The sequence below is a fragment of the Bactrocera tryoni genome, chromosome 4 (genome assembly GCF_016617805.1).
Source record: "Bactrocera tryoni isolate S06 chromosome 4, CSIRO_BtryS06_freeze2, whole genome shotgun sequence".
Classification (NCBI taxonomy): domain Eukaryota; kingdom Metazoa; phylum Arthropoda; class Insecta; order Diptera; family Tephritidae; genus Bactrocera; species Bactrocera tryoni.
Genome location: NC_052502.1, coordinates 35,101,297 through 35,210,009, shown reverse-complemented (window position 1 = coordinate 35,210,009; position 108,713 = coordinate 35,101,297). Strand labels below are relative to the sequence as shown.

General features: G+C 33.4%; 2 protein-coding genes across 6 annotated transcripts in view; one reads left to right on the top strand and one right to left on the bottom strand.

Annotated features, from left to right (window-relative positions):
* Window positions 1-15,929, top strand: part of LOC120773403 (protein kinase 4) — a 20,785-nt gene extending 4,856 nt beyond the window's left edge. For both annotated transcript variants that reach the window (XM_040102264.1, XM_040102263.1), the window contains exons 2-3: window positions 14,818-15,188; window positions 15,351-15,929. In XM_040102264.1, coding sequence (XP_039958198.1) covers window positions 14,818-15,188; window positions 15,351-15,809 — 830 coding nt within the window. In that variant the 3' untranslated portion in view covers window positions 15,810-15,929. The remainder of the gene's footprint in view (window positions 1-14,817; window positions 15,189-15,350) is intronic.
* Window positions 15,930-30,369: 14,440 nt separating this feature from the next.
* Window positions 30,370-99,109, bottom strand: LOC120773402. 4 transcript variants are annotated; one of them, XM_040102261.1, is made up of 5 exons: window positions 99,046-99,109; window positions 86,475-86,526; window positions 34,044-34,087; window positions 32,038-32,488; window positions 30,370-31,948 (listed from the first exon to the last, which is right to left on the bottom strand). In XM_040102261.1, exons 3-5 carry the CDS (start codon window positions 34,045-34,047, stop codon window positions 30,796-30,798), a joined length of 1,608 nt encoding a protein of 535 aa, XP_039958195.1. In that variant the 5' UTR covers window positions 34,048-34,087; window positions 86,475-86,526; window positions 99,046-99,109; the 3' UTR covers window positions 30,370-30,795. The 4 variants fall into 4 exon arrangements, 3 of the variants coding, with proteins under 3 accessions (XP_039958195.1, XP_039958194.1, XP_039958196.1); XM_040102260.1 differs by having other exon boundaries at window positions 99,042-99,103; XM_040102262.1 differs by lacking the exons at window positions 86,475-86,526; window positions 99,046-99,109 and adding an exon at window positions 35,124-35,145.
* Window positions 99,110-108,713: the final 9,604 nt, after the last annotated feature.

Sequence of the window (108,713 nt, the reverse complement as noted above, 5' to 3'; positions counted from 1 at the left end):
TAAAGTATATTCTTAGCTTTATTAAAAATTTTTTACAAAAATATTGAAAAATAACGGAGTTATGTGCTGTCTGCGGAAGTGCCGAAAAAAAGTGCCTCAATTGCTGGCATGATTCCGGTCGAATGAGTAGCTAAAACAAAAAAATTCAAAATGTTTATTAAACTTAAATTTTTTTCTATTTTATTTTCTATACAATGAACTACGATCTTTGAAAAATATCAAAAATTAAGAAAATGCCGTAATTTTGAAAAAAAAAAATGGTTTTTTTACGAAAAAAATGGTTGTTTTTTTAATGCCAAATTGACAATTTTCAACCAATCAAAGATCGTAGTCCATTGTATACCAAATGTATTCAACTATACCCAGTTTTAATTTGAAGCCGATCGGTAGATTTCTCGTTGAGTTATGATGTCAGCAATTTTGAAAAATGTCGTTTAGAGAAAAACGCGTTTAAAGTTTCACTTATATATGTTTGCACTTCTGAGCGGACGCTGTTTAGAACGCTGCCATTCAAAAACTATTCAAAATACGACCTTGCCGATTTCACAAAGAAAAAACAATTTTTTTTGAAAGTGTCACACTGGTATAGCCCCTTAAATTAGTAGTAAAATATTCCGATGCGCAAACAAATGTAATCAAATTACTACCACGTCTACTTTTCCTATAACCCAATTTTAAATTCAATCTTTCACTTTCTAAAATGCAAATCAAGCGCCAATGAATGTCTTAGGATACTTTTTTTTCTCAAATAGTGCAATTAAAGTAGGCCACTCTATAACAAAAAAGTGTCCGAAACGGACCAAAACTATTCAAGTCCACAGTTACCGAATATGTGGTTAAAAGGTCAATTACGGACCTTCTATCGAAAATATCGGTCAATCTGTCCTATTATGGAAATTCGGAGAGAACTTTATCCTAATAATTGTATGCCTTCATGTCCAAAATGGGTTGAATTGAATCGATAATTTCTTTACCCCCATATTCCTAATAGAGAGATTTTTGAACTTCCGCTTAACTTTACATCGGATATGTGGTCAAATATGTGAGTTATTTTTATAAAAAATGAGGCAGCATGTTTTTCTAATAACGATACAGCTTTGTACCAAAATGGATAAAATCGAGCGAAAACTTACCCCTTATAACTTGCAAAGCTTATGCACCTGAAGTTATTTCTCTGGCTTTGACCCTGGTAAGTTACAAGAATGTGAAATGTTCGGTTACGCCACTCTTAGCCCTTCTTTTTCGTTTCTTTTTTGTTTTTTATATACCTATTATACCTTTGCAGAAAATGCTTAATACATTATTACTTTGAAATGGCAAATTGCTTACTTTACATGCGCAAATATTCTGAATCTGATCAGTTCATGGCCATGATCACACCTACATCGAATATGACGAAAGGAACCGATAATGTGACCTTAAAGCATCTTAAATTTCTCTCAACACTAACATTCCTACATTTTCAGGTAGAAAATTTCTAGCTCAAGTTCAAAATTTGGTTTGAGTTCGATGAAGTGGAGTCATTAACACAAAATATAATTTGTTGGAAGCACAACAATTTGTCACCTGCATCACCTTTGCGCATTCTGCTGTACGTACAGTCATATATGTGGTATATGCCTGTACATAATATAGTCAGAATATTGCTCACGCACACTATAAAGTGCATTTCCACTCCACTCGACTAGCAGCGGAAAGCAGTCATTTGAACCGTACAAAAAACTAAAAATTCCAACATTTTCACAAATGACATAATGTTAATTCGTGTTGACAGTGCCGGCTGCTGCTGACAGCCAGAAAGGCAACCGGCAACCAGCAACTAGCGCAGCCACAAGAGCAACCACAAGCGAAACAATACAAACACATAGGCAAATTGGGAGGAAATTCAACTAAAAGTCTGGGCAAAAAAGTTCACTTTGTGTGGAAACTGACGCCATATACCATGCATATACATACATATGTATGCACCTACACATTTGTATATACAAGATTGCTCTGTTTGTTTAAACTTTTTGGCTGTTAGTGAGACTTTTGCATTAGAATTTTTAACTTTTGCTAAAACCGAATTCGTCTGTAATAACTGTAAACTTTTCCCTTTTTGTATTTTAATTCTATAGCATATTTGTAGTTGTTGTTTGTTTTTGATACCCGTCATCGCGCTTGCATTCATGGTACTACGCGTGCAATCTCATTCTTGCTTCTTGCTCTTTAATGGCGCAACTTTATACCCAAGTGACTTGTTGCTACTGGTGACTGCAGCAAACAATGCATTGCAACAACAACTGCAACACACTTATTTTTGCTAGATATATGCACGTAGATGCGCTCTTTGCTGCTGTCACGGCATTTTCAACGTCCAAGTTAATTTAGTTTGAGTCGCATGCCGCATGTGCAACGATGCAACACAAGGTGTATCCTTTTCAAATGTTGCCACACTCATGTAGTCGCTTGTCGGTTTTATTCACTATGGTTTCTAGTATCTTCTGGTGTGCATTGCACTTTATTTGGTGCTTCTCCCCACTTGAAATTTCACTTTTTATACGCTTCTGTTTCATTGAGCATTTGCTTGGAGCGGTTTCTATGTTGTTGTTCGCTACTCGTTTTTCGATCTCTGTATTTATTTGTTCAGTTTCTTTTAAGGAAGCTCCACTTAAAGGGTAGCAATTTCTGTGGCGCAGTCGTTTTTTATGCGATCCCACATTATTTTGACAGACAACAATCCCTCAGAGGCTATAGTGCTCTGCTTGTGGTTTTTTATGGCACACACAGCCCATATAAAAACTAAACAACAACAACAAAAGCGCGCATCGTTATAGCTACTTATTTGTGGTGGTGATAGGGTGATGTTTGAAGTTTGGTGACAAATTGGCATCACTTGTGATGTGACAGATTTATTTTGTGCTGCGTCGCTTTGATGGAGTTTTTTATACCTCCCAGCCTCGTACACATGTGTATGTGTTTATTTATAATCATTTGCAAGAAGAATTGCATTTCGAATTTACATTTAATTTGTTTTTTACTTCTCCGCAATTTGTAATTAACTGAATTATTGTCTCTATAAAAAGTGTTAAATATATTTGTGTAGTTTGTGGGTGTCTTTTTTAAGTGCCATTGATGTACTCATTTGCCTACCGTGAATATTCGGATTTTTTTATGAGGATTTAAATTACTCAGTCAGTCAATACTCGTGGAAACTTCTTTTACTTCTTTTTCTAATTTTATATCCTAAGCATTATAGAATATTGCTGACATACAAAAAAAATGATCTAAATTAAGTTCTTATATAGAAAAATATTTTTTATTTGACAAATTATCTTCCATAAATAAGGAGTGAATTATTGTCAAAAACAACATTATAATCTTCCAGCATAATGTTCTGATTGAGTGTAGTGTTCTGATCTGACTACTATAACATATCGTTCCCATACAAAATTACCGATCAAAATCGTGCTTTGTATGGAACACTTTGTTTTAACGCGTGTTGTTTTGCTCCAAGCCCTGAATCGAAGCGGGATTATCCGCATAGACTTTAGACTTTACATATCCCCACAGGAAAATGTCTAACGATATGAAATCATACGATTTTGGTGGTGTTTACCAAGTGTGCTCTCAATAAATATCTCGATTGGTGCGATGTGTGGGAAGTGGCGCCGTCATGTTGAAAGCAAATGTCGCTGAGATCACAATCAGTTATTATGGTGCGATAACGGTCACCATTAACGGTTACGTTCCCACCAGCATCATTTTCGAAAAAATCTTCTTCTTCTTAATTGGCGTAGACACCGCTTACGCGATTATAGCCGAGTTAACAACAGCGCGCCAGTCGTTTCTTCTTTTCGCTACGTTGCGCCAATTGGATATTCCAAGCGTAGCCAGGTCCTTCTCCACCTGGTCCTTCCAACCGAGTGAAGGTCTTCCTCTTCCTCTGCTTCCCCCGGCGAGTATAGCGTCGAAAACTTTCAGAGCTGAAGTGTTTCCGTCCATTCGGACAACATGACCTAGCCAGCGTAGCCGCTGTCTTTTAATTCGCTGAACTATGTCAATGTCGTCATATATCTCGTACAGCTCATCGCTGCATCGAATGCGATATTCGCCGTGGCCAACGCGCAAAGGACCATAAATCTTTCGCAGAACTTTTCTCTCGAAAACTCGCAACGTTGACTCATCAGTTGTTGACATCGTCCAAGCCTCTGCACCATATAGCAGGACGGGAATTATGAGTGACTTATAGAGTTTGGTTTTTGTTTGTCGAGAGAGGACTTTGCTCTCAATTGCCAACTCAGTCCGAAGTAGCACCTGTTGGCAAGAGTTATCCTGCCTTGGATTTCTAGGCTGACGTTGTTGGTGGTGTTTACGCTGATTCCAAGATAGACGAAATTATCTACGACTTCAAAGTTATGACTGTCAACAGTGACGTGAGTTCCAAGTCGCGAGTGCGACGACTGTTTGCTTGATGACAGGAGATATTTCGTCTTGCCCTCGTTCACTGCCAGACCCATTTTATGTGCTTCCTTGTCCAGTCTGGAGAAAGCAGAACTAACGGCGCGGGTGTTGAGCCCGATGATATCAATATCATCGGCATACGCCAGCAGCTGTACACTCTTATAAAAGATGGTACCTTCTCTATTAAGTTCTGCAGCTCGAACTATTTTCTCCAGAAGCAGGTTGAAAAAGTCACACGATAGGGAATCGCCTTGTCTGAAACCTCGTTTGGTATCGAACGGCTCGGAGAGGTCCTTCCTGATTCTGACGGAGCTTTTGGTGTTGCTCAACGTTAGCTTACACAGCCGTATCAGTTTTGCGAGGATACCAAATTCAGACATCGTGGCATAAAGGCAGCTCCTTTTCGTGCTGTCGAAAGCAGCTTTGAAATCGACGAAGAGGTGGTGTGTGTCGATTCTCTTTTCAAGGGTATTTTCCAAAATTTGGCGCACGGTCTGGTCGGCTGTTGATTTTCCTGGTCTGAAGCCACACTGATAAGGTCCAATCAGTTTATTGACTTTCATACAATACGCTCGATATACTTAACTTTATATGCGTTGTTTAAGAGACTTATCCCACGGTAGTTGGCGCAGATTGTGGGGTCACCTTTTTTTACGGATTGGGCATAGCACACTTAAATTCCAATCGTTGGGCATGCTTTCGTCCGACCATATTTTACAAAGAAGCTGATGCATGCACCTTATCAGTTCTTCGCCGCCGTGTTTGAATAGCTCGGCCGGCAATCCGTCGGCCCCTACCGCTTTGTTGTTCTTCAGGCGGGCAATTGCTATTCGAACTTCTTCATTGTCGGGTAGTGGAACGTCTGCTCCATCGTCATCGATTGGGGAAATCGGGTTCTCCTTCTCCTGGTGTTGTGCATTCACTGCCATTCAGCAGGCTGGAGAAGTGTTCCCTCCATAATTTAAGTATGCTCTGGGCATCAGTGACTAGATCACCTTTGGGGGTTCTACAAGAGTATGCTCCGGTCTTAAAACCTTCTGTTAGCCGCCGCATTTTTTCGTAGAGTTTTCGAGCATTACCCCTGTCGGCCAGCTTATCAAGCTCTTCGTACTCACGCATTTCGGCCTCTTTCTTCTTCTGTCTACAAATGCGTCTCGCTTCCCTCTTCAACTCTCGGTATCTATCCCATCCCGCACGTGTAGTGGTCGATCGTAACGTTGCGAGGTAGGCAGCCTGTTTTCTCTCCGCTGCGACACGGCACTCCTCGTCGTACCAGCTGTTCTTTTTCACTTTCCGAAAACCAATGGTTTCGGTTGCAGCTGTACGTAAGGAGTTCTTTGGTCACATCGTCCTTCTCTTCCGTCGGGGCGTGGGCGCAGATCAGCGATATCTTGAAGAACCTCGCTTTGATGCGGATTGTGGCTAGACGTTCATTCACTGCAGTGAAAAAATAAGGACCGATGATTCCACCGGCCCACAAATCACCCCAAACCGCGGTTTTCTTTTCTGGATGAAATGACAGCTCTTGAATCTCTTGGTGTCGATCTTCGCCCAAATTAGACATTTTTGCTCGTTTGCACACTCATTGAAATGGGCCGAAAACGTCGGATATTCATGGAACTTTTCAAGAGCCCATAAAGCGAAGCGATGTCGCCTGGGAAGGTTGACCGACTTCAGATCATATACTGCTTGTATTTTATACGTCAATTTAAGATCTCGACCCAAAAGACGCCAAGTCGTTCCATAAGTCAGTCCGATTTGCTGCGAACGGTACCGAATCGACTCTTCACGGTGTTCATGCACACTCTCTTCTAAGACTGCTATATCTTCTTCACCGCGTGCTGGACCGAATAGACCGGTCGAACATTATCAAATAATGAATATCAAGATGGGTGATGGTGTTGCATATATTTCGCTTAGTTGGCCGATTATGTTGACCATAAATTGAGCGAAGCACCCGAAACACATTCTTTACAGAACGTAAATTTTCGTAAGAAAGTTGAACGATTTGTATACGTTGTTCAGGCGTAAGTCTTTTCATGATGAAATGCCAAACAATACTAAACAAAAATAACATTATAGCTTGACACGACTCACGCGTGATCTGTCAAATTAAGACTATTGATGCCCCTTATTATCTATATTGTACAGATCGGACATCTTTGGCATATTGCTATAAATGTTTTTTACACCCTTTTATAATAAAAGAAATGCTTCTGTGAATTGTATTACACCTTCGGTACAGCCAAAGTTCACGTTTTCTCTTCGATATTGCTTCCCTTTAGCTCACTTAACTTTACATACACATATACTCTCACACATTTTGGTTGTGAACAGCAGTCAGTTGTTTCCGTCGCAACTCATCAAAATTGAGACATATCATATCAAGCGTGTAAGTAATACGTCAACGTTTGTGAATTGCCGCGAATTGCCGCCCAGGTTATTATGCACAAAGGATTCGCCGCAAAAATATTTCTTTGATGGTTGTGATATTCCTCTTTCCATAGCGGATTTATCGCAGAAACTGTCAGAAAACACTTAATATTAAATATGAATATGAACTTCGCAATCACTATAAAGTCGGCAGGGAGTTCAAATATATTTAAGTTTACCTAAGATTGACTATTTCAGATTTTCTTATATAAATTCAGAAAATCTTCTCGCTCGCTGTCCTGTACTCCTTAGATTAGTATCTTAACTTAGCTTCTAGTAGATGTTTTAGGATATCGATCGATTGACGATATATGAAGAAGATCATATAAAAAATACTTTACATTGCGTATTATTTTCCAAGATAGAAATAATATTTTCAACCTGATAATTTCGAGAATCCGTAGGGCAACTGGCCTTTCGAAGTACCAATCAACTTCATAATTAGGCTTTTTTAAACTCTATGTGCGACCTCTTATTGCACTTTATATTACTTGGGTTATACCTTTTCTTAATTGTGGAGAAAAAATACGAGACTCGCCTTATTTTATAGACATACATACATATATTGAAGACCTATCCATGACTTTGGCCAAACTCCTCATAGATAAATTCACAATTTCTTTAAATTCATTTTTTACTCGCCTCATCTCCCCTCTCGAAATGTCAACTCTGTTGCTTTTATGTTGACAGCTCGGTTATGCGCCGCTGTCAAATCAGAATCACAAGCACCGCCTTTCAAAAATTGCCCACATATGGCGCGTGTGTGTGCAACGATTTATCATTATGCGCACAGATATTCTGTGTCGGCAAGCACAACAACAGCAGCAACAACAACAAAAAATCTACAATGCACAATTCAAGTGGCTGTCGGCGTGACTTCCCACAGCGAACGAGATGAATAATTAAATTTTAAAGAGCACTAAATTTTCACCTAATTATAAATCATCATCGTTTTGTATGTTTTTTTTCGTTCGTTCGGATTTTCAGCCCCTGCTTTCGAGCAATGTCGACTGCCGACCGCTGTTTGTTGGCTGCCTCCTTCACATTGTTTTGAGTTATGCGCGTTCCGGCGTAATTTGTGTCATCGCATGGATCAGTGACATTTCATTTGGCGGTTCCTTGACAAGCGCTGCTCGTATGACTTTTTGCTACTGGGCATAAACTCGTATTATAGTTTGGAATTTATGTGAATTTATTTATGTTTATCATATTTCGTAGTAGTTTCGCGGTTTCAGTAATCTGCTAATTATTTCAGTTCCTGATAATAGTAAAATAGTGGTTTAATGCATATAGTACATAAAAATAACAAGCAGTCCAATTTTGTGTATAATAAATAAAATCATTCAGAATTAAATAAAATACCTTTGTGATTCCCAAAAGTTAGTTTAAAGTCAAAATTTACTGCTAAATACTTCAGTTTAAACAATATTTATTTAATAAATAAGTAAGGAAAATTTACCTCGGTTGTAACCAAACTCTTTATACTCACGCAACTTGTAAGGATCAAAGCCCTGATATATTTTCCGAATTGGCAAAAATTGGTACTGAAAAACTGTCTTGAAATAGTTCCCTATACGATATTCTATGAATTTATGAAAAGAATTTCAATCATATTTGGTGACTTATGAACGTAATTTATAAGTTATAGACTCAATTAGTTCATTACTGTAATTTGCTTCTTGTGTGGTACTTGTATAATTATATTATAATCAACTTAGTTAACTCAAAACGAATTAAATATAATTTTAGGGACGGCTTTTAATATATTCGGTATATATTGGGTATACGAGGTATGTTCAAAAACTGACGGGTATTTTCGTTTTTTGAAAAAAAAAGAAAAAAAAAATTATGAATGGCTTTTACCTCTTTCAGCCCTTTAAGATTCTCTTTATTTTTGGAAATAGCAAAAGTCACACGGGACCATGTCTAAAGAATATGAAAGCTACGGAAACATTACAGCATTGTTTTTTGCACAAGAATTTAGGAACAATCAACTAAGTGTGAGCTTTTAACAAACGAATACCGCAAAAAAGTTGGATAATTGAACTCTCCCCAAACCAGTGATGTTTTAATTTTAAAATAACCATTATTTTTTAACACACCTTGTCTGAGATCAATGATAAGTCATTATATTATGGTATGAAGTTTAAACTATTTTTTTATATTCAGTGCTAATCCACATAATTTTAAGAAAATATTTCCATTTAACTTCGTTACTCATATCATTAATGATATGGTATGAAGTTTAAACTATTTTCTTTTTATATTCAGTGCTAATCCACATAATTTTAAGAAAACATTTCCATTTAACTTTGTTACTCATATCATTTATATGACACATATTGATCCATGTTTAAAGTACATATAAGTTCAAATGGAAGTTCGAAAGTTATAATATTAGGTATGTTTAGGGTTTCCCTACCCCTATTTTGCCCATTTTTTACACAAGGAAAAATTATTGCGGGAAAAAGATGTTATCAGAATTTCATCAATATATCTCTGGTATGAAGTCAGACATAGGCGCTAAGGTCAACATATGTACATATACGCTATCAGAGGGCATGAAAACTAATTGTCCGATTTTTACCATACTCGTATAGCACACTTCTGAAATCTTACCTATATATACCGTAAAGAGAAAGAATTACATAGATATGCACTACTTTAAAGCTCTGTTACATAGCCTATGAGATTTTCGATATCGCTAACGATATCAAAATAACGTTATGCACCACACTTAGTTAAAATTGGTTGAGCAGTTTCTTAGGTAATGCATTTCATATGAAAAGCGGGTATTATTTACACTGATTTCTATGAAACCTTTCTGCATCATATAAGTTGTAGAATTTAATGCTTCTGATGTACTTATCTAGTGAGTTATTGCACCTTTAGTAGTTTTCAACATAATCGATCTATGGGGGTGGGCTTGGTTATCATTTGATTTCATACATTTTTTCCATTGTGTGAAAGGGCTTAACAACCCTTGTTCTTCTTAGCAAGTGTGGTTGGAAAGGCGAAAAATATAGAAGTTTGTGAGGTACAGACATTATACCTATTAAGGGTGCCTCGCCCACAATTTGCGAGAAAGTAAATTCCATGAAATATATGAAAGAAATTATTAGTTCGGCGATTGTAGGGAATTGAATAAATTAAATTTTGGACCAATTCATGGATTGTTGCAACTTCATCCTTCAATGTTTTTATGTCTAAGTCGTAGGCAAGACTTTTTCAAATTCGTATGCGTTTGCTTCTAAAGGGTGATCCATTTCGAGGTCTCCTACTTATTTAAAGAAATAACACAAAAATTTAAAATTTAATGAGAAATATTTAGTAACATTCTTTGGCATTTATTTTTTGATGATTATCTCTTTCAAATGTTGGCCGCGGCTATGTCTCGGATAGCCCATCCGTTGAGTCCAATTTTCGATGACTCGTTCGAGCATTTCGATTGGTAACTTGCGAATGACACACGTGATATTTTGCTCCAAGCCCTGAATCGAAAAGGAATATTCCACATAGGCTTTAGATTCATCGCTCAATAAATGTATTGATCACGAGCTTCAATTTCAGACATCAAATAGTCGGTTATCATGGCGCGATAATGGTCGCCATTGGCGGTTATGTTCTCACCGGCATAATTTTTGAAGAAATACGGAGCGATGATTCCTGCAAATCACACAAAACCGTTGTTTTTTCTGGAGGAAATGACAGCTCTTGAAACTCTTCAGGTCACTCTTCACCCCAAATGCGGAAACTTTGAAGTTTTGTTTACATACCCCTTGAGCCAGAAGTATACCACACTTTTCAACAGCCTTTGGGAAGGTTGAGCGATGTCAGTTCTTGCACAAGCTGTATTTTGTATGCTTCTAATTTAAGATCTCGACGTAGTATGCGCCAAGTCGTTCCATACGTCAATCCGAGTTGCTGCAAACGGCGTCGAAACAACTCTCCACTGTATTCGTTTATACTCACAGCTACGGCTGCTATATTTTCTGCACCCCGTGCTGGACGTGGACGTGGTCTTTCGGTCGAATATTATTCAATAATAAATGCTGGGTCCAAGATGAGTGATGATGTTGCGCATAGTACGCTCAGTAGGCCGATTATGTCGACCATAAGTAGAGCGAAGCGCACCAAATAAATTTTTTACAGAACGTGAATTTGCGTAATAATTGTTGAACAATTTGTAGATGTTGTTCAGGCGTAAATTTTTCCATGATGAAATGCCAAACAATATTGAACAAAAATAACTTGATAGCTTGACACGACTCACGCGTGATCTGTCCAAAAAAGGCTATTGAAAAAATAACATTTTTTCGATTAAAAATTATTTCTCTCGCAGGGGTTTGTTTTCAAATCAAGTCCAACTAATTGTCATCTAATTTATTATAATTTAACAATAGTAAGATTATGCAAAATTTAAGAAGGCTCTAATCCAAAGAGCTAAGTCTACTGATTCTACACAAAACCGTCATAAAGCTTGGGAAAATTTACTTTGTAAAAACCGTATAAAAAATTTAGCGCTAATAGTGTATATAAAATTTGCCAAAATTTAAGCATTGAAACAAAGTGCAAAAATTACCGGGCTTCGCGGATACGAACACATATATAAACCTAACATACTTTTATGGAGCAATCGTAAAAGCAGCTGAGAATTAAAAGACAGCAGATGCCTAGAAATGCTTTTAGAAAATCAATTAGTTTAGTTAAAGAGCGCAAAATCGTACTGAAATATTAAATTGAAATACATAAGGTAATGCTAGACATTTTTATGCCCCAATGAGCTATTAAACATGTGCTACTACTACTAAATATTTGACAAACATACATATTTTCCAGCAAATGTGAACACTAAATCATTATTTTACGAGTTTTTAATTCGATTACCAAATGAAATTGCCTTGCGGTGCGCTAATGGTCTACCAAGTACCTTTAAGTGTGAAATTAAATGAAAGAAATTCTCGCTAAAATTTATATGAAAACCAGAAAGTGAAAGTATTAAAGAGATATATTCAAGAGAAATGCACGAAAAACTATTTAAGGATCTGTTGTTATGTATGTGTTTGCGTGTGTGCTTGTCGTCAGCTGGCGAAAGGTGTTAAGTGAGTAATAACAAAATCAAGTTATTTGCTATACCGTGCGGTGGCAAGCGTGACAATTGACCATTTGTTGTTATTGTAGTTGGTGCTGTCGTCTGAGAGGTTGTAAACATGCTGTGCAACTAGACGGCAAAATTTAATGATTCACTGCAACGGCACAATGAAATTGACGACGACCATTGACACATAAAATCACATTTGATGTGTCCTCTGGCGCTCGCTCGCCAAATGCTGACGCGTCGTAAAAATCTTAATGTGTTGTAAACGACACAATGGCTTGGTTGATAGTGTGGGTGTGCGTACGGAGCTATATTTTCTAAGTCACATAGATGTGGTGGTCATTTTCCCCTAATGCGTAATTTGAGCTTTGATTTGAAGATGCTCACACTACGTGGAATTGATTTAATGTTTACGATGCTACTACTTGTGAGTACATACATACGTATGTATACAAGTATATGGCTGGCATACACATCCACTTGAGAAGAGGAATTTATTGCTTTCTTAAATGTAAAATAATGCGTGGAAAATTTTCAATAGTACACTTAATTTCGTATATAAGGATGTTTTTCTGTGCGAGTTAGTGGAACAAAGAATAGAGATATCGAGATTTGAAGGTATAAAACCTTTGGAAACAAGTAAGGAAGGGCTTAGTTCGGGTGTAACTGAACATTTCATACTCTTGCAACCTGCCAGGATCAATGCCAGCAAATGATTCTATCCGAATATCTATAATATGTATATTCTATAATATATGTCACAGATGGATAGGTTTTGTCGATATCGGTTGAGTAGGTCCTGAGATATTACTTTCATCGAAATGTCAATTTTTGACCCCGGCTCCTATAAAGACTTCTTGACTCATTGCAAGTGTAAAATTCAATGCCTCTTGTAATTTTTTTTATTGATTTCTCGCAGGATTCTCCTTAAATTTGAATTATATATTTGACATATTGGCCGATATTTTCGGTCACAAATTAACTATAGGCCCTGGGAAACACATATTCAGTACCTAAGCGCTTAAACACTTTTGGTTCCATTTGGTAAATTTTTTGTCGAAAGGTGATTTCCTTCAAAGGTTTTCGTGCTAAGTTTTATCTCGTTATATAACGAAGGTTATTATCCACGAAATTGCTCCCAATTTTTGCAAAGAAATTCGTGTACCAAGTTTTATTACGATACATAAATTTTTATGTAAGTTACTGCTTGAATAGACACACAAACGGACTCACGGATGAACAGACGGACAGACAGGCATCTAGATTTCAGCTCGTCTTAGGTTTTAGTTTTAGGGGATACAAACATATCATATTTTGGCAACTAACGGATTTTCAATAAAGGCCCTACAAAAGTATTCCTGTAAAAGTACATTCGATGCCATTATATATGGAACTCGATTTCTTTTACATTGCTACCATGGGTACGTTTGCCGAAGTCCAGACGCTGAACCCAATTTTCGATGGTTTTCTAGAATAAATCGGCCGATACTGCTGCAATTTCCCGTTTGATATTCGTATTCATCAATCGTCGCTGGTTTGTTGGCAGAGACCATAGACTTGACGTAGCCCTAAAGGAAATAGTCCAATGACGTCAAATCGCAAGACTGAGACGACCAAATGACTCGGCCATTTCATGAGATAACATGTTCACCAAACTTGGTTTTCACTAAATCGATTGTCACATTCGCATGTGGTGCCGTCTTGTTCGAAACACATGTTGTCCAAGTCCATATCATCCAATTCGGGCCAAAAATATTTGGTTATCATTGAAGCCGGTCTTGATCATTACAGAAGAAGTACGTCCCAATGACGTAAGTTTTTCGAGATGCAATGGTAACTCGAGAATAGGTGTGGATTGCTGTCTGACTAATAACGCATATTTTGGTTATTGACGAAGCCATTCAGCCAGAAATGAGCCTCATTGCTGAACATGATTTTTCGATGAAAATTCGGTGGTCAAGCGCCTCGTCTAGCGTCGATTTCATCTTGTATGGACATAGGCTAAGATCTTTTGGTAAAATTCGACTGATTTGGGTCTTCCTCAATTGATGCGCTAGCGGCAGCAATATTCTCGACACCACGGGCACTTCTTTGTCTCACTGACACGGAAACATTTGGATTCAGATTTTTCTACTAGACACTCAATTGTAGATCTAACAGGACGATTATGACGACCATAAATTGGACGTAGCGCTCTTAAAGTTAAGGCTACTGACTCCAAATTTCGGTAGTAAATTTTAATAATTTCGACTCGTTGGAACGTATATATTTCCATGATGATATGGCAAACATTACTGAAGAGGTCTATTTTTGTAGAGTCCCTATTGAAAAACCCGTTATTTACCGAATGAACTTAAATTTTAAAAGTATTTTGAAATATGCGCACATTCGACGAAAACAAAATTCGATTTTTTTTTTAGTTCACGAGTGGATATAATCCTGTAAGTTAGTCGATGTCGTATTTAACAAGACCTTTTTTATAGCAGCCAGTTCTAAGTATTATTCATAGTTCAGCCTTTTCTCTTAAAAATATTACTCGCAGCTGTGTACAAAATAGAGTTCGAAAAAGTTTTTCATGAATGTGTATTCTTAAAATCGACATTTTATTAAATTCAGACTATCATGACGGCACGAATCTAACTACTGACACCTTCTGAGTTTTTTCTTTATTGGAAACACATGCCTTCTACTCTGTCGTAAACACACATATTTTTCAAAAGGATCGTATAAATTACGCCATGATCTCTCCGTCGGCATCCCGTTTAATCTTATTATTCTTTGGCTTTCGCAGCGTAAAAGCCGCCGCAGTAGTATTTTAAAAGGCTCAATATTTAAATTTACAGATGATAGTTTCCGTAGCAGCAATGACGACTACCCCGATGCATCCAATTTAATGGAGCTTACACACACAGTGGCGGTGCAGCGTCAAAATTCACAACATCACCTGCCGAATTCGCACACCTCGCACATGTTGCACCAACACAGTGAACAACAACAAATGCATACACAACATTCACAGCACGTTGCACCGCCGCCACCCATAACGTCGGCTCAACAGCAACAACATTCACGTAAGCCACGTCGCAATCGAACTACGTTCACCTCTGGCCAATTGACTGCATTGGAGAAGGTCTTCGAACGTACTCACTACCCGGACGCATTCGTGCGCGAAGAACTGGCCAACAAAGTAGGACTAAGTGAGGCACGTGTACAGGTGGGTGTCTGTACTAACAAAATCGCAAATGAAATTTTAATACCTGCACATGCGATGAATACATTTATGCACTTTTCTCAAAATTCACTCACTTCCACTTCCATATCCACAACTACTGCCATTTACTCTTTGCTTCTTATACGTCTGTCTGTTCTGTCATAGGTATGGTTTCAAAATAGACGCGCCAAATTTCGCCGCAATGAACGGAGCTCTACGTGTGGCCGCTCCATATTGGCGAGTACGCCACAACCAGTGCCACCCATCAGCGTCACGCACAAATTCGATAAAGCCATCGCCGGTAGTGGCAGCGCTGGTGGATTTTTTCATCAGCAAATGGATCATGCGGCCGCAGCGGCAGCCGCTTACACTTTGAGCTTTCCAACACTTGGCATGTATTCAACGGCAGCAGTAGCTGCCGCTGCTGCAAAAAATTATGCAAATTCCTATAATGCATTTGGCAGTGGACCAGCGGTTGGTGCTACTGTGGATGGACTCACCGGTGCCGGGGGTGGTGGAGGTGGCGGTTGTGGCTTCTTTGGTTCTTCGAATTATTGCGCGCCTGCTACTGGTTATCAACACAGCTATGCAACATTGCGGTATAAGGGAGCTCAAGGATTTTAGCGCTATGAAATGAAATGTTAAGAGAAGCTGCAGATAAGTGAATAAAAAGTACAACTTAGTTAAATTTTCATTAATATACTTAAGGAGATTCGTTCAATAAAATATTTATTTAATATTATCTATTATGCGCACTGTAAGTAAAACGAATGCAAATGATTTTTATTGGATTTTGTGAAGAAGGCATGCAAAAGGATTTGAAAATTATTAAGAAATCAGTGGGAGATGTTTTTTCTAGTAATCTATAACGCTCTGGAATATTGAATTCGGCGTAATCTTAAGGCTTTCACTGCTGAATTTATGCTAGTGAAAACAATAAGATGAAGTGAATAAAGAACTTTTCACCAGCGGAATATATTTTGTTACTGAAAAAGCCTTTGTTACTGTTAAAGCCTTATTAACTGAGAGTGTCCTCCATGTCCAAGCTGCCGTTTTGTTTGGAAATTTAGATGGAGATCATTTGCTTAATAAATTCTGCTCGCTATGAAAAAAAAATGTTTATATTTAACATTTATGCCTCTACATTTGTAATATTGTGGGCAAAAAATAGTAAGAGGTTTTCATTTAAATTTCGCGAGAAAACCCATTTGTCGAAATATTTTTTCTGAAGTACATAAAGTGAATGCGGCGAGTGAGTGAAATTATTCAACAAAGAAGTTTCATTAAAGTTTTTGTGCGGAATCAAATTTCTGGGGTTGAAACCATCAGAATATTATTCTTCGGTGATAATTTTTTGTCGCGAGCAAGTGTTTTGATCGGCACAAATTATTTAAAAAGGGTCGAGAACGCGTTGACGACGAACCAAGTCCAAAATGGGCATCAACATCAACTGATGAACCGCATGTCTATAAAATAAAAGAATTGGTGCTTGAGAATCGACAATTAACATTCAGAGATCTTACTGGCGTCGTTGGAATATCGGAAGGATCAATGAAAACCAGTTTGAACGATCATTTGGGTCTAAGGAAAGAGAAAGCACAATTGGTTTCAAAAAAACTCAATTTAATCGCAAAACAGCGCAGCGTTAACGTCTGTGAAACTATGCTTTCCGGCTACCTGTATGTCATGAAAAGTATTATTACAGGCGATGAGTCTTGAATTTATGCTATGATCTGGAAACAGACGATCAATCGGTCGAATATTGTGGCAAAGGTGAGCCGAGCCCAAAAAAAGATCACGTCAAAGCAGGTCACAAAACAAGGTTATGTTGACCGTTTTTTTCGATTATCGAGGTGTAGTGTACTACAACGACCGCTCCGGGGAAACCGTTTTGAGTCAATCGAAGCCACTATGTGCATTGAAAGCTATTCCGGAAATTGACTTTAACAACTGTTTCGAGAATTGGAAACAACGTTGACACAAGTGAATTGGGACAAAAGTGATTACTTGGAGGGGAATTTTTTTTAATATCTATAGCTGTTTAAAACTCATCGAATCCACTTCGGCACGAAATCAACTAATGAACACTTTTACTGTATTTCGTAAATTTTCAATATAATTTTCATTACGAAGGCAACTCCAATACATTGATATTGTTGACCCTAAACCATAATTTTGTCACTTAGCCATGTATTTGAGGTCCAATCCAAATCATAATACACAAATTGACATGTTCTGGTAAATTTTTAGAATGGTATCAAGTTTTTGGGTCAAAACGCTTATGGTTTCACATACATATACCTGTATTTAATATAGAAAAAAATCAGGTTCTAATTTAATTTATAATAAACCAGATAGTATTATTCTTACATTATCTCGAAAATTAACATGCTTTAGTAAAAATATTCTCATTCTTGTTTTAAAACGTCAAGGTGTACTTATTCAATCATTTATTATTATTCTATTCTGAATTTATTCAACACAGAATGGCCTTTTACGAAATTTGTGCAAATAATTTGAAATCTCTCAATGAAATTTATTTTGATAAATAATTAGTGATAAAAAGATTCCATTAACTGGCGGCAACTTTCATGCCTTACAAGAAAAATATTTTGTCTTTTTTATGCATCTCTGTTCTAATTATTTTTTTTTACACATAATTGTATATTTAACCAATGTACTTTCCGTGCGGAAACGTAGGCGAAGAATCGCAGCTTAAGAGGCTTATATGCACTTGATTACGTCTAACATTGTTTATGATGAGTCTGAGTGTGACCCTCCGAAAAATCACTGATTTTCCCGATTTTTTTTAACGTTGAAATTAACTAATCGGTCAGATTTTTTTTATAAATAAATTATTCACGACGAATACAAAATGATTTTTTATGTTTATTTATTGGTTGTATAATAGTTAAATAAATTGTTGAAATTGCACGTAAAAAAAGGTGTACGATATCCACGATTGCGGCTCCAATTCTGATCTAAAACAAAAATTTCAAAAAGATAATTAAATTGTTGGAAAGTCGCTATCGCGCTATGGACGCTTTTTTGAAATTTTACAAAATGGCGGCGGTTTAACAACAGAAGTATCGAATTTGACACTTTTTTTGACAGTTTTTTGTAGAAAAAAATAGGAAGATTTCAAGAAAATTAAATACAAGCTTCCATAACGCGATAGCGAATGACATTAAAAATGTTCTGTTCAAATTGGAACTAGATATCTTCAAAACTCTTCTTTTGAGAGTGGAAGCCATTTTGAAACACACCATTTTGGGAAAAACGAGTTTAAAGATTGGAGTCGCTATGTTCCCCCTCTATTCGTCTTCTACAAGAAACGCTGCAGCATTCATAATAATTTGAATTTCGATTTAAAAATTTGAGAGAATGTTTACTATAGTATATACTAACCGATAATGTAACAAAAAAGATCGGTTTCTGGAAAATTTTACACATAGACGATCCCTTAACATACTTTAGAAAGGTTTTTGCCTATGAGAATGATTTAAAAATGAAATATTTTTTTGTATTGACTTAATATTTGCAGCAAAATTCTTACACTGTACAAGACTGAGTTGAACATTCGACCAAACCAATTTATCGATTGATTGAGTCATTCGTCAAATTCAAAATATTTGCCTTGATATTTCGAAATTGAGCTCAAACATCTTAAGCAATAATGGTTTTGGTACCAATTAAGATTAAAAATAAGATTTTATATTTAAACGACTGGAACAATTTTTGAGAATTTAGTGTCATCATAAATATGACCTGGGATGTGTTATTTATCTTCACCTTCAGTGTAATGTTCATCATTAAGTTCAAGTTCCAGTAACATTTTCGGTTCATGAACGTTATTTTAACATACCGACTTTGAGCTCATATAGCATCTGTTATATATCCGAAAATTAATGTTAGCTAACAAAAAGACGGGTAAAAAAGAAGGCCTTTTTATAAAATTTCACTTATTGTCTGCAATTAGTTAGAGACTATGCAGAGAATACGCAAATCCGGAACAACTTTTACAAATCGTTCAAATTTATAATATTAAGAAAATTCACGTTCTTTAAAGAACTTCTTTACTCAATTTATGCCCAACATAATCTGCCTATTGAGCGTGCTATTCGCAACACCATCACCCATCTTGTGACTCAGCATTCATTACTGGATCATATTTGACCTCGTAGAGAGTAGATTCACAGTTAAGAGTGTACACGAAGACCGTAGAGAGTCAATTCGGCGGCGTTCGCAGCAACTCGGACTGACACTTGGCGTATTTTACTTCGAGATCTTAAGTTGAAATACAAGAATCATCGGTCCATGTTTCTTCTAAAATGAGAGAACGTAACCGTCAATGGCGACCGTTATTGCGCCATTATAACCGACTATTTTGATGCCTAAAATTGAAGCGTGATCTCGGCTATACTTCGTTTCTACAAGAGGCGCCATTTCCGGTCGATTGGCCACCAAGATAGATAATCTCTAAAAATAAATACCAAAGAATGTTCTTTCGAATGAAAAAAAATATTTCTTCATTAAGTTTCTGTGTTTTTTTTTTAAAGGTAGGGAAGCTCGAAATGGATCACTCTATATAGAGAAGACGTAAGCATGTGCTGTGCGTAAATAATCACTTAACAAACATAAGTATGTATATTTGTTTTTGGTTTACCCTGAACAGGGTATATTTAGTTTTCCACAAAGCTTGTAACACCCAGAAGGAGACATCGGAGCCTCTATAAATATAAAATACATATATATAAATTATTAGCATGACTTGTGGATGTTATAGATAGGCCTGTTCATCTGTATATATTTTAATTATTCCCTCAGATTTTGTGATATTGATCTGATATTTTGTATATAGCTGGAATATAAACTCACCGGTCAAACTTAAGTTCCTTTATGGAGAACTATTTTAGCAACTTTAAAATTTCCAAAGAAATTGTTCAGATCAAAAACTATAGCATGCAGTTGCCGTACAACTGGCCGAACAAACTGAACTGCTTGTAGGGAAAACTTTTTATTTCACAAGTTATCTTGAAGAAATTTGGTAGATGAATACCTTTCAACATTATAAAAAATGCACTTGTGAAAGATAGCATTTAACGTTTGTCTTCATTGTTTTTTTATTATTTTGAAATATTTTTTATGGTTATGTCAAATGATTTGATATGTCTACTTAATGTCCGAATTATTTCTTGATATTTCGTTTGGGAAAAATATGCTCATCATTTCCGATGTTGGTAAATCGATCAATTTTGTTGTGCTGGAATAATCAAATATTTTATTAGCACCAAATATGACATCAAACCCTCCACAGAGTTAAATTTATTCTAACATTTTGTACATCTTCGCCCTCTATTATCAAAATGTTATATAATAGAGCGATTTACTAGGTAAAATCAATAATTTCTATTTTAACTAGAACTTTCAACAACAGAAATAGCCAATATTTCAGACCGTAGGTGCACTATTGCAATCATTTTCAAACTGTGTACTAAAGTTATAACCTCTATTTATTCCCCAGCACGCAAATGTTCATTGTCGGTGCTATCGAAGTTGACTAACTTTACTGAATTCATTAGAACTGGAACTGACCTACCTACGCACTGGCATTAAAACTAGTGAACCATTACCTTTCGTTGGCCTTGTAAAAGTTTTTGTCACACAAAATTGTATTCTCCATTTATGTATTTGAAACTCATTAATTTTGTGGTTGTGTGATGACGCACATTTGAAACACAAACACAAAACCCACAAACTGTTGTGTGCTTTACGTGCTTTGTAAGACTTTAGTAATGCAGTTGACTGAAGTAAGTAAAGAGTTCTGCACTGTGTTGCAAACACTAACGCCACCCACAAGTAAATCTACACAGGAAGTGTGCAGTTGCTTTTGCAACATGTAGACAGGTGAGGCACCACCTCCACAGGAAATGAAAACTTTACAAACGTTTTTTTCTTATTACTCTCAGCGTGTGGGTTTCGGAAATAGCAAAATGAACACGTTGACCTTTTGTGTTAGTGGCAAAGAAAAAGTTATTTAACTTCGTCGAGTTGTTACCCTGGTATTCATCAAAACCGCAGAGAGCAAGCGATCTTTTACAAATGAACATTTATTTTTACCTGAAATAATTTGTGTAGTATTTTTAGATTGTAATTTTCCAAAGTAGTAAGAAATAGGGTGTCCCTAAATTAATGCAAGATTTAAATATCGATTGCATACAGTTTAGGCTTAGTAAAAATGGCGCGTTACATAATAGAACAACCTGTCTTTATTTTTTTAACAATATTTAAAAATAAATTATTAATTTATCCCCAAAATTGGTTCCTTTGGGTTCTGAGAACCCACCCTTTGAGGGTTTTACTATACTGACCTAGTACCATCACCCTGACTTGGAATTTCTCACCACCCAGATTAGCTGTTGTACTGTGTTATGAAAAGTGTAGGTGACCACAAAAATGTCAAGCAAAAACAGTCGGGAACGAATCGCGGTGAGCCGTTAGAAATGGTGGTCAAGTCAGAATTTACGCTCAATATGTTTTGTGTGATAGGCATGGATACATCTACGTTGGCGTGTGCTCCAATCGGCAAACTCTTAATTCGGACTCGTACTGTTCACAATTAGACCATACAAAGCAAGCTCCTTAAAGCGGGCATCTTTGTTCAAGAGAATATTCGTATTCCATAAAGCAAAGCCAGGCTATAGAGATCGGCAATAATTTGCCAGGAACTTCCTGAGCAAACTTCTTCAGTTTAAACCTGACACCAAGTGTATGATCACTTTTTCCTGTCTATTTTAAATGAATTTGCATGTGAAAATATCACTTCAAGGGAAGCTTTGTGAAAACTGACTATCCCAGCTAGTCATATTTTACAAGTGGCTCTCATTGGCATCAGTGGTGCACTATGTATAACATAAACGATGGCATTTAATGGAGCACCCGTGGACATAGCCGGGAAATGCATTATTGTGAAAGTTGTGTAACTCCCGATACATAAAGGATCCCAGAAAAGGACATTCGGTAATCCGGTCTCATCTTCTCCTCGCACAAGCTTTAGGGGAAGATTGGACGGGGAGTCCAATGTCGAGAGTGCATGTGCTCACTGGACTCACACGACTTCGTCGAAAACTGTAAAGCTTAGCAAGAAAGTCATGAGTTTGGGATCTAGCAGGTGCTCTCCTGTCATCGTGCATTCAGGCGAGGGATCTGTGGGACTATCGTGAGGTCGGTAAGTGTTGGACATCAACCAGCATTTGTGGGGTATGCAAAAGTCATCTGGCCAGAGTGGTATACATATAAAATCAATGGGCATTTAATTACTAGCTCTGAGCAAGGTTCAAATGGCCGCAATGATAGGTGCCCCCTTAAAATTCTCGCGGTGAAGCTAAAAATTTGAGAGGGCGCAATTTGCCAAAGTTGCAATGAGGAAGATGAAGTAGAAAAATCTAGATACCTTTCCACTACTGTCCAGCTTTAGCCAAATAAAGACTGTTTTCACGATTTTTTCAGCGATTTAGTTGAAATTGATATTAATCGGCACAATAAATTTAGGTCAGGCTCTATGCAGGTCTAGCTGCCAAAGTGGGATTATTCGTGGCTTCACGAAAAATCAGCCTACTAACCTAACCTTACCCTTATTATAATATGTAGGTAATATTCAATATTTTTTTCTATTTATGTACTTTCTCAAAATCATGAATAAGCTTACAAAATCTATATCTCTGCTTTTAATGCCGGTAGGTTTCATATTCTATTAAGCTAAGTTTATCCAAATATGGCACATACCTCCAGTATTTTAACTTCCAATTGAAACATACACAAAAACAAAGACATTTTTGTTACACATTCACAAAGTAGAGTACGAATATTTATTCACGTCATTTAATTGCTAATGGGATTTTGCTTACAATTCATATGTTTTTTTGGCAATCCAATTTGCTTATGGAATTTTTCAATTTAATTGTTAATTTTATTAATACAAATACAAGTAAATAGCTGTTGCTATTTATAGTTAATGTAAACAAATGAGATTTAATTTATTTTGATATTTCCGCTTATAAGAGTAAATTGAAATTAGAAGGATAAACCTAATAAATCACAATTTTCATAGCTTAACAATAACAAAAATGCATGTCTATTTAGTTATTATTGAAATGAAACATTTATTGTAGGAATTATCAAGACAAGCAGCGATGTATTGTATATGTATGTATGTATATCGTCACCTAAAATGCAAAGCAACGTATCATCAAAAAAAGACCGATATTCAGTTTTTATTGCTTATGATTCACTACATCATATTACATACTTATAGTATGTATATGTGGCATAAAATTTTCAGCTTCCGCTTTCAGATATAACCAATATATAACCAGTTTATAACCAAAACTCAAATTTTATTTCAATATTAGTGGTTTCTATTTTAACGTGGTTTCTTCGCCTGTAAACATATGAAAAGTGATGTTACGTTATATTGCATTTTAGCTGATGATATGAAAATTAGTTTCAGTTGAATGCGAAAAAAGAACAATAGTAGAATAATAATTGCATTTTTCTCAGATTTTCGATTCAACTCTTTGTTCCATTATACTTATTTTCCGTCAAGTTTTATTTATTTAATAAATTAATTTATTTTCTTTGTTATCAACTTTTTTAATGCAATTTTAATCTTTCTTCAATTAGAGCCCCACATTCATGTTTACACTGCATATATTTATATATATTTGATTTTAATTACTATAATTTACTTAAGAAAAAATAAACATTTATCGATTGTATATTCATACGTTTCTATTTACATATTCTCTTTTGTTATGAACTATTTATGCGTATTTTCCGTTTTCCCCAAAATCGAATTTCTTTTCGTCCTGCCTTTGAGAGTTTTGCTTACTATTCGTATGTTTTTATTTTCATATTAACAGTTACTCATGACTGTTATTTCATGGTCGCTGTTGTGCATTTCATAATATATGTTACTCATTATGTACATGCATACTATATAATTTCTGCTATACATACTTTTATCGTAGTTCTCTATGATTATCCATTTACATACATGTTTACAACAAAGTTAAATTGTCCTTTATTATCTCTACACACTGTTAATTATTTACATATAAATAATATGAACATGTACTTAATTATTTTCATGTCATTATATACTCGTATATGTAAATATATATGTATCTGTTACAACATTAAATAACGCCTAAAGTACTTATGCTATTCGCACATTTTTGTTCAAAAGTGCTTTAATCTCTTCAAGCAATTTTCGATTTATTTATTCTCTAAATGTAAGTATGTATATTGTTTACTATATAAGTATATATATTTTAAATATTGATTGTATATTTGCAAATTGCATATTTGAGTATTATAACACATATGTTTGTGCTTTAATTTTCAACATTTAAAATACATTTAGAATATCTACTAGGTAAATATTTGAATACCAATATTAATTTCACTTAGGCTTTAATATTAGCAATCTCGCTAGTTTTTGAAATAATTGTTAATCATGCCAAGTTCAGATTGAAGCAATCGGTGAGGTATTTTGAACCATTAAGGTTTAATCTTTGAAAATTTTAGATCAATCAATTAAAATTCTTAGGAGGTTATTTTTCCAGTTTAGTTTTAAATTAATTTGAACCAAAAAAATGCATGTTCTTTCTATGAAACTTCTAGAAAATCAGTATATACATAAATATTTTTAAAAATTTAACAATAAAGAAGAAGTATATTTGGCAATAATGCATACTTATATTTAGCCTTTTCACAGTGTGACATATCTGTCTCACTAAATTTACACCAAATTGCGCATCTAGAATTGCATAATTATAGCTGCCGTTTGACCAAAGAATCCCAAATTGTACATAACGAGTGAATATCTACTACTTGAGTCTTCTGTCGTATACTCTTAACCCTCAATTTCACGGAAATTACATTATTTTGCATATTTTGGAGTTTCAATTCATTGAGGGTCTCTCGCTGGAGAAAATATGAGTCAGCTTTTTCACGGTTGAGTTAACACTAGGGGAAAATTTTTTCTGATTAGTTTTCGTTGGTCTTGGCTTGAAGTTCGATCTGGGTGTTTTCAGGCAAAAATGGCAGCTATTAAGTAGACGAACTGCTACGAATTAAAACCTTTTTCAGAGAAGTGAGTGTTTACTCCAGCAGCAATTGGCTAATTATGCGCTTAAAAATAGTCAAGGAGTGTCAGTTACTTCTTCATCAGACTCGTTTGAGTGCCTGCTCAAAACGGAATCACTGATAATGTAATGGCAAAGCCTCCATTGGAATCTTGCGTTCTAACAAAAGACCAATGAACCTTGCGTGACTTTAGCTGGTCAACGAACCGCTCTTGTGCCACTGCAAGATCCTTTTGGCCTCGAGTAGAAAGAAGCAGATCTACTGAACTACTTCTCCTTAGAAATGTTCATGTCCAATATACATTGATGCGTCTTATGATTTAGTACATAGGAGCTTTAGGTAACACAACGGGTCGGCATTCTAAGCTGTCCTGGTGAGATCTCTGTTAGAATGGACTTCATAACATAACCTAATATATTCAATAAACAGGGTAAATTAAGTTTGCCACGAAATTTGTGCACCCAGTAAACGGTAAAGACCCTTAGTATATACTTGTATATAAACTTCGGGATGACGATCTGGGTTGATTTAGGGCTAAATCTCTTTATATACAAGTGAAATGGTCTGTCGGTTTTTAAAATATCGGTCAGAATTTGTTTAGATGTCCTTTTTTCCCCAAAAAGCTGCTTATTTGTCTATAGCATATATCACCATTATAAACTACCCGATCAAAATTAAGCCCGTGTATGAAAATCTTTTTTGAAAGGATAGTCGTATCTTCACGAGATCTGGCATTAACTACTGTCCAAGCCAACGCTACAATCACCAAATGGATTAATCAAGTCGGATCTATAATCCCCGAATAAATTGTTCTTAATGAAAAACTATCGAGTATAGTATTTTCAAATATATTCTAGGCTTTTATATTCTTTCAAGGCAAACATAATGGCAGCTATAAATCAAAATAATTCAAAAGTTTTTTGCAATAGGCGTGTTAATATATAGTAGATAATATGTGTATTCGTGTTAGCAAAATTGGTTTAATAATTTGTTATCAATATGTATCAAAAAAGAGGATTTTTCGTTACTTATTTTTTTAACCAAAATTTTTCAACAAAGTCGTAAGCAGTTGTTTTACTGTTATTCTCATGTGTCTGGTGAAATGAAACTAAAAAAAGTTTTCAAGTTATTTTGCACTGCTTACTATATATAGTTCAAGGTAAGGTTTGCAATGTATTTTATTTGAGTTTACGTTAATAATATTAATAGCATATTGAAAAATAATTCAGGATTTTAATTGAATAGAATATTGAAAATTAAATTCAGGCTTTTATTTGAATAGAATATTTATTTGAGTTCAGTTGTAGGCATATCCAAACTTGAATGTATATATATCTAGCAACGGTAAATATTAAACACAATATGCATTAGTATTGTCATTATTGATTTGTTTTTGAATTTTTCAGTAGTATATATGTATAGTAGGCAAGTCCAGCTTGTTTGCTTATTACATACACACATGCATGGCGTTATGTACAATTGCGCGCGCCAATGCAATTAATAGTTACATCAAAACACTGGTGGGCTTCAATTACTTACTTATGTATTCATACAATTTTAATTTATATTTTATTTTATGCTTATACACCAATGACTGTTTGCCATATGCAGGTGGTATATACAGATGTATATAGCTATGTAATACGTATATTGTTTGCATATGTATGAGTGTGGATTAGGTTTATCAAAATCAACATGCACTAACCTACATACGTCTCTATACATTAATTTAATTAGTTTATTTATTTATTTTTTCTTGATTTATGCTTTCATGACTAACTGTAGATAACTGTATTGTATTATTTTACATAGTTATTCTAACGTGTTATCTTATTTAGCATTCATTTATTTGCGCTTAATGGTTGAGTTAACTTTTTCATTTCATTTGATTGGATTTTAAGAGCATTTTTTATATAAATTCTATTATCCGATGCACTCACGTGTGCAGTTTGTTTATTTATTTATTTTTTGTAAGCAGAGTTTAAAATAAATTATATTGAATGCATTTAAAAAAAGCAATTTCAACGTTTGTATAATAAATATTTCACCTACCATTATTAGCAGTTCATATTATACGCTTCATATTATGACATTTTTCGATTAAATTGACCATTAAAAACGATTAAAAAACATTTCGAAAAAAATAGCATACATTTATTAAAGCACAAAAACTCGCATATATAGTTATTTTCGTACCATACGAGCACTCATATATTCTAGCATTATTTTTTTTGTTTTCGACACCATCACCATAATTACCATAACAGCCTGCCATTAATCCGCGGCATACCTATATACAGAAGTACATACATACATATATAGTATATTGAGAAAAAGTTGACATTGTTATTTCTTAGTAAAAAACATTAAACATCACATTTATGAAAGTACCGTTTTAATTATGTAACATTTAAGTAGCATATTCACAATTGAATTGAATGGAATGCAAATTTGTGTAGATGAAAAACATGGAATTTTTCAAACGGTTGCACATATACATATGTACATAATACAAATATATGTTTTCAGTGTTTAATTTGTAGCACTTTTTCTTTGCATTGCATATCAAGATTTGTTGCATAAACTTGTTTTTATTGCATTTAATTATTTTTTGTTATTTGGTTTATGGTTTTGCAGTCATTATATCTCTCCATGAGCACTGTTGGTCGCTATATATTTGTTTTATTAAAATTCCATTTACGCACTTTTATTAACGTATTCATTTTATTCGTTTTTGCTTTAATTTGGTTGTTATGTGAAAAACAAAGAAAACAAGAGTTCAATTTTAGCCACATTGAGATGTTTATTGCGGCGATTTCCTTCGAAAAATCGCAATAAACGGAAGCGAGTGTGAGAAGTGTAGAGAGCGCCAGCTTTTAAACAACATTTTTGCATTTTATTATTAGTACTAATTATTACTTTTTTTTAGATATTAGTACTTGTAGCATATAAATACAATGTTGCAATATTGTATTAGGTTTAGCTTGTTGGCGAAATTTGTCTCATTTAGTAGCAGGTGGTGCCTTATATTAATTTCTAATCATAATTACTAGTTTATTCTATCTATTATTGTTTATTTCATAAACTGTATTTAGTATATTTGCTTTTATTTGAAATTACATAATTGCTGTAGTTGTACATATGAAATTTAGACTAAATGTTGTACTAAAGAAATCCACATTTCTTGTTTGCTATTGGAGTATACACCGTCTACGCGGTTCTAGCCGGAAATCCACATTTACATTCATGAAATTTTTAATAAAGTTGTCTGCCTCCTAAAGATTCCCATTTTCAAAACATATAATTTGACGAATATTTAAGGCAATATTTTAAACTAATAGTAGTCGGCAGAACTTACTTATAGATATTGTGATATTCTTCCAAGGGTGAAAAAATTAAATTTGTGAGCAAATAAAACAAAATACGTGAAAGAAATTGTAGTTATTTGTGTATTTCACTTCCTTGGCCCTAACATCTATGCAAAAAAGTATACATTGTGACAAAAAAGCACCAGAAAATTTTAATTAAATTCCCCGCGTAAATAATATCTAAAAAAAATACATTCTGCTATGTTGGTAGGACTGTCCTTAATGCATAAATACGAGTGCGGTCTATAAAACAAGCGCCTTGTGATTTTTAAAATGGATAAAAATATCAAAGAAAGAATTTGTCTCAAATTTGATATTTCTAATCAAATTAAGTGTGCGGAATCGTTGCGAATGTTGGAAAAGGCTTACAGTGATTCAATTTTATCAAAAACTCAAGCCTAGGAGTGGTACAAAGCCTGCGGAGACGGTCGAGAGATCGTCTGGATAACCTTCGGCTTCTTTTAAATATAATATTTTCATGAAAATATTAATTAAAGTGAATGATATGTTGCTTGAAAATAAGGCAAATCGTCAAGCAAGTGTTAGAGAGATGGCAAGAGCGCCTAAAATCTCTCCCGCGTCTGTTTTAATGATTTTGGTAGATATTTTGGGTAATTTGGTCTTGCTGGAGTCGTCCCGATAAAACTGAACTTTTTCAAAAAGAGTACCGTACAGGTCTCTTTGGAAATGCTGATCGTGAGAATTCCAATCTCACATGCATAAGTGTATTACAAATAGTGGAGATTACTCTGAAGGCGACAAAATAGATATTGGCATTTAGAACTTTCAGCATTTTTTTGTCACAATAAAGTCACAGTAAGAAGCGAGCGGGGAAATATTATATCTTAATTTGGAATCGAAGGAGCGATAAAAGAGCAATTGATACCACATATTGACACATTGATGCTTGCCGCAGAAGAAATCTCAAATTCTGAAATTTTATTAACATCATTTTAGTATATTTTTGCTAAATAAGATAGTTTATACAATATTTTGGATTCTCGAAAATAAATTCATAAATATACATATATATTATTTTAATGCTCCTTAGTGTGTAGCAGGCAAAATTGAGATTTTTTATTGAAAAATTTGAAAAAATTAAATTTAATAAAAATTAAAAATAAATTTCTCAATTTTTTAATTGAAAATAATAAAATAAAAATTAAATTTTTATGCATCTTATTATTTTAGTTTTTAATTTTTATTAAATTTAATGTACAAATTTTCAATTAAAAAATTCTCAACCTCGCCTTTCCAATTGAATGCTTTATTTTTAAAGAATGATGTACACAAACGCGAAAAATTGTTTATTCTAAAACAATTTCTATTCTTAGTTCTGATATATGTTTAAGATCAAAAATTTGTTTGTTTTTTAATCCAGTATTTGGGATTAGAAATTAAAAAAAAATTTAGTCCGGTTTGTGGGGTCAATTTTTTTCATATACTTTAATTCAAATTTTAATTAAATCATTTCTTAATGCAGTATTTGCAACCCCGGCAGCAGGTGACAGTGGAATTATAACTGTTATTAAATCAAATAGGAAATCTCGTAGTCAAATGAAATATAATTTTTGATTTATCAGGGGGTATTTACGAATAAAGATAAGCAGGTCATTCTTATCAGGTCTGAACTTTTAGAATAATTTCAAGAAATCTATAAATTTTCGATTAAATAGTGTATTATTATAATGCACAATACTTATTCGGTTATACTCGTTTTTGTTGAAACTCAATTGATTCATCACTAACTCTATATCTTATAACGCCATTTAATTCTTAAATACATAATTATAGTACATTTTTTCAATTACATTTAATTAATTTTAATTACTTCAGCTATATTATTATATACACATGTACTTAGTTTTTTTCTGTATACACAGGAACCGGAAGGTACTTCAGACTCTAAATGTCTGTTTTTATTTTATACAAACTTAATCAACTTTTAATAGTTTGGTATGAAAAAAAACTAACAACGACTAGCTTTACACGCTTTCCACCTCCATCGCTCCAATTATCACACGTACATATTTTGAAACTCATACCCAAAATCAAACCTTGCCTATTTACTTGAACAGTCGCCGCACTGTTAATTATTTCACAAATAAATCCTTTAAAGTTGAACAGAGCGACGCCTCGCAGGTGTCCTTTGAGTCATCCTCGTCCGCCTTACCGAACCAATTTAGTGTCGAACGTACTGCATTCGTTGCCTGACTTTGTGCGCTTCGACCGCTACGTTTACCTGAGTCCTTACTCAATAGACCACTCGACTTGGTGTTACTAGTTTTTGGTGAACTACCCGAACTACCGGAAGGTCCCGATACCGATCCTTTTCGAAGGAAACCCTCGATTGCCGAACCAATCACAGTCGCGTCAACAATTGTACCTTTTGTCGTATCCGCCCAACTTTTTTGCTTGCTCCGTGGCACCAATTTCGGTTTGCTCTCACGTAACACATCTTTTGCTTGCAAACGTTTTAACATATCTTCGGAGAGTGCCATAGCAGTACTTTTGCTACGTATGCTCTTCTTGCGTGCCATCGGTTGGTGGCGTTTCTCAAACCAACCGGAAAGAGCGGCTGAGCTATTGTCTTGTGCATTGCTTACCAGCTGTTTGGCATTGTTGAGAATAGAAACATCGAAACTGTTCGAACGCGTAGAGCGACCTGCATTGGGATCGAGCAGATTTGATGACGAACTACTGGTTGCTGCAGCACCACCTGCCGCTGTTAAACCACCACTTGTTGTTGGTTTTGTTTTAGCGGTGGCACCAGTTGAGCTAGCGCTCGTAGACGATGGCAAAACTACTGTCGGTATAGTATCCTCGCATTTGTTGATCTCGATGGCTGACGAGGTGAGTGCGCTAAAAATCGAAGTGCTTAGTAGACCGCCACTCTTCTTACGTTTTGTGGAGGAACGATTGCTACCCGGTTGTAAAATGCATGGTGAAATGATTGCAGGGTGTTCCGAGGCGCGTCTCATGTTAGGTGCTGGTGAGGTACCACCGGAAACACATTCCGAATACCGGCGATTTGTATATCGCTGCGGTGTTCCACCACCAACTTCATCTAATGTTTGCACTTCACACACCTTTTCGCTGCTTGTATTCCATAGTTTCATGCGTGCCTTACGTGATTGTACTATGTCGTCCATTATGTCCAATTGTAGGTTGTGTATACTGCCAATGGGATCTGTGGATGGTGGTCCAGTTGAGGTTTTGCTTTCGCGGCGAGAGTTCAGTACTCGGCTGGTGAGATGGAAAAAAGGTTGAACAGTTAAATTATAGTGGCACATGTACACTACACAACAAACAAGCAACCCCCTTCCCCAACTCACCTGCTACCCGCTGGATAAGCGGCAACTGATTCACGGCGTGAGCGACCAAATAATGTTGTTGGCACTTTAGAGATCGTTACTACTGAGTGACGTCGTCCGGATGGAGCTGGTGCCTGTGACAGTGTGGCTAGGAAAGCGGCTTCTTTAGGTGATGGGCCAGAGCCTTCACCACCACGCTCTGATAAGCGACGCACCTGACTTGCAGTGATGCCCTCAGTGACCTGTTGTGAGGGTAAAGAATGCTTTCGTCCTTCACGTGGATCTCGCCATGGTGAGAGTAAATATGGATTTACGGGTGAGTCAATGTCCAAACTAGCTTTATTCGATGGTGTTTCTGAGCTATCGCGATCTTCCTCTTCGACCAACTGTGACTCCTCGACCACAATAAGTGGTTCCTGCTTTCCTACAGACCCAAAACGGGAAAACGATGAACGACGCATACGGAATGTGTCTAAAAAGTAGGAATGTAAAGAAGAATAAGATAAAGTAAATGTTTAGAAAGGAAGTCAGGTCTAGTTAACCTTGTAATTCTAAAAAAGTAAATCTTTATCTTTTAGCTGTATCAAGCTTACGGTTGGACCATTTTACAAAATTTAGCACCTCGAACTCCCTAATAATACGGATATAATCTGAATATATTGGGTTAAACAGGTAGCCGAAAAATATTAAGTTTTGTAATAATAATTCTATGTTTTTTACCGATTACTAAGCAGTTCTTACTCAATATATCCGAAAGCGGTGGTCGAAAAGAAAATAACTTATGAATAGTACACAGCCTTTCTCAGCCATAAGCAATATAACTGTACGTTTCCGTATCCACATCTTTCTACTAAATCAAAATTTGCGGCCTTTTCGATCATTTTTGTTTACCGAACACCAAATAATTCTGGCTTAATATCTCGGAAGAGGGTGGACGGAGAGTTTGTTTTAAAAATTCCTGTGCTTGGATCTTCGCTCGTGCTTTTTTTGGGTAAAAATTTCTGATCTGACCAAAATAGGCGGAACAGAGATTTTAAAATGGCCCCATAACTCGATCATTTCAAGCAGATTTTTTTTAAGTAACTCTTAAACCTAAACGGAAATGTATTTTTGAAAATATCCTAGTGAGTTGGCAGTGAGATGTGAATTATTCTAAGCTTTTCAGGGAATAGGACGGATATTCGTTTCTGATTTAGGAGTTATTTCAAAAAATATGCTAGAAGAAGAGTTAGTCGCAGGAATTTTTAAAACAATTTTCTGGCTACCGGGTTTTAAGATATTAAGCAAGAACTGTTTAGTGTCATTTTGATTTTTCGTTAGTCCGATGGGTGAAGTGTTTACATGTAAGAATGTGGCATATGGCATATATGTATTATTCTAAAATTTTCTTCCTGTCATTTTTGGTCAGGAATTTCTTCTGGATTTTGAAAACCACTGTTCACGATATTCGCATTTTTAAGTAAGGCTTTATAGAATTTTCATAGACAGTATGTAATAAAAAAGCTATGGAAATTCCATACAGCCTTAATTAAAAAGGCGAATATCTCGAGAAGTATTAATGATAGCGATTTTGAACTCGAATCTTTTTTGTAGCAAATAAACCCTACAAGTTTGGCATGTACATTTTTTTTATAGCTCTTGTAATTTACGAGATATATACAAAAAATTGTGAATTTAGTCGAAAAATCAGGTTTAGAGCCCCGTACTATCTCGCCGGTGTGAGTTTCGCCTTTGTCGCAGTGGACACTTTTGTAGAGTGTTCAATTCTGAGGAGTATACATATGTCTAAAGTCAAAGCGGTGCCATAAAATGCCTCTGAGCTTTAGAAATGTTTTAACACCTCATTAAATGTTATTTGAGTATACTATAGGGTTGACGGCCTATATTAAAGTGTTCTAAGTAGAATATAGTATGTGCTACTGGTGTAAATTGTAATTGAATTCCCGAAATATAGTACATCTTGTTTCCCTACTTTATTGAAAATCTTAATAAACGTTATTTTGGAAAAGAATTAAATAGACACTCACCCATTTTGATAAATTTATAGAATCCTTATATACTCCAGCTTAATCTGTAAATAAAAAAAATAGAATTCATATTAAGATTTTAAATATTTATTTAAAAAAATAGTTTTGGGAGTTTAATGGAAAATATACTTTTTAATATCAAAAAATTGGAAATTTCTTTTGAAAGTTTATTTTATAAGATTTGCTAGTGTTGCAAGTAAATTATTCAAGAAAGAAGTTCCATTAAATTTTGTGTGCAGAATCAAGTATCAGGTGCCAAAATGTTCAGAATGTTGGAAAAGGCGTTCGGTGATAATTGTTTGTCGCGAGCAAATTTATTCGATTGTTACATTGATGATCAACACGTCAATAAAATAAAGGAATTGCGGCACGATTCGTTCCGAAATTACTAAAGTTTTTCGAAAAACAGCGTTGCGCTAACGTCTTTGAAACCCTACCCTTCGTCAACCACGATGTCACGAAACATATTATTACTACCGATGAGTCTTGGATATATGCTTACGGTCTGCAAAGAGATGATCCGAAGCCGAAAAAACCACCTCAAAGCGGGTAAAAAATCAATGTTATGCTGATAGTTTTCTTCCATCGAGTTATGGTGCACTCAGAATTCCTTCTGACCGGCCAAACTGTTCAATTAACAAGGAACTTGAGTATTATGCGTCGTCTGCGCGAAGCTATTCGTAAAAATAGGCCTGAATTATGGGCAAACCACACTTGGTTTTTGCTTCACGATAATCCACGGTCGTATCATGGATAGATTCTTCATGAGTTTTTCGCGAATTTTTTTTTTTGTGCCGTAACTACGGTGTGACTACTGGCTTTCAACAAACTCAAACGACCGCTCCTTTTTGAGTCAATTGAATGCACGGTGGATGACTTTGCTTGTAATAAGGTTAATTTCCAAATAAATTAATTGTGAAATTATTTTTAAAACTCTTCAGTTAATTTTCAAAAACTTTTTATGAATAATTATATTTTCTCACTTTGCTATCAGAATAATCTTTTCCTAGTTTTATATCTACATATAATATAAAATATATGTAATTTAAATATAGAAGTTAACAAGCCTAAAACCGTTACCAAAGCAGCACAACTGTTCCTGACGAACTAATTAAAATCCACTTGCATCCCACGTACTGCTGAAGGTAATTACCTCTCTGTCACTTGTTGTTAACTAATATTTAACGAGGAAAATTTCGTTTGCAGCTCGGCAGCAGACATCGCAACGAACGATATTTCGCCAACTTGGCAAGGATCCAATTTTCGCTGGCAAAGCAAATTTGGCATGCAACAAGTAGAAAACTTGTGGACTGGCTCACATAAGTAAATAATCAAAATGTACATATAGATCTGCTCATATTACTGCGCACTGATATGTATGTAGCAGATATATTAGGGTGGGTAAAAGAAACTGATTATTTTTTCGCTTGCTACCTTGAAAGATAGGTTCTTATATACCTCTAAAAAGTCTGAGCTCTTAATTGCAATAGGACGGTCCTCCGCCTTACAGTTTTTTGTTGCTACAGAGTATAATAGTTTTTAACACCTAACGGTTGTACGTATCACCTAAAACTAAGCGCGATAGATATAGGGTTATACATGTATATAAAAAAACGTTAGATGAATATAATTATAACACTTTGTATCAACCGATCACAAATGTATAAAAAAATGGAAACTCCCAGTCGGAGGATCTTCTAATTACAATTAAAATATAAGTATGTATAAGTACTTGGAGAGAGCGAAAAAAGTTCGAATTTTTTACCCACCCTAATATATGGCATTTTATTTAATACGTATGTGCTCCAGTGTAAGTGGGTTAAGTTCGTTGCTTGAGAAGCAGAAGCTTGAGTGTAATAGAGAGATGCTTAAATTATATTAAAAGCGGTGAACATGGTCCCAAGGAGATACAAGTGTTTAATGCTTTGGAACAGATTGGCAAGAAAGTGAACTGACTTGTTCAATAATAACAACAACTACTTTGTTGTAATTGCAACAACTTTAGTAAGAACAGAAACTCATTGACGTTTTAACTGTCTTAATTAAAATTAATTCAGAAATCTATATTTAAACAAAACAGAAAAAAGGGGACAATAAGTAAGAAAGGGTATAACCGAACATTTTATACTCTGCAACTTGCAACGATTAAAGCCGGGGCAATACTTTTAGGTACATAAGTTTTGTTTGCTATACGAAAAAAAACTAAAATAATTTTAGCTGCAGAATATTGTAGAAGAAAATCGAAATTCGAATTTTAGAAAAAAGGAAAAATAACTGTTAAAATCCCATTTTATCAGAAATCAAACGAAGCATATTGCAAATTGATTTTTAAACAATTTGAGAGGATATTTAGAAAGTGTCAAAAAGGGTTCGAGCACTAACGTCAATGATTGACAACTTTGCTTTCTTAACCCTGGTTAGCGACAAACGTTCAATGTGAAGGGATCTTCTTTCAATTAAATATCCTTCTGACATTCACATACTCGTTTACACTACTTATGACGTTTATATGTCTCGCCTTATATCTGTTTTGTCGACACTTAATGTCAAGTGTAGCAAACAATAATGAAAAATGGTTGAATTTTGTTGATGTCTACCCACATGCTCACCAACACTCACTTTTCCGTGAACCGGCCAACAATTTCTATCGTCCTTAGTAATATGCTGGTTCTATACCCCTATTGTTTATCTCCAGTGTTTTCGACTTTTTGCCCGCGACAGCAGCAGCGCATTTTAATCACACACCAGCATGCTGTAATTAGTGACAAGCAGCAAGTGCTGGCCGTCACCATACTTGAAATTTTTATGACTGCATGTCAGACTTGAAATAAAAATCGCAATTTTCACCAAAGCGAAGGAGGATAGAGAAAGTTGTAAATGAAAAGAAGTCTGCTTCAAACGTAAAAAAAAGTTCTCAATTACGTCAGGTGTCGTAAATATGCGAATTAGTTACTTATCCATTAACTAAGTATGTTAGTTAATTATGCAATAACGGGTGATTCAAGTAGAGTTAATTTTTCAGTATTGTTTGGCATTTTATCAAAGAAAGACCAAGGCCTGAACAACTTTAACAAAACGGTTCACTTTATTTCGAAAATTCACAATCTGCAAAGACTGTGTTTCGTGGCTTCGCCCACATTCACAAAACAAAACGATGTGGGCAAAGTTTTGAGAATCTTTCGAGAACTTCTTCTGCAGAGACTTCAAAGTCATGAAGCGTGTGCAGCAAAGCCAGGCTGTTCAAACTTGAAGCATGTTTGTCCTCAGTCAAGTTTTCCTGCAGCGATGTGTTGAAAAACGGTGTTCAGAGCTTGCATTCGTCACAGGAAGTGTGCAGAATATGCGAAGAAAACTATGAATTATGGGGTATAAGTCTCCATCGTAGGTCTTCAACGTTTCCAATGCAATAGACAGTAACTTGTTGTCTTTTGACTTTTGCTTCTGCCCCAATGGCATTGCCAGTGATCAAGTTCACCTTTGAGCTTCAAACGTCGCATGATGTTGTCATTATTCAAAAAGCCTTTGAATTTACCTATCAAGCAGTAAATCCAATTTTCCATTTCTTTGGTTTCCAAAACGCATTCTTTTTCTAGAAGCAGCAAACTCAGTTGAAATCCATCTAATATTTCTCTTGAAAAGCGCGTCTTCAAATCTTCGCCGATTGTATCCAACAGAGGTATATGAACTGAGACCTTGTAGTATTCCTCTCAAGTTCTCACGCAGAAATTTTCGTGTTTTGTTTGTCGGCCGCATATTATTGGCTTTTCTTCGTCAACTTTCAGTTCTGCTGCCGTTTTTTTTCGTGCCGGGGTAAATTTCCACATTTCTAATCTATAATAACCTTAACAAATACAAAATATTTTTCACAATAATTTAATTTAGCTTCAACAGTTTGTATGGCAGCTATATGCTTAAATGAACCGATGTAAACGTTTTTTTCGGAGATTTTACCGTTTCTTTAAACAATAATTCATGCCAAATTCTTTGACGATATTTCGCCAAATCAAAAAGTTTTTCACACAAGTACTTGATTATACAACACCACTAGAATATTGTCCTAAATTTTAAAGTGTCTTTGAAGGCAGTTGGCAAGATTTCTCGCAAATTCATTAAATTTTGAGATACAATCCTTAAAGACTTGGACGAAGATTTTTTTTGCGATTACAACCATTTGAAAAAAAAAAAAATGAAAATGCCTGCCAAAAATGCAATTATCGGGTTTTTCACTTTTTCCAAGTTCTAAGTTAGCGTTTTAGCACGTATTTTTTACTTTAGATGACCATGTAAAGAAGGTTACTGAAAGTTGTGTCACAGTGGCCGAGTTTAAGATATTTTTTTTCCAAAAACTTTAGAATTTCTTTGTTAATAATGTATGTTTTTAACATAGAAATAACATAATATAAACAGTATTTTATATACACAATTATAAAAGGTATATTTCATATATACTTTATCATATATAAATATAATTAATGTGATAATGGTTTTTTTTTCATATTCCAGGAACTTCGCAGGCCTTGGCGCTGACTTTTGGAAAGTTCTGATAGACTCCATCCGCATATTCGTTGAACAGTATAAAGTCAAAAATACTGTATTGACAAACCAGTGGCTGGAAGCATAATTAGTTTTACCAAAATTTGACATCATGTGTAAATTAGGCGAGCCGAGGGAACACAATCATGAAGGCGGTTTGGACATCCACTCAGAAGGTTTTATTGTACGTTGAGTTGACACACGCCTAAAAAATCATTTTTCACCATTGACATATGCAAATTTAAACTTGACGCATCGTCATCCGATGCCCGGGTTGACTAACTCTTCACACCCGCTTATATGCAAAAAGCGCTGCAGCACGCTGATTACTGACAAGTATTACACGTCAATCAACTCACATGTGGAGAAGCTGCGTATCATTATATCACATCTCTGCATTTAGTTGTAATTAATACTGTTTTCAAAATAAACAATAATAAAATAATATGTGAAAAAAGATCATGAAAACACACTAAACATAGTGTAAAATAACGAAAATGAACATTTATTGCAGAAATCATGTATGGCATTTTTAAGTACGAACTAATAAATATAAAAAATAAAAATTATTGAAATAAAAAAATATTTTTTTATATTTTACTATATTATTCAATTTTTCGAAACAGCTCAATTCCGCTCAAATTGACACCAAAATCATCAAAATCGGCTAAGATTTGCCGAAATTATGAAAAAAAAATTCTTTAGTCTTCGTTTCTTTCATTTTTCCAAAACTCCTCTTCAATCCCGTCAATTTGACACCAAATTCTTCAAAATCAGTTAAGATTGCCGAAATTGTAAAAAAGTCAAAAACTTCTCTCAAATCCCTTTAATTTGAGACCAAAATCGTCAAGATCGGTTAAGATTTGCCAAAATTACGAATAATTTCTCTATTCTACATTTTTTCCAAAACTCCTCTCAAATCCCTTTAATTTGACACCAAAATCATCAAAATCAGTTAAGATTTCCCGAAATTATGAAAAAATCGCCATTTTCTTCGTTTTTTCCAATTTTCAAAAACTCCTCTCAAATCCCTTAAATTTGAGACCAAAATCGTCAAGATCGGTTAAGATTTGCCAAAATTACGAATAATTTCTCTATTCTACATTTTTTCCAAAACTCCTCTTAAATCCCTTTAATTTAAGACCAAAATCGTCAAGATCAGTAAGAAATTGTCGAATTTATGAAAAATCGCCATTTTCTTAATTTCTTCCAATTTTCTAAAACTCCTTTAAAACCCCTCTAGTTTGACACCAAAATCATTAAAATCGGTTAAGATTTGCCGAAATTACGAAAAAATCCAATCTGGTCACCCCAGCACATGGCGGCGCATCCAAAATTTGCGTTTCACCAAATCGCCAATTTGCACCAGGCACCCAGAATCGCCCAGTAGGTAGCTGCCGCAAAAAAATTTTTTTTCTGTAGCCTACCCCAAAGGCGCTGTAGGAGCTGCGTTACCGGCATATGCAGGATAACCGGAACTGATGGCTGATGCCACATTTACGAGAATAACTTCCGTAATTCAGCACCGATTTCGATCGTTCAGGCACCAAATGAAAGGGCAAGCGTGCAGCTACACGATAAAATACAAAAAAATTATAACAAACTACAACTACAAGATATTTTTGGAAGCAAATTTATCGAAGCAACTGTATGACAAAAAACTGAAAATTTGATCTTTATAAACAAAGATGAAAGGATCTTCGTACTACCAATCACTAGAAGCACGCTTCATAAGTGTATTCTGTTAACGGCAACATTTCAACTACAACACATTCGTAATTATTGCGTGTTTTTGAATAGCTTCTTTATAGCTGAATTCCCATGCTTACGTAACAGATGAAAGTAAGCCATAATACTTATGTTTTCTAGAAGCTATCACCTTTCATTTGCCACCAAAATCATTGAAATCGGATGGGTTTTACCCGAACGCGACAAGTACTTATCGCGCATGCAACTACAGGAAATGGTGGATAATGCAGTACTAATGCATACCAATCGCATATTCGCTATAACTTTGGTAAAATTTCGCCGATTTCAATGATTTTGGTAGCAAATGAAAGGTGATCGCTTCTAGAAAACACAGGTATTATGCACTTCCTTTTATCTGTTACATAAGCATGGAAGTTCAGCTATAAAGAAGCTATTCAAAAACATGTAATAACTTCGAATGTATTGCAGTTGAAATGTTGCCATTAACAGAATATACTTATGAAGCATATTACTAGTGATTGGTAATACGAATACCCTTTCATCTTTGTTTGTAAGTATCAAATTTTCAGTTTTTTATCATACAGTTGCTTCGATACATTTGCTTCAAAAAATATCTTGTAGTTGTAGTTTGTTATAATTTTTTTGTATTTTATCGTGTAGCTGCACGCTTGCCCTTTCATTTGGTGCCTGAACGATCGAAATCGGTGCTGAATTACGGAAGTTATTCACGTAAATGTGGCATCAGCCATCAGTTCCGGTTATCCTGCATATGCCGGTAACGCAGCTCCTACAGCGCCTTTGGGGTAGGCTACAGAAAAAATTTTTTTTTGCGGCAGCTACCTACTGGGCGATTCTGGGTGCCTGGTGCAAATTGGCGATTTGGTGAAACGCAAATTTTGGATGCGCCGCCATGTGCTGGGGTGACCAGATTGGATTTTTTCGTAATTTCGGCAAATCTTAACCGATTTTAATGATTTTGGTGTCAAACTAGAGGGGTTTTAAAGGAGTTTTAGAAAATTGGAAGAAATTAAGAAAATGGCGATTTTTCATAAATTCGACAATTTCTTACTGATCTTGACGATTTTGGTCTTAAATTAAAGGGATTTAAGAGGAGTTTTGGAAAAAATGTAGAATAGAGAAATTATTCGTAATTTTGGCAAATCTTAACCGATCTTGACGATTTTGGTCTCAAATTTAAGGGATTTGAGAGGAGTTTTTGAAAATTGGAAAAAACGAAGAAAATGGCGATTTTTTCATAATTTCGGGAAATCTTAACTGATTTTGATGATTTTGGTGTCAAATTAAAGGGATTTGAGAGGAGTTTTGGAAAAAATGTAGAATAGAGAAATTATTCGTAATTTTGGCAAATCTTAACCGATCTTGACGATTTTGGTCTCAAATTAAAGGGATGTGAGAGGAGTTTTTGAAAATTGGAAAAAACGAAGAAAATGGCGACTTTTTAATAATTTCGGGAAATCTTAACTGATTATGGTGTCAAATTAAAGTGATTTGAGAGGAGTTTTTTGGAAAATTAGGAAAACGCAGAAAAAGGTGATGTTGGTGTCAAATTAAAGGGATTTGGAAAGACTTTTGGAAAAAATGTGGAAAAGAGAGATTCTTCGTAACTTCGGTAATTCTTAACCGATTTTGATGATTTATTTGTCAAATTGACGGAATTGAAGAGGAGTTTTGGAAAATTGAAGAAAACGAAGAAAAGTGCAACTTTTTCATAATTTCGGCAAATCTTAACCGATTTTGAAGAATTTGGTGTCAAGTTAAAGGGATTTGTGAATAGTTTTGGAAAAAAATGTAGAGAGGAGAGATTCTTCGTAATTTCTGCAATTCTTAACCAATTTTGATAATTTTGGTCTTAAATTAAAGGGATTAAAAGGAATTTTCGCAAATTGGAAAACACGAAAAAACGGCGATTTTTACATATTTTCGGAAAATCTTAACCGATTTTGCTGATTTTTGTGTCAAATTAAAGCGATTTGAGAGGAGTTTTGGAAAATTAGGAAAAATGAAGAAAATGGCGATTTTTTCATAATTTTGGCAAATCTTAACCGACTTTGATGATTTTGGTGTCAAATTAAAGGGATTTGAGAGGAGTTTTGGAAAATTAGGAAAAAATGAAGAAAATGGCAATTTTTTCATAATTTCGGCAAATCTTAACCGATTTTTATGAATTTGGTGTCAAATTGTCGGGATTTGAAAGAAGTTTTGGAAAATTGGAAGAAACAAAGAAAAAGTCTTTTTTCGTAATTTCAACAAGTCTTAGCCGATTTTTGCGTCAAATGAAAGGAATTTCAGAGGAGTTTTGGAAAATTTATAGAAATTGTATGATATAAATTCATACAAAAATTATATTGGGAAAAATAGAAAAAAAATTGCGAAAAAAATTGTGTCCATACTCACTGTTGTTCTCTGCTAAAATAATTAAGTAAAACACATTATTGCATCTTTTACTTTGAAAATTTCTATTATCATACATTTATTTTTTACTAAATGTTTACATGGTTTCTGCAGTAAGCAGTTGATTTCTGTGAATTTACCATTTTGGTAAATGTTGATGATGATGTGCAACCTAAATTTTCCTCTCTTATGGGGAAAATTGGAGATTTGTACCACACGCCTATCTATTGAAAGGGCAACGTCAATTATCTGCCAATTCTGGATCCAATACCATTATACGTTCCCGTTTTATCTATAAAATATTATTTTGTAGTCTTCAAACAAATTAAAATTTTTATCTCGTAAACTGCTTGGGATACAATAAAACAGACGGTCATTAAATCAAAAGTACGCCAACCTGCTTTTTCAAAATATAAAACAAAGTATTTCTAGTCAGAAAGAAATATATTTCACATTTACAAATCAACCTAAAACTAGTCAATAACTTTTTTGGTACCACAAAAGTACATAAAATCCAAAATTAATATATTTGAAGTAGTTAAAAACCTCACTACCAAAAATATCTGTACACTTAATATTAACAAAAACATATTTGTATTCATGTGCTTATCAAACATTAGCACACCCATCGGCGTTCAGTGCGGCCAACCATTTCAAGTCACACGAACTTAACATCAGCTCAACGAAGCGGTAATCAGTCATCCACCATTTCCATTCTTTCATTCTGCTTCAATTAATCAATTAGTCACTTAGTCATCGTTTGTTTTTGTTTGCCAACAGTCAAGTGAACATTTCTATGCATGTTTATTAAATCAACTGAAAAGATTTGAAGTGTTGTAAGTTTTTATATTGTACAGAGAGCTTCTTCTTATTCAAACAATGACTCAGTTCTTCCTCAATACTCTTACACAGAATTAAATATTTTCATATGAGATTCTAAGTATTACTTAATTATAAGTACTGTCATATATAATATAGATTGGTTAAAAAGAACTTTTTCATTAACTTATATGCAAATATGAGTAGTTTATAATACACTATAATAATCTATATAATTATTCAAATGGACTCCCATTATGAAATTTTAGTGTTAAAGAATATTCAAAGAAATATCATGCTATTTCCTTTAAGGTGGAACACCAAAGATAACATTAAAGTTCCCCCTTGGACTTCGCCATCAATTTGAAATATAAGAAATTACAAGAGATGATTGCTGTACTGTTAAATATATGTAAGGACATGATTAATATAGAAACTCAATGCCTTAATGACTTACTCAACTGAGTGCTGTCTATTTAAGCATTTGCTCAATTATTGAAGTTCAGACATTTTGGCAAGGATTTGATGCTTAAATTCCACCCTTGTCAATTTTGTACTAATTTTATTCCCCTTGCTGACCTACAGTCTTAATCAGCTACGGTATAAATAAATAATATGACAACGGACTCATTTTTCAGCAGTTAAGTAAAAGGCAGTTAAGTAAAAGGTAGAGGAAATCAGCAAATGAATTAAGCAAAGGCTCAAACACAGACAAATTTTGAAAATATGAGACACAGTCAAAATTTATGACTTTTTGCATATACAAGTATATTACATAATTCGACTGTACTGTTTATCAAATTATCCGAAAACCAAGATATTAAAAAAAAGAAAACAGATCAAAAGAATCAGAGAAGAGAGCTGATATAATTATAAATACTGTATGAGAGATGACGCAAATATTTCTACATATAATCTCAATGGCTACAAATATTTTAACTTTTCCACATAGTAAAATAACCTGCAAATATGTAAATGTAATTCACAGCCGCAATGAGGTTCAAAAAGAGTTTTATTTAAATTGCAACTACGTCGATTTTAACCAGCGATTTTTTAATTTACACAGAATTTCCAAAATTGCTAATGATGTTCACCAGTCAATGAGCCAGTGATCAATATAAATAAGTAGCTCTTCCTGGATATTTCGATGGAATTCGAATTTAGATTTAACTATGAAAATTAAAATCGTGTATTTGTAAATTGATGTGCATAGGTTTCCTATTGAATTTACTCATAAGTTGAAAATGAAAAAAATTATATATGTATACATAGATGGATATCTGTCTTATTAAAACTGCTTTAAAAATTTGGCTACTCTACGATTTTGCTTAACTCTAAAGCTGCTTGTATTATTTGCTTATGTATAAAGTATAGTTTTGTGTTGAGGTATCATTTAACATTTTTTTTACAGCGAATGGACCATCTGAGACGTAGCTGCGGCCAACATGTGAAAGGGATAATCTTCAAAACATAAATGTAAAATAATGTTCTTTCGAATGATAATAAACATTCCCCATTATGTTTAAAGTTTCCGTGTTTTTTTTAAGTAAAGAATCTTGATTCATTTAAAAAATTATTGCACAATTATGTGGGCAATTTCATGGCACACAATAATAAAGCAAGATTGAATATAGTTTTATAGCAACTCTCTTGAAATTTTTATAGCTTAAAGAACACCATGAAGCATTTTGAATGTCCTCATGTATTTGATATCAACTTATTTTTGTTTTGCCGGTATAACAGACATAAAAGGCGTACAAGGTAAACTTTTAAGGACATTAAGTGTAAATGGAGTGTTTTGATTATCTGATAGATAAACCAAAGCTATATGATTTGTGTATAAATGAACCATAGAATCAAAATTTGGCAAAGAAAACTATATATGAATTATACTCAACATAATATAGATGACCCTAATCAATATATTATATGAAGCAAAATCAGGCATTAATTTTGCCACACGACCTTAATTACTTTCAAATTAGCTCGGTGAGTTTACCAAATATACAGAATAGATCAGCAAGATTAACTGATATTAAATAAAATTCGCCTGAAAACTCCGGAAACCACAAAGTTTATATATTTTATGCAATAAAGTGAAGAGCTACGATGAAAGTGGTCACAAATGGATTTCTACAGCAAATTCTATCGAACCGCACAAAAGCATTAAATTATGCATCGCATTAGTACATTCACAAATTCTTCAAAGCATCGGGTATATGTTCGTATATATGTACATTCTTCGGTACGTTATTGCTCATTTATAAATATATATGTACATATATATCTACATGCATTTTATTTGCAGCTACAAAATCAGTAACTGGAGCCGTTGGCAATGCAAGCATACTTTAGATCGCAGGCGAATACTTTATAAAATTTTCAGCCCTGAGACCATAGTAAAACTTTTCAATAAATAAAAATAAATGCTGTGAGTTGTGATGAAACTTAACCTAACAAAAACAACCGGAGTGGTAGTAGCAAATTCTCGGAAATCTTTGAGCAATGTCTATAAATGTATATTAGGATATTCGCCATATTCCGAGTTTTCAGACACCCTCAAAGACTACAGTGTTTGCTCTAAAAAACTATGTAACAAAAAAAGCTCTTTATTTTTAGTGCCTAAGTTACTTTACTTTTTTCATGTATATACTTGTATTAGAGGATTTTTTGATATTTTGCATTAAGCAAGCATATCTACAACTATATGAGAATATTCTAATACAAAAATTTCAGCTCTAAATCAGATCTTATTAATTTTTTCCGTACCAAATCATTCAAAAGTTACGATTGATCATAATTTTACATCAAAATACAAAGTATTCGTAAGTGTCTTAGATTTTTTGTGTTGCTCATACGGCACGGTGTATTGAATATGATAAAAAAATTTAACTGTGTGTAAGGCTTTATGAAAGAAATTAATAAAACCTTTAATTTGCATAAGATAATCATATTTTCAAAGTTATGGGTTTATTTAGATATATTAGAGATAAAGAATTTAATGCAAAAAACTCCATAATAAATATATGGAAAGCAATCTTATTTAGGCACTGCTTAAATTGAAAATAAAAAGCTTGTTTACGTTGGATAATTTTTTGAGGGCAAAATTTAAAACATCAGAGGCGTATGAAAATATCAACTTTGGAAATATTGAATACCCTAATGTATACGAAGGTATGGCATAGCGAAAATAAGTGAGGGCGTATTTTAAGTTTTAGTAGCTTAGAATATCTTAAGTTGCACATACTTTGCAATACAACACAGGCAGTCAAGATTGACCTCGTGCAGTCCTTAGGCAGCGGCAGCGACCTATGAAATAAATTCATCATAACAGCAAAGTTTAATAAGCCCATAATTGTATAAAGTCGAAATTGAGTTTGAGCTAAACGAAGAAAGGAAGCACAAGATAAATGAGAAATCGAAGCAAAGGAGGTATGCGCACAAGGCTGAAGGAAATGACGATGACGATTAGTAGCCATGCAGTGGATTAAATAACAAAAGCGCCACTATTTATCCAGTGGTTGGTTGTATTTATGGTGGAGTAAAGCGATAGGATGTGCATGTTACAAAATACCAAAAATAATTATGAAAATAATGATGATTTATGAGAATATTAATAATGTCTCAATGAAAATATAAAAAGTTTTAAGCTAGCAAAAACCAATTGAAAGTAAAATGTCGACCCATTTGACCGTTCTAATGATTTTGGTGGATATTTAGGTATTAAATTATTGTTCGAATTTGATTTTTTTTCAAAAAGAGTACCATAACGGGTCTCTCTGGACATGCTTGGTCGTGCGAATTCCGATCTAACATTTATGGAGAGCATTATAACTAATAGTGAAACATAGGTTTATGAATTTAACAAGCAAAGAAAATAACAATCATCGGAATGGAGAGAAGAAAATGAGCGGAAACCAAAAAACCACGCCAAAGCCGGTTAAAAAATCAAGGTGATGCTCATTGTTTTCTCCGGTAATCGTGGTTTGGTGTATCATGAATTTCTTCCCGATCGACAGACGGTCATAAATATTGAAGAATAAATAAATATTTTGCGTTTTATTTATAGCTCCCGAGTACTTTTTTGTCACAATGTATTTCCGATTGTTATCACTAAAATAATTAAATATACGCCATCGCCTTTAATGTCTCTTGGTGAACCAAAAATAACACTTGTTATTTATGATTTTTTTAATGTGCATAATCACTGGGAGAGCTATAATTGCCAAAATATAAGATATAGTTAAAGTAAATCCATTAACGTTATCCCTATTGGAAAACCCTGTGACTGTCCATTTTCGAAGTTCTTTTTAGGCCAGAAGCGCTTATTGAATCACTATCGAGGAGTGTCTCGTTCACGTTTGTTTACACTAAGTTCGTTGTCGTAATAGGCCCAGCTTTCAATACCAGTAACCGTACGTAGGAAGGAAATTCGGAACATGAGATTTTCTTTTGTATTACTTCGTGTGTCACCCATACATGTTTGTTTTGAATTCAGCCTCATATATAGTAAATGGTTCGAACGGTTTTTATACAATGTTTAGCTTCTGAGCAATCGGTTTTCTTTATTTGAACAATATCTCTGAAGATTGGCATGAACGTGGGGCATCCTAGGCATTCAAATTATCGAAACGGATGGTGGCTATAGCTCAGATCTATAAACACCTTTTCAGACACTTGGCTTGCGTTTTCGCCTCTATCGAAGAAATTTCGAAAACTTTTGGGTATTTTTTGTTGCTGGTATCCATTTTTGATACTGAGTCAAGCATACAAAAAAATGTCTGAAAAATTTTTTAGTACTGAGTCTCATATTTCTAATACCATAAAGCATAACCAATTCGTCTTATAGAATGCGGATTACAGATTGCTGATAATGGATTTATTTTTGCTACCTCTTATATTAAATTCAATTAGCAATTTGTTATCGAACCAAACTTACGCCAATATACTTGTATTTAAAACTTTGTAATAAAGCAAATAGTTGTTATGCATATAAGCAGTTAGCATTATCTTGAACATTCAATACGTTAATCATTATTAATTAAACCAAACCTTTTAAAATTTTTTTAGAAGAAAACTATTGGGAGAAAAGAGATAAATATTAATTAAACTACTTGGGTATAGTGCTCCAAGTGAAATAGAATTAAATATTTTCCTTATTTCCATTTTTTTTTTCTATAACAGTCAAAGCCATACAGAATGTTCATACATAGTAACCACAATAAAGATATTCATATAGAGGTTTTTCAATGAAATATAAAAGCACAACACGCGCACACCTGTGAGCACTTAAGCATTAAAAGGAATCATAAATCCGCTATTGCCTTTAGCTACTGAGCACAAAAATAGAAGAAAACGCAACAAACAGTACAAGGTAAATATTGAAATTGAAAATAAATCTCTTACAAATCGCATATAAATCTTACCGCCGTCTAGCCGACATAAAAACCGCTACGAAATAATAATAATAAATAAAAAATGTTGAAAGTTTACACAAAAAGAAGGAAAAAACGAAGAAATTGGATTTTTTCTGAAGATATTTTCAAGGTGAACTTGTAGGTATAAGAGTTAAACTAGACCACATACGTGGACATTTTAGTAACTTTGTTCATTAAGTTCTTAGGGAGAGCAATAAAATCAAAACATTTAATTTTAGGGAAATGTTAAATAATTTATAAACAGAGCGCACATATATTCCATTTCTGCCTGCCTAAGCTTACGGTAGCTAAGTTAGCATGGACTGTCTTTTCTACTAATTACAAATAACAACATGCTTTTAAGATCGAGTGCTATAGTTGGAATAATATCTGCTTTAATCAAACAACTCGGTGGTTGTCAATAGAATAAAAACAAAAATTAAAACTTACTTTCACTATAACAATTTTTTTCATAAAATATTTGAGACGGAGACATGTAGTGTAAAACTGTACACAAGCTGTTTTTGGAAATTCCTATGTACGTTCATTTTCTCAAAATGCCAAAGCTTAAGGGAGGGTTTAGGGTTTCAAGGTAGAAAAAAATACTTTTTTCGAATTTATTTCTTAAATATGCATTGAGTAATTTTATTCGGACCTTTTGTACATTATTGAGTATGCTTTTGACAGTATAGGGTAAGTTTTTTAATGCAGAAATATTGAAGCATAAGCTGGTAACAGAGCTTCCTCCAGAACGTCTTGAAAAAAAATACAATTCAATAATGTACAAAAGGTCCGAATAAAATAACTCAATCCATATTTAAGAAATAAATTCTCAAAACAAGTTTAAAGCATTTTACCGAGAGACCGCATAAAATTAGATTATTTTAATTCATCTTTCAGATTTTACTTGAAATAATCTTCTTTAGGCGGAATCAGTGTATCTAATTGTGGGCTTGAGGTTGCTCATACGCCAGCGCTCACGATTGATTGTTAATGCACATTCTTACGTTGTGTTTCTTTATATTCATATAATTTTGTATAAAAATTCGTTTGGTAATAAGAGTAAGAGCTTCAGCATACTGCACGAGCCGACAAAAAAAATTTAAAAACTGTGGCAACCCTGAGTGTAGAAAAAAACAGATAAAAAAGCAATAAGAGAAGCGAAGCTGGATTGAGATTTGGTTTCGATATAAATTGTGTTTCAAGTATTTTCTTTGTATATACATTCATATATTTACCTTTTCCTAAATATAAGGATATTTTAAAAGTATTCTTCAAAAATTTTTTTATTGCATTTTTTTCCTAAAAATATGCTCATACGAGTAGCAGAGTTTTAGTCGCACAACTAATTAATATTCACATATGTTTGGTAAAGTTCGCAAAATTTCAGCACAAATTTTTTGCTACTTTGTTATTATCGCGTTACCGCACGTTGAAATAGTTCAACCATGCGCTCAGGTGACTGAAAGAATTTCGCAATTATAAAAATTTATGCAAAAAGTTATAAACTAGGAATAAAGCTGCGAATTTCTGGATGTGACTATTTAGCACACGCCAAAATAAACTTCTGACACCAAGCGACGCATATAAGATTTGTTTAGTTTTCCACACGAAATTTCGCGTTTAATTTTACAGTGGAATTAATATTTTTTTGAAACTTTTTCTAGGCAAACTGTCGCTCAAAATGCATTCTCTTTAACTTTTCTCATATTCCAACTTTTTGTTTTCATTTAATTCATGGAAAATAATAGCAAGCACACGAAAGTAGCATCGTTCATTCTTGTGAGCTACAACATACAAGTATATGTATGTATGTATGCTCTGGCCATCATCAGCAATTATTTGGTAAATGTTAAAGAATAGCAAAAAGTTTGTTTAATTGAGTGCATTAAAAATTTCAACTTGACTCTGTTAATAAGATAGTAATTATAAATAAATATAGCATAATAACTTTAAAATAAACTTGGGTTGATTGAAAGTCTTACGCAATATTTACAAATATGAATATATAACTTGTGTTTATTTAACACAACGTCAGAATGTGCATTAAAAGTCTGAGTGTACGCGATGGCGTATGAGTAACCTCATATGCGTATACAGTATGGTTACAAAGATGCAACAAAAGACGCCGGTCAAGTTTAAAGATTTCTTTGTCTCTTTAGTGTTATATAAATAAATTTTGTGCTGATATTTAACAAGATCAAACTTTTGTTAGTGTGATTGGGAAAATGCTTTTATGTGAAAAACGAAATCGAAATTAATCATCTAGTGAAAAGCAACAAAAAAAAACTAAAAACCTTTAATATCGGCTAATGCATTACATATATGAACGATATGTACTCGCATAAATCTTTAATCCTTATCTAGATTTAAAGCGGAGGCAGCTGTATATTGTAGTGATCCGTCCTGAAACCCTTGAAAAATTCCATGTAGATTTCGAGTCAAATATCGAAATTTTCTATACAAAAGCTTGATTTGATGAAGTGGTGCACTCTGAATAATATTCTCAGAGATATTCGCAATGCCTTTACAATAGACCAACCCAATCTTTGTTAAGATATCTCGTCAAATAAAAAAACAGTTTTTCATATAAGGATTTGATGATTTCTCGTTCAATTTTTATGGCATATCCTCAGTTCGGGATCGGTAATTTAGACAAGTGAGCACCTTTTTGGGTAGAAAAAGACGGTTTGCACAGATCTATATCTAAAAAAGTGAAGGTATACTTCGCTAATATACAGACAGACAGACACGTTGGTTCTGGCTAAATCGACTCAACTCATCACGCTGTTAATTAACACACACCTGATATAATATATAGAGCTTGCGACACTAGCTTTTAGGAGTTGCGACCTTCGTGCCAAACTTTACATAAGTAGGTGGTACAGTGTACAATAATACTGTGGGAGTCTGATAAAATTTGGTTATGGGTGACAAAGCGTCTATCAATAGGGGTGACGTGGTTTTGACAGCTCGTGGTGGTCATCTTTGTTTACGGATTTGTGTATTCAGGAAGTGGTGCCATTTGGTATAATGGATTCGTCAACAAACAAATATTCGCTATGGTGGTGATAAAAAATCTCATGTGGTTCAGGAAACGCAATTGCATCGACCAAAATGAACCATTTGAAGCGGATGGTGGCATCATCAGACCTTATTTCTTTCTAAATGAGGCAGGATGCACAATGCTGACCAAGTTAATTTTTTGCGAACTCTATCGATTTTGACGCAGACGAACTCTATTTTCAACAAGACGATGCGCAGTTTCATGTTCCGCGTTTAATCACGAACGCATTGCAGCAAAGTTCGGTGACTCGTTAATTTCAAGAAATGGTCCAGTCAAATGTCTGTAAGTAACATGCAATTTTACCCTCTACATTATGATCCTAACTTAATTTACCAGGCATCGCGTATTTCGGTCAAGTCTTTGATAGCAGCTAGCTTTCCTCCCACTTAAGCTTGACGTGTCCATTTAAAAGTTCATTCATTAGCTGACTTTTTACTCAGTATTAGTCACAAAGCGCTAAAAGTGTTTATTATTGTATGAAAAGTGACCACCAGACTGCTGCAAACGATTGACATATTGACGTGCTGGAAACTTTTCAATTATTAATATATGTATCATAAGTACTATTCTAGCTGATTGTACTCAGTGCGTGCACTTAACTTCGATTAGCCCAAATGTCGAAACTGTGTATACTAAAGTCAACGCTATTTGAGGTAACATACATACACGCCAAAGCAATTTCATTGCTATATTTAATACATGCTTATACACACAAGAGGAATTCAATGATTTTCAAGTTACTAAGCGCCGATAATTACGGTCATTCAGTAATACTGATTCCTGCATAATCATGAATGTGCAAACGAATTCATGCTACTAGGCCAAAGTACGAGTAAACCTGGTGTTAATTAGTAAACACAATCGCTACAATTGCCACAATTGTGTTGTGCTAATTAGAAATTTGTAGGTCTAACAATTTTGAAATAAATTAATTGCAAACTTAGAATAGCTTGGCTTTTTGTAGAGAATAGGAGGCAGTTATTTATTACTAAATAAGTGACGGAAAGTACTTACACATTCTTTTTTCCAGTAAGGCTACAAGTTATAACTTTGTAATTTGAAGTAATGAAAAAGTTTTAATGATATGCATATTTAAAAGTGTTTTCTAATCACACTGGTTTTAAAGTGTTTTAAGATTATATAGACGTTATTATCAATAACAATCAATATTTGGAAAATTTTGTAGTGTAGTTAACAAAGACCACGAAGCTTTTAATAATCAGTATCATGCATTGTCTATACGACGATAGTGGCAGCAGCAAAGTAAAGAAAATCGAAACCCCATGGAAGGAGCCACCAGGGTGAAAACTGCAGAAGTCATGTGCAAAACGGTAGACCGGAATTATACAAAATTCTTATTCCCGCTCGATAGAAGAGACATTATGGGAATACTAACTGATCACTGTCTGGTGGCGACACACGCCCGCAGGACGGGACTGCCAGATCGAGTGGCTGCAGGAAATGACTAGAGCAGGGCACCAGGGAAACATGAATCATGTCTTGTGCACTTGTCTCGCTTTGGCAAGACTATGCTGTAAGCATCTGAGGACCCCACGGTACGATACATTGGGGGAGGTATCGATAATGGGGTCCCAGAGTCTGTTCAAATTCACGTCAAGCGCAGGCATTCTAAAGGATGACTACTCTTCTTTGAACTAGCAACTGAACTTCATCTGGTATCGCAAAGGACCAAAATTGATCTATGCGATTAACGTAACCTATAATAGTTTTATGTTTATAGCAAAATTTATTATTACTACGGACTTCAATTATTCTCTTACATACCCTTTACATTGGTATAAAATAAGCTTCCTACTTTCTTTTAATTTTTTCCACTGAAAGCACGAGAAAAAAAACACCTTCAAATTGACTACCAGTTAAGTGTTACATGTACAAATAGTCGATAACTACTCGCAATACATTCGTATATGGAAAGCAATGTGAAATCAAAAGTGCAAGCGTACCATCGGTAAAACGTTCATATGTAGCTCTGGTGAGAAAATATTTTGTGCGTCATTGATTTCTGTTGCATTTTCGAATTTTCGAGTAGTCAATACAGCAGCGCATCATCACAGCTTGTTTCCCGGCTACTGATTATTGAATATTCGCTCATTAAACCCATCAACTCCTACCACTTCAGTAGAAAGTGCTTACTTAAATGAGCATCAATGATTTTGAATTTTCCTCTTTTGACATATTCCTCTGGGAAATATTCTGTTTTCATTTTTCCGCGGAAGAATACTAAATTTGATGCTGATGATGATTACAGCATAAATGCGAGAAGAATGTTTGGGTTTACTGAGGTCACTATAAGCAATTGGTACTTTAAAACATGAAGTAAAAATGAAATTCCGTAGTATTTGTGGATATTGGCATAATGAGGGAACATATAAAAACAGAATGGGTAAGAGATAGTTTTATAAACTATATATAAATTTGGTGGGTTTGTGAAGTGTAACAGTTTTACTAGTATTAATGAACTGAAGAAAACTATGTAAAACGATGAGATTATAGGATACACATTATTCAAATATTCAGGTGTATTTGTTTATTTAATTTAATTTTTAGTAGAAGTTCACAAATTTTTTTTAGCGAAAAAAAAAAATTGAATCCTTAAATTAATGTTATTGACACTCACAAAAAAAAATAATTTTTAACGCTGCCTATTATATAAAGTCGACATTTAAATGTAATTACATTTTTATGTAAGAAATTGATTTTTTAAATAAATAAGAAAAAGAGTTTTTTACCTTATTTAGTATATTATACAGCCCTCAGCAAAGTGTGTTAAATAATTAAGTAACGCATTGACCGTGTTATTTAATTTCCGGTGAACTTGTTAGCTTTAAATCTCTTTGCAATACAGTTTGGTCAGGAAAATCGGTTGCAAATGAAATTACCAAACAAGTAAGAAAAGGCGAAGTTCGGGTGCAACCGAAAATTTTATACTCTTGCCATTTGCAAGAATCAAAGTCAGGGAAGCCTTAAAGAGTAAAACATCAAACAGCTGATCGGAATATATGCAATTTTATACATATGTATGTACATATACTATATCTAACTCATACACTGACAGACACATAAGGATTGCTAGAAAAACGAAAATCATTATATGTAGTATGTGGGAGTTGGGGTAGTAACGACCCGATTTTATTTTTTTTTCGCAAGACAAATACTATTAACATGCCACACACTACTAAAAAACCAATCATAAGAATAAAGTTAGCCGGATCTTCGAAAATCCTTATATAACTTATATGGTGGCTAGATCAAGTTTTCGCCCAATTATGTCTGTTTTGTGCACAACGATACACTGTTAAGAATAAAACACGCTCTATAATTTTCTTTGAGATAACTCAAATACGATATATGCTGTATAACGTCACCCGAAAGTTCGCAAACATTTACAGTGTGTAGTCAAAAAAGTCCTTTCGTATTTCTAATCGGATTTAATCCATTTTTACACTACTGGTAGAAGCTCTTATAATAGTATTATAATTTACTCTTAGAAAATTTGGTTGTTATAGGTTTAGTAGTGTAGCTTAGATATGTACACTAAACATATGAGGTTGGAGCCACGCCCACTTTTTTCAAAAATTTTTGCTCACAGGTGCCCTTTGATACTGTCCTCTGTCCCAAATTACAGTTTTTTACCTTAATTTAGTGCTTAATTATAGCACTTTATAGGTTTTCGGATAATGGCGACTTGTGGGCGTGGCAGTAGTCAGACATTCACCCGTATTTCAACTCATCTCGTCATCCTGATCATTATTTATTTATATATAACCCCATATCTATCTAGATTAGTTTTAGGTGATACATACAACCGTTAGGTAAATAAAACTATTATACTCTGTACTAACGTGTTGCAAGAGTATAAAAAGAGAATTTGTACATATGCGCGTGCACTTCATATGTGAATTGAAAAAGAGAAATTTGATATCCCAAATGCATACACGTAAAAAGATAATTTTTTTTAAATAGTAATTATTGAATGTACATCATTAATAAATTTGTGATAAAAGAATGGAAAATGATTGAACATTTACTTTTTATAACATCTAGTCGTAAGCATGTGTTTGAAGAGATTATTTGTGAAATATTTCTGTAGGAGGGATAATGAAACTAATAAGGGATATCAGAATATCTGAACCAATATTAGATACTGTAAGAACAGTTGGGTCATGAAATTCAATATATAGATCCTTAAATTTTAATAGTGCTTTATATGGAAATTGATAAAAAAAATGGATTTGAATATTTGGAAAGCATATTCGGTGGTATACTAATATTCAGCTCATCCAGACTTAAGCTGTAAAGTATATATATAAATGATCAGTATGTTGAGCTGAGTCGATTTAGCCATGTCCGTCTGTCTGTCTGTCCGTCTGTCTGTATATATACGAACTAGTACCTCAGTTTTTAAGAGATTGTTTTGAAATTTTGCAAACGTTATTTTCTCTTCAAGAAGCTACTAATTTGTCGCAATTGCCGATATCGGACCACTATAACATATAGTTGTCATACAAATTGAACGATCGAAATCAAGTTCTTGTATGGAAAACTTTCACATTTGCCAATGTATCTTCACAAAAATTGGCACAGGTTTTTTTCCTATAATAATTTAATATAGGAAAAAATATGACATGGATTACTACTTAAGGTAATAATATAATCTCCGAAAAAATTGTTCAGATGCTATGTATCTTCCATACAAACTGAACACATAGTTACTAAAAGAAATGCTCCTGTGAAGGGTATATTAACTTCGGTGCAACCGAAGTTAACGTTTTTATTGAACTCTTCTTTAACAACAAATGTCCCCTATGATTAAGGAATTGTTTTATTAAGAACTATTCTGTTTTGGGTGAGCTACTGTATTTCTGACTGAATATCGATATCTTATCATAGACAACCACATTTTTTAACTGTTTAAATTTAGTGACTTAATCCTTACTTTTATTTTACCACACATGTGCAATTTATAAGGGATTAATTAAAATTTCTAAAAAAAGTTCTGAATTTAAAGAAAAATAAACATGTCATAGGGCTTAATTGCAGTTTTCAAGTTTGCAGTAGCATTCACAACTTTGAAAGCTCATGAATTTATGTAAGCCAACACACGTGAAGGCCTTTGCATGTAAACGCAAATAACAATTTACTGTCATTTAAATTCGGTTCATTATGTTCAATGAAATATTAAATTAATAGATAAAGCGCATGTAATACGATCACTGGTATTAACAGAAGAATATAAAATATCTTGGCCGTTGTTCTTTTTGTTCTTTTAAAGTCAATTTGCTTTTACTGGTGTTTCATTTTACTGAAGTTGCGTTTTTGTCCTTAAAAAAGTATTTTTAATTTAAGTCGTGATAATGATTGCCGCTATTATAAAACACAATTTTTGATCTTTTATATTAATAACATGAACCTGCAACTTGAAAATAAAAAAACTTTTATTCTAATACAAAATTTTGCAATCTAAAAGAAAAGGTCTGATTTTTTTTCTAAAAAGATAGTTCTTTCAAAGTATTCATAAAGTACAACACGTCGTATAAGTAAAATCTTAATCAAACTGAAATCAAAGCGCGTGAAATTAGAAGGTTTTTATAAATCGTTGGTGCTACTTAAAACGTCAGTGACCATATCGCGTTATATAGCGTGAATAAGGGATTTCATATGGACTTCAACAGTAAAGGCCAAAATCACTACATATTAAGGAGGAAACAATTTTCACACATAACGATGTAATTCCGTTATGCCATTGCAAAAAAATCATTAGGTTACAAGTGAAATCGTAGTATTGCTAGCTGCAGTCCAAGCTTTGATTTGGCGCTTGTTCCTTAGTAATTCCCTGCGTGACCACCTACACATCGATTGAGTTTGCCAAACCGAATTGCGCTTTGGCTGCAGTTATGCCAATTCGTCGTTATGTCAACGCTATTGAATGCGCAATCAACGATCAGGCACCAAAAATGTTGTATATCCTTGTGTGTATGTTACGCGCAGAGCTCTATCTCTATCTTTTGGCGTACAATATTGCAGAGCTAAGCTTCTTTAAGCTTGTTGTGTGGCTTTATTTTTTGTTTTGTTTGGCTTGAATAAAAAACTACGGTTGTGACTTCCCGAACTGTTGAAATAATTGGTCTCATAGTAATTTATAGCATCTTCTCAATATTTAATATTCCGTTAGTATATGAGTATCAACAGAATTCAGTTCTTTTGTGCTTCGTTATTCATTAATGTACAAATTTCCTTAATCTCTAAAGCTTTACTAAGCAAATTTATTCATGTCAAATCTTTTTGATATACCCTCCAAAAGTGTAAAAATGGATGAAATGGGGTATAACTACGTCTTTTTCCCATATAATGGTTATGTTGAAAAATACAAAAAGTGCATTATCTCAATTAATAAATGTCCAAGGGCATACAAAATGATATTAAAGGGGCTGCTATCAAAATTTGATTGGTGATTTGGGTGAAAACCAAAATCTCAGGAACTGCTATTCAATTTCAACCAAATTCGGCAGGTAACACTAACCTGACCATTCAATATTGTGAAGTGGAAATTGATATATAATCTGTATCAGGATAAAACTTTACCCGAATAGTGCGATTAAAGTAGGCCACCTTATAATCAAAAATTGTAGAAATCGTAACACAATTGTTCAAGCCCCGGGATATCGAACATTTTATTGAAAGTATCGGTCAATCTGTGAGATATACTATATTATAGAAATTCGGATGAATCTTGTTCTGATAATACTGTACCCTTGCTTCGGAACTGGATAAAATCAGAACAATACTTTCCTAAGTCCCATATACCTAATATAAGGTGTTCGACCGAGTGATTTTATGCCGTATACACCAATCTTCAACGAATATATGTATGTATAATATATACATAATACAACATCTCTGTACAATATGAGGATATCAAACTTATGGTTGCATTTATACCGTGTATATCGGTCAATTTGTAAGATTTTTTTGTCAAAATTACGTGAACGTATAATATTGGATATATCATAGGAGATATAATAATTTTTTGGTAAAGGAAAAAAACAGCATAGAAACAATTAAAGTAATCATTCCAGATGGGTTGAGTTTATATCCCATATGTATGTACATCTATTTTTATACGTTTTAATGAGCCGTAATGCGTCTACGACCTATAACAGAAGATAATAAAATACCTTAAATGATTGTCACCCTTTTACCTTCCATTGAATAACGAATGTTGAACTTTTTTGCAACATTTTCAAAAATAAATACTTAAAAAATTATTTAAAATTTTGGTTTTTTGGAATTCAGTGGTAGAAACAACAATATATTTACAACATTCTAAGCGTTCAAATCGTTGTTCAACGGCATATGTTTGGCTTAATAGACTTAAATATATGTTTCCGTGCGTCCGCATTGTGATGCTCGGCGATGAATTTTATTTCAGTCGTCAATCAAATACATTTCATATGCAAATTTCCTACAACACTCGCGCGGCCTACTCCCTCTGAACCAAATTGCGTCATTTACTAATATATATATGTATTTTAATGCCCAGTTTGCAATTGATTGATTTCACACAATATTAAATGGTTGAGTGAGCAACGAGTGGAGTTTATATAGTACAAGTATGTACCCTGCGCATTCTCTGATTTACTAATAACACAAATCGGTCAACCATATTTTACACATAATGTACCAATGTAAATGTATGTATGTATGTGGACCACTAAATATGTTTTTTATATTTTTTGGGGCAATTGGAATGCTAACTAAATATTTTGTGAATTTATAAATATCATTTTCCATATTTTTCGATTTCTACTATTGGGTTTATTTAACACGTTGAATTATTTTTGTTGAATTTTGTGGTAATTGGAGAGATTGAAATGAAATATTTATAAGTATAAAAAGCTTAAATAAGTAGATAAAATTCCACGGTATTAATAATTGAACTAAGTTCCCAGTAAATAAAAAGTCTAAATGAATCCAATGGAGTGTTAGTATATAAGAAAATACGTTCACATCGGTTCGATTTGAGTTATATGTAACATCTTTCACAAATGAACATAACACTTTTCATACAAGAACTTTATTATGACAGGTCAGTTTGCATGACATGGACCATAGTGGTCTGATAGCAGCGGTGAGATAAAGGCATATGTAAATTGTGTCAAAAAAGTACACGAGAAATTGTAATATAAATTCCTCGGGTAAATGTTATTTCAAATTACTTAACTTTTTTGAACAGTAGGACTGTCCTTAATAACTATGCCAAATATGAGAGCGATCTATCAAACAAAGTTGTTTAAAAACAACTGCTTATGTCGGTACACCTCAGCAGTATTTTGTGTATATGTGACCTGGTCTACGAAAAGGGAGCTAACGTGCGAAAACTAGTTTTCTGGGAAAAGCTGTTAAAAATAATCTTCAGTTTCTCGTTATCTCATTAATTGTTCTCCTTTTTTTGACACCTAAGCCCCCTTTCCGTAGACCAGGTCACATATGTATAACGAAATTTTGTGTGCAGAATCGTTGCGAATGTTGAAAAAGGCTTACGGTTATTCAGTTTTATCAAATACAAAGCTTTTAAAGACAGTCGAGATATCGAAAATATAATACAGTGAAGGATACGGTGCTTGAAAATCAGGACCGACATCTCTCGAGAGTCTGTTCGAGTCCGTTCGAACTATTTTGGTGTATATTTTGGGTATAAAACGCGCAAGTTCTTGCTCGACTCGTCCCGATAAAGCTGAATTTTTTTTTAAAGAGTACAGTAGCAGGTCTCTTTGAACCTGAACTTGCTTGATCAAGCGAATTCCGATTCCGCAAAGGTTGACATGGGCTTTTGAATTTAACATGCAAATAATTTCATAATCATCAATTTGGAGGGAAAAAATGAGCCGAGACCAAAAAATCACGCCAAAGCCGCTCAAACCAAACAAAGAATTCTGACCGAATTTAAAGCCGAAAACGCAATGAATACCATCGATGTACCACAACATTCATAAGATTTGGCTCCGTGTTATTTTTTCTTGTTCTCCAAACTGAAATTGCGGCTCCGCGGAATCTGTCCTCAGTCGATAGAAGAGATAAAACGAAATTCGCTGGAAAAGCTGAGGCCGTCCCAAAAAGTTCTTTTGAAAAGTGGAGGACTGGAAAAATCGTTGGCATAAGTGTGTTACATCGGTTGGGAAGTACTTTGAAGACGACAAAATAAATATTTATGAATAACTAGATATTTTGCCTTTTATTTACGATTTCCGAGTACTTTTTTGTATGTATATATGTATATTTTATAGGATTTCCGATATTTCCTTATGGGTATTATAAGCTTTGTACATATGTATAATAAAGTTTGAAAATCATAATCGATATCGATACAAAAATTAAAAATATTCAACAAATAAATTCTGGGTGCAATACTTATAAAACTTAATGCAATTAAATCTTTATCGATTACAATCAAAGAATATGGAATAATACTTAGTGGCAATAACTAACCAATTATTAACTCGATAATTTTAATTAAATGATTTATAAGCAATTGCAGCAATAAAACCAAATGAGCTAAATTAAATTAATGTGATGTCATTTAGAAATTAGAAATATATACATAAGTAGAAGCAATAAAATAATAAAGTAGTCATTACTTAAATGTTATAAGCAACATTAAATTCCGATTGTAGTTCAACATTTACCGCTGCTTTCAGAGGCACTGTCCTACCAAGTGACACTTACAGCAGCCCAAACAGCCAGACAATTGTCAAAAGCACTTTTAATGGAAATTATGTTTAATCCCTTTCCTCACGCTCCAATTTCATGTTCATACTTTTCTTTTTCATATCATTTTAACCAATGGAATTCATAAAGACTTTAGTTATGTTGCTCAACTCGAAAAGCTGGCAGGCAGTCAAGCCTTTATGTGGCACATAAAGCGCACAGTTGTAGTTTGTTTAAAAGCATAATGGCTGCTTCCGTCAAGAGAAGGCACCAGTTTTTGCATGGAGTGTTGCAAAATATGACTGTAAGGAAAGCAACAGTTGTGACAACAGTGGCATGAAATGCGCAATAGCACGCAACAAAGTGCCGTAAGCACATGCACAGATAGAAGTTTACATAAGCACCCATTAGACAATAAATTACGTAAGAAATTATAAAAATTAGCTCTTAGTAACTCTACTCTTGTACACTTTAAGTCTGGAACCAGAGAGCCCATCATTATTCTAATACCCTTGGACCCTGAAAAGGGGGATTATTTAATCAGAGAATCTAAACAATCTTGAAGCCAACATGTGGCTTTATTTTTTTATTATTGCCTCAGTTTTGGTATGTTCGTGAGAATAATATTTCTCAAAAATGGCTCGGACACCTTATTTAATATTTATAAATATTATTGTTTGCTAGCTGGGTTCAAGTGAAAACCTTAAATTCTTAGCATTTAGATGGTTCTTTCTTTTCATATTGCAGCAGTCACTGCATGCGAATGAAGTGATTTATGTGCTCTGAATTTTATTGAAACCAACGTGTGGTTTTCTTTTCACATTCCATTCGCCGGCTAGAACATTTTATTATTTTTCAGTTCGTCCACGTTTGTGTTTCATGATAAATGCGAAAGGTATTCCATATCTGTTTCGAAAAAATTCTTCAATGTATATAAGAGAGAAAAAATACATACAGTCTATATGCTAAAGCGTTGTCGTAACATGATCGGAGCGGAAATATGAAAGTGCAGCACAATGACAAAGGTGTAACGCAGTGAGAGTACATTGTACATATATATTGTTGGAAAAAATGTTGTTTATGTTTTATAGTATCATTTCAATATAGAACTACTGCACTTCAAAGGATAAAGTAACTGTGGTATTCAAATATGGCCAGTATGCCGGTGCAAGCGTTTTGAATGGCCTCTACGACTGCACAATGTTTTCCTTTTATAGGCAAGTGCATTTCTCCGAAAAGGAGGAAGTCGCACGCTGCCATATCAGGTGAATACGGGGAGTGGCTAATGGTTAAAATGTGTCCTTCGATTGGATTTTGAGCAATTTTTGGTTTTCAGTCAATTTGTGGGGAACAAACCGTGCACAAACCTTTCGTAAGCCCCTATGTTTGGTCAATCGATGTTTCCATTTTCTTGAATTTTAATGACGATTTCCGCTGATTTTTGATAAACTTACGTACAGTTTCGATGGAATTACCGGTTATCACGGATTTTGATTGGCCCACATGTTGATCATCATTTATATCTTCACGACCACTTTGAAAACGTGAAACCATATTGCATGACACCACGCACCAAATAACACAAACATACAGACACTTAAAACGCAATAACTTCACTTCCAATTAACGAAATGTCATGGAATTCTCACTGGACAATCGATAAAGATAGCAGATTCTAACGCACCAGTTGGCATATAGATGCCGTCACAGGCGCTAGTCCTGTTCAAAAAGTCCTATTTACTTTGGAATGTACCTTGCATTTGTAATGTATTCCAGAAAGTTCAACCAGTAGCTTGCGGTAGTGCTAGTTCATATAAAATTATTTTTATAATACAAAAAAATTGAACAAATACGCTTTCAACGAAAAAGTTTCTCATCCAAATAAATGTGGCAAACAAAAATGGCAACCAAATCAATGTTAAAGCAGCATGCATTAACATTTAAAGAGAATCGCTGTGGATAATAAAAAAGTTAAATAAGCAGAACCTAAGAAACAGCAGGAAAAGTGCTTCAAGCCGTTTAACGCTTGTGCGGCACACCTGTTGTTTATAAGCCTGAGCGCTGTAAAAGCGTGTGTAACACCAAGCCTGGCAGAGGTCGACAATGCCGGGGAAGCTCTACTGCAAGTAATGTTCCATTGTATAACTCATGTATAGAGCTGCTCATGTACATACATATAGTATATAGTATACAAACATGAAAACATAAGCAGTAGCTTGCTTTAAATATAGTTGTATCCAAAGCCTTTGATATTTCCGCCATTAACAATATTAATCATAACTAAACATTATTTAACGATGACGAGAGAGCTTACCAATGGTGTAGGCATGTGGTTGTTTTTTTTGAAAGCGATGTAGGTCGGTTGTCTGTTTGATTTTTTTGTTGACGTCCGATAACATCGAATTGTTTTTAACTTTGCGTTAAGAAAATAAATCTTCAACTTTAACGAAAGCATATTTTAGTAGAAAAAATTTCGCTGTATAGAATTTATTATTTTTGATCTTTCATTAAAAAAGCGTTTATGCAGTAAAAGTTATACATCAAATCTAATGAGGAAGTGCCTTATAAACTTTGTGTCTCATACGACGTGGCACCTTGAAATATTGATATGTAGTATAAGGTAATCAAAAGTTAAGTGCGTTTGCATAATTACAGTAGTTCACAGTTTCGTTTCTTCCTGTGTGGGTTTAGGTATGTATTTACGGAACGTAAGCTACTCGCTAATATGCACGTTAAAATTATATTTTCTTTACGAGGCTATCATGTGCTTGAACGTTAATTATCGTAAGCTGCCAACAAAACTACAAACAATGTTATTTCGAGGAATTACCGTCGTAAAGGCCACAAATATCGAATAAAATTTCATAATTTAAAATAAAATTTTTAATCTTTGCATACGAGTAAATGTTAGCGTTTTGGATATGCAAAATAATCAATGTTAATATGTACTAATTGATAGCAATTTTGCATGCTTTATTGGCAAAAGTATATCACGGCAGTAACAATACCCCTCAGTAAAATATTGAAGTTTTTGCAGTTTTGTTCCTTATTCGAAAAGATTTATACTATTGGTCTACAACTTTGCTTCCGCCGTTTTCTCATAGATGTCTCTAGGGTCAAGCACTGGTCGATTAAATCGTTTTAATCGATCTTGGACATTTCTGTCAACATTAACCCAACAAAATATTTGTAACGATCTGTTTGCACCCCAAACTTATTCTCAACTGAAAATGTCGCTGTTTGAGCCGAATTCTCGACATTTGCTGGAAATTTTGCTTTTCTTTTTTAATTCCAAGAAAAGTGCGGCTGAGGACCCGTCCACGCTTTACTGAGGCTGACACATACAAATATAATACTATTACTCTACTATTACCATCTATATGATTTCTATTAGGTATTAAAAATATATAGAAATTTTGTAAAGCAACTTGTGTTAGTTTACAAAAAAAATGGATCATAAAGCATTTCGTGTGTTAATCAAGCATTGCTTTTTGAGCGAATAAGGGAAAACACTTTTGGACCGTTTTTATACAATAAAGCCTTAAATTTACAAAAAAACGGCGGAAGCAAAGTTGTAGACCTAAATCCAAAGCTTAGAAATTTTATTACTGTGGTCAAAATATAGTAAGTATTTTTAATTTAATTTTCGCGCTAAAACCCATTCGTCGAAATATTTTCTTTCTAAGTTGTATGACTGTCAGTGTCATCTGTACCAAATGTCATATAGAAATAATCATTAGTGTGGTGTTTAGTGTACGCTTGCTTTTCTAGAGTACATAACATGCATTCGGCAATTCTTACGATGAGTTAATTTATTTCACAATAAGTTCCATTAAATTGTGTGTGCGGCTTCAAATTTCTGGTGCCAAAAAGTTCAAAAGACCTTCGGTGATAATTGTTTGTCGCGAGCAAGTGCTTTTGATTGGTACAAATTACCCCTGATGGTCGAGAACATGTTGACGACGAACAACGTCCAGGATGGACATTAACATCAACTGATGATCTATACATCAATGAAATAAAAGAATTGGAGCTTGAGAATGACAATTTACAGTTAGAGATCTTATTGGCGTCGATGCAGTATCGAAGGGATCATTGGAAACCATTTTGAAAGATAATTTGGGTCCAAGAAAAGTAAAAGCACGATTCAGTAAATTTTTTTGAAAAAAGCATCTGGTTAACGTCTGTGAAACAATACTTTCCGACTACTAATATGTCATGAAACGTATTACTACTGGCGGTAAGTCTGTGATCTATGTTAAGGACCTAAAATCAGATGGACAGTCGGCCGAATATCGTGGCAAAGGTAAGCCGAGAACGAAATAATCAAAGCAAGTCAAAAGTCAGGATCACGTTGATAATTTCCTCGATTTACGAAGTGTGATGTACTTCAAATTCCTTCTGACCGGCCAAACTGTCAAATGCGCGAAGCTATTCATAAAAGCAAGCCAGAACTATGGGCCAACAACTCTTGGATTTTGCACCACGATAATTCACCGTCGGATACTGCATTACATAATTCTTCGGAAATCTCGCGCCAAAATTTCCAACCTATATCCCCACAACCACAATATTCGCCTGATATAGCTCGACATAGATATTGAAAAATAATTTAAAAATTTTGAAATTATGAAAGTTTTAATAGTTTTTGCTCATGGTATTATGTTTATAGATGATGTCTTTTTAAAATTGAACATGTTTGTTGTTACCAAAGAGCGGACTACAACAACATATTTAGACTTTTTATATCTAATAAATTATACAGTCCACACATATTAGATAAGGCAGAGAAAATACAAAATGTACATAAATAAACACATAAACATAAATGCATTTATATGCAACAGGCATACATTTATATGAGACACATATGCATTTATAAGCAATATGCATGCACTCGAGGAATAAAATAAAAACATATTTATTTAGGTTTGAGTAATTGATTACAAATGCACTTATGCACTTGAAAACAACCCAAACCATGCAGCATAAACTATATGATAACACACCAAAAACAAAAACAACCCTGGTGTGCAGTACATACCAACTTACACATATATTTAATTAGATACGTAAGATTTCAAAAATAGTATAAAAGACTTACAAATATCAAAATAAAATTAGAATGAAAGCTTTTTCAGCTCAAATAAGTCTTTATTTTTTCCCTACCAGCAGTAAAAGCTTAAAGATTCTTATTTGAGTTTAAAGTTTGATCATACAAATCAAACAGTTTGATATTAGAATTCAAACAATGTCTGAGAAAGGACACTTATACTTCTGTGAAGTGGTCAGAACCTTTTTTTCCTTTTCCATGAAGCTTGGTGGTTGGAAGTAGTCAATCAGGTGTACATTTTTTTTAATTAGTATTAAATATTATGCCGAAAACTAACAACAATAAATACACAAAAACATTTTTGATACGGGATTTGTATATAAAAATATGATGTGAATGTTAATGAACTTGGGCTCTTGCACATTTTTGTAATGAAAAGCTAAATATCATAAGGGAAAATGTGCAAAATAGCGAAGCCCAAAAATGTGCATGGTTAGTTTATGGTAACGTAAGTTGGATATTATCACTGCAGCTTAGACGCCAGTATTCCAATTTCCTTCCTAAATTTCGTTGGAAATTTTGCTTGATTTAAAACGGCTTTTCAATAGTCTGATTACCTTTAACGTGACTCAACATGAATAAGGAAATATTAGATGTATAATGGAAGGTATGCAGCCTTAAAGTTTCCATACGTTAAACGCCTTATGTGCTTACCATAAACCACACAACTATGTACATATATGCATATTCAAGCATATATCTTGTTCAAAAACCACATATACTGCAATAAGTTTAGCTAAACTCTTACAGTCGGTTATATGTGTGCTGATGGGTCTGGAATTTTAATAGTACTCCATTGGCACATTAGCAGCAGTAAAATATTCAAACATTCGAATATCTGTTAAACCACCCTCACGGGCACCATTTCACCTGTCGAATATGTTAAGCCACTGTTAACATGATTTTTGGTATGAGGGTTTTAGCCACAAGCCATTTCGCAGAAAATCAATATATCATCCTGAAGTTTTAAGGTACGTACGTGCTACGGATGCGTTATGTGGAGCAAATAAGCAATTTTTGAATTTTTGACAATATTTCAACAAATTCCTACCAAATATTCGAATTTATGTTTATTCTAAAGACATACCTATATTCTACAATTATTTCCTACTTTTGCTGGCTTAAGGCTATAATGATTGAAAAACTCTCACGCACATAGAAGCAAATGTGATTGTGAATTTGGGTAATTGATTTTGTGTGGCAATTTTCATTTAAATGTGGAACTTAATCAACACAATAGTTTTACAGTTTACGTTTTTGGCAAAAGATATGTATGTATTTTATGTATTTATCAGGCTGTTCGATAATTAAAAGTTGAGTTTTGCTTTCCGTGCCCCCATAGGGTCTAGTTTCTTCTCCTAAAAAATTATGCAATGTAAACAAGCTGTTTACTTTCAATTTAAAACTAAATATTTAAGGTTTAAGTTATACACCATGTACTAAGGATTCATACGGTACGCCATGTTGTATGAGTAACACCAAGTTTGTGGGACACTTATATGAATTGATGCGTATAACTTTTAAAGAAAAGCAAATTTGAAAGATGTTGTGTTACCATAGCTGCTTATTGCATAAAAGCAAAACTTGAAAATAAAGAGCTTGCTTGCTTTGCATAATTTGGTAGCGCAAACACTGAATACTCTGGGGAGTCAGAAAAAACATGATTTTTAATAAATATTATATAAATATTATATATGTAGTTTTTTAATATAGTATTTATATAAAGATTCAAATTTATAACTAAAACTATAGTGTCTACAAAAATAAAATAACTACATATACAGTCATGCCATATGAATTTAATTATTATTTACTGTAAGGGGGAAGAAACATTCGTTGGTTTATTGATTTCTGTGAATTTTTGATAACACTTAATTTTTAAATTTATTCAAAAAATTATTAATTGGATTGCTCTTAAGGTTTCCACAGCTACGATTTGTTCAGAAACCCTCAAAAAAAATAATATTTTAGCATTCTTGTTTTTTAGAATATTGCCTCCAGTTTGTGCCAAAAAAATATGTAAGTATTCTCGATTGAATTTTGACGTGAATACATACCTATGCAACACTCATCTCGTCTGCTATAAAAAAACTGCATCTTGCATTTTTTATTCATAATATTCAAAGGGAAAGCAAATTAAGCTTCGTCATAACTTAATATAAAAGAACGCCTTCGGTATGCAACACATTTGCATAAGAAGACAGGAAAGTGACGACGCGCTAAAATTGATAAATACGATAAAAACGGAATGAAGACTAAAAGCTACAAAGACAATTTTATGGTTGCCGTTGGTACACAGAAGCTGAATGAAATTTTTTATTCAAAAGCTTTGCGGAAAGAATAATGAGAATAATTTTAGGGCATCAAATTTGTTGTGATGCTTTGGCATCAAAAAAATAATAAACAATATCCTGATAAGCAATAATTCCGTATTCGTAAACAACAGACAAAGCAGTGTAAGTGAATTTGATCATAAAAATATGAATTGGATGAAAAATATATTTAATGTAATAATATGAGGTGGATTCAAAGGTAACATCTTTCATCAATAAGTACTTTTCTTTGGCCAAGAATCCCGAACAAGCAAGGGAGGTACGAGTATGATCCCTTAACAAATACAAATCGCTTATCTCGTAAAAACACGTACACCCTTTGCACCTGCTACAAACAAAATAAGAAATGAATACAGGAACAAATTTTATACTTCAGGGGTACTAAGGACCCCACAGGAGAATGAGCAAAAAGATCAAGACGTTTTACTTTCATTAATCATTATTTATTAGAAAGCTAGATAATAATTACTGATATTTATTCTAGAATAAACAGTTATTAAACGAATGAAAGCCGTAGAAAGCTTAGTTATTCCTAAGAAAAAACTCGTATACTTTTATGTATTTATATTGAGGAGATGCATATCAAAATGTACTGATAAACATATATTTTAAAATAATATTAAAAGTGCTCAACAGCTTCTTTAGTGTCTGAATTTTCTCACAGATTCTGGGAATCATTGGAAAAGTTGTAAATTTCTGCACGATTTAATAACATTATACATACTTTAGTGCCTCCGCAACGAATTCGATTATCATTCTTAATATATAAAATTTTAATTTTAATTATAAATTGCCATTGACACAAAATATCGAGCTACAAATTGATGTTAACGACTATGCCTACATTTTCAATGACATTGATATATCAATATGCTAACATACTAATATTATATTTAAAATAAAAAACTATATAAAGAACTAATGATTTGATTAATTAGTGTGGGGTATACGAATCGTCAAAATCGTTAGTCTCGTCAACCGTGGCTGTATTTATCATACATTACAAAGTATTTCGCATACCATATACATATGTATAAGTATATACTATACTTGTATAATACAATAATTTTTACTAAAATTTCCTTGGTCTTTATGGCATTAATATTTTACCATTCATTACAAAATATATTGCTCACTAATTCAGTTAAATCGCTACCATCAACAAAGTATCGTGGTCTCAACAACACGGAAAAATAAATAATGAAATAATCTAATTGAGTTATAAAAAAAACAACCAAAATCAGCTCATATAGCTATTTATGGCTGTCACGCCATCACTGCTTTGTGTGCCAGACCTTTTTGTGAAAATCATCTGATTTAAAAAAAAAATCAAGTTTATTCGTGTGCAGTATTGTTGCTTTTGAAAGACACTAATTGAATAAAATATTAAATAGCCTTGTATGAATCGGAAAATTCGTGTGTAAGGGAAACTCATATAATGGTTCGCTTAAGAACGGTATGTGTTACCTTATGAATCACAATAGGTATCAATCATTAAAAATAAAAGATTTCGGTTGGAGAAAAATGAAAGCCACAAAAGCCGCATAACTGATTTACAGTAGAAAAATTTGTTTATAAAAAAAAGCAGAACGCGTCGTAAAGAAAATTAAACTGCCAGACGAACTTATATATCGAACATTTCTGTCTTTTATACTAAAGAAACGCATGCTATGGGCAAGGTCTTTAATTAATCTTATGCAAATTTTATAAAACATTAAAAACTAAGGAAACGCTAAGTTCCTGTGGAGCTGAAATTTTTGTACTCTTATAACTTGCAAGCATCAAAGCCAGGGTTTACCTTAAGGTGTAAAACGTTAACCAGAGGATCGGAATCCCAGCAGTTATACAAGTATAAATAATATACTTGTATAACTCAAATACTAGCCGACATATTCCACATAAGGTTTGATAGAAAAACGAAAAAAATTATATATATATAGTATATGAGAGCTGGGGTAGTATCAACCCGATCTGATCTATTTTTGATAACTTTGCATCCTATTAACACGTCACATATTTGTATAAAAATGTTCCTCACTTTTATTAGGAAAAAAAAAGTCAGCCGGATATTCGAAAATCCTAATGTTGGTTATATGGGGGCTAAGTAAAGTTTTCGCTCAATTTTATGCATTTTAGGCACAAAGATAGACTGTTGTGAGTAAGACACGCTTTCTCATTTTCTTGGAGATAGCTCACATATTGGTCGATATATGCGATATCTGGGTCAAAAGTCAACTATAGGCACTGGAGGCTAAATATTAAGTACCTAGCGTTGGAATAGTTTTTGTTGGATTTGAAAATTGTTTAGTCGTAGAGTGGAATACTCTAAAGTTATTATTAGTGCAAATTTTTATTCTGTTATATTATTTTTTTTTTTGATTTCTGAATTGGAAAGTGAAAGAATCAAATGTAATTTACAAATTTGGTTTATGGGAAGTAGGCGTGGCTGTTGTCCGATTTCGTTAATTTTCGCATTGTGACATATGAATGCAAGGAGAATGCCACGTACAAAATTTGTCGGTCGGTCGCGGACCAAGACATGCTATTTTACCCATTATTATTGTAACTTTTGTGGTTTAGGAGAAATCTACACTAGATCTATTTGTAGGCATGGCCACACCCACTTTTTGGCCCACAGGTGCTCCTTGTTACTGTGATTTTTTGTGCCAAATTACAGTTCTATATCTTAATTTAGTTCTTAATTATGTGGGCGTGGTACTGGCCACAAAACAATAAAGAAATAATAAAAGCAGAAAATAATACGGAAAATGGCGAGCGAATATAAAAAAACTAGAGTTCAGAAATTTTAACAAACAGAACTTTCTATTTCACATTACTAATTTTATGTCTGAACTATTTGGTTTTTTAAACGTAAATTGTGAAAAAGTGCTATAAATCGATCAACCTTTACTCCAAATACTATTGTTTACATATGTTTACTTTACTGAATTGGTAAATTAGCCAAGGGAAGGAGCTGTAGATTAGCACCAGCAACCAACAAAAGATAAACCTTAATTTCAGTTTAGTTTCCATTAGTTACCGAACGTTGTAAGCGGATGCAGAAGTGCTTTGGCTGGGTAATTAACAAAAAATGGATTAAATATAACGATGGTAACTTGAATATGGTTCATATACTATGTAGAAGGCTTATTCCGTTATAAAATGGACTATTTTATAACAGTTTTCTTTTACTTCCGGTTTTTCAATTTACTAAACTTTTTTACAACTATACTGTTAATTTTATAGCCTACGAAATGTTTTGTCTGCCTAGGATTTGTGTGATTGCTCAGTTGAGTGAGTACGTTTGCAACAGTAGTGAGCATTTGAAATTTCAAATAAATCTGTTTGTGGTCTGTGGCGATTTACCAATTAGTTCGCTAAGTTAAACTAATCCAATAATCAGGTAAGTGTGTTGTAATTAAAGTGCAGAAGCAAATGTGAGCTTGAAATTAAATAAAATTGTATATGGTGCCTGTGTCTATAAAATTAGAAAAAATTTATATTACTAAGGTACTTGATGATACATTTCTGCAAAAATATTTTGCTTTGTAGTGTATTGGGATGGATTTTCTTTAAATTTACTGCTGACTAAATAGGCATATACGGTATAATTTTTAGCAGATCTTCTTTAGTGGTATAAAACCCTTTAACTGCTTGTTATGAAAGCTGGCGAAAAAATATTTGTTACATGTGTTAGTAAATTTCACAATTATGGCTCGGATTCATCAAATAGTGAAAAAAATTACGAGGAAAAAATATTTGATGTACTATATTATTATACACAAAAAAATTAATATCAGAAAGCGTAGTGTGATTACACCATCATTCAGGTAAACCCCTACCAAAGCAATATGGAAAATATGAAAATATTACTAGCAAATGAAAAATGCGCAACAGTGCAGTGAATTTTAGTTGAAAAATTTTTACGTACTATATACGCACATATGTATATACATATATATCTGCTACTATGCACAGTAGTGTTTGTATGACTATATATGTTGAATTTTCGTACTCAATAATGTGCTCGTGCATTATAATCCAAAAGACACAGCTCCTTTGCGAATATATTACAATGGACGATAATCAATTTCTGCAATCAAGTAAATTTTGCGGTATATCACACGCCTATATGCATATGTATATTTCCGAGCAACATCTAGATTTTGGGAATCTTCACATAAGGGAATGAATTCAAGTTATTACATCTATAAGAATAACTTATTGAGTTGATGAGATGAGTTGAATTCCATTTTTACGTTCGTCTCCATATACCTATGTTGAAAACTACTAAAAGTGCAATAGTTCACGAACTATATGCGGCCAAAACATTAAGTTTAATTAACACAAGATGGCATGAAAGACTTATTTCACTTTTAGGTCAAATTTCATATCTCAGGAACTAGTTGGCAAATTTCAACCAAACTAGGTACTTACCATTACTTTGCAACGGTAGGAAAATGGGCGAAATCGGACAAAAACCATGACTACTTTTCATATAATATACCACTTTATCATATAAAAATCAAGCACGAAGGAATTGGGAATAAAAATTGTGATACATTTTTGCACAAATACTGCATTTATATTATGCTATCTATATATAAAATTGATCACAAGTGGATCATAATTGTTCAAGCCTCCAGATACAGAATATGTGGACCTCAATGTCTTTGGCTTACTTTTTGCCAAAAATATTGGTTATTCTGTGAGATATGTTATTGAAATTTGGGTAAAGTTTTTTCCTGATAATAACGTACCAAGGTGTGAAAAAATGTATAAAATCGCAATAACACATTTCATGGTCTCCATATACGTAAATTAATGATATTTGAAGTTCCGGTCAGAGTATGTGTTATCTTCATAAAATTGTGGAAAACATTTTTCGGAGTCTACTAGAGTATACTTATTAAATAATATCGTCCCAAATTTTGAAGTTGATTCGAGTAATATTTTCGGAGATACAGCCATAAAAACTTAGTCAAAGCTCTAAGTTAATATTTTAAATATTTTTTTACTTTAGATTGTTCTGTAAGGAGTTGTCCTGTCAACGCGGGTGCATATATTTCCCAAGGGGTCCGAGGAGTTTCAATATTTTTTTTTTTTAAATTTCCGAATTTCTTTGATAATACTTCCATGTACCCATGTAACCCCGTAACGACTCAATATAAGTGATTTGAGACTATCTCGCTGAGTTTAAGCCGTTTTTGTTTTTTTGGTCAATTGTATGTAATATTTCAAAGGTTTCACAAAGAGAATGTGGCTTAGTGTTGAATATGAATAAATTCGGTCCAGACCTTGTTACTTTCTTTTCTTCATAATAAATATTACTCTTTCCCTGGCCCGATTTTTTTCATATGGCCAATTATATTAAATTTAGTCTCTTTGGTAGCCTTTATATCACGTATACCTCAAGATACTAAACATGATTGTAATCCTTATACCCCTTCGTCGAATAATGAATGCATAATAGTTATAAGCTCTTTTACTGTAAATGTGATGAAACGGTTTAACGGTTAAACGGCAAACTTTGTCATAATGGCACAGCAATATTTGCATTTCATTTGCAAATTTCTCAAGAGCAAAGAAGTTCGGAAACACGTTTATGCACTTTAGTAGACATGACAAGGCAACTACAAGTATTCTGATTGAAATTTGCAAACTTGCGAAAAGGGATTTGTTTATAAACAAATAGCATAATTAAAATAAAGAAACAAAAAACTATTAAAGAAAGTAAAAGAAAACTTTTCAGATGACATTAAAGCTGTAAAAAAAGCGCGTGTCACCTTTATGGTATTGAGGCAAATATTGAGTTAAAATTATATGTGAAAACAAAAAAACAAACAAGAAAAAACGTTAACGCTAACTTCGGCTGCACCGAAGCTAATATACCCTTCACAGGTGCATTTATTTTAGTAACTATTTGTTCAGTTTGTATGGAAGCTATACGCTATATTAATCCGATCTGAACAATCTTTTCGGAGACTACATTATTTCTATGAATAATAACACAGTACAACAGCTAATCTGGGGAGTGAGAAATTCCAAGTCAGGGTTATGGTACTAGGTCAGTATAGTAAAACCCTCAAAGGGTTTGGCGTTCGTATGTGTCAGTTTTTTTTTATGACCTTATATATTTTGATGTCGCTTCCACACAAACTGAATTATCGGAATTAAGTCCTTATTTCGAATCCTTTGCATTTGAGAGGGCACTTTAGTTTCAGAGCAACCGAAGGTTATCTTTTTTCTCGTTTTGGTAAAGTTAAGGCGGATTCGATAACAGAAGTAAAATATCTAACGAGTCACTAGCAAATGTGGCTGCGGGCGACTGTTTATTAAAAAAGTAGGCAAGTCAAACCTCAGCAAAGATAATTGAGAGGAAAGTTCTATTGTCGTGACCCGGAAATTGGAATATTGCAACTGTAGAGTCTTAGCAGTCTTATACATATACTATATCTTAAGCATTGGCTAAAACATGTGTATCTATTCAACTGTGAGCCAAAGCAAACATTCAATTTTACCTTCGACAAGATGTAAAAGTAATGAAGATTGACATCCTTCCGAGTGCAAATGACATCAGTTATGTACATATATATGTATTAGAAAAGGCAAAAAGGGACTAAGGCAGTCCGAAATATGGGAGCAAAGAGGCAAGAAGAAATATAAAGAAAATCGATAGTAAACTATGTAATCTGTAAACAATCAGCCAACAAATGACGGCCAGAACAATAACAAAGTTTTCTAGTAGCCAATGGCCCCCTTTAGAGTAGACTGATAGGAGGAAATTAAATATGGCTATTATATTTTCTAGTCAGTATCTACTTTTCTGTTTCTAAAGCAGAGACATGAATGACTCAAATAAATATAAATCCACTAATAAGGAGCCATGATCTGCCTGACGTTGCTATCCTTAACGAACGCTGCGTAGGAGTGACAGTCCAACGTCAGTAAGTAAAGGACACTGCTGGTTGTGTGGGAAACTGATGAGCAGTCAATGCGTCCTCAACAAGCCATCAGCCATTCATCAGTACCGCTCGTTTACATAAATCCTCATATTTTCATGCATCCATTTGTCTTGATTATATTTTCAGGTAAACGATATTTCGATTTTGGTCGATTTTGCCAAATGTGCAACCGAAGCAGCTGTTTACAACTTATTTGCTGTTTCAGCAGGTGGCTAGTGGAGTGGTGTGCACAGTTTTCACAATACCAAGGGAGTACTACCAAATATCTTATTGCGAGTAGATTTAATCGAAGACAATTGTCCATTCACCGATTTAACGAAAAAACAATTTTACATGAAAAGGGCGCAGAGCTAATTGCTTAAATTTTATTTTAAAGATAATAGTGTTCTGTCTGGAGAAATTTATTTTATGTTAGTGTTGTTTTTTTTCATAATATTTCTTTTTCTACTATTCTCCTTCTTGGTAATGTGATGAGATTTCCACATTAAATAATTTTGTAACTTTAACCGAAATAATTCTAATACACATCTCCATCACAATACTTTTCAAATGATTTGAAATCACACTTCCAAACTTACATAACATTTTTAAGTTTTAAGGAGTAGTTCGAAAAGATTATTGTTTTATAGCTTCTGTTGGTCTATCATTAGCACAACACTTGTCACACTTCATTCCTGGGATCATTATCATATATTTTCTATGTAATCACGGACACTATCGGAAAGTCCCACAAAAACCATAAACAAAAAAACAGATATGACTCGTAAATAGCAAAATTGCATATCAGGAACACGTTTTTTGTATTTGTTGTTTTACTAGAATTTTTTCCAATAACTTGGATACTGAAGTAGCAGTAGCAGAAATAGCCACTTCGGCATTTCCATGGCCTGCCGTGCGTATGATTAATCTAAATTTATGATATGGAATATAAGGCATGCTCATTTATTATAATGGCTAGGAAAGATTGAACGACTGCAAAATAGTCAAAATAAGATTTAGTCAAATTCAGTTCACCTAATTGGATTGTTGTTTGAAGAGTAGGCGAGTTTGGTTTTGTGGGCGTGAATAGAGTTTCATTCCGGAAATTTGCAATACCAACCTACAGGAAGTGAAATTTGACTTTTTGCGTTACTAATTTTATCACAAAGGTTGTACAAAATGTTAAGTAACTAGACAAAACTATTAAAATCAGTATGTTATGAGCATTTTGCCTTCTAACGAGCTTTAAAATTAGCTATTAATGAGTAAAAGTGGACAATGAACCACAAAATGTTTTGGTTAACATTATTTTAACCACAATAAATGTTGTATACACGTTTTTTACAAAATTGAAATATACACTAACCGGAAAAGGAAATAAATATTTACATAATAAGTGTCATTTTTAATTGCCATCCGGGATAAAAATTTATTTCGGCGTGTAGTGAGGATAAGATAATAGATTTTTAATAACACATACATATATCTATAGACTCTAATATTAAGCGTAAAATGTAAGCGAACAAGAGAGGCAGGAAAGCAAAATCTGCAATATTTCGCTTTCCCGTTACCTTTACTAATTTTGCAACAAGGAATTTATAAGTTAATTATGTGTGTAAGAATTATATTTGTTATTATTTTAATATGTTATTTACCGAAAATTACATATGTACACATTTTATGTATGTAAATATTTTTTTGTTGGCAACTCATAATATTTTAAAGTATTTATATACACGCACGCGTATGCATATGTATTTGTGAGTGAAATTTTAATCTCTTTGTTTTGTAGCCACAACCAATGGGATCCAAAATGGCTACCAACATATATACACAATTTATTATATATATTACATTATTATAATTATATTTATTACCTTATGGGCCGAGCTGCGTGAAAATTTTAAAATTTTAAAGTAGTAAGGCAGGTGCCAATTGAAATATTGTGTTTGTTTCCATTTTCTCAATAGACTCATTTTAGTTCTGATATCAAATAATTTTTTCAATATTGAAATTTTTTAAGATATAATATACATTATGCTTTCGAAAGTATGAGCATGGGAGTTCGAAATTCATTTAAATGACAGTTGACAATCCTCAAATCCTAGAGGTGGCGGGCAAACTGTCAGCTGAACAAAATAGATGTATGTATACCCCATATTAGCAGACTTACATACCAAAGCTAAAGGAATAAAAAATGCCTGATAATTGGGCACGTGCAGCTGTCACTGTAAATTAGCTTCATTGACGATAAAATAATATAAATTAAAAACAAAAAGGAGTACAGAACGGAATATAAAGACAGTCGCAAAACTAACTCACCAGTACAGCAAATGGAAGCAAAACAAAAACTCGACCGTTCAACAATTGCTGACGTCGACAAGTCAATGACAGAAGCAGCATAGCAATAAAACTCAAATAAAATGGAAATATGAAAGAATGAAGCGGTGACATAAAGCATTCGGTCAGTTAACGGTGTGATGATGAAAGACGTGTTGATATATTTGATGCTTAAAAAAGAAGTTTTAGTTAATGGTATGAACCATTCATAAAATTGGAAAAAAATACTCAAAAGGGAAAACCTAAAACGATACTAAAATTTTGCAAATGCTCATACCTATTTTCATCGGATAATTTATATATCACTTCTTAAGAAAATGTTATTCCTCTTATGAATTTAACTGAAAAAGACAAAATCAGAATACGAGTATTTATTCGATAAGCCCTATCTATAACTTAGCGTATTACACAATATTAATTATATCTCTTAATTTTCTGATTGTGATCACCTGAATTCGGAAATTTTGAAACCTATTTAATATTTTTTTACGTGCCAGATTCCATTTTTTTCATGAAAATACATATGTCCACTTAATTTTACTGGGCATTTACAATATACACAAACATTTAAATAATAGTCATTCGGAAGGGTTGTTTAGGATTTTCTTTACACTAACTTTTAAAGTTTCTCCAAAATAAAAAAAAAATAAATACATCTGGAGGCCAAATGATACAAAAATGATGAAAATATGATGAACGAAAAAATACTCCACAGTGTTAGTAAGCCACGAAGAACCTTTCTATAAAAAATTAAATTAATGGGATTATAATGTGAAGCTAAACAAATACACAACCGTCTGCTATTTACCAACTCCCACTAAGAAAATACAATAAGCAATGTCTGGCACAAAATTATGGCAATAAACTGTATAGCCTGCTGCCTTTAACTGACTAAATCCGCAGGGTTTCAATATGTAACAAACAACCAGCGGTGCGTAAAGGTTTTACCGTTGGCAAATGTGCAGATCTTCTCGCGCATATTTAAGCAAATCTGCTTCAGCAAGGAAACATATTTGCACATGGAGTTTCAAGCTTTCGGAATGTAGGCGAGCATTAAGTTACTTAAGCCAATATGTCAGAATACATTAACATACAAGTATATGATAGTATAACAGGCATTGTGTTATATGTGTTAAACGGAGAATATATGAAAATTCTGTAGGATATAAACAAGTGAAGAAGTGAAGTGATAACAAAAAGTTTTGGAAAACTTTTAACGCATAATGCGTGGCGTGCATATTTGTATTGTGTAGGATTCAAACAATCGCCATTTACTAAAAACTTGCTGTACGTGGTGGAGCATTTTTGAACTCAAATTCGCAATCAGGACACCTCAAATACCTCTACTCAACTCTTATCACATCAGTTGCATTTTTTTCATATTTGTTGAGTAGTATTACTAATGGAGGTAGAAGGCATAAGTTTTATTTGAATTTATGAAAATCAGCAAGAAGGCGTGTGTTTAGTAATGTTATATTAGGCTTCAGCTCTGTTCCAAATTTCTATGAATTGCAATCAATTTCAATTTGTCATCCTTTTTCAAATCATATAAAAGAAATTTGCGGGGTATCATTTTCTGTTGGCTTCATACCTGCCCTCATGTGACAATATGTACTAAGCAACAGAAATATTTGCACAGGTAAGCACTCAGTCAGAAATAATCAAATAAAAAGACACATAAATCACACACAAGAAATTTGTTGCCATTTAAAATGGTTTAGAGATTACCATAAATCACCAATTTATTAAATTTATGCGTTAGCAGAATTTTAGGAAAAAAAAATTTAATTAAAAACATTCCCGATTCAGAGTCGATTAAAGGTGTAATGAAATCGGTGCTCATACACCCCAGCAGACATACATAGTATAGCAATATAACTAGTCTATGGTATGCACATATGTACTACATTAGTATAAAACGAACCAATATTTCCTAAAAAATATTTGTAGTAACAAATTTTCTTCCAAATCGCTTTTCTCAATAATCCTCAATGCATATTCTGATTTGCTTTGCATATATTTGTATGAGATTTTGCGGTAGCTACTGACGTTCACAATTTTTTATGTTTTAGGCACAATTTCTCCTCCTCTCGGTTTACTTCAAACATTTGTGGCCTGCCATCTTTATATTATATAAGTCGTATCAGCTCACTATTTTTTATGATTTATCCTTTGGCGTTTTATAGATATATGAGTTGGTTGTCTTATATATATTTATGTAGCTTGTAGTTTTTTCATTTCCCCCTTGCTTTGTTGGAAAAATCACCAATCCTCAGTTGTTTTTGTATATTGACCTTCGGAATATACTTTAAAGAAAGCAGAAGATCGCAAGATAGTGTGGATGTGTGTATGAAGAAAGTAAAATTTATGCATTAGATTTTTAAAACGTTGACATTACACAAACCGAACTATACCAACACACAGCGCAATAATTGAAAAGTACTAAAGAAACGAAAGAAGAAAAAGGAGCCAGTAATTCTTGCAAGTTCTTCAATTTATCTAGTGCAACATTTATATATTGTTTTTTCTGCGTGTTTACGCACTTATGCTTCTATGCATTTCACAAAAGCTCTTCTAAAAGCATTTCTATAAATTTATGAGCTCAATTGTTGACCTTTTCATCTTAACATCGTTCTTTTTGGTCACTTTGATATCCAATTACGGTCATTGCTTGTCATTCAGAATGAAGTAAGTAAAGTGTTTGGTTATTGTTGTGCAGATAAAGCTGAATACTAAAACAGAAAATCTTTGACAATCCTGAATGAAAATCAATCGTTCAATTCAGGGTCAATCTGCTGATGGATGCCCTTGGTAAGTAGATTGAACAGGGGTAATTGTGGAGGAATGGAATATTTCACATTATCTACGATTCATCACAAGCCTTTAAATTGACCAATCCTTTACATAACGAAATAAAGTAAACATAGAATATTACAAGATGAAATCACATTCTAATGAATTGAGTTCTGGAACGTTGCTGACTACGGCGTTGTGCGTTTTTATGGAACAGTTTTGTTTCCTGAAGGGTACAAAAAAGTGCTTTATACAAGTACTAGATGCTTTTTATATCTTTTTAACAGGCGAAACATACAACTAAAACGTATATAACAATCGTTAGAAATTATGTAGTACAGAAAGCAGAAAGAGACTACCGACTAAGAATAAAAGAAAGATTTTTTCAACAAAAACCAACTTGAAGTAGAACGGAAGTGGAATACGCGGTAAGACGTATGGAAAGCATATAAAGAGCAGCTAGTATTTGCATCAGTGGAGCTCTCAGAAAAATACCAAGCCAGGCACTAAACGTAATTTCTTACTGCCAATAGACTTGTTTTGTAAGCAAATGATAGCGAAGTCAACTTTTAGACTGAGGGAATCCTTCTAATTAGTCGCCAGTAACAAAGAACAACCTATGATACTTCGAAAGTTCCCGTTTCTACCAAATACGTGAGATTTTGGAAATGCTATAAAGTTAAAATTATAATTAAAGTCCCCAATATTGTTGTCTTTTCCAGGGCAGAGCGGGAAAGAAGCATGGTGGACAAGGGTGAAAGAGTTAGCATCTATGCGGATGGTTCCAAACAAGATAATAAAGTAGGAGTGTCTTTTCTGCAAAACATTGCTTTCAAAAATCGTCTACCAGACGTCTACAATATCTTCTAAGCACAGATCATAGCAATTAAAGGCTTTCTTGTACTGACGACGAAAAATCTACTTATTTTTACAGATATTAGGCTTGTTAAATAGAATTTGGATATGTTTTTTGAATTATTTTCAAGCAAATACGATCTCGGAACAAATTATTCGGGTCACACCAGTATAGCTCATAGCTGCTATACAAACGGCCGACCAAAATTAAGTTTTTGTATGCAAGAATTTTTATTTGATAAGATATCTTCATGAAATTTGTCATTACTGTTCCCAAGTCACTTCTTGTTATACTATATAGTAATATTATATCCAGAATTTCATTTTTGTATTGACAGAAAGTTTACTTTGAAATTTGTGAAATTTTTACAGCTGTCAAATGCTGAATGCGGTTATATTTTTATTATTTTGAAAGACACACCTTTACCTACTTAGTTAAAGTACAAAGAAAAAATAAAAATGAAAGTAAATGAAGTAGTAATTATAAAAGGATTACTTTATCAGGATGACGCAATTACAGAAAAGTTAATCAAAATTAATTGTCAGTTACAATGTCACTTTCTTTTCATATATAAATATATATATGTATATATATTAATCTACAGAGATGCGTACGTATCTTGCTCATAAACTTACATTTATAACTGAGCTAATACGAGTAGCTATTACTATTTCAATATGTTAAACTAAAAGAAGCATTAACGTATTTATAGAAAGCTGCATTCAAAATTTATTTACCTCATGATTTTTTGATTATTTAAAATTCCTTTACAACATTGTCTGCTTGACTTACTGTAGTGCTTCAGCAGTTCTGATCTTGAAACCAAACATTATATTGCTTTCTAAGTTATTACTGCTTGTTCATAGCTTGGCATATTAAAGTGAAATATGAACTATATTTCTATAAATAGCAAAAATTTTCCTTTTGTACTTTACTAAAAACATTAACTTTCTCGTAGAGTTTGTGGTTAATTTCTAAAGTTGTTTGCGCTCAATCATTCGCAAACAGTTCTCTTCGTTCGTCAACCAACTCCTAGCGAAAATTTAAGTTCACAAAGTTTAAGTGGTAGTTGAAGCCATGAGCTGCGTTGCACCAACCGCCAAAATAACAAATAAAATTTCATAAATACTTATTGACTTTATTAACAAATATTTTGTAGTGAAATGGAAACTCAAGCCTTCTGACGATGCTATTTATATAAAACCTACAAATGAAATACTTGTTGGAAGCTTTAATTTAAGGCCGTATACTGGCATGTAAACTATTGAATATTTTTGATAAGTGGAAGAAATGGAAATGGAATAGGGAATATTACAAATATAAAATGATTAATGCTGAACAGGTTATAACATGGGCTAAAAATAGTCACAACCTCTGGTTATATTATATATATAATAACTAAATTGATTCTTAAAAGCTAATTTGTATTAATCTAATAAATATTTTAGAAAATTTAAAAAGTCAAACTAGCATATCAAATGACTTATATCAAAATTTATATACATACATCAAAAGGAAACGTGTAAGCCCTGTGAAGATTATGAATGTGGAAATAATTTTCATTGTGCTTTCCTATTTACTTTTAAGTGGTTATTTTTGAAAAAATCCTTTATTAACTGTTATGATTTTTTGTTTTCATGCATTGTAACCCAAATTAATTCATTGCATTCATTCAAGAAAATATCTTACTTTTATTGTGCCCCCTTCAAAGTTATGTACAGTTAGAGTTTCCAAAAAGACGATCTCTTTTATTTCATTCTCTTAATGTACATATATTTTAGAGCACACACAGAAAATTTCATATAATTCCGGTAAATATTTTCGATGTTAAATAAAAATTTGAAAAGGAAAAAGAAGTACTAGGTTGATGGTGACAACATGAGATTTTTTCTAACCGATAAATATTTTTTTACAAACAATTTAACGTGGAAATTTTGGTCAAAAATCGATTTTTTTAGAGAAACCGCCATTTTGTAAACAAATTTTATTTTGCTTCCTCCTTTCATTTACCTTACTGGATGTAACATTATTTTAACGAAATGTTTTTGGGTTCTTAATTTCAGAGGATCAGAGATAAAGTGGTCACCGCAACATGTCTTTTTTGAGAGAAGCTTCCGGAGATCAAATCTAGTTTCTTTCCAAAAAAAATATTTTTTCTAATACTAAGTCTTAAAATACAGTTAAAAAATATCATAATATGTGTAAAAACTTTTTGAATCAATAATTTTAAAAAGTTTCTTAGAACAAATTCTGGAAAATTCCCTTTTTTCGGCCTTCTAACTGTATATAACCACTATAGTATGTGTTTCCATAAGCTTTCTTTCGTCACTTATTCGAGCCTTTGACTTTATCGTTTCGGTATAGTGTAAATGCCAACCTTACCCATAATATTACGACTTGCAAATGCCTACAATGGAATGTGCACATACGCAACAGAAAAAGTTCTTTTGTTTGTTATTAGAAACGTTTAAGTCTTCCGCACTCTTTCATTACTAACATTTATTCCTTTTTGTGCAATAAATAACATATCCTCATTGGAATTTAATAACGAAGGAATAGCCGTCAGTGCTGTTTGTTCGCAACTGTTTCCCAGCATTTTCCCTTTCAAGATTACATTACATAATTTCGTGAATATATCTAATAAAATGAAAACAGTTTCCAGATAATCACTTGATTCTGATAGCTCAGTTTTTATGGCAGCTATGTGCAGCTATGTCCGATATCGGCGGTTCCGACAAATATTTAGCTTCTTAGGGACAAATGTACGTGGACAACATTTGAGAGCGATATCTTAGAACATGAGGAACTAGTTCGGGTATACAGACAGATGGACAAAGTTAAATCCATGTTTCATCATGCTGATCATTTAGATACAGGTATAAATAAATGTGACATTTCTTTGTGAAAATTAAATACCAATTTTGAATGGGAAAGCAAAAAAATGTATTCAGAGTACTGACCATTTAATTTTACACATTTTGATCACTTTTATGGAAATTTGTGGAAACCATGTCCCTTTTTATAAACCGAATACATTATACCCAGAATGAAATGTGGGAGACCCCAAAATATATACCAGTTTTAATGGTATGAAGTAAACGTTAAGTACCAGAAAAGTAGGTAGGAAACATTTCTTGTGAAGTAGCTTTAATTTTTTTTATTTGTTGGTTTTTGTTGAAAATGTTAAATTTGGAACCGAAAAGTGATAATTTGCAGAAATCATTAATTTTTTGTTGCCATTTCAAGAAAAGTGCTGCAGAATTGCATCGAATGCTGTGGAAGTGGAAGACCACAAAAAAAGTGTGAGGACGCCGAGTTGCGAGCAATATTAGACGAATATGAGTGAACAGCAAACAATTTTAAGTCGTTTGAAAGCTATGTGATATATATTGAATAACGTCTCCAGCGAAGAAATGGCAAAAAGTGGTCACCAAAATGGCACATATTTGTTTATTTATTTATTAGTATAAATATGAAAATACTTTTCCGACTACTTAATAAAATAGTGTCGAAAATGGGTGCCACATGAATAAATGAAAAACAAATGGAAAACCGAAAAAATATTTGTGAAATTTTGCTTCAAAGACACGAAAGATAATCAGTTTGCACCGAATATGTTATACTATATATTTTTTAAAAATCCTAAATAAAGAAACTCATTGCTTAATCCGGGACAAGAAGGTAATGTTCTGTGTTTAATGGGAGTAGAAATGTGGTATATCGTGAGCTCCTAAAATGTGGTGAATTTGTTAATACTAATCGCTATAGACAACAAATCAATTAGAACCATGAATTGATCGGAAAACGATCAGAATCTGCTGGAAGACATGGCAAAGTAATTTTGTTACACGGCAATGCCACATAAAGCGAAATCGGTTGAGAATACACTCAAAGTACCTGGCTGGGAGCTGTTACCCTAACCGCCTTATTCACCAGACTTGGTCCCTTCTGATTTCCAATTGTTTTCATCGATAACATCGAAATATGGATGTCTGATTGGTTTGCCTCAAAAGACGAACATTTCTATTCACGGTTTACCTTACTTTAGTTTTCTTTCACTCTATTTAGTGAACAAATTTGAAAAGAAAGTACTAGAATTGAACAGTAATAGTGATAAACACACGTAGATCACTGAGGCTAACTAGCAAAGCTAGGAGTTTGAAATATTTTAAAGGTTCAAAAGCCCAAACAAGAGCAAAAAGAGCTATGAGTATTTGTTCATTTTGTATTCATAACTACTTTTACAGTTACAAATATTTGCAAAATAAATATGCAAACTATATGGCTCAATAGTTTTTTCACACTTTGTTAGTAAGGTATTTACAAATATTTCCCATAAAAACCAATACCATGAAACTTTTCACTTACCTTGTAACTGTGAATTTTTAGTCGAGCGTTAAAATGCCTCCTCTTTAGGTGTCTGAAAGTATAAAAACGTAAAAACTTATACAAAAAGGCGATAAATGGAAATAAAATGTTCGTTGAATATGCAATTGACCAGAGACATCAAATATACATACATATATATTAGGGTGTGCCATTTTGAGGCAAACGTTTTTTCTCAACTGAAAAACAGGCTCAAAACTTTCGAAATGTGTAAAAAAAGTCACTCAAAAGATGAGCTCTTAATATTAATATTAAAAGATGCCTCTTTCAAATTTTCTGTTTTCCATATAAATTACATGGAAAAAAATCGTTTTTTTTGTGGTGGTTATTCTGCGGAGGTTATTATATGTGCACGCGATGGCTGCCAGTAGGGATGGTACACTCGATTCCGATTCTGCTCGAGAATCGAGTTTTCTCGTAAAATGATCGATTTTTCGGAATCGATCTTCAGTAGTCGAAGTCGATTAAGAACCGATTCTTGACATTCGAAAAATCGATTATTTTACGAGAAAACTCGATTCTCGAGCAGAATACTACTCGAGCAGATAACCACCACAAAAAAAACGATTTTTTCCATGTAATTTATATGGAAAACAGAAATTTTGAAAGAGGCACCTCTTAATATTAATATTAAGAGCTCATCTTTTGCGTGACGTTTTTTTTTACACATTTCGAAAATTTTGAGCCTGTTTTTCAGTTGAAAAAAAAGGTTGCCTCAAAATGGCACCCCCTAATAAATATACAAATTTTTTTTATTGAAATGCATATAAAACTCATTCTGAATGCAGTTGCTCATACTGCTGACCATTTTTGATGTAAATGTATATTTGTACATTAACAAGTTTGAATTGTATTCAGTGGAATAAAATTGAATAACATTTTAATTCAGAGCGAAGGAGAGTGCTCTTGAATAATTCATGAAACTTTTTGAAAGAAAAAATTTGAAATTGCTATTTAATAACTCAAGGCTATACTCATTTTAAGGAATAGAAGGGCCGATACGGATAAGCTTGATAAGAAGGGGATTAAATCAAACTAAATTAGTTCACAAATAAATATTAAAATTTCCATAGAAAGTACAATCACATGATCATAATAGTTCACTTTGCTTTAATTATGCTTAGTTTACTATTCAAACTAACTGACTTTTACTAAATGGGAATTTCTTATAAATTCATTTGTTTGAAAACTCTTAAAGTGTGGCTAAAATACCAATAATTATGATTCTAATTTATTAAAGTGTTTTGAAACTCTTTAATTAAAAACACATTACAAATCTTCACAAGAATGAGAACATATCCCTTATCAATTTTAGATTATTAGCGCCTTTTTTCGAAAAGCATCATGTTCTCTATATGGTAACCTTTTTAGCAATGCGAAATTCCAATCTCTGTATTATTTTTTTATATTCCAAGCTGGCACTTCGCAGCAGTTCTTCCGTCAATATATTTTAAGCTTGCTTTTTCCACATCAACATTGCAACGAAGGCTGTATGGATCTGACAATTTAATAGCAAGTAGTGTGCAATTCCATGTTGCAGCAAGAAGAGCTGTGGAGTTATACAAGTATAGTACATAGCGGTGCTATGAGGAAAAAACTATGACTGTGAAATCGGCTGGGCAAAGTTTTACGCAATAAAACGCAAGCCTTCAGTATCAGTGCGAAGTTTATGTTCAGCTGCTTGAAAATCGTGACTTTTCTATTTTTAGTTATGTCGAAGTTTAAATATGTCCACACAGTGAAAACATTACCTTTCTGCTTTCACTTTGAAATAAAATTCCTAGGAAATGTATGTCTACATTAGGGTGACCAAAAATCTATCTCACCGAGTTCATGGGTTAAAACGAAGGCGTATACAGAGCAAAAATATCCCTGCTTGGATATGTTTTTAGCTTAATTTTAAAATTTGTAGGTGAGAATTAAAAATTTCTGATATAAATAACACGTAAAAGTATGTTTTCATTAAAATAGCAAAATCTGTAGATCGCACAGTTTCTCTAAAAAAACCAGTAAATTGAAAAACATTTAAAACAAAATTCTGTGTGAAATTTCCATACTGTTTATTCATAAAATTCTTATTCGCACAAATGTTTGAATTAAAAAACAAGCTTTTAAATTAATTTTCTGCACCAAGCGACCGCAAATCAATTTTCTTAATCTCTTTAAAAATGGCAAACTCCTTATTATTTTGAGATCGTTTGGGATTCAATTAGCTATATGATTATTTTCCTGATTGGTCTTTATACGGTAAATAACTAATTAGCTTTTTGGTTTGCTTTTTGTTGCTTGGCTAACGTTTTTAAAGAATAAATTTGACATTTGCATGCGATCCGATTAACAAAAGCTTCCACACAAGTCATTATGCTCATTTAATTACGACAAAGTCTCTGTAATTATTCTGTAGGCAATTGCATGAATGTGTATAAGTATGTATGTATTAGCTGAGGGAGCCTATGGGTAAATAAATTTTTAATTAATGGTGAAGCATTGCTTCCCACCTTTTAATTTTCCCACCTTTTTAATTATATTTAAATTACTACGAGAGTAAGAGTACTTAGCTGAGAGTGTACAGGAAGCCCGTGGAGAGTCGTTTTCGCCGTTCGCAGCAACTCGGACGTATGGAACTGACGTATGGAACGACTTAACAAATTTTTCTTCGAGATCTTAAACTTAAAGCAAATTACAGCATGTGCAATATAAAGCCGCTTGAACTTCCCAAGCGACATCGCTTCACTCTATGGACTCTTGAAAAGTTCCAAGAAGATCCGCCGTTTTCGAGTAAAATTTTATTCAGCGTTGAGGCCCATTATTGAGTATGTAAATAAGCAAAATTGTCGTATTTGGGATAAAGAGCAAGCTAAAAGGATTAAAAAGCTGCCATTTCATCTCGAAAACAATAACGGTTTGGTGTGGTTTGTGGACCGGTGGAATCAAATAATTGCGAAAGAATGTTATTTCGAATGATATAAAGCATTTTCCATTAAATTTGAAGTCCTGTCTTTTTACTTAAAAAAAGTAGGGAACCTCTATCTCTGGGTGATTCCTCCCTTTTAAAATATCTTCAAGAAATTTAACACGGATTATTTTTTAAGACAATTGTGCAATCTGCGAAGAAATTGCCCAGATCGAGTCACCATAGCATATAGTTGCCATATAAACTGAACGATCAAAATCAAGTTCTTGTAAGGAATCTTTTATTTTTTGTGAAACGTATTATAGCTTTAGTGCAAGCGAAGTTAACGTTGTTTTTTGCTTTGGAATAAAGTCAGTCTAAATCCCCTTATTTGGTATGTCAAAGCGAGAAATTGTTTTCGACTATGGGTGTTCACATGAAAGATTGCCATATCTTTTCGAACATTGAGATTTTTACGCAAAGACAAGACTGAACGTCTTGTATAAAGTTCGCGTTGAGCTTAACCACAGACAATAATATTCGTAAATCTGAAAAGGTGTTTCGTCTTCGTAATCATTGGGATATAAGATCAGCACCTTTAGGTGAATACAAGTAATATATAAATGTCAGCCCCACAAACTCATTAACACTTTTGACGCATTTGAGCATTAAATTACATTCACCTGTGTATGTAAGGTTGAAACTTTAAGATCAAATAAAAGCAAAAGTCAAAACTCAAACAACATTTACAGTTCGCCTGCGCTGTTGCAAGAGTGACGTGGAAGCAAAATAAAGCCAACATCCGCTTACAAACAAAAGAAAAAATGTCCACTTAAGCCTACATAGTTCTTTACCTAAGGGATCAAGCATACGAGTATTTTTTCCGAATCGTGTTAGAAAAGTGACACGCACACAACTTAAACAAATTTGTTTCAGTTATATCTTTATTTTACTTCATTGAACCTAAATATGTCGGAAATCTTCCACTCTAAATATAAAAACTATTGTTTTTTTGTTTTTTTTTTTTTTTTTCAAAACAAAAAATCTAATTAGTAAAAATAATAGATGTAAAATATTTTTTTCTAACTAAAAAGAAACCCTCAAGTTGTCCTTTATTCCACTTTCCACGGGCTTTCAGTAACCTGTTTGGTATATCCTCCGTGGTTTATCATAAGTTTTTCGATTCTATTCGGCATGAATTGACTTAATTTTTGGGAGGTTTTTAATGGGGTATCGTCCCAAAGTTCCTTTGCTTTCCGCCACGATTGCTCCTTATTTTGAATTGAAAAGGCTGCCAATCTCCTTTTAAGGATACTTAACAAGTTCTTAATCGGGTTGGGATCAAGAAATTGACTAGACCATTGAATGCAGGTCACATCCTTGAACCACTTAGATAACATTATGTGATCACTTTGTTGACAAAACCATCTCAGCTGTTTTTTTTAGCATTTGGTAGCATAACGTTTTTAAAAATATATCTGTACTCGAGACGGCCATTGTCTTCTTTATTCAAAATAAAAGACACCGCCTTGCCAGGAAATCCATTATGATTCCGCCCTCATGTTTAATTGTCAATCAAATTCTTTATCTTTAGGCCGGCGGACAGTTATTTTAAAATAACTTTCGTAAATATTAATCTTAACTAACTAAATCACTGAATAAAATATTTCGACCCTTTTTTAAGCTACAAAGTTTTCCGACCGCCCTAACATATTTGCAATGAATTCGTACTTTTTTTCCTTCATCAAACAATTTATTTTATCAATCGACACTCTACATCGTTTCCAACTCATTCTAAATAATTTCTTATTTTAAGCTTATGATGTTGAAAGGAAAATAAAAAGATTAAATAGATATAATTTTTAAAGTACTCGAAAGTGAATTTATATTTGCCACATTTGTTTGTGGCTTGTGTGCATGAGTTCATGTCATCTACTACATGCTATGTACTATATCTTTATTGCCTTATTTTGCAAACGTGTTTTTTAAGTTTCATCAAAGGTATAAAAAAAAGTTCGCTTAATAGAATCCTAAAAGTTTTCCTAAAGAGTAATACTCTTCTGCGATATGCAAGTATGCATGTCCTTGTGCTTATTATTGCTACCGACTTATGTACCTATATGACATTGGTGTATCCTTGCTGTTTCTATAGCTTCATTTAAACAGACAGTATGGTTAAGCCGCTACTTTCACTCTCGACAAATTTAACTTTCCTTTTACTACATCAATTTTACACTTCATAAATTATATGTTCTTATAAGCCAAATATTTTTTTATGCTGAAATCTTTGATCGCATGGATCAAGTGCTCATTCGGGTGGTTATATATATGTACTTTTATATAAGAAAGAGTAAAGAAGGTAAGAAGTGAGTTGAATTTTTAAATTTTCTATTCCTTTTCAATGATATAAAATATCAAATATCCAAATTCATATAATAACTTTTATAAATCATATTGTCAATTTATATTAATACCTCTGAAAAATATCTTCGACCTTCTTTAGATTGAAGTTTTATTTGTCTTTGTAAATTTAAACTCTTTATCTAAAATGACCGCAAAATGAGTTTGATAATGATATCTGCTACTCTAAAGATATCGAACAAACGTGTCGGACATATTCTTTATAAAAATAAGAATTAGCTGTTTCGAAGATTGCAGATGTGCATAACAGTGAAGTCATGCATTTGCATCAGAATAAATTTCTCGCGTAATATATCTAGTTTTAATAATATCCAAATCCGAAAAATATTATATATATTTTTCTATAGATAAAAAAACAAGAAAAAACGTTAACTTCGGTTGCACCGAAGCTAATATACCTTTCACAGGCGCATTTCTTTTAGTAACTATGTGTTCAGTTTGTATGGAAGCTATACGCTATAGTAATCCGATCTGAACAATATTTTTGGAGATTATATTTGAATTATTACCATAAGCAGTAATCTATATCAAAATTCGTGACAATTCGGTTTGTATGGCAGCTATATGCTATAGTGAGTGGATATGAACAATTTCTTCCGATATTACATTATTTCTATGAACAATAACTAATACCAAATTTCATGAAGATACCACGTCAAATGCAAAAGTTTTCCATACCAGCATTTGATTCCGATCATTCATTCTTCGAAGATAACATTGTTGCCTTAGTAAATAACCTGTGCCAAATTTCGTGAAGATACTTTGTCGAATTCCATGCCAGCACTAGATTCCGATCGTTCAGTTTATATGGCAGCTAAAGTTATAGTGGTCCGATATCGGCAGTTCCAACAAATGAGCCGCTTCTTGAAGAGAAAATGACATTTGAAAAATTACATAACGATATCTTAAAAACTGAGGGACAATTTCTATACAAGATCTTAATTTTGATGGTTTAGTTTATATGACAGCTACAAATTATAACGACCCCATAACGGCGGTTTCTTAGGGGGAGAAGGAATTGTGCAAAATTTCAGACGGACATGGGTAAATCGTTTAGAAATATAGTATTATTATTTTATAGGTTCTCCGACGACTCTTTCGGTGTGTTGGAAAAACAGTGGCAAACTTAATATATCCCGTTTGGGGTGTTTGTATTAAATTGTATTATACTACGACCATTGAAATATTTCTACATGCAATACATGTATTCAAACTTCAACTTCATGCATATCAAAGCAAAATTACACGAAACGAATGCCAGAAACTATGAACTCCACCTACTTTCTATTGTAAATTGAATATATGTCAAACCTGAGTAAGTGAGAACAGGATAAGTGAGAAAACTCTATAAATGAGAGTTATAGCCAGGACACGTATTTTTAAGCTCCCAGAACCTCTATTAGCGAGAAACAGAAACCTCTGTAAGAGTGAGTTCTTTTTCCCAAAGGAACTCCGTAAATGATACTGCTACTTATCTAATATATACCACTATAAGCGTTGACTGTCGCTTTATTTATTTATGTATATTATTTAGAAGGAACTATAGTTACAATAAAAATACATACATTCGTAAAAGATACACGTAGATAGTAGCAAATTTCAAAACGAATTACAAATTTAACATCTGCTATTTAATGACTCATTCTTAACTTTCGTGGAACTAAATAACGTTGTTATGTATCGCACTCTAGTTAGTGAAAAACTTCTATAAGCGAGAATGAGATTGTGCTCCCTTGAACACTTCCTTATCCAGGTTTGACTGTATATGTTCCAGACGTTCGTTGGAAGTTATGTAGCTAAGCATATGAATGGGCGTGATTACTGAAAGCACATCACTGAACATACATATATCAAGTGAACTTTCCTCTGAGAAGATAAATATATTTTCAGAAAATAAAATTTAGGAACTAAATGGCGAAAATATAAGTATATGCACACGAATCATACACAAACTGCTGAAATTAGTAAATTCACCGCTAATTGCCCACAATTTTGGTCGCATCTTAAAATAAACTGTTTTACCGAAATTCTGACAGCAACAAATTTATTCGTTTGTGCTACTAAATATACATAAGTACAAACATTTTTATATACTAAATGGCAAAGTTTGAATGCTTGCAAACTTTTATTTGCTTACAAAAAGTATTTGGAAAACGGAAATTAAGTAAACTTAACAATAGTTCGTACTTATGCGCAATACGTATGTATGTTCTTATATTTTTAGCTTTTTTACTGCAGTTTTAGAAATCCACTTTTTTAAGTAAGTAATTTTTTAAATTGTCGTTTGTTCTCAATAATATCATACTATGTTTTTACTAACTCTGGAGCTGCGCCGTACAAATACTTATTTGCTTAGTTACGGAGGTGATCAAATATGAATGAAATCTGACAGTTGAGCTATCCTAGGCTAACGTATAACTTTGTCTTTATATTTTATATTTATATATATTTATATATAAAAAGTACGTGTCACGTTGTTTGTTTGCGATGGACTCCTAAACTACGAAACCGATTTTAGTAAATTTAGCACACTGTGTCCAGTTCGAACCAACTTAGAAGATATAATAGTAAAAACAATTCATAATTAAAGAATACAGTGAAAGCTGTCTTAAATGGACGCCCTATTAGGCTAACGTCTCCATTAGCTATGCAAATTTTTAACGTTTATTAAGTACAATATATTAAGCGGACAACTCTATTAACTGAACAGAAAGGCTGGTAACCAAACATTGAGAAAGCAGCCTTAAATTCGTTATTTTTTCCAATAAAATTTATTTGTATTAAACCTCAGGTAAAATCCCTTGGATTCTTATACCGAGAAAATCGTTTTCGCCTTTATGCTTAAATAAAATTTTCACTGTATTGAATAGTTTATTATATGAATAATGGTGTAAAATATATACCATAGCAACGCGTGGCTGGATTCCCTAGTATGTATGTAAGTATATATAAATCTATCATTTTTTAATAGAAATACCTAGCTAAATTCTTATTTTTTTTTATAACATATCACTAAAAATTTAATCCTGCAGTGCTGATTTTTTGTTTCCTCAAAAATTTGAAAGTTGAAATATTCTATATACCATAGAAGCACCCAGCAACTAAGCTAAACCAATGCAAATAAAACAGATTCTCGTATCCACCACAACCAGACCCATTAAGCCACAACAGCAACAGTGAAAACATATACCTCTACGCTAGAGAGGGTTACAGCGATAGCGGCGATTTGACTTGCCACACAAATGGACATACCACTTTGGTTCTGACACAGTGAATGTTTGTGGCAAGAGAGATAAGGAAAAAGGAAGCTTCAATTTAAGACAAAATCAGAACTAAAAGAAATGTAGTATTGGTTATGACTTGTACTTATTAAAAATTAAAAAAAAAAATTAGCGCCCTATTAAATTTATGAAATTTATTTAGTGTGTTTAAGAGTGATAAACAAGTTTTTTTTTAATAAAACAAAAACGGTTGGGGACATCAATGAAGTTCTTTAAAAGTCTCGCAGAAGTTCAGACGCTCAACCAAATCTTCGACGGTTTTCAAGCATAAATCGGCTGATACTGCTGCAATTTCACGTTTGATATTCGTAAAAAGTTCATCAGCCGTCGCTGGCTTGTTGGCGTAGACCATAGATGAGGTAGCCCCATAGTCAATAGTCTAACGGCGTTTTAAATCGCACTACCTAGGCGGTCAATTGACTGGAACATTTCGTGAGATAACACGTCCATCAAACTTGTTTTTCAATAAATTGATTGTGACATTCGCTGTGTGCCACATAGTGTCTAAGTCCATATCATCGAATTCGGTTCGGTTATCATGCCGGTCTTGATCATAAAGGAAAAAGTACAGACCAATTACGCCGTCGGTCCATAAACCGCACCAAACCGTTAATTTTTCGTGATGCAATGGTAATTCTTGAATTGTACTTTTACAGTTATAAAGAATATCATTGATATCCGTTTTCGTTTTATTTAAAAAAACTTTTGTAGCGCTTTTAAAGTTAAGGCCATTTCCTCTGAATTTCGGTTTATATTAAATTAAATTTTAATAATTTTGACTCGTTTGCTGAATCGTATATCTTTTCATGAAAAAATTTGCAAACCTCATTTATATTGCATTACAAATCTCACAATAATCTTCTTTCTAATCTAATTGTCTCACACGTATTTTGTTCACCCTTTAATGCCTAAAAGAATTACTGTAAATCCCTCAATTTATTTCACTGGTTTCAGCTTTCCTACTTTCTGCTTTGAGCGTTTTGAGTTTGCTTATTAACACCTTTTATGCTGGTTTACTGCTTGATGAAAGTATGGAGGTTAGTGGCGTTAGAATTCTTTTTAAGATATTTGCAACAGATATACTTTTAAACATCTTTTACTAAAGGTGGGATGAGAAAGCTATGAAAGTTAAGTAATTAGCTAAAAAATTTGTAAAGGTAATTGCTGCATGTAACATTGCCATGCATTGGTAAGAAAGTTGCGAGATGACATGGCGTATGTGTGACATTATTCACGGATAATAGGTGTCAATCAGAAACTGCAATCATTAGCAAGGCAAGATGGAAGTCACCAAGTTAAATTGTATATGTGGTTATATAGTAGTTTCAAGAAAATTGGTCCCAAAGCGAGCTTAAAGTTGTCTCCATAAATCTTCGCCTTTTTGCGACGACTTTTTTATCAAATGTGCCTCATTTGCACTTAATTTTTGTTTAATGTATCAAAAAAATTATTTATTAAGTGCTGCTTTTGAGAAATCATAAAATTTAGTTTAAAGCGTAATGGGAAAATTAAGATAATATGTTAAGAGAGCAAAAGACGATAATGATAGCACAACCTAATGTAGACAGCAACGAGTATCGATGAACAAGTGGCATTCACAAACAAGGCAAACACTTCAGTGAATTTTTTACTATTATAAATATTTGTTAGCAAGGAAACTAGTAGTGACAAGAAGGAAAGCGGGAACTTGTATCAAGAGCAAACAATATATGCCATTAAATTTGATAAAATAGCATCAAATATGTTCACAGGAAAACACAAAGGAGAATAACTACAATGCACTATGCGTATACAGAGCTCATTTTTGGTTAGGGTTGTACCCTTTTTCTACTTCAATGAGTTTTGTTGTCCTGAGTCATCATTTTTGTAGTGATTTTATTAAATTTTAATGGGTTTATTAACTCCAATATTGGGAAACTGTTATATTTATATGGACTTTTCCTTTGCTCCTTATTCTATACAAGCGGCTTATATAAATTTCAATATGCACAATAACTAAGCATAATATAGTTATATATTATATATATTAAGTTAACTAACGGCAACAATAGTGTGAAGAATCTTTTCCAAATATCTAAGCAGCTTCTTTCTTCTAATGTAATGTAATTAAATTGAACAGAAACATGTAATAATATGTGAACAAACAACTAAAAATTTAATTATGTAATTGAAATAATTTTTCATTTTCCACATATTATTTCCATTTCATATCAGCTACCCAAAATGCGGAATTTTTCGTTTCTACAATAACATTGCTTTGTATCAATAATGTACTATATATGTAAATATGGGAATATTTTGTGTGTTAAAGTGAGCTCAACTCTCTTATCATGTTTAATATACCTAAATAGAATATATGCTTTTAATATTATTTCAACATGATTCAGTAGAAAAAAAAAGATTTTTTTTTTTAAATAATTTTATCACCCAAAACTATTCGAGAAGGATCAAGGTTTATTTATATATGAATAATTAGAAAACGAGTTAAAATCTGGATGTTTGCTGGCCCGTTTGTCCTTTTGTCTGTGCAAGTTGTAACTTGAGTAAAGCTCGATATATCGTAATGAAACTTGAATACGAATTTCTTGACAAACAACAAGGAATTGTTCGTAATCATATCACTGCCAAAACTCGAATTCCAGTAATGACGGGCACCTGCGATTCGAGCATTCTTAAAAAGTGGACCCGCCCCCTAATAGGTTAAATATACGTACTTCATATTCATACTAAAATTTTCCTTTTTAAAATTTCATTCAAAATTTCCGCACAACATATTGTTTTGACATTTCTTGTTACAGTACGATAATAGATGCAATCGGATGATAATCACGCCCACTTCGCATATAACGCGTTTGTTAAAAACTTCTGCAAATGCGATAAATAAATAACTTAATCAGATCGCAGACAAGCCTATTTCCCATATAACACAATTTTAAATTCCATCTTATGTATTCTTTCACCTTCCAGTGTGCAAAGGAATAACCAATGAATGTTACTGAAATGCACCAAAAAATTTTCATTTTATGCCCAAAAATCGTTGAAATAAGTCTATAACATTTCATTAACAGGGTTTATCTGAAAAGTAATAGGTCCGAGTCAACTTAAAAACAATGATTGAACCAATCGTTTCAATTATTTAAAGACCTTCAAAATAGGCTCGTTCTGCGTCCCGGAAGGCATTCTCCGGAACAACCTTGAGATCCCAGAAGTTTGCTGCTTGGATCCCCTCTTTAGTCTCTAAATGCTTGCTTTATCTGCCTTTTCAGGCAAGGAAACAAAAAAAGTTCGGGGGGGCCACATTTTGTTGTAGGGCGGCTGCGGAATCATTGGGTTGCCGGCCTTGGTTAGGTAGCTGTTCACAAGAAAGGTGTGTTGTCGTGGTGCATCAGCTGCGATGTCTTTTCGGATTCGTTTGAGGACTTCCAAGTAAAACTTGGCGTTGACGGTTTGTCCAGGAGGAACAAATTCATGGTGGACGATGCCTTTAATATCAAAAAACACAATGAGCATCGTTTTCACTTTGGGGTTAATGGAAATTAACGAGTTCACATTTATGTATTAGCTCTCAATTCAGGAAAAAGCATTCATTCACTAAGTCGACGTGGCTTCCTTCATATGGAATGAAATTTGATAAAGTTTTATAGAAATATCATATTGACTAAACCCTTGTATCACCATCAGCAATACAAATTATATAATAAAAATGTTCGACATAGCGTATGAGTAACATTGCATTCTTATAGAAATGCAGTAGATATGAATTATATGTTGAATTGCTTTTATCCAAATTTTGGTTTTATGCAAAATATTCATATTTTAATGAATTATGCCTGCAATTGAAGGCATTCCGTTACACCCGAACTTCTCATAGATCTTCAATACTTGGTTTGTAGTCATTTATGCAAATATATTTAAATTTGTTATTAAATTATGTATTGAACATACAAAACTTACTTACGTAGAAAGTCCACATTAATAAAAACTTATAGTTGCACTATATCAATAAATCATAATGAATACCTGAAATCAAATAGAATACATATTACTAATATTTCACAGACAAATGTTAGTATTTATAAGGAAGAAAAATTTTCTGTTTAATAGTTTTTGAATTATCATATTAGCAATATATATCTTGATCAGTCAATTTATCTTCAATTGAATGAAATTAGTCCGATTTGCCAAAAATGGTATAAAATACCTCTGTGTTAGCAGTGCTTGTACTGAGTTTTGTTTTCTAGCCTTATTTGAATATAGAATTAATAGGTCATTTATTGCAGTATTTGTGCAAATGATTTCCAAATGCTGTCATAGTATCGTAAGCTAATTTCGTTCGAAAAATGGTTCAATTATCACCATTTTAATTAGGAAAAATCAAGATTTCTGTGCCTTTAATTAGTATTAAATGAGTAAAAAGTTGTCTGTTTTAGTTTTTGTTAAAAAAAGTATCTCTATTTGCTGTCACTTTGAATGTATGAATTCAAAAGCTTATTTTCACATTAAAGTGTATCCTTATCGTTAATACATACATTTACATTTCTGTTTACTTACACAAACCTTCTACGTAACTATTATTTTTTTCAAATATCTAACATCTGATAGCTTATGGATTAGTTTGACAGCGTTTCTTTTCGGGGCATCTCGACAGGATAAAATCTATGTCTTGCTAACTGTATTGCCGTGCCTATTGCCTGTGGAGACTCCACATTGCTTTTAGCTTACAATTGTATCGCAAACTAATTCGTATGCCATATATCGTAAGCTATAAGCTGCCACTTCAGCAGTTTGACAGTGCAGTTTTCATTTCTATCATTTCGAAGAGGCAAATGGGATATGCACATATGCCGACGGCATTTTCATTGCGGTAATATGAAAATTAGAAGAGCGAGTATAAAGACGGTTGTGTAAATATGTTATAAAAATAAAGTACATTTTCAAAATAACATTTTTTCAAAAAATTAATATTTAGTTTAATATTGTTAATTTACAGAAAAATTATGCAAATTGGGTTGGGAATAAGCGAAATCTTAAATTTAATAAACTTATACTACCAAAAATCAAAATATCGTTGCTCATTTTAAATAGTCCAAAAATATGAATTCTCATTTTTCCCAGATATGCATTTGCCAAAAAAGGATCTTTTTCCTTTTCTTATTTTTCCCAGAAATACATTTGTAAAAAAAGGATCGTAATCCTTTTATTATTTTCCTCATAAAAGATTTAAACAGTTCAAGAGCTTAAAACATACGCTACATCAGCTACCTACCCGACGGCATTTCGCAATGTGATAAAATAAATTTTTCAAGAGCTCAACGCATGCGCTACATCAGCTCCTACGCCTTTGCGCAAATGATTATCTTATGATAACAAATGCCCACATACAGATTTGGCAATGGCAATAGCAATAGATTTGACAGTTAGCAAGACATAGATTTTATCCTGTCGAGATGCCCCGTTATGTGTGCTTTGTAGGGAGTAAAGTACCAGTGCTATGCATAAAAGTACAATCACTATTTACTTTTTGTATTTGTATGTTGCTATGTATATCCTTGTTAACATTGCTTTGTTCAAAATTTCAGTATAGTATGTATGTTATCTTCGTCATTTCATAACCCATAGTTTCGCAATTTTCTTGCTTTAACGTAAGGGCGACACTTGTTCAATGAAAAAAAAACTTTGTTGCAGCATTAACTTCCTAGCAACCATAACTTTGGCTTCGAAGACAGGGAACGAATTTCAATTATACTTTACTTTATGATGCTGCTCGCTTAATCATTTTAATTCTTCAGGTGAATTTTTGCTTTATTTTTTATCAAAATTATTCAATTATCCTGATTGGTTTTCAGTGAGAGGGAAAATTATATAGTATATGATTGGATATTTTACTTTAAGTTTAATTTTCAAATGTATAAGAGAATAATTATATTACAGCTATATTAATTCTTATGTTGCTGAATGCGAATTTAATTATATTCCTTGTATTTCATTATCTGATTAGATTTAACAGTCGGGTTGAAAATCGGGACCTATGTATACACATACTCTATGTATACCTACTAGAATTTATGAAGCACAGCAATTTTTCATTTGAAAACTGTGAGAAACTTGGGAGCGAACATAATTATATAGGAGGCTTTTAATTTTTTTCTTTTTTTCTAGGCCGCCAATTGATTTACTTTTGTATTTAGAAAACCAGTTGTTGATTGGTAACATATTGATACCGAATTTTGAAATGATATTCATTAATTAGTAAACAACAAAAAACGCGAACTTCGGCGGCACCGTAACTATAATACCCTTTACACGTACATATCTTATAATAGATGAAATTAAAAGTTTAGTATGAATGGCAGTTTAGCATATACCCTTTTCTTCACCACAATATACTCAAAGATTGAAGGATTGTTCTGAATAATAATTTATGATTAATTTCGTGAAGATATCTTGTCAAACAAAACATATTTTCATACAAGAATTCTTGAGGAAAAAATGTCAGGTTAGGTTAGGTTTGACGGCTGCTCCAAGGATCTCATTTTGATGCAGTCCTTTGTGATGCCAATTATGGATGTGAATTACAGGAGGTAATTCGAACTATTAACTCACTAAAACGCTTCGTGGAAAATAAAAATTTGCTAAAGCGTTTAATTTCTATTACAAACAGTTCGGTGCAACAACTGAAAGTTGTGAGCCTCTAAGTGTCTAAGCCTTGTTTTATTCTAGAAAGCTTCCGCAGCTGGCGTCGAGTAAGGTTGCTAAAACCCCCACACATAGGGAGAGGCTAACGTTATTGAGTACAAAGAGCTCACTGAGAAAATAAGAATGTGTGTAAATTTCCAGATAAATATATTAGAAAGTTAGGAATTACTGCATTTACATATATGCATATACACAGGCGGACGTGACCAAATGCGTTATGAGGGATCTGCGTTTCCTTCTGGATGTTAAAGACTTCATGGCAAAGATAATATAACCGCTTTAGGGTACAAAAATAAACCGAAATGTCTAACTTCAAATGCTTTGGTTCAAAAATAATAATTCTCGAAAAATTTCTTAATTACAATTGAGTTGATATTTGATGGTAGGACTATTAGTAAAAAATACCTGGAGAAAATTAGTATATGTTTTCATATAATATCATAATCCTGATATGGGCTTTTAATATTATTTAACTTTACGAAAATATATCCCTGCTGAAAAAAAATATTCTATTATATAAGAAAAAAAATATATGGGAAATCACAAAATGAAAGCCAAGCACCCATTTTATGTTTAACTGGAAACTAGAGAGTTGTTTAGCCCTCTTTGGTTTTATACCTACGCACCACATATGTATGTATAAGAGTGTACGCCGTATTGAAAATTGAATGACACTATTGGTTGCTCGCAATCGCGCGGTCACGCAATTGCCATGATAAGAAAAATGTCCTTGAGTTTACGTATGTATATACAGCAGCTTAAACAAATGAATGGAGAAAAAGTTGGTAGTAGTATTTTTAATTTGTGGCAACCAGATGGTCGACTATGACAACGCATAAATGATATCGGAATTCATATGGCTGTACATAATACATACAATATGTTGAAGCATGCATTTGTTACGCATTGTGCTCTCTCTCGCTTTCAATGAAAGCACTCGGCATTGTTAACACTTAACTGGGTCGTATAAAAATCACCAATATAGATAGAAAGAAATTGATATGTCATAAATAATTGGCGTGTGAGCGGAAAGAAAAATATAAAAAAGTTTATCGTAAAGTGGTGAGTGTTTGCTTTCGCTTCAAAAAGTTGTTCATTTATTGAGTAAATGGAACTTAAATAGTTCGCATATGTATATGTATTAGCTTCTCAACACAACGAGTGCAGGAGAAACCTTTCATTTACTAAGCCGACTCATATTAGTTAAAATCTTCTATCGCCATTAGCATTACAAATTGGATAATACTAATGTTCGACTTAGCGTATGAGTAACATATTCGTGTAGAAATATGCACTTTTGTACTATTGTGTTTTAATGGAAGGCGTAGAAATATATTTAGTGATAGTATAGTAATCACAAGTATGGTCAGTGTGTCACAAATATCGGTAGCGTGTATATGTATATTGTGCACCTTCATGTGTATTACGAAATTACTAAAACTTGGCTTCAACTTGTGGTAAGTACAAATATTACCAAAGTGGTTATAAAACCTCTCAATATGGTGCCGAATTAAACTAGCTTTAATAAAAAAAAAAATACTCCGAAGAACCACAACTGTAACGTGAGTGGCTGGGTATATGGTTAGGGCAAAAAGGCGGTCAATGGCACTGAACTATCGACGTACTTTATTTCATACATAGTTTGCTTGTTTACTTGTTTATATTACGAAGTGGGTGGTGAAATGGAAATAAGGTCGCAGGGGCGGATACAGAGTAGAATTTTGGGAGAGGAACTTTATGATTTTGTAATTGATTTCAGAAATGTTTAATTTTAAAATATATTTTTATTTCTTATACATATTTCAACAATTAATTTACAGCATAAAATCAATACGGTGTTTGCTCATTTTACTGAATCTTTCTATTATTTATTCTGGTTCCACAGTTATGTCCTAGTTTATGTTGAGGAGTGCTAAGCCGTTCAATCTTTTCTGGAACATCGTTGCTCTGAGGCAAGTCTTGATTCGACGCAAAGAAGAAATGGATCGTTCATCGCTAGCATTTGTGGCTGGAAAGGTGCAGAGTACGTGAAAGAGAATATGAATCCACGGATATATACATATATATCCTTATCGCAAGTGCTGAGGGTTTCTAAGGTAAAAAGCATTTGTGTTCTCGTAGTCATTTGCTTTTTCCATTGTTGTTGAAAAAGCGCTACATCAGCTTTGAGCTTCGTTTTTCGCAGTTATTTGTTCCCAGTTAAGATTTTCCGAAAACATCTAACTAATCTAACTAGGCATTCAATGATAACAGTTAAATCCTTTTCTTCCAAATTTAAGTTAAATTTTGGTAACAGCTGACTCAAATTGAAACTTTCAAGAACTTCATCGGAAAACCGCGTTTTTAAATCTTGCATTACTGTGTCAATGAGTGGAATGTTTGCAGAAGCCCTGTAAAAGTCTTCACAGCTTTGAGAGTGATTGTTTCGATGACTCTGACGATTACATGTTCTGGGTTTTTTCACTTCAACATCTAATTTTCAGCTCTCTCTCTCTCTCTCCCTCAGTTTCCCCTCTGTGGATCCGCCCCTGTAAGGTCATGACATCAAACCATATTGAACTCTAATATTGACATTGTCAATAAAATGTCAGATATTATGTTTTTACATTCAACATGAAATTTCAAACCACACTGGTATTTAAGCAAGCATCGTACAATATAAAATAACGAATGAAATCATTGTTTACGAATATTAAAGCTATTCATATTACTGCAGTAGGAAACGAACACATACTACGAATAACATGTTTTTGATACACAAATAAAAATAAAAATGACTTACAATGCTTCTTTCACCAAAAATGCCAACATTTTATGTAAATATTTGCCCAATTACTTTCCTACTTTTAGAACCTATTAAAAATTTAATAAGTACTTCTGACACACTAACGACCAGCAAAATTTTCACTTGAATAAAATATTATTGCTTATATCCGCTTAGAAACTGTTAAAATATTTCAGAATTCTGTTCACCACACATTTTCTATAAATATTTCCTAATCTCAAACAAGAAAACTATTGAAAAACAAGTAAGGAAGGGCTAAGTTCGGGTGTCACCGAACATTTTATACTCTCGCATGATAAAGTGATAATCGAGTTTCATTATCCGTCATTTACATATTTTTCAAATACCGTAATTTTTTAAAGTTTTATTCCGCTATCATCATTGGTTCCTAATGTATATACTCGTATTATACAGAAAATGCATCAGATGGAATTCAAAATAGCGTTATATTGGAAGAAGGCGTGGTTGTGAACCGATTTCACCCATATTTCGTACATGTCATTAGGGTGTTAAGAAAATATTATATACCGAATTTCATTGAAATCGGTCTAGTAGTTCCTGAGATATGGTTTTTTGTCCATAAGTGGGCGAGGCCACGCCCATTTTCAATTTTTAAAAAAAGCCTGCATGCAGCTTCCTTCTGTAATTTCTTCCGTAAAATTTAGTGTTTCTGACGTTTTTTGTTAGTCGGTTAACGCACTTTTAGTGATTTTCAACATAACCTTTGTATGGGAGGTGGGCGTGGTTATTATCCGATTTCTTCCATTTTTGAACTGTATATGGGAATGCCTGAAGAAAACGACTCTGTAGAGTTTGGTTGACATAGCTATAGTAGCTTCCGAGATATGTACAAAAAACTTAGTAGGGGGCGGGGCCACGCCCACTTTTCCAAAAAAATTGAGTCCAAATATGCCCCTCCCTAATGCGATTCTTTGTGCCAAATTTCACTTTAATATCTTTATTTATGGCTTAGTTATGACACTTTATAGCTTTTCGGTTTCCGCCATTTTGTGGGCGTGCCAGTGGGCCGATTTTGCCCATCTTCGAACTTAACCTTCTTATGGAGCCGGGGAATACGTGTACCAAGTTTCATCATGATATCTCAATTTTTACTCAAGTTACAGCTTGCACGGACGGACGGACAGACGGACGGACAGACAGACATCCGGATTTCGACTCTACACGTCGCCCTGATCACTTTGGTATACATAACCCTATATCTGACTCTTTTAGTTTTAGGACTTACAAACAACCGTTATGTGAACAAAACTATTATACTCTCCTTAGCAACATTGTTGCGAGAGTATAACAACACCATAGAGTAAACGACAATCTTATTAAAATCCACTTGCATTCCGATTTCTACCCTGAAAATATGTTTTGTTAATTGTAGCTTCATTGCTCTCTGGGTGATATTTTGCTAATTTTGTCAAGAAAATCAATTTTCAGATAGAAAGCAAACTTGTAGAACAACAATTAAAATCACTCAGAACTACTTTACCGTATATTTGAGAATGGTGATAATATATGGTATATGTACCTCGATAAACACATATATGCAAATACGTACATAAACCCACCCAGTAGAGCAGTAAATACAATATGAGATATTCTCGTATCGGTTCGTTGTAAATGAATGAGCTGAAAATTCAAACATTTTGAAATGATTGCCTTCATAGCTTTCTGAGATTTGCATGTGTAAATTTTGCGAATAAGAGTGTAGATTTCTTGTTAAACACTACCTTGACTGCCATAATAAGATACTCAAAGAGTAAATGATATACAATGCTCTAACGGTAGCTTATACACACTCTCTTTCATTTAACTTTTAAACACCTGTCAGTTAGTGCAAAATGAAGGACCCCTTTTCTCTTTGGGTTCTCAAAAGGTCGCACATATGTGAATAAGTGCTTAAATGTACAACAAACACGTATGTATGTAGGTAACAGGCAACGTTATATATCATATATTTTTACTTTTCGATGATTATGTTTGCAAATCAACTGACTTGCTGAATAATAAGAGCAAACAATTGGCAGTGCTTCCAACAACATTACTAACAACCTAAACTCGTTAAGCTTCTAAGTGTCATTATGCAATTTATTGTGATTTTTATCTCGTTTAATATTAAATTATTTTGTGAAGAAAAGACGGATATAAAATGTCATCATTCGGCAATAGAAAATTTAAGTACAAAATCGTATGCTTAGCGAGAAAAGCGCCTAGTGCCCAATACTAATTTGCACTGGCGTTTAATTTCTATTCCCACTAGTTCCGTGGGATATCTGAAAGTATGAGCTTCCAAGTATGCTTATATAAGCCTTGATCTTGTTAAGACGAGAGAATTAAGAAGGAAGTTTACTGCATGGACGCCCGCCGATAGGCCGGAGTAGAACTACACAACTAAGGAGAGGCTAGTCTTACTATGGACTAAGAGCACGCACTAACTTACAATCGATCTGGGACCAAAAGGATATTGCGACAGAAATGATGATAGCCCAGCACTCACATTACTCCTGAAAAGTCCAGCTAACTTGTTCCTAATCTCAAACAAGAATACTATTTTGCTGATAGAGGGTATCTTTTCTTGCCAACTCATCAGCATTAGATTTACCACCCACAACTCCCTTGCAGGCATGTTGGAAGAGAAAAAGCGGGCTGAATTTCCGAATATTCAGACATGTGTTTATTTAGAAACCCATATTTTCGGAGTCTGATAGTAACTTGCGCGGTCATAAAAGGATAGTCACGTTCTCACTTTATAAACCCATAATTGATTATTGATCTACACACCTTATGTGTTAATTACTTTCCCTCAACTTGGAATAAAATAAAGTTTTAACTGCATTAGTGTCGTATACTTTGAAAAGCATTGCTAGCATTGCTTGCTAAAATATCATTGCTAGAAATTCTGAATTAACTGAATATTAGCGCTTATATGGAAAATTAACGCATCCTAAATTTTACAAGTAAGGCAATAAAAACTTGCAACAACAACAGTCCCACCTTAAGTTTGACAAATCAAACTGCAGTGAATTCCTCTTTAACATCATGATCAAAAACGAAAAAATTAGAAAATTTAAAAAAACACACAAACCCTTTAATTGCGGATGATTCTTTAAAGCATGCAATAGCACCACTCGAAATAATAATATACATAATAACATAAAAATTACACTAAATCCATTTCTCTTCTTGAGTACGCCAGTCAAAAGAGGTTTCCTTTTATTGTTTTTTCTGCAATTAAAAAGTTGTATGATATCTTCTTGCAATTTAAGCTCACTTCAAAGTTTTGACGTAAAATTACAAATTTACAGCTCAACGATTTTTACTTTCAGCCAAATTGCATTAATTTGATTTCATATACATACATACATGTGAAATACATTTGTTTTCATAAATCTCGTCAAAGCAAAAAAAAATCTTATTTTTCAAACCCTTTGAGCTTACATATAACTCCGGGCGAGCAAGTTTATTAAAGTTATTAATTTGTAAAAGCTGATAAGTAATTCGGTTAAAGAGTAAAAATAAAGATCAGCCTACTAATAATTTCTTAAAACGAAACAGTGCTATACCCTTAAAGGGTATATTAAAGTTGCAACTATATATGTAATACTCAAAAAGAAACGTGGGAGACACTATAAAGAGTATACTATACATAAATGACGAGCAGAGTCGATTTAGCCCATATCCGTTTGTATGTCCATATTTACGAGAACTAGTCTCTCAGTTTTCGAGATATTGATCTTAACTTTTACACACATTCTTTTCTCACAAAGAAGAATCTCACTTGTTGGAAACACCGATATCAGCTAGCTAAAATTAAAACTATATGCATACTTTTAATATTTGACAAATTATCTTCACGAAATTTAGTACATATTCTTAAATATCTTTTATGCTACCAAAAATGCACCTGTGACAGGTACAATAACTTCGATTCAGCCGAAGTAACGTTGTTTTTTTTTTTAAAAGAAACCAATATTCTATGATTGCGTTTTATCAGCAGAGAGCTTTCATTTTGCTCACTGTTTATGGGCCATTCCATCAATTGGCGACATGGTTTTGTACCCGTGGTTCTCCGATTTTGACGAAACTTTAGAATATAGACCAAAATAAGAATATCTGTAAACTTTTTAGTGGTC

Bases quoted from the DNA above. Each gene is read 5' to 3' on its own strand.
- LOC120773402 (XM_040102261.1), bottom strand. The intron at 31,949-32,037 runs GTGAGTTGGGGA...CCATCTCACCAG, and splicing joins GCTTATCCAGCGGGTAGCAG to CCGAGTACTGAACTCTCGCC.